Source organism: Myzus persicae, unplaced genomic scaffold (assembly GCF_001856785.1).
Source record: "Myzus persicae strain clone G006 unplaced genomic scaffold, MPER_G0061.0, whole genome shotgun sequence".
NCBI classification, from domain to species: domain Eukaryota; kingdom Metazoa; phylum Arthropoda; class Insecta; order Hemiptera; family Aphididae; genus Myzus; species Myzus persicae.
Window position 1 is genome coordinate 519,574 of NW_019100470.1, and position 143,914 is coordinate 663,487.

General features: G+C 29.8%; 12 protein-coding genes and 1 long non-coding RNA gene across 30 annotated transcripts; 7 read left to right on the top strand and 6 right to left on the bottom strand.

Moving 5' to 3' along the window:
• Positions 1 to 4,363: 4,363 nt before the first annotated feature.
• Positions 4,364 to 7,665, top strand: LOC111043101 (eukaryotic translation initiation factor 2A). Its single transcript, XM_022327932.1, is given in 12 exon segments — positions 4,364 to 4,385; positions 4,451 to 4,595; positions 4,652 to 4,770; positions 5,161 to 5,260; positions 5,379 to 5,554; positions 5,864 to 5,943; positions 6,021 to 6,171; positions 6,264 to 6,434; positions 6,530 to 6,865; positions 6,963 to 7,049; positions 7,244 to 7,413; positions 7,492 to 7,665. Coding segments are annotated over 12 exon segments (1,683 nt in total). The 3' UTR covers positions 7,618 to 7,665.
• Positions 7,666 to 10,020: 2,355 nt separating this feature from the next.
• Positions 10,021 to 26,802, top strand: LOC111042498 (dimethyladenosine transferase 2, mitochondrial). 3 transcript variants are annotated; one of them, XM_022327138.1, is made up of 8 exons: positions 10,021 to 10,362; positions 10,545 to 10,717; positions 10,815 to 10,971; positions 11,037 to 11,176; positions 11,268 to 11,438; positions 11,509 to 11,669; positions 11,747 to 12,023; positions 26,190 to 26,802. In XM_022327138.1, exons 1-7 carry the CDS (start codon positions 10,182 to 10,184, stop codon positions 12,018 to 12,020), a joined length of 1,257 nt encoding a protein of 418 aa, XP_022182830.1. In that variant the 5' UTR covers positions 10,021 to 10,181; the 3' UTR covers positions 12,021 to 12,023; positions 26,190 to 26,802. The 3 variants fall into 3 exon arrangements, with proteins under 3 accessions (XP_022182830.1, XP_022182824.1, XP_022182818.1); XM_022327132.1 differs by lacking the exon at positions 26,190 to 26,802 and adding an exon at positions 16,526 to 16,635; XM_022327126.1 differs by lacking the exon at positions 26,190 to 26,802 and having other exon boundaries at positions 11,747 to 12,271.
• On the bottom strand, positions 12,396 to 16,623 carry LOC111042369 (golgin candidate 3). 4 transcript variants are annotated; one of them, XM_022327117.1, is made up of 15 exons: positions 16,541 to 16,623; positions 15,703 to 16,470; positions 15,507 to 15,593; positions 14,741 to 14,827; positions 14,576 to 14,662; positions 14,316 to 14,511; positions 14,129 to 14,250; positions 13,898 to 14,069; positions 13,539 to 13,750; positions 13,372 to 13,470; positions 13,208 to 13,308; positions 13,085 to 13,139; positions 12,929 to 13,024; positions 12,721 to 12,872; positions 12,396 to 12,640 (listed from the first exon to the last, which is right to left on the bottom strand). In XM_022327117.1, exons 4-15 carry the CDS (start codon positions 14,798 to 14,800, stop codon positions 12,511 to 12,513), a joined length of 1,482 nt encoding a protein of 493 aa, XP_022182809.1. In that variant the 5' UTR covers positions 14,801 to 14,827; positions 15,507 to 15,593; positions 15,703 to 16,470; positions 16,541 to 16,623; the 3' UTR covers positions 12,396 to 12,510. The 4 variants fall into 4 exon arrangements, with proteins under 4 accessions (XP_022182809.1, XP_022182806.1, XP_022182754.1 ...); XM_022327114.1 differs by lacking the exon at positions 15,507 to 15,593; XM_022327062.1 differs by lacking the exon at positions 15,507 to 15,593 and having other exon boundaries at positions 14,741 to 14,873.
• Positions 18,407 to 24,684, bottom strand: LOC111042242. Of its 2 annotated transcripts, none has more exons than XM_022326891.1 (16): positions 24,326 to 24,684; positions 24,047 to 24,256; positions 23,774 to 23,971; positions 23,436 to 23,704; positions 23,176 to 23,332; positions 22,918 to 23,113; positions 22,715 to 22,850; positions 22,292 to 22,650; positions 22,081 to 22,219; positions 21,957 to 21,978; positions 20,269 to 20,463; positions 20,078 to 20,198; positions 19,828 to 20,007; positions 19,152 to 19,237; positions 18,919 to 19,090; positions 18,407 to 18,852 (listed from the first exon to the last, which is right to left on the bottom strand). In XM_022326891.1, exons 1-16 carry the CDS (start codon positions 24,407 to 24,409, stop codon positions 18,731 to 18,733), a joined length of 2,646 nt encoding a protein of 881 aa, XP_022182583.1. In that variant the 5' UTR covers positions 24,410 to 24,684; the 3' UTR covers positions 18,407 to 18,730. The 2 variants fall into 2 exon arrangements, with proteins under 2 accessions (XP_022182583.1, XP_022182508.1); XM_022326816.1 differs by lacking the exon at positions 21,957 to 21,978 and adding an exon at positions 21,108 to 21,333 and having other exon boundaries at positions 24,326 to 24,409.
• Positions 26,803 to 33,960: 7,158 nt separating the features above from the next.
• LOC111042584 (zinc finger CCCH domain-containing protein 4) lies at positions 33,961 to 44,053 on the top strand. Of its 8 annotated transcripts, none has more exons than XM_022327236.1 (15): positions 33,961 to 34,107; positions 38,576 to 38,756; positions 38,892 to 39,122; positions 39,206 to 39,341; positions 39,818 to 40,017; positions 40,089 to 40,310; positions 40,406 to 40,465; positions 40,886 to 41,039; positions 41,106 to 41,184; positions 41,494 to 41,747; positions 41,899 to 42,002; positions 42,177 to 42,344; positions 42,495 to 42,667; positions 42,732 to 42,951; positions 43,016 to 44,053. In XM_022327236.1, the coding sequence occupies exons 1-15, from the start codon at positions 34,055 to 34,057 to the stop codon at positions 43,400 to 43,402; spliced, it is 2,622 nt and encodes an 873-aa protein (XP_022182928.1). In that variant the 5' UTR covers positions 33,961 to 34,054; the 3' UTR covers positions 43,403 to 44,053. The 8 variants fall into 8 exon arrangements, with proteins under 8 accessions (XP_022182928.1, XP_022182941.1, XP_022182935.1 ...); XM_022327249.1 differs by having other exon boundaries at positions 33,962 to 34,107; positions 42,495 to 42,652; XM_022327243.1 differs by having other exon boundaries at positions 33,981 to 34,397.
• Positions 44,054 to 48,511: 4,458 nt separating this feature from the next.
• LOC111042772 (lysophospholipid acyltransferase 1-like) lies at positions 48,512 to 59,423 on the top strand. 2 transcript variants are annotated; one of them, XM_022327474.1, is made up of 12 exons: positions 48,512 to 48,750; positions 48,838 to 49,071; positions 54,912 to 55,060; positions 56,000 to 56,077; positions 56,151 to 56,242; positions 56,675 to 56,786; positions 56,866 to 57,001; positions 57,065 to 57,179; positions 57,949 to 58,154; positions 58,267 to 58,467; positions 58,534 to 58,685; positions 58,916 to 59,423. In XM_022327474.1, the coding sequence occupies exons 2-12, from the start codon at positions 48,997 to 48,999 to the stop codon at positions 59,013 to 59,015; spliced, it is 1,416 nt and encodes a 471-aa protein (XP_022183166.1). In that variant the 5' UTR covers positions 48,512 to 48,750; positions 48,838 to 48,996; the 3' UTR covers positions 59,016 to 59,423. The 2 variants fall into 2 exon arrangements, with proteins under 2 accessions (XP_022183166.1, XP_022183172.1); XM_022327480.1 differs by having other exon boundaries at positions 48,512 to 48,704.
• Positions 59,424 to 59,715: 292 nt separating this feature from the next.
• Positions 59,716 to 62,210, bottom strand: LOC111042917 (methyltransferase-like protein 4). Of its 2 annotated transcripts, none has more exons than XM_022327650.1 (5): positions 61,814 to 62,210; positions 61,327 to 61,673; positions 61,085 to 61,259; positions 60,744 to 60,921; positions 59,716 to 60,124 (listed from the first exon to the last, which is right to left on the bottom strand). In XM_022327650.1, exons 1-5 carry the CDS (start codon positions 62,030 to 62,032, stop codon positions 59,940 to 59,942), a joined length of 1,104 nt encoding a protein of 367 aa, XP_022183342.1. In that variant the 5' UTR covers positions 62,033 to 62,210; the 3' UTR covers positions 59,716 to 59,939. The 2 variants fall into 2 exon arrangements, with proteins under 2 accessions (XP_022183342.1, XP_022183351.1); XM_022327659.1 differs by lacking the exon at positions 59,716 to 60,124 and adding an exon at positions 60,131 to 60,245.
• Positions 62,211 to 62,361: 151 nt separating this feature from the next.
• LOC111042931 lies at positions 62,362 to 64,400 on the top strand. Its single transcript, XM_022327671.1, has 3 exons — positions 62,362 to 62,532; positions 62,608 to 62,801; positions 62,878 to 64,400. The coding sequence occupies exons 2-3, from the start codon at positions 62,609 to 62,611 to the stop codon at positions 63,036 to 63,038; spliced, it is 354 nt and encodes a 117-aa protein (XP_022183363.1). The 5' UTR covers positions 62,362 to 62,532; position 62,608; the 3' UTR covers positions 63,039 to 64,400.
• An 11,725-nt stretch (positions 64,401 to 76,125) lies between these two features.
• Positions 76,126 to 101,840, bottom strand: LOC111040821. The gene is made up of 5 exons (XM_022324905.1): positions 101,398 to 101,840; positions 84,896 to 85,022; positions 84,608 to 84,745; positions 83,192 to 83,347; positions 76,126 to 76,573 (listed from the first exon to the last, which is right to left on the bottom strand). Exons 2-5 carry the CDS (start codon positions 85,020 to 85,022, stop codon positions 76,545 to 76,547), a joined length of 450 nt encoding a protein of 149 aa, XP_022180597.1. The 5' UTR covers positions 101,398 to 101,840; the 3' UTR covers positions 76,126 to 76,544.
• A 22,925-nt stretch (positions 101,841 to 124,765) lies between these two features.
• LOC111042937 (nicalin) lies at positions 124,766 to 128,650 on the top strand. Its single transcript, XM_022327684.1, has 12 exons — positions 124,766 to 125,257; positions 125,342 to 125,526; positions 125,724 to 125,871; positions 125,937 to 126,031; positions 126,110 to 126,193; positions 126,294 to 126,494; positions 126,559 to 126,666; positions 126,741 to 126,878; positions 126,937 to 127,080; positions 127,196 to 127,416; positions 127,755 to 127,833; positions 127,902 to 128,650. Exons 1-12 carry the CDS (start codon positions 125,086 to 125,088, stop codon positions 127,998 to 128,000), a joined length of 1,674 nt encoding a protein of 557 aa, XP_022183376.1. The 5' UTR covers positions 124,766 to 125,085; the 3' UTR covers positions 128,001 to 128,650.
• Positions 128,335 to 129,769, bottom strand: LOC111042945. The gene is made up of 2 exons (XR_002605514.1): positions 129,502 to 129,769; positions 128,335 to 129,374 (listed from the first exon to the last, which is right to left on the bottom strand). It is a non-coding gene; the product is annotated as an uncharacterized LOC111042945 (long non-coding RNA).
• A 361-nt stretch (positions 129,770 to 130,130) lies between these two features.
• LOC111043061 lies at positions 130,131 to 135,959 on the bottom strand. 2 transcript variants are annotated; one of them, XM_022327855.1, is made up of 14 exons: positions 135,765 to 135,959; positions 135,285 to 135,687; positions 134,835 to 134,968; positions 134,591 to 134,775; positions 134,050 to 134,265; positions 132,974 to 133,168; positions 132,682 to 132,896; positions 132,333 to 132,593; positions 132,094 to 132,253; positions 131,785 to 131,955; positions 131,590 to 131,702; positions 130,756 to 130,923; positions 130,591 to 130,683; positions 130,131 to 130,527 (listed from the first exon to the last, which is right to left on the bottom strand). In XM_022327855.1, the coding sequence occupies exons 3-14, from the start codon at positions 134,933 to 134,935 to the stop codon at positions 130,414 to 130,416; spliced, it is 1,992 nt and encodes a 663-aa protein (XP_022183547.1). In that variant the 5' UTR covers positions 134,936 to 134,968; positions 135,285 to 135,687; positions 135,765 to 135,959; the 3' UTR covers positions 130,131 to 130,413. The 2 variants fall into 2 exon arrangements, with proteins under 2 accessions (XP_022183547.1, XP_022183538.1); XM_022327846.1 differs by having other exon boundaries at positions 130,132 to 130,527; positions 135,274 to 135,687; positions 135,765 to 135,957.
• Positions 135,960 to 138,281: 2,322 nt separating this feature from the next.
• LOC111042874 (40S ribosomal protein SA) lies at positions 138,282 to 142,095 on the top strand. Of its 2 annotated transcripts, none has more exons than XM_022327591.1 (7): positions 138,282 to 138,414; positions 139,047 to 139,186; positions 139,246 to 139,451; positions 141,231 to 141,389; positions 141,472 to 141,600; positions 141,665 to 141,886; positions 141,959 to 142,092. In XM_022327591.1, the coding sequence occupies exons 2-7, from the start codon at positions 139,054 to 139,056 to the stop codon at positions 142,040 to 142,042; spliced, it is 933 nt and encodes a 310-aa protein (XP_022183283.1). In that variant the 5' UTR covers positions 138,282 to 138,414; positions 139,047 to 139,053; the 3' UTR covers positions 142,043 to 142,092. The 2 variants fall into 2 exon arrangements, with proteins under 2 accessions (XP_022183283.1, XP_022183291.1); XM_022327599.1 differs by lacking the exon at positions 138,282 to 138,414 and adding an exon at positions 138,725 to 138,844 and having other exon boundaries at positions 141,959 to 142,095.
• Positions 142,096 to 143,914: the final 1,819 nt, after the last annotated feature.

The window sequence follows — 143,914 nt, forward strand, 5'->3', positions numbered from 1 at the left end:
ACCTATTAACTTAAAAATTGATTAAAAATCAGGGAATTTATAAAAATAAAATGTTGTAACGTCAACATTTTCAGAGAAATAAACTCTACAAAATGGCTATCTTCAATTTTTTTTTTAATAATTAATAAAAAAATTATATTTTTTAACTTTTTTACCGAAACATAAAAAAAAAATTATAACATGAATTATTTGTGTAGCTTATCTCTGTGAGTCTTAATAAAAATCCAGAATTATGATATCCACATTATTTCAGGAGATATCGCAGTGCGTAAATCCTCACGGGACACCTTGTACATCCCAGCGGCCAGACCCGCGCCGAGGAGGTGGCGAATGTGACAAGTGCTCTAGAGCGGCAAATGTTTAAATATATGTACGTTTAATAGGGGTGCCAAATATTATTGCCCAGGGGTGTCAATGAAAGTTAGCACGGCACTGCCAGTATACAGCAGTAATACAATCATACGCAATAAATTTGTTAGACTGCTATTCTACATACACTGCATAGTGCATATAGTAAAATATGAGTTTATTATGTTTTTTTTGTCAGTTTAGTCAAGCCAAATCGCAACACCAGGGTCTCTTGAGTCTTCTCGGCGGATTTCCTGGAATGTTTACTGAGTTAAGTGTGCAAGAATAAATGGATTCTGGTAGATATTATAACAATTTGGTAATAGTATACAATTGTGTAAATTATAAAATACAGATAATTAGGTATACATAAAGACATAGGTAATATTATATTCTTTCAAAGAAATTCCTTGACAAGTGAAATAGTGGATTCTAATCATAGATTCATAGATAAAATAGTAGAATTGTGAAAACATTTTCTGATTTTGAGATATGAAATATGAATAGGTACCTATCTACGTGGCGTTGAGGTCCTTTTCACGCATTCTACATTACGATGATGCTTTTTTGAGTGTAAACAGTTTTGAATAAACGTGTTAATATTTATACCGTGTGTCCATAAAAACAGGGTATAAGTGCTGAATAATTAAATTACCAATATTACTTAGTAGTCAGTACCCTATACATATTTTTGAATTCTGTTTACGGGACATAAAACGAAAAATTGGATCATCAATCTCCTGCAGGTATAGACTTATAAAGTTATAACCTATGTATATAGTACTGAGTAATATGATGTGACTATGTGAGTAACTGAGTTCTAGAGCGTACCTACTCACTACTCAGTTTTCGCGGACACACAGTATATATGTAATATGTATACATTATCAAAATATTGTTTTAATTATTTATTTGTATACTCATTTTTATATAGGTTACCTATATATAGTTATCTATATATTTGTATAAAAAAAATACCAAATTGGAGGAGTTTCCCAATCCCCCTCATGGTGTACCCCAAGTTATAACTCATAATTGACGTCCTCGTAACACTATATTATCAATCATCATATTAATTTATTATATATTATACACAGATACTATACACCTAATATTAACGATACAATCAAAGAATCTATTGTGTATTATTAATTCTTATATAGTTGACGCCGATTCTCGATATATAGACGATAACTCGAATATTTTTTTAACCCTTGAAGTGTTAAAGTTTTGTGTCTGTCGTATTTACACGGAAAATAAGTCGAATTTATTTTTCAGCATTATAGTTACTATAGGTAGACTGGTACCTAGGTAAAGTATTCCTAATATATTATGTTGTTAGATTCTAACTCTCGATAACCATTTTTGCTGTATCTTCGAATCTTGAGATGTACCATATAGGTATTACTGTATTAGTATATTATATTATAATTTATAAACAATATTAAATAGGTATACCAAGCTGTATGCCCGTATAGCATATTAGCATTATAGCATTATAGACTATAATTTAACCAATAGATAGTATAGGTACTATTCTACTATTATAGGACATACTGGACATAGACACATAGACACATATAGTACACAGTAGTAGTGTAGTATAGTAGTATACATTACCCGATTACCCACACATTACACTATGCTATAAACATATTTTTATATAATAATATAGGTAGCCAGGTAGGTAATAAGAAAAGTCACATTTCAAGGTCGTAAACATTGACTTCTCTTTTTTTCTACCACATAATTGTGCATCACGTGCATGGTGCATCTCATAAATACTAAATAAACTAGTTGCAGTGACAAAAAAAATTTAAAACCTATTAGAAAAATATTTAGATTTCTTTTGTTTGAGCACTAAATGTTTTATTTCTCTGACCCGCACGAGCAACATATAGCAAATTTACGTTAAGCAGAACCAATCCCGTATTACTACTTTTAATATTGGAGTAAATTCACCTGCTATCAAAATTTTAGTTGAGAACAATACATGTGTCCCTACTTAGACTATTTTATGATATTTTAATTTGTATGTAAGTTATGAGATAGTACCTAATATATATTATAATTTAAAAATGGTTATAGTTATAAATTGTTTAAAAATTAAAATATCGTAAAAAAGCCAACTTAAAAAGACGGGTTATTATTTTCTTAGCTTAGAGTTTGATAATAGGTAAATTCATTCTGATATTAAAAATAATAGCACATGGTTGATTCTGCATAATGCGTTGCTCAACCCAATTTTTTTTTAAATTCTAATTTTTGAAAAATTAACCTTTTTGAAAGAATAATGACTACCTATATTTACAAATAAAAATTATAGTCCAAAGTGCATTTCAATAGGTTTAAAAGATATATATGAAGGCTATACAAATTTGAAAATTATAGCAATTATTAATTAGTCTAAATTTGTTGAAATAAATTGTTAAAATTGTTAAAATTGTACAATTTATAAAAGTTTTCAACGCCCAGTCCAGTCCAACTGTCTAATTGTTCAAGTACCTATTATAATAGGTCCAAGACTAAATATTACATATTTGTATAGCTAATTTTATTATTTATACTACCTATTATTATTCATAGTGCATAGTTAGTTCACAATCGTACGAATTTCGAATTAAATGCGTTAACGTTTTCAATAAAAATCAGCAGTCGATTAACAATTTGTAGTAAAAGCTACCTAGAACCTATAAGTTCTCTTTGAAAAAATAATTATATATCGTCACAGACTAATCATTAAATTAAAAAAATTCAATTATACTTGTAAATGTGGTCTTTAGAGTTGTATACTTACAGATTTTGAATAAATTCTTTTCTAATTAATATAGGAGTTACCATATACTTGCTAATTGCCACTTATCACTCCGTTTAAGTTAGATTTGACTATTTTTTTTTTTTTATGTTAATTAATTATAAACACCTTACCTATATTCCAAGCGCCCGTGCTCCCATGTTCGCAATAATAACTAGTGTGGGAGACGGCTCGACGGGCTTAGCCTTAGATCATGTATTGGATATACAGTTATTGTCTAAGGGCTCACACCTCCCACACGCCCACTAGAACACCTCCAATGGCATTAACTATGTTAATGATTTATATAGTTTGAAAATTAATTATTGTTTAATTTTAATTTTAATTTTAATTGATTATTATTTATTTTGATCATAATTTCTTATTAAATTGTTCAATTCGAAACTATGAACTGTGTAGGACCACGTAGAACGTAGGTACATAGCTATACTCAAAACTCAAGTAAGCCTGGCATATAAGGATTAGGGGCTTGGAAACAGTTTTCCTCTGGGGCTTATATTTTTTATGCCTAGGCATATCATCCTCAAACACACCGGCCGCCGAAACGTTATCGGGTTGTATTGAATTGTAAACCAACTAACGATTTAGATCTGAATTCAAAGTTTAATGAATGTGTTTGTAAAAAAAAAACAACTAAAATACGGTTGAAATAATAATCTTGTTACCGTGTATGTGACGCTTTTTTTACCCCGATTCGTGGGGTCCTGCTTGTAAACCAACAACAACAAAAAAGCTCAGGACTTTTGGGATCTGGCCAGTCCGACACTGGTCTTAGTCCATAGGTATATTTTATAATATTTAAAGTAATAGTAGGTGGGTACTTAACATTTAAAAAGTCAACTTATAGAACAAATAATATTATTTATACATATGAAAGCTCAGTAGGCCACACTGGTTCTAATTTTCTATACTCCTTGACAATTAACCTCAATAACATAAAATGCATATAATATTTAAATAATATATATTTGAAAATCAAATTTTGAATTTTGATAATAATTTTAAATTAACTTTTTTTCATTTAGTTGTTTATTATAATATTATTTTATTCATTTTTATGATGTTATTGGTGCAATTTTTGATAATGAGTATCTGAGAGTTTCTATCAGTCTTATTCATTCTGACATTCTGTAATTGAACTATTTTTGCATTTGATATTTATCAAGTCCATATTTAACAATTAAAAATATTAAAACAAATATGGCTATTCCTAATTTAGCAGGTAGTTTTTAATTGTGCATGTAAAATATGTGTATAGTTGTAATAATATTTTTTTATCTATTTTAGTCCGAGGCTCTACAGGTTTCACACTGTATCAGAGTGAATCCCCATATGATCAAGTCTCTAAATTTCCATCGGATGTCTCATCGACATGCAAGTTTATGTTGTTCAGTCCGAATGGAAAACATTTTGCTTGGATTAACAATTCCAAGTAAGTTTTAGATTGATATTTTTCTAAAAATGTATTAACCACATATTTTCTGTAAGGGTCGTAATTGTTAAAACTTCTGATTGGAAAACCATTGCTGAAGTTGACTATCCAAAAGCTGCTCAGTTAGCATATAGCAGTAAAGGAACATATTTGATCGTCTATGAGCCCTTTATGAGTAAATATAAAATTATATATTTTTAAACATAATACTCACTATTTGTGGAGATGAGATATGAGTTGATGTTATTCCACTAGCCCACCACAAAATAATGAGTACTTATTTCAAAAGATATCAAACCATTAGTTATTATCTCTATCTAACACACACAGTTTATAGCAAATCAAGTTGTTGAAAATGTATCATACATTTTTGAGGTACATTAAATACCAGATATATAAAAAAAAATTTAATATTTAATATCATTTCAATCAAAAAATACATTGGTTACCTAGTATTTTTTCTCTGTTCAGCATACCCGTCAGATGTATTAAAATTGGCTTGATATCTTTTTAATTTATATATGTATATGAAAATATTATAATTGTATTTATTTAATATTTATAGCTACACCAAGTAATCCAAAAGGCAGTCCTAATGTGCACATTATAAAAACAGCTGATGGACAACTAGTGAAAAGTTTCGAATACAGAGATTATAAACTTTGGTAAAATCAAAATAAATTTAAATTAAATTAAAAATATTTTGAAGCAATATTCATTTATGTTTTATGTAAAATAAATAGGCCCATTATTATATTGGTATAATATTGCTGTCTTTTATAGGACTCCACAGTGGTCTTCTGATGAGAAAATTTGTGCTCGATTTTTGAATGGCGATGTTTTATTTTAAGAGAATTCTAATTTTGATAATATTGTACAAAGAATTAAAGGACTTAAACTCAATAATTATTCAATATCTCCAGGAAATCAACCACTTAATATTCTTTGCTTTATTCCAGGTACTTAAATACCTCGTATTAACTAAATACAAATTATATTTTTGACATATTGTTAATATAACTATTAAAAATTGTATTTATAACCTAAAACTTAACATTAAACTAACCTAATAGTCTTTAGTCTTATATAAATCGAAATAAGATTGATATTTACTAAGTTAATAATAAAGTTGTATCAAAAATGAAATATTGGGGGAAACAACACATTTTAACCTAAATTATATTAATAAAGGATGTTGAAACACAATATTAAAAATAATAATTTGGGTCTTAAACTGATGGGTTGATTATAATAATTTGTTATTTCAGCTAAAACTGGCCCTTCAAATGGTCGTCTGTTTCAATATCCAGATTTTAGCACTATTGTTGCAAACAAAAGTTTCTTTCAGGTATAATAACAATTTTTTTTTTCAAGAATATACTTTATGATAATTTTATTCATAATTCATAATTTGTAAATATTTAGGCTGATAGAGTAGAAATATTTTGGAATCTAAAAGGAACAGCATCCTTAATGTTAACAAGTACCGATGTCGACAAAACAGGAGCATCTTATTATGGTAAACAAGGTCTACATCTGATAACTTCAAAAGGAGACACTTCTCAAGTCATAGTGAGTAAGTAATTTATTTTTTATTGGAATTTAATATATATTTTACATTTTAATATTTTTTAAATGTATTCATTTTGATTAATTTCTACAATTTAGATAAAGAAGGACCTTTATATAATGCTGCCTGGAGTCCATCTTCAAACGAATTCTGTGTTATCTATGGTTTTATGCCAGCAAAGGCAACTTTATATAATTTGAAATGTGACTCAATAATGGAATTTGGAACTGGAACATTTAATGCAGTCTACTACAATCCCTTTGGGAATAATATCCTTTATATATTGAAAAATGATTATTCAATTTGAATTTAAAAAAAAATTCAGTATGTAGATATATATAAATTTCTTTAACTCTTTAAACACTTCTTCTCATAGCTGGGTTTGGTAACGTGCAAGGAAATGCAGAATTATGGGATATAAATGGCAAGAAAAAGATTAAAAAAATTGAAATACCTGATACTACATTTCTTCAATGGTCTCCGAATGGTCAACATTTTGTAACTGCTACAACTGCGCCACGACTAAAAGTAAGTAATGGCTATAAAATTTGGCACTATAGTGGTGCATTATTACATGAAAAACCTTGGGGAAAAGATGAATTATATCAAGTTGTTTGGCAAAATTATCCTCAAGGTACTTATAAAACACCCAACATAGTTTACAAAGCTGTTGAAGGAATTGCTTCTAGTCAACCAATTGGCAAGTTATTTTAATCATTATTGTTATATTTCTAATACTTCTTTGCATATTAATGTTATTATTAAATCAAATTCCTTTTTGTGATTTTAACTTGCAGCTTCTAAACAAGTTTATCGACCACCGCATGCCCGAAACTCTGATTTTAAACCCACTAGTTTACATGAAGATTCATCGTTAGAAACAAGTAAGTTTTTATTTACTGTGTAATTATTTTAAGAAATATAGTTAATTTTTTGTTTTTAATGTAGTAACATACAAAATACATGAAATAAAAAAATTTTTTTTTTTGGCAAATCTAGAATTTGAAACAATTGTGTACTTAAGTTAAATTATAATTAATCAACTATACTAATCTACAAAATATCTATCAATTTTTAGAAAACCAATCAAAAGCTTATTTAAAGATGAAAAAGAAACGTGAAGCTAAACGACAAGCAAAACAACTGCAAGATGTAGAAGACTCAAACGATGATAAACAAAGTGCTGTAAAAACAATTGAGGAACCCAAAGATAAAGAAAAACAATTAAGGATTAAAAAAATTCAATCTGTATGTCTTATAACTATTATTTTATTATTAGCTGGATATTGTAGTTAATAAATAATACTGAAATTTGTTGTTTTTCAGGATTTAAAAAGCATCAATCGTTTAAAAACCTTACAATCTTCTGGTAAAGAATTGGATAACAATCAAATGGCAAGATTAAAGCTTGAAAACGGTTTATTAGCTGAACTTAAACAATTACAGTTGTAATATAAAAAAAATTATATTTAATAAAAACAAACAAGTATAATAACTAAATTATTGTTATATTGTATTATAATTTATAGTACTGTACTGTAATTCTATATTGTAATAAATTTACAAAAAAAAAGTAATCTCGAATAATAGTTAAAAAATACTGTTATGTGAATATCCATATCAATATACAATATCGTAGGTTTGCTTTAAGATTGAAGGTTGCTGAAAATTCAGAACCTAAGAAATAAATGTAATAACATGAAATAAAAAATTGAAAGGAAATATTTTTCGGAATTTCTACTTAAAAATCATCAGAATAATATATTATCACTGTATAATATAAAAGTGATGTTCAACCAGCTAATTGTATTTCTTGTGTACCAGTGATTTGAGGACTGAACCTCCAAAAGCATATATTCTGTTCAAAATAAGAATAGTAGTCAGCAACCAGGTTGTGCATAAGGGTGTGGCAATACTACACAGCAGGTACAAAAATTGATGTCTCATTGAGGATGACAAACAGCATTTTCCTGACTGTTCCTGTCGACCTCTATGTCTTACTTTGAACAAAGTATAGAAACTAGCCTGTGCACCAACCTAAGGTTATACACTTGTTTACAGAAACATTAACTGCCACTGTGTTTAAAGCCACAATCGTCCGATTATTGTCACACTTTATGAGAATATTAGGGGACTACTAATAGTTTAAGTTGGTGAAAGCGATCAAGACGATGATTCCAAATAAAATAACCATAAAGTAATACATTAATTTTAATAATCAAAATTAAATTTCTTTCATTCTAGTTTCTAGTACCTACCTACATTTCCACCGTATTAAAAACTTAATAACTATTTTAATTTAAGCTATTTTTTTTTTTTACAAACAACATTGGGAATACATATTGTGAAGAAAATAACTTTGTTCGTCTGAAATTGGATTTTACGGTAGACCAATGTGTGTCGCACAGTGAATGATTTAGGATGAATGTTTGAATATACTTTTTGACAATTATTCTACAGGTTTTACCATGTGTCCAAGACTTCTGAAAATTGAATCAAATTCGTTAAAATGTCTACTTAAAATCATTTAGAAATCAGGGCAGTAGTGGGGAACATTTTAAGATTTTTAATTTAATTTCAATTCCGAATAATTAACATTTACAATTTCATGAGTTATAAAGATATTCTTTGAGTATACCAAATTTATTGGTAAGATTTCAGACAATAAATGCAGTTGCTAAGAAACCTTGAACATTTAATACAATATCCCGCATAAGTTGTCAGACCAACTAAAAATATCAAAAATATAGTCACAATACTTGTTTCGTCAAAACAGCGAAATCTGCAAATTCTTTTTTAATTAAAAAACTCCAAAAAATTAATATTTAACGTAAAATTTAAAAACTGACCTAATGGTTTCTCATAAGTTGTGTTAGGACTGAACTAAAAAAAGTTAAGCATGATTCCAGTATTCCACTATTTTTTTGTACGAATGTCTGAAGCTTAAATTTCGATGAAATATTTCAAAGTTAAGTGTCTCCGTCAAGGCGTCATGCTTAAAATCATGGGTAACGGTCCAATATGCGACCTACAAATGTTACTCGAACTACCGATACAATTGAGTTGATCTACACTTTTCTTTATCGCGGTTATTGTCGTAGTGGGAATTTTATTCTATTTTATTTTATTTTTGTTCTCCAATAGGTACCTAATGAAAAACAAATTATATCCATATTTAATTTTGTGTAACCATTAGCAACCCTAAATGTATGTAAATTAACTAAATAGATATTCGATTTTCTTGAGTCGAAGCAAAAAGCTCACAGAGACTGTGAGTCAACACTTGAATTTGGTTATGAAAATTAGACTATTTATGAAGATAACTATCTCATATCATCAATATCGGTTCAACGGTTGAGGAGTTCTTAAGTCACGAACATATATTTTTATATAATAGATTTAAGCCGAATAATTTTTAATTGTATCCTCGAGGTCTAATATTAATAATTGTTCTTGAGCTATAAAAGAAAATACTAAAAATACAGTATTATTCGGTATTCCTATTCTAAAACTGGAAGTTGTCTACAGCCTTAAATTACGTAGAAAGTAGAAGGTGCTAGCTGCCATGAAAAGTATATATTTTGCATAGACATAATAATATAGACACAATAATAATATTTTTATGTCTATGATATTTTGTCACTACTGCTACAGTGCTACATGCCTACATGTATAGTTAATAATTATAAATAATAAATATAGATCTGTGGGTCATAAATCATAATATAATGAAAGCCACGATAAAGTATTTAAAGATATTATATCACAGAATAGATTACATTAATTCATCCATGGCTATCCAGATAGATATGTCATATCTATTCTATGATAAATTGATAAAAGTAAGCACATTTACTTATTAGTTACTGTCGTTACTGATTATCTTATTATTCCTAACTTTTTAATTTTAAAATTTGAATTAAACTGCAACACAGAATAGTTTTATTCTATTTTTTATCATCAATTTTAGAATTATATTTTGACTGCAGTTATGCACATTTACTAAAAATAAAAGTATGAATTTAAATAGTAATGTTTGGATTTTGTCTAAGTCTTTTTTTAAATGGACCTGGCGCAAACGGTTTTATTCCTCAGCAGCAACACCATTAAAAGTACCGAATATAAGTGAAAATTTGAGTTCTTTCAAAAAACTCAAATATCCAGAGAGCATGTTCGTGTACTGTAATGATGTAGCAAGTAAATAATTACTTAATATTATAATTTATAATTATAGTATAATTGATATAATAAAATATAATTACATTTTTATTACAATTTTAATAATTGATTGTGGCTTGTTGTAAAGATAAGGAAATTATTAATAATATAAGTGCACATATTTCTTATGTATTTATTATTTAATTTATAAACATGTTTAGAAGATATATCAGACACAATATCTGTACACTTGACTAAAAAATATGGTAAAAAAAAAATTGAAATAATTGAAGCCAACCCTGGTCCATGTTTAATTACACAACATTTACTGAAAAAAACGAATTATAATATATGCGTATATGAAAATAATTATGTGTTCAAAGAATATTTAATGGTTAGTATTACATTTTTTTTTTTACTTTAGTCGATTATTATATGGTACATACCTATGTTATTTGTTTAAAATGTTTAATATGTTATTTTAAATATAGGCAGTTCATTCAAATTATGGGGACAGAATTAAAATCAACCATGGTAATTTTCTCTTGCTATGGAAGTTTGGATTTCAAGATCGGATGGATCGAGGAGACAGAGTTTCAAAATTTCTATCAAGTATTGGTACACCACAACAACCATGGAACCAAGAACGTATACATTTTTTTAACTTCCATAAACTTTTAAAGCATTGAATTAAAAATAATTTATATTTATAGGTCCATCACTAAAAATAATTGCCTCATTACCCAATAAGAAATTTATGAATTATTTGATCTATAGTTTTATATTTCAAACAGGATTGATGGTTTATGGTCGACCAGAATTTTATTTTTTACTCTCACCATCAGTATTTAAGGTAAGACATTTAAGACGAAAATGAATCTATATAAACTTTATTTTTATAACTTAAAATAATATGTAATATTTACAAGTCATTTTATTTTTAGAGGTATTCTTGTAAACCAATTATTGATAAAAAATATTATAAAACACAAACAATTCTATTTCAAACTATCTTTGATATAGAGTCATTAAAAACTTATCCAAGGACAGCATTTTTTCCACCACATATTTCAAAATCTGCTAGTAAAAATGGTAAAAATGTCCGTTATAAAGAGGTAAGCTATAAAAATAATATTTATTATCTAAAAATCAATTAAAATTAATAAGTTTTAATTTTATTTTTAGTTGAAGGAAGCAGATGATAAGTATATGATCTTAGCAAAGGTTGTAGGCCGTCGAGAGATTTTAAATTCAGAAGGCTTAACAGAAGATTTATTGAAACCATATTGGTATTTTGTCAAGCATCATACACTAAGCCGTAAAAATTTTGTAATACCAATGTTAGAGTAAGTGTATTTAATAGATTCTTATTTTATTTATTTCAAAGTAATCATAATTTTTTTATTGCTTTTTTTACTTTCAGGCAGTGGATTCCTGGTTGTGGACCTTATTTTATAGCCCAAGGATACACAATATTTACTCAGTTCGGTGATCTTACACCTCCTCAAATTTTACGCTTATTCTTAAAATTTATTAGTTTACCAGAGTATAATGATTCACCATTTCTAAATTCAATGGAAAGTAGAATTGCTAAATTATTACCTTCATTACAAATCCCACCTGACGACTCGATTACTGAATTATCTGAAAATAACTCTTCTATAGACTTTGAAGATTTTAATAACAAGGATAATTAATATGTAAGTAAAAAAGACTGAACTCAAAATTATGTTAATGTTATATATTTGTCAGATTGTGTATTTTATTATATTTGTATTAATTTGTGTTATACTAATTAGTAATGTATTTAATGTTTTGTATTAAACTTGATGTACAAGATAAGTTTTTTCTTCTTAATAAAAGCTTTTATCTGAATTGCATATTAATATATAGAGTGATTTCTTTATTGTAAAAGTAATACATATAATAAAAAAGCTGATTTTGTTGATTTAATTAGTAATAATGATTTCTGCCCATTTCAGACAAATTAAACTTGAGTGATTTTAACTCTAAATATTTATCAAAATATAATAAATTATCTTACTATTTTGTGTGGACTTGCGGTGGTAACTACAGGCACATTTTTTTCAAAGAATTGTATTTCTTTTGAATTTTATTAAAAATGATTAACCATACAAAGAAGCATGAACTATATTAAACATAAATAATCCAAGTTCAGTATTTCATTTAATGTATTAACTGCTGTTTCATATTGTTTAATGATCGAGTAAATGTATGAACATTTTCTTTATTCAACATTATAAGTGTATCCAATCTTTCTTTAAAAGCAGCACGCTCTTCTTCAACCAGTTCTAGTCTGAATGTCATTAAATATTATATATTATGATCTTGATTATTAATAATGTACATAATTATTGCATTAAATTTATTATTTACTTATTTTGTAATTCTATTAGTTTTTCATTTGGATTTAGTTCATGTTTCAAATGGTATGAAATACTATTTGATCTTTGCTTGAATGATGAACTTAAGCACCCCATCTTTGATTCAAATTTTTGTAACTTTTGTTTTTCCGTTAAGTATTTATTCTTTTAAATAAATTATTCCGTTAATGTCATAAAATATTTAACTATGATGTACTTACTTTAAAATCAGTAGCATTTAGAACGTGTTCACAAATTTTGTTGTGAGCCATGATTAATAGGTCCATGAGTTGTTGGTTTTCAAATCCATTCAATTTCTATTTAATAAAACCATATTATAACCTCTTATTAATATTCATTGGTTATTAGTTTATTACCTGTATAAAAATGTCTTTAGGATCTGTAAAATCTATTGAACACATATTACCATCTCTGTAAAGTATTAATTTAGTATTTGGTACTTTATGAATTTTCATATACATACTAATATTATTACTTACTGATTTTTTTCATTAATGTTAAGTATTTTAGATTCTAAATGAGATATTCTCATATCTCTATCATTCAAATCAGATGTTTGTTGTTCAATTATTTTTGTTGCCTATAATCATTTTTTAAATTGTTTAAATCATACTTTTAACTCTTAAGATATATTCAAGCAAACTTTTTCATATTTTGACTGAAGCAGTGTAATTGTTTCTTCTAGTTTTGTTACAGAGTCTTTTGTTTTAAACCGTTGCATATTATTATTACTTAAGTCGGCCTATAGACATATAAAAAAAAATGGTAATAAATATATAAAGTATTAATATAATTATATGTTAAGAATACTTTTAATTGATCAATGAGTTGGTTATCAAATTCAGACTTCGATAATAATTTTTGTATTTGTACTCTTAAAACAGTAATTTCTACATCTAATGCTTTACTTCGTCTTTTCCAAATTTCCACTGATTTAGCCAACTCACTAACCTTTGATTGAGTATCTTTTAATATTTGGTCATTAATTGCTTTACGTGCTTTCTCAATTTTTCTGTTGCTAACTAAAAATGTATAGTGGTTAGAACAGATTTATAAATGATATTGCTTATTATTAAAGTATGTGATAGACTGCATATGATGTAGAGAACATGTGTGGTAGACTGTATATGACAAGAATACCAACATCTATATTTCAAATACAATAATACCAGATGAATTATGCAGTTCTTTTATTTTTGAATCATTTTGTTTCGCTTGCAGTTCGTTCACTCTTTGCTGCAACACCAATATTTTTTGTGCACGTCCTATGTAATTTGAAGATCCCGTGCCTGATAAAACTGTTTGCATCAACTCTGGGTCTCCAATTTCATTAGATAATGCCTATATTGAGAATAATTAATACCAATCACAAATTAGTTTCCATTATAAACCATTCTTACATTTTGAGTAATTTTCAAATCATTTTTCAATTGCATTATCTGGTTACGGTAATTGAAAATCTTTTTATTCAACAAATTATATTTATCGGTCAACTGTCTTATTTCTGTCAAATCTTTGTTTTCTAGAATGTTGATTAAAAATATTAATAATTACTAAAATATTATATTACTCACTAACATAATATACTTGCATAGTCATCAGATGCTGATGATTTGATTAGTTGTAATTCCGACATAAGCTCATGTACTCTATCTGTTAACTGTAATATTTTTTTATTTGCAAAATCTGGCACGGTATTACAATTAGATTTTAAACTATCATTATTTATAATATTTTTGTTTTCAATTATTGATAGCAAACGGTCGTTTTCTTCTTCTAAGCTCTAATTAAATATTTACAAAAAAAAATTTATAAGATATTTATAACTACTTAGTGCTTTTCCTTACTTTTATTTTATGTAAAAAATGCCTATTTGTATCTTGAATACTTGTCATATCTATAGACTCAGGACATGATGGAATTATCATCTCATTCTAGATAATAAACAATTTTTAATTTAATTTTTAACAACATAAATTTGTTGTCTTTTCTTTTGTTATGATGAAACTTGCCTCTTTATCATGAGTCTTGTTACAAATCGTTCTAACATTTGATTCATCATTTTCATCCATTGATTTATTGACATTTTCTGCAACGGACTGAATAAAATACTTTTTAATAGTATCCATAATTTCAAAATCACTCCTACATAAATCCAGAAGTGTATTTAGTGTTTATCAAAGATTAATTTATTAAATAAACATTGTTGTTCCTAGGTGACAACTGAGAAGAAATATTCTGTATAGACTTGTATACACCAGCTCATATATTACTTTTTTCTATATGAATTTAATAGTCTCATTTGTAAATTGTACTCAAAATGATTAATTGTGTTATTTCAAGCTTAGAAACTTAATACATAGTCAATTTGTGTTCAGTAGAACCATTTTTTTTAAAGTTTAGCTTCAGTGTTAGAGTGTATTGACCTAATATCTAACTTCAAGGTATGGACATTATCTGTGCTTATTTTTTGGTACACACGTACAACTTTGTTTTATAAGTAGGTATTTAAAGTTCAAATGTTGACAAAATTTATCAAATTGAAAGTGGCCAAATTATTTTGTAGTTAAATATTCGTACAATTTTCAACATTTAAGGCTAAGGATCAAAAATTTAAAACAAAATTGCACACAAGTAGTTTTATCTGTATCCAAAAAATATATAAACACGGTTTTTTTATGTTCAAATTTGAACGAATTTCACATATTATTAATTAACTGAGAACAATAATTAAAGGTATTTTGTTGTGATGTAAAAATATTATTTATGGATACTTACTCAAAACTTTTAGAGTGTATTTTTATATTATATACATACTTATCACAATATTACTAAGTAACATTGTAGGCTGACAAACCGCCTTCACTGAAAATCGTATTTCATACGCAATAATGATCATTGAATTCAATTTTAATTCCATCCATTACAGTGACCCACTTGTAACCTACTGTACGACATAGTGACATACACTTACCCTTTTTTTTTCTCCTTAAGTGGACACTACCCATTCATTTGTTGTCTCTGTCTTACACACGTACGACATAGAAAATTGTTGTCCACTAGTTTCAATATTGTGCTGTTAGTTTTGATATTAGAGTGAATTTACCTATCAAAGTTTTAGTTAAGAATATTATCTATTCTATAGCGTCAGCGGATTTTCAAGCTTCAAGCTAGTTATGAGCATTTTTTATTTGTGTTATTTCACATACTCGTATCTTGCTTTAAAATGAAAATATCGAAAATCCACTGACGCTTAAACATAGATAATGTTCTTACCTAAAAGTTTGATAATACTTAAATTCACTCTAATATCAAAACTAACGGCACACTATTCAAAGTAGTGAATGAAAATTTTCTATGTCGTAAGTTGATAAGACGGAAACAACGAACGCTTGGGTAGCATCCTCTTAAAATACGTTTGCTTGCGGGCGCCCACTTTCCCCTTCCAATTTTTTTTTATCAATTTATTTAAATTAATGTAATGATTTATAAAACTTTGACACACTATCTCGAGGAGAAAACTGAAAAATAGTCTTTTAATAAGCTTAATATTGTGACTTGTGAATAATGTTTTGCTTCATTATTTTTCATACATATTTTATCTTGACCAGGTATTTCAGAGAGACCTGCGCATAATTATTCTTAAATAAGTTAATTATTGTGAATAGTTTTTTGGGAACATGAATCTGGATAATATAGACGAGGTCTTCAGCATTTAAACCCTATACATTTATTATAGCCCCTGAAAAAAATACAACATTTAGTACTAAATATAGATGTACCTATCTTGGTTTTAGTGTATCTCAGATTACGTGTAAATCGGCATTGGTGGACCTCGATTTGTGAACTATTTTGACTGCAAAAATCAACAATTCGCCTGCGGTGGATTATTGGATATAATGGATACATAGTCTGACACTGTTGGTCAAGTAGTCTTTGAGTATAATATAAATTACAAACATACAAATCAACTCTCATATTTTTGTAAGATATAATTAATTCTTTATCAAAGTCAATAAACACGACGTTTTGATGCATACTTGATAACTCATCTGCCCGAGTAACCTATGGGCTATGGCAACCATTTATATATAAATTAATACTAATTCCTCAAAATTATTTCTATTATCCGTAAAATATAATCAGTGGCAATCATTTAAAAGAGCCAAAAAAAATGTTGTATTTCAGTTGTAATCTTAAAATCTTTGTGTGAGCACTTATTTAAAATACGAATTTTGTAGGTTTGTGGCGGTGCATGACTCTTTTTGCATTGTACGCAACGACTTTCTGCCGGGGAACAGCATAGGTACTTGTTGCGATGAGCTTAAATGTAATTATGAACAATATTGAACATTGCAGTAATGTACCTATTTTGCCTATACAATACGCCGGGCAACACTTTATGTTGTGTAGTATTTTTGAAGACAAGTGCGTACACATAATATTGCTTTAACACATTTTTAATAGCAAATTAATTATTAAAAGCACTTTTTATACTTTAATAGGCAAGCAACTCTAATTAGTGATCTACAGTTTAAGGTCCTGCAATTATACTTTGCCCCGGATTTCTGTATAGAACAATTGCACCTTAAAATTAAGTACAGTCCACCACTCTTTTGATAAATACTTGATGTAAATATTTATAAAAATGTTCTTACCATTTGCCATGAACAAGCGAGTAAGCGACCAGTGTGGCTGGCCGACACTCTTCTGCTGATCATAAATTTGCTTTGTTGTGCGTAGGTCAGAGAGAGAAATAAATAGTGCCTTAAAAATCAGACTTCATCTTAAGTGTCATCAAGTTGAAAAAGCTGTTGAATGTTGACAGTTAACATTAACTAAAATGTAACAGACTGATAAATAACAGCCAGACTGTCGCACAAAGACATCCCCAATACAACCATTGTCAGATACCCAGAAAAGGACAATCTGTATTTTACGATCACAAATTAAGAAATCGGTGGGTACCTACTTGCAGCAGGTGGCTTATATAACGCCAGAGAAATGGTATGTGAGTATGGTCAAAAAAGGTCTTTGCTTCCGAGATGGATTCTATAGTTCCCCGTATTAAACCTTTTGATAATGCCGCCTGATTATCCCTGGTCAGCATATCCGTGTCGTCCATTTTGCCAGAGCATGCGCACCACCCAACACAGCAACTACCTCTCAATACCAAAATCTACGAGACAACTGGACCTCTTATAATAGGCAGTAATCAGTGTATCTTATTGTTTGGATTGGCGAATTTTGAGTATACCTAATTACTTTGTATCACCTAATACCATTAGTGCTACAGCATAGTCCACAGGCAGCTGCGAGTCAGGTTAATAAAGAAAATGTATTGTATTGACTGCATCATGTTACATTAAACTCTATATTTGAGTTGGATAATTTTTTACTATTTATTAATCTTTATCAATGTAGCATATTCAAGTATTTAATATTATGATGTTAGACACAAGATTTTGACAATATTTCAAATTATTTCTGTTGAGAAGTATAATTGTCTTAAGAAAGTTCATTATTAGTATCTAATAAAAAAGAAAAACCGAGTAAATTTAAGAGATTTGTGTTTAGTCAACAATTTTTTATTCATTCATTTATCTAGAATATTATTTATACAAAACTTTGAAAAAAATTTAATTAATGTTGTAATTACAGACTAGTTAAGCAAACAGCACCTCAAAATTGTTCTTTATTTATTATTTATTTATGTATGACAATTTTATATCTATTAGGGTTCAAGATATGAACTTGAATTATTCATCAAATTACTTAAATCGCAATGGTATAATATACTTCTACAATTTAACTAGGATAACATTGAGTTTTGTTTAATTCCTTAAAATAGAAAATGTATAAAGAATATTTAAATAATATAATTTACGAGTTAAATATCTATTATAAAATAACAATTTAGTAACGTTTTTAAAAACTGGTTCATGAAAAAATACATATGAGCATTAATTATAAACTATATTTTAAATTTCTAGGGATGGTGTTTAAATATACGTAAAAGAATATCGGTTCCGTGAATCACTCAATTTGTAAATTAAACTACCATCAAGATCAGCCGATTCTTTAGTTGGCATACTTGACATAAAATCTCGACAGAATTCAAACACTGAAATATAAATTGATAATATAAATTCATTAAAAATATTTAAATTTATTAATACTCAGTACTTACAAATACTAGATGTATCATCCTCAGATAAAAGATATGTGTCCAAACTACTGGCTAATTTCCAACAAGAATCTACATATTCTTGTTCAATTTTTTCCATTAATTCAACATCAATACTGTCCTCTGTTACACTTCTTGCCCATAATTTTGTAAATTGCTCACATGCATTCCATAACTATATGTAAATAAAATGTTTAAAATATTGAACTTTTAGTTTGAATAAATTTCATAAATACCAATGCCAATGACTCATAAGAAAATTTTTCCATTGATCCATTAAGCATGCATAACCGTATAGCCTGGTTCACATGATCTTCAAGTACTATAAAACAAAAAGTTTTTGATAAATATGCAAAAATTATTTTAATACATTCGTCACAGAACAATGAATTTTAAAAATGGGATTAAGAACTATAATACATCTTCCACAGAAATAGCAGATAAATTTACTTCTTCAAGTATAATGTAATAATAGTAACACATTTTAAAAAACTCAGAGTTAATATAATTTATAAAAAAAAATAATTTGTTAGAAAAATATAAAGACCAGAAGAATTCAATTTAATAAAATATTTAAAATTATATTCCAAACAATTAGACATTTTTGATTTCATAAAATCTTATTGGTACATGAAAATTCTTTGAAAATATTAAAAATTTGAAAAAAATTAAGGCACTATATAATATGAAATATTTGTTTATGAGTTAAACTTTAAAAATATTTTTAGATTGTTGAGAAATATTAAAAAATTATGAAATAGTCCGGAAAATCTGTTGAAACATAAAATTGGTATCTACTGACTAGTGTTTATCATATATATATAATATTTTATATGTTGTATAGCATATATATAATATTTATATTATATAACTTAAGTCAACATTAATACAAACAAACATACAGATACTAACTTTTTTCAAAAGCATCCAAACCATTTTTTACGTTTTTAATACTATCAAACAGTTTTGAGCCCAGATATCTTGACGCAACGCTGAAGAAATATGTTTGCAGTTTATAAGTAGTTGACATAATCCATAATCTAATAAAATACATTCGCTTCACATCTAATGAGTAGTTATACTTATTCAAATCTAAAATATTGTATTGATAATTGATCATTATTGCATTGAGAATTTTTAAATAAATATAATATACATTTACCTTTAGTTTGTAATTGAGAGATCATTGCTACAGCTTGTTTGCTTGTTATTAATAAACGAAAAATTTTGTTATAATTAAATATTACCTCATTGGTTAAAATTAGGCTTAGTGGAAATTTTACCTATACATAAATAAAAATATAATTAATAAGATCAGATAAGTGAAACACATACTTAGAGATTTAAACTCACATCATAAGTAATAGTGATGCGTTCAAGTTCATCAGCAAAATTATCTTTGAATACATCATTTTCTTCAAACAAATTATTTTTTTCTGTCTTATAGTTCAGTGATAGATTACACGAATGATTACTAGATACAATTGAACCGTGATCATCACTAAGAAGTGAATAAAAACAATTATTCAAAAACGAATTGCGCTCAATCTATAATAATTAAAAATTAGTTTAAATATTGTGATGACTCAAATAGAATAATAATAAATAAAAGCAGAGAAAAAACTGTGAGACTAGCAAAACTACCTGTACTAAAGCATAGTTTTAATTTCAATATCAAAATAATTATATATATATTTTACCTTATCTTACCTTAATAAAATCTACCTTTTATAAAGCAGTTGTGAACTTGTGAGGCTAGTCGTGTAAGGCAGTAGATAATAAAACAAAACAAAAGGATGGTGAGTGTTACAGAGATAAGAATGCAAATGTAGATGTGTAATGACTCGAGGATAGAATAGAACATTAATTAATTAAAGGTAGTGTAAAAGTGGCATCAATATTGTAGAAGAAATGAGGGCGTATAGGTTGAGATTGTTCGGTCAGGCAATGAGGAGAGGTAACTTGGAGGCAGGAGGCAGGGAAAGTGGTTATGGAAATTTGTATAGAAGGAAAGAGGGAGAGGAAAATCGAAGAAGAGATGTAAAGACATTAGACAAAATAGAGAACATGAAATTAGCTTAACTGGTAAGAGTAAAGGAGTAGTCTGTGGAGGTATAAAGACAAGGGTAGCCGACCAACTACATATATTTGGGTGCGAAAGTAAAAGCAAAAAAAAAAAGAATATATTTTACCTTATATTCCATAACTCTATCAATTTGAACAGATTTATTCACATCTTCTAAGAAAATTATATTGTACAAATTCTTCAAATGGTGCACAAATTTATTTTTCTTTAAAACAATATCTCCGACTTCCAATCCAATGTGATTTATGGCTTTTTGAATAACCAATAAAAACATACTAACCATTCCATAACTTGAAGGTATAGTCAGTTCAAATGTTGATTTATCATTAAATCTAATTAGTCAAATAGAATTACAAAAAAAATTAAATATAAGTTAGGTATAATAATTTCATTTATTATTTAAGTGAAGTAACAACTATTATTAAACAGACCAACACTCTATCAATAATATTTAGTTAGAGTAAATTAATATATTACTGCTTCACCATGGTCTAAAATCAGCGGGGAAAGACCCTGGGTAATAATAATAGTGGTTCTCTTGAACCAAGTTTAAAAAAAAATTACACCTACTGAAATTAGAATTTTACTTGGATCTATATATACACATTTAAAGTTAAATAAAACTTTACCTTACCTCCCTCCTTTTAAAAAATCCTAAATAAACCAGTTGCTTCACAAAAAAATTACATGCAGAAATAAAACAAAACATCATTCCTAATGAAAAAAGTTGATTATGAAACTATACATTAAATAGTTTTATATACTATCCATAAAATTAGAATTCAAAATTAATATCAAAAATCAAACACCATATCTATAATGCAGACTACCGACTAATTAGAATTTTAAATTTTATTGGAAGAGTTTTAAAATAATAAGCAATATTTTTTAAAATTGATTATGTAATTACTAAACATAGTAAATATGATATTATACATACACATAAACAACTTACAGTGGATAGATTAAACTGGGAGCTAAAAATACATTCACATAATATTATCAATTATTTTAACCTTCAATTAATTTTACTTTATACATAATACAATATATTCAATACGCTAAATGCAGATACATACTTATAACAGACACACACTGATGCTAACAATGGCAATTTATTCCAGTTGGATGGATTATATTCATTGAAAGGATTAATGTAATTGTTCCAGAAGGTATTAGAATTTTTTATTTCAATTAAAAAATTATTAAACAGTTGGCCTAAAATCATTTAAAATTAAAAAATAAATAAAGTTACCTAAATAGTTGCAATAAATAGATATTCTAACATACCTCTTGGAACTTCACACAAGGCAATAGCGTCATTACTAATTGCTGATGCTACAAACACTTTCCAATCACAATTATTCAAAAAGTGAATTAAGTATTCAAGAATTGGCGGTACATTTAAGTTACAATCTTTTAAGTATCCATGTACATCATTAAAGAATATATTGAATGGTATACTACTGTCTCCTTCATAATTGTATATAATAAATTCATTGTTTTGATCAATTAACTGCCCTGCATGAATCCATAATTCTGTCATATGTACATAAGGTTCAAATGCATACAAGAACAGTGTCATGACAATTAATTTTTGGTAGTCAATAATTGCATTTTGAACGGACCAAAATAATACAGAAATCAATCTGAAATATAGATAGATATAATAACCAAACACATAAGTACATTTAAAATAAGAATTATACTTACTTAATTGAAGTTTTCCAACTATCAGTTGTCTCCCAATTTGAAACTATAGCTTTTGAATGCACAGAATAAACGTAAGAAATAACTTGAAAATGCATATACATTTCTTCTTCAAATGATAATAATGTGGCATGGCCAACTATATTTAATTAAGTGAACATAAACTTTTCATATGAACACCACTAAAAACAAATATAAAAACTTACCACAATTTTTAATTCTATTTTCAATACAACACATTTTATCAATCATTGGTTCTAAAATGTACTCCAATCCTTTGGCATATGCTCTAACTGTATAGGGTATTTTTTTTAGTTCTTTTAGATGGCGTGTAAATTGTATTAGAAGGTTAAATTTTTTCATACACCGTGAAATAGTTAAAATCCATCTATTAAATACCTCCTAAATTAACATTCAATATTATTGATGATCGGTTAATTAATAAGATCAAAGCTACAACTTACAGGTGATATAGATGACGAAATAGTCATACATCCAAATAATTTACGTTGTTCTTCTAAACTATACTGAAGAATATTTGATATAGTTAAATTGTTTTTTAAACACTCAAGTATTATGAAATTATCATCTATAATTTTAAATATTTTGTTGTTTGTGTATCTAAAAATACATGTATAGTCAATATATAAATATTTACATAATATACAATCATTTTTTTTTTTTTTATTATCAGCCTTTAATATAAATAATGTAAATTGTTTACCTTTTTAAGCTGAAATAAAATGGATGTTGTCCACCTTTAGCTGTTTCAGATTTATTGAGCCACCAATATTGAGAAGCCCGTTTTATTAATAAATTTCTACCAATATTTTCATGGGAAAAAACTAATTTAAGATATTCCCTACTAGGTAGACAGTTATTATTATCTTTTATTCTATTCACTAGAACATTTTCTGGTGAACTAATAACACTTAACGAGCGAAAATCAGGCTCATCTTCAGAATCTGTTTCAGAATCAGATTCGATACAGTACTATAAATCAATAAATATATTGTTGATTAAAGCAAAAATTATACATTTTTGCTTGTATTATAAACTTACAGAAGTTCTACCAATGTTTAATAACTCTTGTATAAGATCAGCTTTCCATGAATCACCAAGCACTGCAGCTTCACCTTCTAATTCAATTCTAACAGTATCTAAATTTGTTTTACGGAAAGCATTTCTAGAACCACAAGGATTAATAGCCATACTAATTATCATCCCTACGATTGCCCATTTCACAACATCTGATGGTAGCTAAAAGACATTTAATTGTATTATTATTAGCACGAAAGCATAAAGTATAATGTAGGAATAATTAATGTTAAATACTTTAGATGGATTATTAATATAAGAATAATTAATAAATCGGTGAATGCGCATTTCAAATTCCTTAGCTTCCAACGGAAATCCTTGAACACGATATTTTTCCATTAGTCCTTTTACACAATATTCAACATCTGACTGTTTAGGAGGTTCATAGTACACATCATGCAAGTTATTTACTATTTGAGCATATTTCAGATAAACTTCATTGAAGTTCTAAAACAAAATTGTAATAGATTACTAAGCTTTGTTTTAACAATATATCAAATACTCAAAGATACAAACTTTTAATCCAGTCATCATTTTAATTAGTTCTAAAACGTTTGCAAGTGCCTTCGAAGACAAACTAATGACAGACGGGTTGTCCATTTTAATTAAGTTAAAATAATACTCCTTTTTCTTATATATACCTAGTTTTGAGCTTACAAAAAACACATAGTTAAGTGAACCAAAATATAAAAACGGAACAATTTACAATTAGATGGTGTTATAATATATAAGGATAACATTAGTTATACATTGTCATAATAAGGTGGTGTCACATTAATCATAGATTTATACCACAGAATAGATTTAATTTTACATTAAACATAAAACTTATAACGAAAAAATCTAATAAATTGAAAGTGATTTTGGCGGTTGTGATTATGGGCTTGTAAATTTGTTATGATAACGGACAGATGTTATGGACAATATTGATAATATATGTATATATTATCTATAGTTATGGTTATAGAACCAGAGAATTGATAGCACAGAATGATAGAAAGAAAGAAACAGGAATTTAAATTTTAAATATTTTCAATGGATGAGGCTCTCGAATATTAGGTAATGAGTTTCAAACAAATATTCCACACCTAACAAATACAATTATGGACACAGTGCAATCATTTAAAAACTTAACATTTTATAAAATACTGTTTTGTCCAAAATAAATTCACTCTCTCAAATCTGAACCTAAATTTCCATCCAACTTCAGAACTTAAAGTTAATGGTTTTTACAGAGGTAACATTGTGTTTACATTCATATTTTATACATAATATTATTTACATCTATTTAATTTTCAATTAGTCATAACTCAACAACTCAGATAGTCCTACGGAAATTAATGCACAAGCATGTTGTCTTTCAATGTAGTAACATATTTTATTTTTTATTTTTTGTATCCATAGACAATTTAATTAGGCCTTTTGTGTGGCTCATTATTTTTCTTATTATAGTATATTATTATTATAATTTTATCTATTATACCTACTCAACAAATTTCTGTGGTAAATCATTTCATAATTCATTTCTGGTCCATCTATACACATATTATGATAAAACTTCTAGTTCCATTCGCTATGTTTAAATTTGTGGATAGAAGCCTTAAACCTGATATTTTTCACTTATTGTTCGGCCAGTTTGGAGTTTTTTTGATGGTGGAGACTAGAGAGGAGGTGATAATGCAAGTAGCAAAAGTGCTAAATTAAAACTGCTTCAGCTTCAAGCTTTGTAGATCTTATTTGCTGAAGATTAATACACAATCAATAATAACTGTCTAACCAAAAAAGGTACAACTGGCCCTTAGCCCATGACATAATTTGTTATGCCTTAGTGGGGCTTAGTTGATTAGTCAGAAAATAGTAGGTAAAATAGATTTTAAATACTCATCTATTGAACATCAATCTTTGAGTATAGTTTAAGGGAACCCTACTCGGGCATTTGTTGTCTCTGTCTTACTAATGTGTATCATACCAAATTTATGCACAGCAGCTTCGCTTTGTCCATTAATAAATTTGAGTGAATCGACTTATTATAAAACTTAACGGAAAGAACATTTGTTAGTGTTTATATGTTGTTTTTTGACAATAGTTCAATTTTTTGGCAAGTGTTCCGTGTACAATATAGTGTAAATTAAGAATATTCATAACTCACTTAAAAACTGAATGATCATAAAATAAACCCTAATACAAACAGATAAAGTTCTTACCATCAAGTTTTATAAGAGATAGATTCACTCTAATTTCTAATAAAAGAAACTATACGTGATCTACTGAGCTTAAATTTGGTAGGTATGTTACACACTTGTAAGACAGAGTGTCCTCTTAATTGATTAGTTTTAAACTAAGTACAAATAACGTAAGAGTATGTTTGTTTTTTTTATAGTGTTCAGTTGCAGTCGGGAAATGGCAGGATTACTAAAACTGATAATACCTAAATCGATAGTTACACAATCTACTTCAAAATTCTTTCAAGCACTCCAGTTGGATTCGTTCATTCTTAAAATAATAAGAATGGAAGAGGTAACGAACGACACTGATTTCAGATTTGTGTCTCGTCAGTTCGTCACTAAAGTTGAATCTATTCTTAAGTATTGAATGCAACATAAACAGTAATACGATGTCAGAATCGAAAGGATAACCCAGTTTGAGTTACAAATAATTACAAACTCATTCAAATACTTCTTGAACAGATATTAAACATCGCCAAAAAGAAGTTCATAATGGGCAAACACTAGCGAGCACCTGCTCATTTATGTTAATTTTCAAAGTAGTAGGTAGTATTTCAACTATGTTTTCCTTAGATATAGAACATTAATAAGGTCTATGAGGAACAAATTAATGTTCTTAGGAGGATGTTTCACCTGAATGTGTTGTCACCCTCTTACAAATGTACACAACATAGCAAAAACTGTTTTGCACAAGACAACTAAACTCCCTCTGTACTTAAGTAGAATTATCAAAAAAATAAAAACTCTCAGAAATAATTAAAGTTCTTCCCTATGTGATGTGGAATTGTGGTAATCCTACTATAAATACAGAGGTATTTGTCTGTTGTCTCACACAAAATAGTTATTGCTATGTTATACATTTGTTAGACAGAAACAACACATGTTGACGAAAATCAATTAAATCAAATTATAGAGTTTTATCTTTCGAATTCTTCACCAAGTTTTGAAAGGTAATGAATATGTTTGTTACTTCTTCATGGCAGGTATTTTCCACTTATATACTAGTGTAATACTGGTATAAGCAAAATTAATAATGTTGTCTTGTATAAATTTCTTCAAAATGAAAAAATTTCCAATTTTTACTGACTAACTATTCATGAAATTGAAGATTTAAAGTCTGCATTGAGATGAAAGATGATGAAATTAAAAAATTAAGATGTAGATATCAAGGTCTTCTTAGGAAGACTTAAATATCTCAGGTTGGTGGTTTAAAGAAAATATTTGCAGATCCTGATATTAATTTAGTAAAGCCTAGTTTATTATTAAATGTTTTTAAATTAAGATATTTTTCTATCTAATAATATGAAATGTGGCCAGCCCAATACAAATTGCAGATTGTAATCATGAAGCTAATGTAAGGAACATTATAAATTATAAAAACATCAATACAGTTACATTAATTTCCTAAACGATGACTAATTTAGTCCCCCAATAGTAAATATTAAGGTGGTAGCAAAATGTAAATGTTCATCTGAAGCATGTTAAAATATTTACATCACAAGTAACTTGATCTAATGTAAATTTATGAAGATTTTGTTTTAATAATGGAGTTGATACATAATAAAACTTGTGTTGAAGGTTAAAAAGTATTATCAATATTGATTATTATTATACAACTTATGAAAAAAATTCAAAACTTTATGTAAAATATTACATGCTTCCAGGAGCAGTTGATTTTAAATAACCAATAACTCATACTTTATAACCCTTTTGAGATGAGTTGTTGGTTATTGTATCTTAAGCTATGTCTGCATGACTGCATTACAATTAAATATATTATGGATTTAAATTAGATTAAAACAATGTTAGAATGCTCTATCATTATTGTGTTTCATGAAAATTCTGCAATTCATAAAGAGGTAATGCAATACCTATATTTCCTTATATTTACTATTAAATATCAGTAAATTATGTATACCAGTACCATGTTGGCGAAGTGTATGCACGGGGTATGACACATTTTTAGATAGCATATGACCAAAGTTCTAAAAGAACTCTTATTAGAAGAAAAAATAAAAATAAATTTAGGAATGATCGATACTTGCAGCTTAATTCAATGACAACAATTTTTTTATTATATTCTTTACATTAAACAAGTCTTTAGAAAAATATTTCTTTTATTTTTCAACTTAAAAATAATGTTGGAAACCCTAATAATCTAAGAGCGAGCAGTAAATATAATAAATATTTTTAAGGTAATGGTCCTATATGAGCTTTTATATTTTTTTTCTCATTTTGGAAGGACATTTCTTCAGCAGCTTAGGACAAAGTCTGTGCACACCTATGACCTAACTCTATAGGTAAGTTTCGCGGATAATTGACACCAGCATGACGAGATACGATTTTGACAGCTTTTGAGTTTTAGTATGTTATATGTACTATATTTCCTTTGTGAGTTAGTTGTTGATAATTAAATAACCCAACCCTTAATTATGTAAGATAATATGAGTTTAGTCGAAATAACAATATAGCAATAAAAATTAAATACAGGCATACTAACACATTGTAAAATTAAGAAATATATGTGAAAGATATTTCCCTCGCCATTTTAAATTCCTGTCTAAAGTCTGCGGAATTTTGTATAAGGTTTTTCACCAAGCATGCACATCCCCTTATTTTTCTTTTAATAATGAATTAATTATGATTTTTGGAATTTTTCAAATTCTTGAGATATAATTCGTACTACTGTTTGGCGATAAAAATTTCTGTTCAAATGAGCGTATATTATATACATTATAGAATATGTACAATTATTGTACATTGTACACTGTTGACACCCACCGACGAGGTCAAAATTTATAAAAAAAAAAGGTTGAAATGACCTACTAAAAATATTATAAATTCCGAGATATTGATGTTAGAAATATTGAGAGCCAAAAGGTCAGAAACATAGCTAAATAATTTATTATTAGCATTTTCAATAGTCATTATTAGTCAACAAATAAAATTGATTTTACTAAATATAAAGTCCGACAATATTTTAATACTGATATAAAATTGCTTTAGCATTTTTTTTATAGTTAATATAATCAATAAATACATTTTTAAACATTGACTTGTCACTTGTGGTATTCAACATTTTTAACTATTCCAAAAGGAAAAGTACAAGCTCACTACATTTAATTTTTAGAAAGACCGTGAATTGAACATTTCTATTTTCATTATATTGCTAATACAAATGTTCAATGTATTATGAATTAATAAATTTAAAATTTAAACTTTTTAACGATTTTGCCAACAATTAAAAAATTCTAGTAAATTTCTTAGAAACCAATTGTTGAAGAGGACAATCGGTGAAGTTGATGAAAAAAAAGAAGAAAATAATAAACTTAAATATAATTTACCTACTGACTAGGTATGTATACCTAATAAGTGGTTGTCAACGTACTATATAGGTATCTTTTTTTTCTCTGCGCAATATAGAAAATTTGCGTTCAGTAAAACCATAGTATAGACGTATAGTAAACCATACTTCTTACATTGGCTTGTTTACGATATTTCAATGATTGTAAAAAGAGATATGAGAATTTTAATCTAACATTTTAGTATTTTATGTATTCATAACTTTCATAAAAATGTAATCGTAAAAATACCAACATTAGAATTTAAAACAGAATTGCAGAATACAGATAATGCTATACCGAATACAAAATTGCTATATTGCCTGAGGGTCAGAGAGAGAGAAAATAAATAGTGTGCTATTGTGTATATAATGTCATATGCCATATGGCTGACATTATCTTACATTATTTTTGTTAATCATTATTAAGTATGTATTTGCGTTATATTTCTATTAAAGATAATATATAGTAATTAGTAATATATAAATAATAACATTAGATTCATTACAATAATATTGTACCTATAAGTTGTACTAGTTATAACATCCATCATATTTATAAAAACACTTTAATACAATATTTTGTAATTTCGATAGCTTAAATCGAATATACTGTCCAAGTCTAATATTCTAACTGCAAATCTAAGGCTATACAATTTGCATGTTGTTTTTCTAATATTTAAATTAATAACAACTTTGGATCAGCAATCAACTGTATATTATAGAATATAAAACAATAATGAGACACAACAAAACTACTTGTCCTTACAAAAATGTGTGGCAACAGGACACCTATAAAGGTGGTACGCAAGTCAGTGACAACCGGCCGGAAATAAATAAAAAAAAATTTACCTGGGTATATACGGTAATAGTGTACGAGTAATGAGTATATATACCTATATTATAAGTGTTGTATTATAACAATAATTTTGTTACCATAACCGTTTCAATACGTTCAACTAATCATAACATAACTTGTACGAATTGTAACTTAATTTGACAAGCTCGTTTTTTTGTTAATAGGTACTGCAACTATGTTATTCGATTGTATTGATTAGTACCAGAAATCAACAAACACGTTGTCAAAAGTCTACAGTATGTCGGTTGTATTTTGACAATTAGGTATGTTTACAAAACTTTAGGAGTCTAAATTTATGAAACAAAAATATTATTGAGAAGTTACTACGATGTAGGTATACTTGTGACTATTATGTTCGTTTTGTAAAGGGACCAGTGCATCAGTGGTATACAAATTGGTACGAATATTCAGACAATTATTGTTGTTTATATTATGAAAACTGTATGTTATTTTTGCAAATCGAACCTAGAGTTGTGCTACTCTGTTATCCCTTATCTCATAGGAGTTCTTGTATTTTCATATAAAAATCAATGAATTAGAAAATATAGTGGTCCTTAGTAAAAAGTGCTAAATTTATAAATTTATTACTAAAAGAAAAAGTCGACGTGTCGTACGACACCAACTACCGACGCCCTACCACGGTGGTCCGTGAAGTATACCACTGCTGACCGTTTTGTTTTTTCTATGGCTCACCGATCATAATGTTCAAAAATTTCGATTTCGACACCAACAATTTTTCGAAATGAACCACTGCGGCGTTGCCGTCCCGTCTTATTCCGTGCCATATTAATCATTGTAACTACTGCCATTCCAGAGCTTTCGCGCCTAATTCGCTCACGGGATTACGCTGACCCACTGAGCAGCGCGCACCCCTCCACACCAAACTATACAGACAATCGTTCTTTACTTCCCTCTCGATTACTAATAACCTGATCGTGATATTTCATTCGTGTCGTACCGCACTGTTGCCGATTTTGTTTTAACGTGTATAATATGAGTTAACGTTTTTTTTTAACCTGCATAGGTTTTAAAGATTTTCAGAAAGTATACCTGTCTGATAATATATGTTGAACGGTGTACGTTTGCAACCCGCAGGTACACACTATACGCGATGATAGTTTAAGCTCTAAGAGAAAATATTGAAAGTCGATATATTATGTCCTATATTCACTGCAGTCGTTAGCGGGACAACTGTTTCTGAATGTTCGGCGGTGGGATGGCAAAAAGACATTTTCCCCTTTATATTTCTTTTTTTCTTGTGCTACTAGGGTTTTTTTACCTTGCCAAATCTAAAATCTGGGTTTAGTACAAATTTATCGATAAAAAATAACATAAATGTAAATGATGAGGGTGTGGAGGTCCGGTAAAATATTTGGTGAATAAATAACTATATTTAGCAATATTTGAAGAGGTTAAACCTCAATTAAGCCCCTTGATAGTAATGGTTACAAACGAGTTAAGTATTCAGTATGTACGATCAAGGTACCTAACAAATAAATATAATAGTGAGGCAGGAAGCACCTTACAAATTACAATACTCATAAAACATCGACTCGAGCTTACTGCTCCAATAATAATAATAATTGTCTACCTCCCATTGCAGCCCACATTGTCCGTTTTATTGCATTTTACTATTTCAGTAAATAATATTTTTGAAAGTTATTTGACATATCGGTTTTACATTTTATTACTATCTGACTTTAAAAAATAATTTTAATACGTGCATGGAAAATTGCATGTAACTAGTGAATAAATATGACATTTTTATTTCATATCTTAAAAATGATATGTATTATTATTATGTATTTATTATTAAACAATATGTATTCTGCATTAATATACCTACCTAATAATACAATGTTATAATGATTATTGTTGATGATATATTGATATGAGGAGTGTGGGGAGATAGCCCCACACGTTGGACATGTATGTAAAAAATAATCCACCCTTGAAATCTTGATGCATTTTTGGCTATTCACGTAATCATTTCAACTCAAGCACTGTTTTCAGCCTTAAAGCGAACACTTTAATGCCACTCTCATTTAAGGATATTTATTTAATTTTGCAGCCTTCAATTTTTTTAAATCGCATGCCACCCTAAAGCAACGCATGACTTGCTTGTGTTATAGCGACAGGTCTGAATCATTTTACTATGTTACAATAGCAATATTATTATTGACGGAACTCGGAAAAGCAGATACGATATCAAGTCGTTACAGACGTCAGTCAAGACATAGATAATAAGAGTTCTTTTATAATCTAATATTCTAATGCATCACGATGAGTACCTACACGAGAGTGCGTGAGGCACTGAGGCGTGACCCGTGACTTACATTTACATATACTATATACGTTTGTACTTGGTTAGTTTGTTACCTGCACACCTGTTATTTGATAGTAAACACGTGTCGTCTCTTGGGATGGGGGGTAAAGGTCAAACATTCTGTCTTATCAGTAGGGCTCGGATTTATGTGTATTTATATAACCAAAGTATATGTATTTACGCAATAAACATAATTGTACTTAAAAGTTCAAATTATGTAGTATCGAAAAATTAATAATAATTAATAATATAATACAATTTATTGTATAAAAAAAATGATTATTCATCTAATTATCTTGATTGCTATTTATAACAACATGCATTTTAAAATTTAAAATTCAAGGTATTGCCGATTGTATCTCAAAATTGCTTAGCAACGTCAAAAATACGTCCGGTCGACACAGCTAAACCGACAATATTGTAACAATTAACAAACAAGTCGTAAACTTTTAAGTACTGGCTTACTTAAGATAAGCTTTCAATACGTTGGAAAACAACACGTTAAGACAGTACAATTGTCTAAATATGTAGTCATTTTATCGAAAATCTTGTGAAACGAATTACTTATTACTTGTCGAAATTAGTTTTATCATGTCGTAGTGAAAATATGTAGTTACTTATTGTCACACTATGCGTATTGTAAATCCGAGTTATCGTTAACTGATTTGGCGATAAACGATTTATCGGAATATCGAGTTTATATTATCTTAGAGTTGGAATTTTGCGAAGTAAAAACTATAATAAGTACCGTGTTATCGCCACGTTAAAAGAGCACAGAGAGGGCGGGTCCTAGGGTTGGGGTCTTTCTCAATTAAGTAATAATTAACGTGAACAGCTTTAAACAAATGTCATCGGTTTCGACCACAAATACTGTCATAAATCTGATATCTTATTTAGATTCGATTCGCATAATCGAAAAACGATCAGAACTAGATCAGTGGTAGCATATTAGCATCGACGGAGTTTTCCGAATTCAGCGGGTCTGCACTCGGGATTTGGAAATAAATACAAAATAGTACCTATCAATGTCCCAGTAGTCGGAAGTTTTCGATTCGATTTTTTCTTTCTACATATTATAATAATGTCTACCATAAATCATAATCGGTTTTCGGTCGCGGGTCATGGCGTCCAGAAGACAAAATTTTCGTTCCCAAGTCTGCGCATGGGACGCTATCTAGCAGACACGTCAACGCAGAGCAGTTCCGGCGCGTGACCCGCAAACTTGGCAACGTCGCTGCGGGGTCCGCGACACGATCGTTCCCACCGCTAGTTACTGGCGGCGGAACAGAGAGGGGACCCGTCGGGCCGTTCTCGCTGTTGTACCTCCCCGCCCCGCCGGTCTAGACGGGAACGACGCCGCCGCCGCCGCCGTCGTCCGCTGGCGTTGTGTGCGCGCGCGGTGGTGAACGCAGCATTCCGCGGCTACCAAGGACAGACCGACCGAGCACCGACCGACATTTTAAGTGAAGCCGCGTAAAAGTCGGAACTCAGCCCAATGTTTGTGCATCGATTGTATTGTCGAATGTTCAAGATGCCTGCATTTAAATAGTAAACAGTACTAAATAATAAGTAGTAGAAACGATATTATATTAAAACATTATAATAAATAATCATCTAAGTATCCATAAGTCCAAAAACATAAATATAAATATAAATTATTTAACTTAAGTGTACAAAGTGTTAAATTTTCGTAATTACGTTTGAGAAGATTTTTTTTTTTGTCGAACCGAATATATGACGTACATTTGGTAATCTGTCCTCAAAGAAAGCGACGAAACAGCCTCCAATAAAATGGCCCTTGTCACCAATATTGACGGGCCAAATTTACTCGATGAAAGGTGCAGTAATCAATGAAAAAAAAGTCAATAAGATGCGCCCTTTAATCAGGGGAAACGATTTTTTTTACATATACATACATATATATTATTTACATTAATAATAATTTATTTATAATGAGCTTCGCATTCTCGGTTATCGTAAATGCAGTACCTATAACTACTTATCTGCAGTATCAGGAACATTAAGTACCTACCTATGTGTTTTTGGGTTTTGGATAATATGACGATGTAAAAACATGTAAGTTTTTTATTTTTTCGACAAGGATCTGTCATTGGTTTCGCGACGAAAACGAAAACCGATTCCAAGCTTTTTAAAAACGGCCGAAGGTAAATAATCAAAAACCGATATACATTTCTGTAGTTTTTGGCTCCGCGTCCGTCGGTATGCGCATCGATTGGACGCCGCCATCTTGTTTTTATTTCTCAGTACGAGTTAGCGGCATGTACGTACATCGTATATACATATATAATATATATATATATATATACATATTATATGTATATACTATATAGTATGATGTGTATATTATATCCGCGATCGTCATTGTGTTGTGCAATTCGCCTAACCGCGCCCCTCCCTCCCCACCACTGAAAAAAAAAAACCCCGAGCCGTTCACTCGGTCTCGCGGCCCCCGTGGTTTCTCCTCTCTTTCGCTTTGTTTCCTTTTGCGACTGGCGCGCGTTCTTCTCGCGTACCTTTCTAAATAATAATATTCTATATAATACTACTTCTATGCTATTAATTCAACGTTAATACTAATATTATTACTATTATTACTTTTATTACTATTATTATTATTTTTGTAATGATGATCGCAATTTTCTGTCTGTCGCGCCGACACGCCGTATACAATTGTACCGCGTACCATATATGTTGCGCAACATGGAGGTACCCTCTTTCTTCGCCGGTCAGACCGCGACAGACAGCTGCTGCTCCTACGCCACCGGCGCGACGCCCCTACCGTAAAAATAATGACAATAATTTTCGTCTCCGGCTCGCGCCAACCGGGCCCCCTCCCCCAGCCCCGATCCGGTCGATCCCCGTTCGCTCGAAGATCTATTGCGCGCCGATATCGTCGGGCCGCCGCGTACTGTGCTGCCCGAGCCGTGTCCACGACAGACATCATCGCGCGATATTCATTTCGCGTACTCTCTCCCATTCACTTCATTTTTACCATAATACAATAATGCATTATGTCCGTATACGCTCATAATAATATTGTGGTCATACGTGATATAATGTAAATCAATTGATTATTCGCAAGTCGTAACACGATCACATTAAAATACATCGAGATATTTTTCTTTTCGTTAATTTTGTTACCGACAAACCACACCAATCGCAGCAATCGCCGGTTCTATTATTGTTGTTGTAGTTGTTGTTGTTGTTGTTGTTGTCAAATAATAACAATGACGGTTTTGTGTTGTACATCGTAATAATGCAATGCATCCGAGATCCCATTACAATAATATATAATAATTGAATCACATCATATTTAATTATTAGATATACACACCATGGTACTAGACCAACAAATTGTTCTAAGGTATCAGTATAGTATTATAATCATCATAATTATAATAATAATAGTACAATGTTAATAAATCCATATAATTTAAGTTGCATAAATAATATAGGTAACCTGCAGGTACTCAATATTTGCGATTATCAGATTATTTGATATTACTTTCGGCCGGACTTAGGTATTTCATATTGTTTTTTTTTTTTATAGTATCTATTTTCACCAAACCTTAATTGATTTATGTATGTCGCTAGAATACTATTTGTTTTTTTTATTAATAGGAAATCGATGCATGTGACTAAGGTGTAGTTAATGACTCACCGTGTCCTACATTCGATCAGGTGATCATCTCCTGTTTCGTTTCGAAAGTACATAATTATATTATCTTATATAATATATTTTAATTTGAACTCTTAATTTTTTTTATCATAGTTTTGTAGTAGGTAGTTCACACATTAAATTCTCGAAAATAGTATCTTAGATAGTATTTCAATGCAGTAGTGTTACATTTTTACTCTTTAATCTGTATATTATGATCTTGACTTTTTTTATCGTACCGTCAACTTTTTGGTAAATTCTGTTTTCCATTTCATCGAAATCATATTTTTCATTGAAGTCGTTGTCGAAGTCGAAACTAGGACTATATAGCTGTTCTTTAATTTCTTGAAATTCCCTGCGTACGCTTTTTATTGCTAAACTCTGCCTACGTAAACAATATAATATTATGTTTGGTCAAAGTGTAAAGTGCATTGAGCATAGTATTTTGTATAATGCGTCAAAATGTGAGAACTTCAGAAGTCAATTAAATGGATTATTCAGTGCACGCTGCACATAATATAATATTGCGTTGTTGCCATTTTGTTGGACCTGCGTCGGTCATTAAATCGTGATTTTCAGTATTATGCAGTAGGTATTAAAATCTATCAAAACTGGTCTATGATTTAGCTAACATTGCGTATTAATATCATTACATTTTCGTAAAAAAAATATTACTATTAATTATGTTTTATCTACCTATTATTGTATTAGTTTAAGACTATAATATTAGGGTTATTATTTATTAACACGTACAATGATTCCTCAGAGTGTTCCACATTGGTAGGTGGTGCCTTTTAAAAATTATATTATTTTGAATGTTTTCTTTTGGTACATTATAAATACACAAATCATGCTGTTTATTTCATGCTATATCAATTTATCTATATAATTGTTTTTCGTTGTACTTCAATAAGATTGAAAAATTGAATGCTTACCACATACCGTAAATATCTCCTTTTTACCAATGTCTATTTAAATTTCAATAGTTTTGTTTTGTTTTTGTACCTATACTATATAATATATATTGGCTATGCATAATCTTATATTATATTGTCATAACACTAGTGTTTAAACTTAAAATGTTAAAAACATCGACCCAAATGCAGTATGTTTACTAAATTAAATCATTTATTTAAAAACAATTTAAATTGTTAGATTTTAATCATTGATCGGCAGAATCTTAAAATGGAAAAAATTTTGCACGAGTAAGAATACATAAGATAAACGCTCACCCAATGTCAATAGCATTTTTTTAGTACCAGTTATTCGATTGTATTCCAACCGATTTGTGTAATTATCAATTATGGATCTATACATTATCGTTTTTATTTTGCGTGTGGAACATATTCGAAAATGCTAAACCTATTGCAAATATAATTGTATAATGTCAAACTGTCAAGTGCTATCCGATAACCGATATAGATATATTCTCTACTTCGTTACGCGTAATTTTCCATAGATAATTCAAACATCGATCAAAATATCCTATTGTTTATTTCATAGTTTTATTTTCTAAAAAATAATTTAAATTATCTTAGTAATAAAAATATTTAATTTTTACGAATATTTTCATTCTTCAGTGTACGCATACTTCAATTTGTTATCGGCATGTACGACAAAAATCATTTTAAATCTCATTTATTATTATTGAAATTTTAACAGTAACATTGAATTATTTAAACCGTGTAGGTATCTCGTATTATTAATTAAATAAGTACTTTAAATAGTACAACGAAACTTGTATTAAAAATAACTCCAGTGATTTTCCAAAGTATATTTATAGAGTATTGTCAATATTAACTCGAAGTTAAAGAGCTATTCATTTTTCTTATTTTCCTTCTAATGTATTTATTATATTCGCCTTTATAGTATATTATTTTAACCAACCAACAATTTAGATTTTACCAAAACTGACTTAATTTCTTAGGACCTAGTAGATACTTTGGCAAACTAATATCTTCATTTAATTCTTAGAATTTATGGAAGTATAATTTTAAAGAAGATAATTGACTTGTAATCTATCTATATAGTAATAATTATACTGTATAAAGTAAACCTATTTAAATTTATAATTCTAGTTACATGTTTATAAAACAATAATAAATAAATTATTAAATAACGTTAAATGAATAAAAGCAATACATTTTTCTGTGTTTAGGTCCATTTATATTATATGTCTTCAGTTGCAGGTGCATTTAATATACAAATATTTTTTGCTCAATACATATGTTCCTGATACTGCTTTAAATTGTTTGATTATATTTATGTTAAATAAAAATAAAATATGTAATTACATTTAATAGATAAGTTTATGAAATGTAATTTTAATTGTTTTAGTAATGGTAATAGTTGCGAAAATGAGGTTGATGAAGACCTTGAGGATGGAGAGATTTTTGATGAAGAAGATGATACTGAGATGGGTGAATCAACTGAACAAAATACAGAGCCTAAAGTATCTAAAGAAAATCGTCTTGGAGAAGGTGCGAAAGAAAAAGATTTTGAACCTCCATGGGAAATGGTAAATAACAAAGCAATAAGATAAACTATAATAATTTTTTTTTTTACCTTTTTCTTCATTGGTAGTTTTTAAAATAAAAATGAAACTATAATTTATCATACTTAATAATATAATTTTTTTGGTATTTGTTATTAGGAACAAAGACCTCAACAGTCATCTCATCAACAAATGTTACACTCTCCTTTACATAAAAATTTTTCCGGATTTAATAACAGTAGACCTAGGGATAGGTTTCCTAGAAGTAAAGGGGCCATAATGAAACGAGATGTTGGCTATCAAATGGATGATGATAGACCTAGACGTAAAAGACGTAGATTTGATCAGAATGATGAAAAAGAACAACCCATGTTGAGAAATAATCAAAATGTAAGCAATTGTGTTGATAATTGCATCAAATTTGATTTTTATTCTATATGCATTGTAAATTATTATTTTCTTGTATCTCATAGGGTTTATTTAATAGAAGAAAAAATAATGATTCCCCAATAGAACCAGTTGAGTCTGGTAATGATGAAGAAATGCCATATGTAAGAGGAACCAATAGTCCCGACATATCAAACTTTGAGTCATTTCCTCAAGAATTTGGTAAATTTTTTTTGTTTAATCTTATATTTCAATAATATTTTAGTTTAATTGTATTAGAATACTCAAATGTATTTAATTTTTATAATTTATAAGTTTTATATATTTTTTTAATAGTAATTATGTTGTAATTTTAAGTATCTATCATATTAAAATCAATTTAAGTTAATGTGCAAGTTTTTAAAGTATATGTGTTAACTTAAAAAAATTTACAAACAATGCAATTACAATATAGATCTAAGTTTATTAACAATAAAATAAAACTGTTTACCATTTACAAATATTTGAATAATTTATAAGAAATTGCTATTTTAACTAATTATTTCAAAAAAGTATTTCCAACAAATGTATTGTTAACTTCAGGATAAAATTTTACATTTTTTAAACTAGTATCACGTATTTAAAAGTTGAGTTGCCTTAAAATAGTTGTAACATATAGTTGTTATATCATATAATAGAAAATTAAAATATTTTAATAGAAAATGAAGAAGAATTTCGCCCATCAAATAACTTTGGCCGTAGAGGAAGAGGAAGACGTGGTGGTGGTAGCGATATGGATAGACGCAATAGAGGTATGCCTATGAAACGACGAATGATTGGTGGTCCAGCCATGAAAAACAAACGATCTGAAGACGAAGAAAAAGTTTGTCAATATTTTCTTCAAGGAAAATGTCTTAAGGTAAAATTTGTTAGAATTATACATTCAAATTATGAATTTTTTTATTTTACTGTTAATACTTTATTTTACAGGAAAATAATTGTACGTATTCTCATCAACAACCGAACGGTCGCAAAATGGAATTGTGCAAGTTTTATTTAATGGATTGTTGTAGTAAAGAGGATCGGTGTACATTTATGCATAGCGAGTTTCCTTGCAAATATTATCATACTGGCATGAAATGTTATTCAGGTGTAAATTGTCGGTTTAGCCATGCCAAGCTCGACGAAGATCAAAAAAAAAAATTACTGAAGGTAACGTGTAACAATCAATTACATTGTTTTCATATTCCTAACCTAATGAATTACACAACAACAATAATACTTATTAATATGTATTTGTATTTTAGTCTTTTGGAAAATTAAGGTACGATCCACCAGAGTTTGAAAATGAAAATCAAGATTTTAAGGTACTTTTATTTTATAAACAATTTTAGATTTATATTTTATTTGACTAATTAAAAATGTCAGCTCATCATTTGTTTTCTCTCTGACCCATGCACAACATAGCAAATTCATGATTAGTAGTACCAATCATGTGTTGTCACTTTTCCAATATTGGAGTGAATTTCCATACTTAGCTAAGAACATTATTTGTGTCATTATATTTTAATTTGTATAAAATTCATAAGTATTCATAAGTTAAATAACAATTTAAATACCATAAAATAGCTAACTTGGTGACACAGAATTGATTCTGCTGAACGTAAATTGGCTATGTTACTGTACGTGGGTCAGAGTGAGAAAACAAATAGTACGCTGACATACTCATAACAATTGTTCATGTTTTATTCTTCATAAGCAAATATAACTAATATTTTATTTTTCAGAACAATTTTGAAGAGGAACCAAAACCACCACCCTCTACAGAAACTAATTTTGTATCCAAAAATGATAAGAGTAAAATTCCATCATTGTTGGAAATGCAAATACCTGTACCTCCTGAATTAAAAAGCACTGAGAAAAACTCAGATGAAGATCAAGGTAATTTACAATTATTTTTTATGTGGTTATTAAATATGTATGAAAACCATTAAATTTTTCTTCTAGAAGCTAATAATAACAACAATAACAGTAGTACACCAATGCCATCACCTTCACGAGACGAGCCTATGGTTGATGACACTTTGTAAGTATTATTTAAAATTAATCATTTTGGAAGGTGGTAGATGTCAAAGTATCAATCATTGGTGCAGCCAATAATTAGTAGGATATGCAAAATTGCCTTGGTTCTCACCCCCTGTTACTACATTACGCTAATTATGTTAATTAATCAAATGCAATATTTTTTTTTTCACATTGATAATCAATTCAAAATAACTTTAAATTAAAATTATACAGTTAGAGAGATAGTACACAAAACCTTTATAAAGTTTGTATTATTGTTTGTCTTGTAGTTACTCAATTTGTAATATAAAATTATAATTTGTGATTTTAGTGAAATTAACGAAACTGAACAAGTACCAAATACGCTTCAAAATAATCATTCAATGTATAAACCTAGGAAATATCAAAAACACAAAGATAGCAAAGAGAGACAAAAACAAGAAAAGGAAATTAGAAAGAAACAAAGAGAAGAAAGACACGAAGAAAAAAGGATAGAAAAAAACCGACAACGCAAAGAAGATTTGTCCATGCAGAACAATGATCATCCTTTATTAGATGATCTAAGCGATGACGACGAATTTAATGGTAAGTCAAAATGTAAAATAATGTATTATTACTAAGTATACATAATATTTAATATTTTTTTGATAAATAAACGTGTACCTATGTTTTTATAATATTAAATAAGAGTAAAAATTGTATGGTTTTATGATTTGTTTTTTAAAATTTGTTATAGATCTTGTTATTGATGAAGAAAAATTCCAAAATGATGTAAAAGATCAATTGTTACCAAAAAAACAGAAAGAGCTTTTAAAACGAATTCAAGTCCATCAAAAATATGTAAGTTTAAAAATTGATTCTTAAACATAAATACACATTTGTATGTGTTCCGTTTCTTAGATTAATTATGCTTAAAGTTAAACAGCACACAAATAGTTGATTTAATAATAAAAATAATATATATCTATATAATATTAAAACTGAGTTAATTTTTGATTACAATTTTTTTTATAGTACAATGAAACAGATATAAGTGAAGATCATTATAGTCAAGAGGAGCAGTATTCAAGTGATGTTTCAGAGCATTCAGTTTCTACTGCCATAAATAATTTTCCAATTGAAGAAAAAGAATTATCTCCAACAAATATTTCATCTAAGTCGAACTCATCAAAAGTTGAACAAGTATGGTATCCGTTATTTAAAACAGTTTTCTAAATAACTATTATTAATTTTTAATTTTAATTTTTGTGCAACTATTAGTTTCTTTAAATGCAATATTAAATTTATGAATTATTGTGATATTAAATGTTTTTATAATTTATATTTGAACAGGTTAATCTTGATAAAATTACTATAAGTGATGATATGGCTAAACTACTCAATACCATCAAAGCATCTGTCGATAAATCAACTACAGGAGATCAACCTTCTCCATTTCATTTACCAGCATTGGAACAGCCTTATAACTTTGAAGAAACTATTCAAGAACAGTATGTTCACATCACGTAATTTTAATCAACAAATAATATTTACTTTTCTGTATTTAATACAATAATGTTGTGATTGTAGAAAAAGTATTATTGAAGAATCTCCTGCTAGCCCTACTGCTAGTGATAGTTGTGCAGCAGAATTTGGAAAAACAGATGTAGATTTAAGACAACTGCCATTTCAATTTCCTGTTGCAGCAGCTACAGAGATAGATGCGTCTCTTGATAGTCATCCGCCAATGAAATATCATATGTCACCAACCCAAGTATCTGTACCCGACTACTCTAAAATTCCACCTACGGTAGATAATATTAATATTATTTCAATTGAACTATATTTTGATCAAGCTTATACATTTTATATAGATGGGAATTGACGATCCACGACTTAGACGAAGTATAACAGCAGCAAGGGATCCAATGTTTACTCAAAATGTCCCTACAACTGTTAGTGCAGTTACTGTTAGACCAGCAGTGGCGCCTCAAAAAAGTGCTACCCGAGATCCTAGAAAACCACAACAAGATGTTAACACCTGTGCATCAGCTATTCGAGCTCCACTTCTACCAACACCAAATCCAATTCAACCACGCCCTATGGATAGTGATATGAGGCATATGCCCCCACCTATAATGTGTCCACAAATGATGGCGGTACCAAATGATCCACGCAGGAAACCAATGGTTCCTGGAGATCCTAGACAAAGGCATCGTTTTGACGTGGACCAAAGAATAAATAATATAAATTATTTTTAATTTTTATATTTATTTAATAATTCTTTAACTTAATTCTTCTAAAATTATCTATGCTTGGACTTATTGTTCAAAAAATTTAAATGTAATGTATTTATGTTGTATAATGTAATGTACACTTATACAATTACTTATTACTTATTAGTAAATAATTTGATAACAATGACTGATTTGTTTTTTGTAGTTGAAATCTTAGTACTTTTGTTATTAAGACTATTGCAAGGAAAATTAAGTGAAATGTAATAGACAACTAAGATTTAAACATTTTAAACTTAGTGAAAATGTCTAATTAGTTATTTTAAGCGATCATTAGTTTCTATATAAAGGACAGTACTACATTAGTTTTTAATATAGATATAGGTGATTTATTTTATAAGTTAAAATATGGTCATATTTTGTAAGTTATGAAATAATATTTTTTTTATGTACCCGAGTGCTTTATTTTATCATTGTTATACCATAGTTGAGTATTACAAAATTAGTTTAACTAAAATACACAAATACTGTTATGTATATTTTGAGTTATGTAGCTTTAATATTGTTATCTATTTGTGAAATATTTGCTTCATTATACATAATGCGATACCTGTTTATCTGTTGTACACGGTGACTAAAAGTATTAATACATTATATTTATGATATTGTATACAAAAACATTTTTGTTTATTTATGACTGTTGGTATTTACAACTGATTATTTAATTGACAATTTTTATCATTCAGTATTTTTGTATTTAACAGTGGCATGGCAAAGCGGGTAATCTAGAAGTGGTTTCAGTTGTCTTTGAGTGGTGCGCCGTCAGTGGGTAATGGCCAATAGGTAATATTTAATTTAGTATCAACAAGGATTTTAATATTTTCTACAAAAGATAGTTTGAAATATGACAGTCAACGAGTATTGGGTTTTGGGTATGTGGGTGTTATAGTACACTAACATCTGTAAATGCATGCCCACGAAAATCGAATATTTTTTGTTTTAATTTAGGGTTGATGTTTGTAAGAGAAATAAAAGAAATTTATTTATTTTATTCTATACAATAGACTGTACATATTTAAATATATGGTTGTAGCTTATGCCTTATAATATACTAAAATTTGTTTAACTGATTTTTACGACAATTTCAGAAGTTGCTATTAGAGGTATCTAGAGAGTAGTTTGAAGTTTAAAAATATGCAAGGTACTGCACACGCAGATATATTATATATTCTAGGTAGAATTCATTCACAAAGTGAAGTACACCAGCAAAGAAGGTAATTTGCCTGTAAACTGAGCTACACTAAAACGTCAAAACCAAATTTTTTTTTCCTCAGACAATCTGCTTAAATGGCTTTTAATATTACAGTGGTCGCCTCTTATTGGACTCGCGGTTAATTGACTCATTCGCCTATTAGACTCAAAACGGCTGGTCTCGATTTGCACATATACTAACACACAGCAAAAAAATCGACACACACTCACACACCGATTAATAGGGTCATTTTAAAATTAGATAAATAAATAAAATATGTACATAGGAAACAAACGTGTTATAAATTCGAAATAAGTCGGTACCGGTATATCGCGCTTCAAATTTTATGTAGAGGGATTCAGCAAAGAGGCGATTTTGACGTATTCGAGCAACATAAATCCTACGAAGATATGATTATGAAGTTGGCCGAAGAAGGGAAAATCCAATCAACCCTAGATGGATTTTTATCGAAAAATTAATTCGATTTTACAAACATTATTATATTACATATTATTTTAATTTTAATTGCGTATAGCTATATTTTTATTTTTATACATACATACCTTGAATCTCAAAAAATATTTTTTGGTTAAATAAGTTTTTAAATGTAAGGATTTTTAATTTTTTTTTTTTTTTTTGGGCCATTTGCCTTATTGACTCATTCGGTTAATGGACTCAAATGGTCAGGTCCCAAAGTGAGTCCAATAAGCGGTGACCTAACCTATTGATTATTTTTATAAAGAAAATATGAAATGACTAATGTGAATAATAATCATCTTTTTTCCAATCCATAGGTTGGTTTGCAACATCCCTCTATTTTTTTATAAATAGTTAAAACAAATAAACATTATAGGTACCTGTATGATGAATTATCATAAATTATGTATCTACAATTTTTTCATATAATTTGATGACATTTCAGCAACAAATTAATACTTGTTTAAAGAAAATAAATATTAGAAAGATGAATAATTACTTATCTGGATATACTATTATTGTATACGAAGAAAAAATTTCGACTGGCAATTGGATACTATTGGATAGTATTGAATGACAACATTAATAAAATATAAAACGACTTTGATTATTTGAAATTTTGTGGTACCTATTGCTGCCTGCTGGTACTATATTATACTTACATCAATATAGATTTTGCAGAAACAATGGCTAGAACGTTTTTATAAACTATTTTTAACCGTTACGTAGATATTTAATAATGTAATACTTATTGTTTATATTACACACCTACGTCTGTAGACTGTATATGAAAAATTGAAAAAAATGTAATAATAATATTATGTTCTATGATTCATATTTCATATTATTATGGTAAGAAATACTGGACGAAGATAAATTGAATAATGTTGTAGTGATTTGTATATGTCATTATATTTTGATTCCTCAGAAAAAGTTATTAAAACTTAATTATATATTATTAATAATTTATTGATAGGTACTCGTTATGTAAACGCTACAGCGTTTAAATATAACTGCTACTGAATTCTTTATATTATAGTCTACTGGTATTTGGTTATTACTCATTAATATTGATCTATGATAATTATTAATGTGCGCGCATATTAAATGCTAGTTTGAAATGTTTGAACCGGTTTCCATGTTTTGTTACATTGTATTGTATACTGTATAGGTATATTATTTATATTTTGTGTTATTGATCATCGTCTCCGTAATTTTTTACGACTTTTACAACCCCAATCGATGTTTTATTTACATGTAATATAAACTACAGAGGATACAGACATCTGACTGAACATGACAAACAAATCAACATCACGGTTACACATTTTTTTTAACCCCCGTCATCAAAATACAAGACTTTCTTCTCCTTAAATTAGATACACTTGTACAAATAAGTACAATCAGCAGATTGCATAACGTCTTATAAAACTTATTGAACTATGTTACTGCAGCCTTTTATGGCTTCTCTGTGTATTGTGTATTTATAGTAAGCACGGTTACCTAACATCTACTGCACCCGAGTAGAGTGTAATCAATGGCACAACCACCTTGGTTTGGGGGTTATAAACCTCCCCCCACGAAATCTTGTTTTTTTTTCGCTGAGATATGTAACGATGTAAGCCCCCAAGCACAAAATTATTTTCTAGTTTGGCCACTGCGAGTAGATAACCGCGGTTGAAGATGATCTGTAGCTTATTAATAATTGCCGAAAGGACGTCATCTGTCGTCACACATCGTCATAACTGCTCTGTGTCTCCGCTGCAGGATACTTTGTTTTGTCAAATTGGTCGTTACTATTTTGTTTTATAGTTTGTTATTATTTTGCGGTTTTTTTGTCTTCTTGCTTACAATTTCTTAATACTAGATTTTATACGTAAATATTTATTAATATATTTATGTTCACCAAACATGTTCACCCTTTTTTCTTCAATGATGCAGTTCTTAAAAATCTGATTTTTAGAGTTTTTAAATTTACTTGAAGACCATATTTTAAAATTCTTGAAGTTGTTGTTTTCTACAGGAGATACGAGCTTCTATTTTCAAATTAGAACCCTCCTTATATTATTTTTATAATTATTTAGCGGATCATGTTTCTGAAAATTTTGTCATATACTCGGATGTATATCAGAATCAAAATTCGAACAAGTAGTTTAAACTAGTTTTTGAGTAATTTAACTATATGACATGTGTATTAAGGATTCATTGGTTCACGGTAATAGGTTTTGAAAATATGGGGGCTATGATGATTTGAACATTTTAGTGATTAACCAAATCTATCATTAACAATTTGTAAAAATGGTCCAAGTATAATATTGTTAGTTATAGGAAATAGTCAATAGATATAATATTACATCTACTTTATACTTTTGAGAAACCATTTTTAAGGACTATTATCCTCAGAATAAACATTTTAATAAGTGAGAAGCTACTTGTCTGAATTTTGAATAAGGAAATTTAATATTTTCGAAAAATTATTCACCAAACAAATTGCAGTGAAAAAAGGTGATTTCACATTTGAAAAACAGGAGTTTCTATCATCATCACAAGAGTACAGACACTCATTAAATGGAACGAAAAAATCTCACAAATCTAAAAAAGTTTATTCAAAAATTTCAAAAATCAGATTTTGAAAAACTGCATTGTTGAAGAAGAAAAAAAAGGTGAGCATACTTAGTGAATAGTGAATCACCATGTTCATAAAAATATTTATAACATATTTATCTATATTATATAATAAAGGTCCTAGTACTTTACTAAGTACTTTTTCACTGTTTTTGATACGTAGGAAAATTACCATAATCGTCCTACACGGAATTAACCGAAATGATCTGTTCAGTTAAGACGACAACGGTGGCGGACTGCCGAGCAGAAGCAGACGTCATTGAAGACGTTCGTTAGAGGACAACGAATTTCGAACCCCGATTATCGAAATCGGCGAAACGCCACTCGTCCCGGTGGCCGGTCTCGACGGTCCATGTTCCGCAATGCCGAGGGCTGTGGTGAAGCCCACCGAAATTAATGTGAAAAACGTAGAAATAATGGTTTTGCTCGTAAAATGTCGGAGAAGAAAAATTGTCGGCGGCGGCCGTGCCGGAAAACAAATAGCAGTGTTGCCATGAAAACTTTGCGAATCCGGCCGCGCGTGCAACACCCCGATTTCGCACGAGTGCAGAACGGCGAACGAAAATATCGAAAAAAAATTCGTTTTCACTGTTCCGTCGCTGATCCGGCCCACGGGTTGCGGTTGCAGGGTCGTCGACCCTCGGCCGTCGTTTCAACGGGTCCGAAGGATTATTGCGCGGGGTGTCGCCAAGACGAGTTTGTTGACCTTAACCGTCTTATCACCGAAATAACACCGCTGATAACGGTCGTCGGGCATATCGATATTTGATAATATCGTTCCGTGGCGTAACGTCGACCGCCGTCTCGTGCCACTAGTCCGTTTTTTTGCGGTAACCGCACTCGAATTGATCGCGTATTCGTGTTATGAGTTTACGACTTACGTCTCGCGAGTGACATCGTCGTATTCAGCGTTATACGTAAACGTGTGCTTGATGCGCTCCCATTGCCCGAACTGCATATTTGCAGTTCTGTGAGGTAACGTTCGTCGATAATAATTGTCGTTATTAAATATTAATTTACGGTAATATTATAATATTATTTTCGCTGTATTCGATAATGGTTGTCTTGTGTACCGCACTGAATAATAAACATAATTTTTTTTTTGTAGCCTCCTCGTTTGATTTTGAATTAAAATTCACACGGATATGAAGTCAATGTGACAGTGCGAGTTTCTTCCTTGTTTGCGCAGAAAATCAAAAAAAAAAAAAAAATACACAAACCTATTTTGTTTTCTTATTAGTGCTTGTGCCTATAAAAAAAATCAAAAATGAAGACGCTGAATTACCATGGGAGTGAAATGTTTTTATCACTCTCCGATACTGTTGGGCTATCTGTAGATTTGGTAAATATACCTATTTTTTTAATTTTCTATGGTTTTGGTATACATTATGATTATGACTTCCAGCTTTATGACAAAACATGGATTTCCCCAATACACTTATTTCTTCTTCAAATAAGTCAAACCTATTAGAGGTTTGATTCAAAGTTTTAAAATTGTATGTCTTATAGTTCTTGTATTTATGCCTTGTGATAACTTTCATTTTGGTCGATCGTAATGTATTTAAAATCATACAAATAATCTAAAATGTATATAATAGGTATTATTAATTTTTTTTGCACATAATACACATTTATTACGTATATATATATGTTTTAAAAAATCTTAAGGTATTTTTGACTACTGTTGCAAAATACTTTGTAATTGTACATCTACCCTTTGTTATTAAAATAAATAGTTAAATAAATAAATATGCATAGTTAAAAGGGTTTTTAAAACTGTAAAGTACCTATATTAATTAAACAAGGTAGGTATTGCCTAATACTGATTCACATTAAAAGTTTTTCTCTTTATATGTTTCTTTTGATTACATGTTTGTTTAGTTTGATTGACATCATATGTTTTATAAGTATTTTATAATTGGCAATAATTATAGCAAGCTATACCTACATAAAAATATAATAATTATGATAATTATATAATATAATTTAAAAAATACATGACAGTTAATTCCAATGTATTATTATTAAGTAGTACCTACCAGGTACCTAAAATAAATTTATAAGACCTTGATAACTATTACTTCATAATTACATGTAACTTAAAAAAATTGTATGTAGTTTTTGAAATGAAAGATGTTCCATTTATAATAACTATGTTTACATAAATCACTGTTGAATTTAAAATTCACTCTACTGTTGATAAATGATATTGGTAAACATTGCATTTTAATGCCAAAAAAAGATTTTAAAAACGATTCTGAGTTTACCTTGGGTTTAGCCTAAAATAGTGTAGATTTTCTAATAACCTAATATTAAGTGTGGTTGCTTATATTAGTTATTCCTTCCTTTTTTATTTTGTGATTTGCTTTCTTTATAGGTACTGCAAAATTCAACAATTTAACCAAAGTGTATGTGTTTTTCCGTTTGTTACAAACTATTAAGAATAAGCAAAAAACTTCAATAACCAACACTCATTATTATACTTTCCTAAACATTTGTTTTTGCACTGACTAACATTTTCAGGATAAATGCTGATTATAACTTAACTCTTTTTAAAAAAAAAACTAATATTTCCATAAAATATTATAATTCATATATTTTGTACATTGACATTTTTAGAAAAGTAATCTGCTATAGACTATTAAATTAAAATATATGCAAGTGGCAGCCAATTTAAAAACAAAGAATGTATCAATGACTAACATGTCACTAAAAAAGGTTAAAAAAAATATGGAAATTATGTATGAATATCTAATTTTTCGTCACAATGCAAACATTTATCGAAAGAAATTTTTAAAAAAGTGAAAACACTGACATTTAAAAATGAAGCAGCACAAGCCAGTATATTGATTTACAAATTATTATTTTAAACTTTAAAGCATTGATGGATCTCATTTTAAAAATTGTTATGGATATGGTTTGGCTTACTTAAAAATTATCAAGGATTGTTTTAGATTATGTTGAAAACAGTGCATAGAAATTATTACACTAGATTTAAATTTTTTTATTAAAATTGGTAGTTGGTCACCTCATTGGTTATGATGATTTTTATCTTAATTTTTATCTACATGACTGTTTGAAGAATTTCTTATTCATTTGTAAAATTAATACTGAAGTTCTAATCTAAGGACCCACTACTTTTTACTAGGTACCTTACACAATTTTTTTGAAAATGTTTGGTGAGGGGGAGGTGGCAGGGTTTCTCAAACTTCTCCACAAATACTTATAATTTAAACGTTTTGTAATATAATTTAACTACGAAAAAAAAATTCCGTTGTATATGTTCTGGTGTTAATAATTGTTATTTAATACCATATATATGAATTATAACTTATCATTACCTAATTTACCTAGTATTGTAAAATAATCAAAAAGGTCAGTATAATTGTTAATTATTATAAGTTATAACTACCTCTATGATAATTGACCATGAACACATTTTCATAATAGTATTTAAACAAATAAAATACATTTAAATCTCTTGACAATAATCAAGTAAAGTATTTATCTTTCTTTGACAACGCTTTATAATACCGGAAGTTAAATACTATTAAATACTATAAATTAGATTACCTATACAAAGAACTTAAATACATAAGTCATACAATTGGCCGTGTGACCTGATTCAATTAATACATAATATATTTAACAAAAAAAGTTGACGTGTTATATATTGTGTTAAAAAAGATACTGTGTTGTGTGTCATAAATGTTTGTTGTACATGGTATTTCTATGCCATTAAGGAATTCATTTTTGATTTACACATTGTGTACACAATTTGATTAGATACTTATAATATTTCAGTGTAGTAAATACTATTTTAATGCACTTGCCATTGTTTAATATTCAAATTACTATTAATGTTTAAATTTGAAGTGACGCCAAATTCAATGATACATGCTTAAATACGCTTGTATTTTAGCAACCTTTTTTAATATTCATGATAAACATTTTATTTTCTGTGTAAACTAGTATTAAGAAAAATCTATTAACATATCTTTGTTTGCATAACTAAAGCATTTATATTGGATATATTTTATATTTTTCCTAAATTGTTGTTATCTTGATTCTAGATTTACCCAAGCTTTAGTTAGTACTTATTAAAAAAAAATTAATAAACAATAAATAATAGTAAAAAAATACAATATTGAAATTTGTACGTGCCTACTTAGTTTTTTGTGATTTCATTAAATTTTACTTACACCTTATTAGTATAATGAGACAGTTATTTTTAGTTCTTTAATGTACTATGCATCAAATAAAATAGTTTTGTATTCTAATATATTTCGATTTATTAATGCATATCAAAATTAAAAACATGTTTTGTTAGAGCCTACATTTATTCAAGATAATACTAACTTGCATTTTTTGTATTTTTTATATTCTGAGCCGAGCGAGAAATGTATTGATGTTACAATGGTATTTGTTTTTATTTTTAGATTGTGAGCAGAGAGAGTTGTATAATGTATTGTTTTTAGAATGATGTGATTTTTTGTGTCATTTCTTTTTAGCCTTTTTTATTTTTAACTTTAACATTTCTAAGATAACTGGTTAAAATTGGGTAAACCGAAATATTTATTACTTTTTCGATTTATTTTGAAAGATAACAATATCAATTAAATACCTTGAATATGAATGCAAGGTTTCCTCTAAAGTCTAAGTATGGTTTTGAATTTAAGAACTAGGTGCGCAGTGTAGCATAATATGCATTATTTGTTTTCTTTCTCTGAACCACCGCAAGAAACAAAACTTGCGTGCATTACAACTAATAATAACAATTACGTAATCGTTTGTTGTTAGAGTGAATTGACGTACTATCAAACTTGAAATTAAAAAGTGGGTAAGTGGGTGTCACTCTGCTATGCAGTAGGTTACAAGTGGATTAACGTAATGGAATATGTTAAATTTGAATTCATTGGTATAAAATAATTGTATACAAAAAACGATTCTGAGCGAAGTCCGCCTAATAATAGTAAATTATTATAATATTACTAACTACTAAGTATATTTGATGATATTACTGTGATTAAAGTAATTTATTTTACTATTAGGCATCAGAATAACAGTAGTCAGTAGGTTAAATTCATTTTTGCCCAAAAAATTACATTTAAAAATGTCGTGTGTATAAAATATAAAAATATACTGTGAGAGCGTCATATACCCACGAATAATATTTTTAAACTACAATAAAATAAGTAAAGTTGTTAATCTTCTTGGTTTTCATTTGCAATTTCTTCAAAATTTGGAAATAAAATATTTGTAATAAATAACTGTTACAATTTTTGGTTATAGTTCACGTAAATAGAGGTAAATAGTTCGTATTTATGAGAATTCTTGTAGGAAATATTGTATCCGAAGCTATAAGAATTGAACATTTTATTATTTTTCAACTACAATAAATTTGAATGTTGACTTTTTCAAACTTGAACTTTTTTTTCGGAAAGTGTTACTTAAGAGTAATATTGTCGTACATTTTTAAGAGCAGACTAATAGAACATTTTTATGAATTTCTAACTCAAAATAATTTGTTAATTTTCGTGATTTTGATGAAGTTTGTCAACATTTTAACTTTCAGACGCTCAAATAAAATGATTGTGAATTTACGCTTTACTTTTTTTTATTTCTACCAAAAAGAACTTTTGAAGAACGTTGTATTATATTTTCAAGATTTTCGACCGAGCAAACAATTTTTTATCGACATTAATTAAAATAAAACTTCATACAATTTTCTTATGACTATAAATATCCCAAAATGGTCGCAATATTTCAAAACGTATTGATATGTAAACATTCAGTGAAAATGTCATGTATCTACAGTTGTTTTTTTAAAGTTACTCAAAAAACAAAATCGATTTTTTTTCAAAAACGGTTTTGCGTAAAAATCTCAGTTTTTTCTTAAATTTTTGTTGGTTTTTCCTTACGCTTTTGATAGTTATCAGGTAATTTACTTTGACTACTCAAAGTGCAAACTAGATTCATTTTCCTATCAAAAAAGATGCCGTTGAAGAAAATTGAATTATTTGTACTGTCCCAAAACACATATTGTAACATCGTTGAGCATTTAATGTAAATCATCGCTCAACTAGGTATCTAAAATATCATATGTTTGTACTTTGAATTTTTTTATGATATTAACTTTTTAATGCAAGTTATGAGCACCTAAAATATTATTATTAAAAAATGCTCATCGCAGAAAAATTTAAGTATCGTGAATAATCCAACTTACAAACGTCAAACTCTAATAATGTTCTTAACTTAAAGTTTGATAATATGTCAATTCACTCTAGTATTTAATCTAACGACACAAGTTAGGGTCTGCTGAACTCAAATTTGTTATATTGCTCTTGAGCCGGAGAAAGAAAACCAATAGTGTGCTGACAATCTGACATCCAATTGATGATTTTGAATTATGAAATCATATATCTGTAAAAAATAAATGAAATTGGCCTATATTTTTTCATATTTTTGACGGGAGTAAAAAAAAAACCTTATAAAGAACCTTGTTTAAATGTCGAACCTTACCTATTTATTTTGAGTAATCTTGTGAACTTTTTATATTTAAACACTTAGAAAATATTTGTGCTTATAAAATGTCAACTATCTTAAAATTGCTTTGAAAAGATTGTGGATATGCCATATGCGTGATTCCGAAAAACGGATTTATATAATTGTATAGGGCAAGAGAATGATGTATGAATTTCGGGACGAGTCGTGGGAATTCATGATAAATATAGAGTAGGAAAATTGTATTATTTCACTTAAGTGGGACGCTGGGAAAATACGAGATTACAAGAAACATGAAAATGTTGATATTTTTAACCGTAAAAATTTGAAAATAGTTATTTAAACTTTTTATGAAAATTTTAAGTATCTTAGGTTACTTTGAGTAAAATTCCAGTTCTTAAAAACTGTTTACGTTTTTCCGGAAGCTTTTGAATATTATTGGGAATTTTTACTTTTGTAATTTTGTCTCACAAAGAAGAAAATCAAAGCATTTTTACTGCTACAAAAAGTAATAACAAAAAAAAACATATAATTTTAAAATTAATACATTTTTCGCTCAGAATCTATCATGAAATATCATTTATACCACTTATTTATTTAGTTATGTGCAGCTAAATTAAGTTTTACACGTATTTTTACTTGATATTATTATTTTATCAATTGAAATTTTATTTTCAGGTGAATTTTGTTATTTGTCAACTTACAGCATTATGTATAGCGCCGTTAATGTATACATTTTTGCCACCAAAAAATCAACAATATGTATTTCTTCGAGAAATATTTGGACTTACAATTGGATTGTCCATGGCTTACATCTGTTTTGGATAGTAATATACTTTTTTACAATACAATAAATATATTGCGTCCAATCTATGTTATATTAAAATTTAACATACCTAATATAATGAAACAATAAGTCAATAAAACTGTTATGTTATTTTTTTTATCTATTTGAAATAGTATTTGAACATAAGTGAATGTTATACCTGCAGGTGATGCAAACATGTTATTCATTATGTATTTTGTGTTCAGCAGAATCAATTTAATTTAGTGATGTATCTTTTATATTAGAGTGAATTGACTTATTAATAATCTTAAAAGTAACAACATTATCTGCATTTGTATTTTACAATATTTTAATCTTTGAATACATTTTAAGCATTTTTAAATCTTAATAGTTTGTTTACTCACAATTTGCTTAAAAAATGGAATATTGTACAAACTTACATTCGACTATTTAAACACAGATAAGGTTTTTAATTACTAAGTTTAACAACCAGTCAATTCACTATAATATTAAAGCTATCAACACAAAATTGGTTCTGTTAAATGTAAATTTTGCTAATTTATTTGTTTGTAAGACAGAAACAACAAATGGTATAGTGTCCTCTTTAACAGTTGTCGATTGTTCATACAATATTTTATTTTGAATAACATTTTCATAGATTATAGTTAATATCCTAATTTTGGAAATTTTAAACTTTAAATTATAACTACTTAGTATTCTTTTACATATTTCCATTAACAAATCTGCTACTCATTTTTATTTACTAATTTGAACTAATGATTATTTCTATCATGTTGCACCTTATAATTTTATCAAATATTTATAAAATAAAAAATACTACCATCATAAACTATTAAAACAAAGCACTAAACATGAAAAGTTTAGTACCTTGATATAATTTGTTTAGTATTTTAAGTTATAAAATTTAATATTGAGTGATATCTAATTATAGATTCTGAATCCTTGTTTTTTTTTTCAGTCAAATGTTACATCTTATTATTCTACCAACAATATGTTATGTTACTTTACAAACATTAAGTCCAAATATGATACATAAGTAATTATAACATAAAGTTATTATGGAAGTTTTGTATTAACTTTAAAACATGCTTAATTCTTATTTCTTTTAGGGCTGTTTTACTTATATGTTGTTTGTACTTATCACTATTACATATTTATCGTCAAGTTTATGAGTATGGATCTTATACCTTGGATATTACAGGTAACTTATATAAAAAATAATATTTTATTGTCATGTATTGTCTTTACTTTGGTTACATGTGGAAAAAAACTAGTAATTTTTATTATTCATACATTTTTAGTTAAAATTCACTAGAATGTTGATAATATTTTTAAAATTGTTTACAACATTTGATTCTTATAACCTTTAATCTAATGAACCTTTGTTTTTTTTCTAAAATACCTATTCAATCATTTAATTATCTAAACAATAAAGTTTTTGAACATTCCAGAGATTAAATTTATAAAGTATGCCAACTGTCAATTAAGTCCTGCGATGAGCTAGTAAAATGTTAGCGAAAGAAAATAAAACATAGTATAATGTATATTAGGAAAATACTTGAATTACACAGATTTAAAAATATCTTAATATATTTTTTTAATTCAAAATAAAGTAGTTGTATTGATTTTTCAGGTCCAGTAATGGTTATGGTACAAAAATTATCAGCATTAGCATGTGGCTTACACGATGGCCTTATGGCTGACAAGAAACAGTTAACAGATATTCAAAATCGTTACAAGATTAGGTTAAATATTTTGTATTTAATTTTTCTTGTAATATGTTTAATTAATTAACTAAAGTTAATATAAATTGTTTTCTTATAGAAAAGCACCAACACTTCTTCAATACATAAGCTACTTATTAACATTTCAAACAATTTTAGCTGGGCCCAATGCTTTTTTTGAAGATTATATAGCCTATTTAGATGGTACCAATTTTCCAAAAAAATTACCAAAAGAGGCAAGTATCTATATTTTTTTATTATTATTTGGTATTTTTGTTTTATAAACTTATTTTGTTTAGGCTAAATCACCTCCATCTCCTTTAAAGCCTGTATTGAAAAAAGTAATAATTACATTCATATGTGCTCTTGTGATTTACTTCATTGTACCAATGTACCCAGCTTCTACATTGATGGGTTTGTAACTATTTTTATTTTTATACTTTGCGCCACGAGAGATGTAGCCTGTGTCCTGACCAATTCGCGTTGGAAACTGCGCATTCCCCACATATTTGACATATCAACGTTGTACTATTACTATTGCTAATGATTGTACATTGAATTACACGAGTGGGGGAAAATAAGGCCTCGTAACAGTCTCTGCCGTTAGTCTGCATGTTCAAACAGATTACTTCTCTTGTGGCATAGAGTATAACTATTTATATTTTTCAATATTTATTGTATCTGGCTATCTTTTCTACTTTTACTTGGTCGGTTTCTTGATAATTAAGGCTCAGAAGTTATTGCAGCGATGCATGTATATAATTAATTGCGATATTGCTCTAAAAAAACTTCAAAATTGCACTACATTTTTTTTTTTTACAATCCAAAAGAAAAGTACTTGTATTTAAATATCATTCATTTTTGTTCATAAAAATACATGTTCATTGGCTAATATACCTATAACATAGATGGATTTTATTCTATTTTTCAAAATCATATGTATTGATAAATTGCCAAAAAAACTACAATTTAACCAAAAAATGTTCAAAATTCATGAATAAAATGTTATAAACATAAAGCAGCTTTGTAGCATAACAATACAATTAACTGACAGAAAACAGTGCAGAAAATGTAATAACTTCCTAGCCCTAGTGTTTATATTAAATTAACAAATTTATATGTAGTCCGTCTAAAAGTTTTTGAATGTTATAAAGAAAATGAAATTGTATTTGGTTTTTTTCAGATGAAAAATTTTTGTATGAATCTCCATTTTACTCAAAAATTTGGTTCATTATAGTTATAACATCTTTAACTCGTTTCAAGTATTATTTTGCTTGGACTTTAGCTGATGCAGTTTGCAATGCTTCTGGTTTTGGATTTTCTGGTTACAATGAGAAGGGCGAACAAGAATGGAATCTACTTGATAATATCGATATTTTAGGAGTTGAAGTATGCACTAGTATTCAAATTTAATTATAAATACTTCTATATCATACATTCAACTATTCTCTAAGTGTTCACTTTTATAATATTTATAAAAATCTGTCAACATTTTGTTTAGTTTGGTGTTAACTTCAGAGCTACTATTGATGCCTGGAACAAAGGCACAAATCTGTGGCTTCGTTATGTTATGTACGAAAGGGCATCTCCTAAATATAATACTGTTATGACATACACTTTATCTGCATTTTGGCATGGTTTCTACCCGGGTTATTATGTGACCTTCCTTACTGGATCATTATTTACGAATAGCGCAAGAATGGTAATTATATAAAAACCGTCTGTTAATATTAATTATGAAATAAACATGTTCTGTTTATTATTTTAGGTTCGAAGATGTTTATGGCACAGGTTCCAGGAACCTAAACCTGCAAAACTCGCTTACGACTTTGTAACATGTTTCTTGACAAGACTTTGTTTGTCCTACATGACATTTTCCTTCATACTCTTAGAGCTTATGCCTGCATTGCGTGTCTTTTGGTAAGAAATTTACATTTATTCATATTTATATACACATGTTATTGTTTACAAATGACTTAATAAAATGTATTTGGTGTTATTTTTTATCGTAGAAGATTATATTAAATTTATTTTGAAAAATATTGATATTTCAATTTTACAAGTGTCAAATTTCAGTTTCATTGTTTAAAAAAAAAAATATTTGTAAATCGCTTGAAATTTAAAATCATCACATATTTTTTTTTTTCCAGGCATCTCATGTTTTATCTGCACATATTAGCTGCATTGGGCATTTATGTACTACCATTAATCGTAACTCCGCTCAAAACAGTCAAGAAAAAATCACAATAATTGTATGTTAACGGTTATAGCTAGCAACTATAATCTTTATGAATTCGATCATTAAAAGACTGTATGTGTGGTAAATCAAAACTTTTAATTTATGAAGTTAAATTAATTAAAAATCTCATTGGAAAAAAAATAAAGATAATGTCAAGGAAGTTTATTAGGGAATTAAGGATAGTAAACTATATAATATGATTTTAACATAGTATGTAATTTATTATGTTGTATACTTGTATGCATAACATTAAAGGTCATGTTGGATGAGCGGGATAAAGAAACGCATGGAACTTATATTAATGAATGTTTGCTAAACGTCAAAACACATTTTAAAAAGTCACACTGATAAGATGGTTGAAACGAGTTCTGGCATTATTCTAGCTCAGCCACAATGGTATTATGATGAGGGAACATGCTTTTGATTAAATTTTTATGCACTACATGTGGTTATAAGTGTTTTGCTCATAATTTTCATTAGACTACTAAAAATATAAATCACAAATCTTAATAGTAAAAACTATAAAATTACTAATTTTAAATTTGTTGTACTTGTTCAATTATTTTACTGTATAAAACAATATAATATAGTAATAGTATTTGATTAATTTTGTTCAATTTTTAATTTTACAAATTATTGTTTATTATTCAAACAAATAAAATATGTATAGGATAAAATCAATATTTATTTGTTTTTTTTTTTTAATGCTAATTTTATAACACAATTATGATATGAGTTTTGCTTTGTATTTTTATAACAATATACATTTTTTCAGTAAACTGTAGAGTTGCAGGATTCATCTAGCATAAAGAATTATTAATATGTTTTGATGTTTCTGAAAGCTTTCTTTACTATAGGTTTGTTTTGTTGTAATGTACTATTAAACATTATGTTAGTGGTAAAAAACAAACAAAAAAGTTTTATTAGATTAACATTTATGCATTTTCTTTACATTTTGTATTGGATTTGTGATTGCAGTATTCTAAATCTGAATTTTCATACAAAAATTGATGTTGAAATTTTAAAGCTTCAAGTCCATAACTAGTCCAGTTGGGTATTAGATACCTGGCAAATAGTTCTAAACATTTTGGTGTTGGAGGTAAATAAGGAACTAATATTTCTAAAATAAAAACAAAACACATATATTTATAATATAATTAACACAGTATAAGATAAAATTGTTAGTCTTAAGCCTACAATTAGGAGGAAACTTCATGCTATTTTGGTCCTTCCCCGTGTAGCTGTATAAAAATTCAAAAACAAAAATGGCATACAAATACAATAAGAAAATAAGATGGATAATAATTATTGTGGTAAATAATTTTTGATAAGTCATATAAGCAATTAATTACAAAGTACAATGAACTCAAAGAAAATGAGATTTACTTTTAAATTTTTCTGATATTTTCCTATAATACTTTTTATAGTTCATTAATTTCTATTATTATATCTTAAAATAAATCTAATTGATAGTTTTGTTAAAACTTGAATATTAGTTATTAAAGTGTATTATATTTTTCTAAGACCACTGAAAAAATGTAAAGAATTAAAAGTTGAAGAAATGAACACTAAATGTTGGAATTGCATAGACCATAGTACATGGTCGTAGATTGTTGATTTTTAGTTTGTATGTGGTCAATATTTTTGTCAAATCTGGCCCGGTTTATGAATATACATGATGAGTGTTATTACTGAAGAGTATTAAGTAACAATAAAGAAATTATTAATCATGTTCTTACCAGATAGGGGGGGTTTATGTGAATGCACTGAACTTGGAATACTTGCAATGAACTTATGTTCTTCAGGATTTTTTATTTTAGTATCACAGTCTATTTTCCTTCCAAAAAATATACGTTCGTAAGGCTGTTTGCCAGTTCCTGGAGCAAAATTACAAACAAAATCTCCACATTCTGTTACCTAAAGTACATATCAAAATTAGTATACATCGTTGGTTAATGATTTCAATAACAGTATCAACAATTGTTATTTGTATGCATTTTCTAACAACCAAAACTGGATAGAACTATATTATCTTTTTTTTGTCTAAAATTATTTTTAGTAAGTTATCAACACTTAATACCTTTATCCAGTACCAACAGGCCACATATTTTAAGTTCCATATTGGAAATAATATAGACTTTAATGAGTCTATATGATTTTGAGAATTTGTACACCACACGCAGACCAAACCGTTAGAAGTTAGGTACTCATTTATAGGTAATTGGGCCAAATCCTGATCAACCATCATTGTATACCTAAGAGCATAATATAAATGTTATAACTTTATTTAATGTGTACAGTTTATTTCAATTAATTCTGTACCCTTCATCTCGTTTAATTTTCTTCTTTCTTTTTATGTATTTATTTGTCCATGGCGGGTCTAACAAAATCAGGTCAAATTTTTGGTCTCCGAGATTTTTCATGTTGAAAACATTGTCACAATAAAACTGACATTTCGGAGGGAATACATAGCCATTAGCTGTATGTAAGTGTGGATTTGGATTTTGACCGTAAAATGTTTTCAATGCACTAGTGCTTTCATAGAACTTTATAGATGCATTTCTAGCACAATTATTATTATCCAAAATCTTTGGCAATATTGAAAATAAGCCCGTCTGATTTTTTAAATTCAATATAAAAGTTTTGATTCTTTTACTTATTTCGTCTTCCTAAAAATAGTTTTGGATTAGGTTAGGTAAGGTAAAATTTGGAGGTGATAAATACCAAAAGTTACTTCGAACAATTCAGATATAACAATATGCGGTACTATAATACCAAGACTTATTTTCTACTCGCAAACATTGCATACCTCAAGTGGTGGCCGCTTTCTCTTACGTTTCACGACATTAGTTTCCACGCTAGTTTCTACTTGCTGTTTGTCTCTGACAAATGGATTGTTTATATGAAAGAAATGTTCGTATAGATGAACAGAGTTTTCGGTTTTGTTCAAAATTGTATCGTACAACTTTGAAATAAACGTTTGATGCGATATGAAGAAACCATCGTCATCGCTGTACAAAATGCTCATTTTGTAGGTTGTGAGTGCAATTTAAAGACCAATATATCGAAGTGAAAAGTTCGGAACTAGCACCTGAGATTTAAATTTTAAACATTGCAAATTGCAACCAACAGTCGTTTTTTCAATGTTAGTTGTTACGAATTACAATTTGAAATATTTAAAATGCTGTTATCATAATAACGCCGACAGTCTTGTTGGGTGATAACAGTGATAATAATATGGTGATAATATCATGCTATCATGGAGTAACAACTTCCTTCAACTGTAGAAAACGGAAAAACGTTGTTATCACGAGTGATACCGAGAATTCCAGTCCAGGGCGTCAATTATTATTATTGGTCCACTTGTCCAGTAAGTTATTGTTTTGTTTACATGAATGCTAATTAGTCATAAGAATTTAACAATCACGATCACTTCTCACGTTGACTGGACCGACGTAGCAAGGCGTCGCTGAATCAGGGACAAATGTCTGAAATCGGATACCAGACCGTCAACAATTATTAAAACAGGTGAGTTCGTTGTTCGTTCATCGCTCATAATTTTTTGTTCTTTGATTGGTTGAAAACTTTTCGTTTCCCCTACAGAATGTCAGTGGTTTTAGATGACAAGACAGAGTTTATGACAAACCCTTATTACGATCAACACGAACCGAGCAACTATCAAACTTTCTACGTCACTCTCGCTGTGTGTACGTTGTTTGCCTTTGCACTGCTTGTTGTAAACTTGTTTCTGTGTTGCTTTTCCAAGCACAGACATTACTGGAGAAACAGTGAAACAGGTGAGTAGGTGCTCAGTCGTTGGGTTTATATCGTTTTATTTGTTTTTTTAATTGATATTTATTTGCTTACATGCAGGTAATCGTTACATACTGCCGATTTGGATCAAGACACCCGCAAAACAAGCTCCACTTGATCTGAAAGAGTTGGAAACAAACTTTTCTAAACCAAAACCAGTTTACGACTCAGGGGTTCCTCAAGAATTCGTCGAGCTCCACAAGAAAGAAAGTGACATTTGAACAAAACAATGATTCACATATTTTCACCGTTGTTACTGTTGCTGGCCATGTTTGTACTGTTTGTAATCATTGCCATTGTAAGGTATGGAGAGCGATTCTGTTCAGTACATAGGGACCCCATCAACTACAATAATTACAATGACGAATATGTAGAACAAGTATCTTACGCTTAATTCAATTTTAATTCTTAAACCCCTATAGCCTTAAATAATTATGGGTTAGTTTTACTTAATTTTGACAGTTTATAAAATAATTTTCCCTATGCACAACATTTTTTATGTTGTGCAATCACTTTAGAACAAAATACAGTTAACTTTGATGATTTTAAGTAAATAATTTGAGGTTAATTATAATAATTAAATTTTATTTATTTTATACTGTGCTAGTGATTTTTTATTACTTTAATTACTAAACAAATGTTATTCAGACCAATAATTGATAAAATATAGTATTATTTTATATATCTTAATATGCACTCAAAAATTCTATACATTTAAACAAATTAATTGTATTAATATTATTTAAATAGGTATAGTATGATGGAAAAATATTTATGCCGAATTAAAAGTGTTCACTATTTTTTTAAGTTAACAAACAGGAATAAGTCTTATATTTTGAATTGTTTCCAACAATATTGCCTTTAATTGAACCTTTATTTTTTTTAAATTATTACTCATTGGTTATTATGTAGTATGCATAATTTCTGGATACTTAAGTTCATAGCTAGATTTAAATACTTTTTGAAATGTTAAAAATAGAAAATTTATTCTCCCATCATTTTAAAATAAGTTTTTTTTTTAAATGTTTAAAGTTTAAGTTTAATTTTTTAATTTTATATACTCTATTCATCTAAGAACTATATTCGTCAGCAATCTTTTTTTGTGTAGCGGCAATACCCGTTTGGTACTCTACCGAGTCAACCATCTGTACTGCCGTGTAATAATGTTACATACATGGTGGCAGCTTTGTATGGTTCTTAACTTGAATAGAGTATAGTTTATTACTAACAATTCCGTCCATATTGTGATCCAATATAATTATAGGTTATTGTATGACTTTTGGATGACTGTAAAGTAACGCTTACACAATGGTATTATAATTCTAAGACTTTACATACATATTATATGTTTAATATTTTTTTTAACAATATTTTTATTTGATAAAATAAGATAAGTTGAATATAAAAACATAATATTCATAACTGTAGACTTATGTCTAGTTTTATATATATCAATATTGTCCCCAAGGAGTTTTTGAATCTCAACAGTCACCCAATAAGTTAAAACATTTGTAATCATTGTATTCAATTGCAGTTTTATTTTTTACAAATCATATTTTATAATAAACTTTTTTTAAACAAAATTTATATGTGTGAGCTGTTATTATTTTAATTTAAAAATGATCGACAATCCATGTCACCTAAGAGTTTTGACTAAATATTTAGTTCTAATTTTCATAAGAATCGCTATACATAAAATAATTAAATGATTAAACTATTTCTGTTCTTATTACTCAAATGAATGTAATTTTATTATATTGTACCTCCAAAGTTTATTGAGCTTGTTCTTCATTTTAGAATCATATATAACTTCATACAAATATTATGCCAATTAAAAAAACTCAAAAATTGAATGTAGCAATAAGTATTTTGCTAATCTCAAAGATACTTTAGGAAATATTATGAATTTTCTGTAACGAATTAAAATAAAAAACAAAGGAAATGTTTTTTACTTAAGTACATAATATCATGGTTGTAATATGTTTGGTACATGAAATATGTGATATCATAGTGTGTGTATAAAATAATAATTTATGAATATCATAATCCAGGGTATGGATTTGGCAGCGGTACGCGAGTATACCAGTGGCCGACGTCCGTTTGAAGCGGATAAAAAAAATTAAAATATCAATTAAATAATCCGTCTGCATAATAATTATTGTTACGACAAAAAAAAAACCCCTCCGAACAAACAAAGGCTCGTCGAGGGCTTTTCGATTCGACTATAATAATATGCATGATATTCAGTGACGACGACTTGTTCGGGGTTACCTTGGGATTAATAACAAAAATACAAAATACGGTACTGTAATAACTGACCGCAGGTAAATACAAACAGAGCAATGTCCAACTGTCCTACCTAAATAATAAATGTATAATTTATAATGTATACCCGTCGAATTATAATACGTTGACGTAAATTGGGTATATTGAAATAAATTGTTTCAGGCACAATAATAATAATAATAATAATAATAATAATAATAATAATAATAATAACTGCAAGTACCTACTGAAGCACAATACCTAATAAACATTCACTTTAGTCATGACCTATGTGTTGGATTGGGCACCGGTGAAGATCGGATCATAAAACACTGGCGATTAGTGGAGACTGCATAATAATAGTAACGATAATAATATTTTTCTTTTTTTTTGTTATCTACGTCGTTTTCAAAGAAGGATTAATGAATTTGTAAGTCTAGTCAATGTAATTTCAGGGAAATTTTCTAGTATTTGGATTATTGAATTATATTTAAATATTAATTAAATCATTTGTTCATTTTTATTGATTGTCATTGTTGTATATAATTGTTTAATATTTTAACTTTTAATTTTTTTCTGGTTTGGGGGAAATTTTCTAGTTTGGTGGGGGGGGGGGGAGAAAAGGCATAGAAGGGAAACGCTCTAGATTCATTGTTTCTACAAACATTGTGTAAAACTGATAAACTAATAGAGATAAAATCTAACCAATTTTTTTTCAGTTACAGCACTTGCTTAGAGGCTCGTCGTTACAATGTTATCGTTCAAATTACCGTCAGCCTAGAGTTATCACTGTCAGTGAATTTTGGTTTCTGCGATTTATATTATTCATGAGGTCTCTAGGTATACAGTTTCTTTTAATTGTGGACTCGACAGCTCGGGATCAACAAAAAGAGTTATTACCGTTTAGCTACATTTTCCCGAACCCAGTAAAAAAAATAACACTCAAGACTCAGCTCACTGTCTGTAATCGGTGCAATTTCTTCACTTATATTAATTATTCTTTAGAGTTTAGGCCGTTTAGGGGATGCCGGCACACTATGTTTGTTTTCTCTTAAACTCTGACCCATGTGCACCATACTATATTATTTGCGTTCAGCATTATCAATCTTGTGTCATTTACTCAATTGGTTTGAATTGTAATTTTACAGATTGAACTATTATCAATATAATATGTTAATGTCAAGAACTTGACAAAAAAAAAAAAACGAACGAAACGTGAAAAACAAGAATGTTTGTACTTTGGCTATTTTACGATACTACAATCTGTACGGGACTATAGAAGTTATTACAAGTATACTAGTGGAAAATATTAAATATTCCAATGTAAAAATGTTCGTATATTGCAGAAAAATGTAACTATCCTAAAACGCCAACATATACAAATACAGATAATGTTTAAAAATAGGTCAATTCATTCCAATGTTAAAGCCAACAACACAAGATTGGTTTAGCAGCAGCTGCTGAACGAAAATTCGTTATCTACATAATATTAATATATATACGTGAGTCAGAGAGAAAGACTCGCGCTGATATCCTCTAAATACTGATAAATATTTTTAATATTAATGATCGTTAAACCTAAATTTAATCTTCTATATAGGTTTATAGTTGAAGTGTCAAGTTGACTCCACGTAAACACCGTAAAAATGTTGCACGAACCGCGAAATACTTGCTGGCTACTGTTGAATTTAGATATAGTCACCCGACACCCACTTACCAGGTACCTACCTACGTCTTACTTACCTATATACATATAACATATATATAATACGAATATGTTATGTGGCGCTAGAGTCTAAAAAAATTCATAAATGTTATGAAATATTGTTAAGATTGCTATCACAAAACATTTAACATCTCTCACCCAGTCGCCTCCAAATTTTTCTCCACGTGTTAACTCCCCACCACGATATGGATTGTCTCATCGCTATATAAATGTCTATGACTGTAGCTTATAGTTCAAAATAAAATTGAATTCAACAAGGATTCAAGTGTAGAATATAATATTATAGCCAATAGCATAGAGCTATAACACCACAGAGGTTTAGACTATAGAATGTATGTATATATAAATGGAAAATTAACGCAAATCAGCACGTCTTATAAATTAGCATATTTCATGGCTCTTGCATAAGTACTATTAATAACCACATGGTCGTATTTAGGGTAGTGCATTATTAGTGTTAGGGTTGAATTCCCAAACGGTTATAATAGTTCCAAGAATAATATTTCGACTGCGTTCACTATTATACGTATGTACAAATTTGAAACTACCAACGCCTATATACAGAGCGGTTCACCAAGCATTCTCACTCCCATTTATTCCTTTAATAATGAAATTATTCAAATTCTCGAACTTTTTGTACTACTTAAGAGTTAAGGAGTGTTATGTGGTGATACAAACTATTATTTTTCAAATGTGATCCCCCCCCTTCATTTACTTTGTATTAATTAGTGGATATTTTTTTGAAAATTTTGATGTACAACATACAAAATTCGAATGAGTAGTTATTATAATGTTTGTTTTAAAAGAAGTAGTCCTTAAAACTAGTTTTACATAGTTCAATATAAAACATACGTACAATTGGATCTAGTATTTATTATACTTGGGTAATTTTTACAAATTATTAATATCGATGGATTCACTATAATGCTTAACGACTACAATTTTCAAATCACCATAGCCCCCATATCTTATAAACTCATTTTTATGGGTTACTATGCATTACTATTACTAGTACTACTATAACCTTTTATTATTAGAAATCAAAGTTAAATAACTCAAAAACTACTCGTACGAATTTTGATTTTGATTCTTAAAAAATTTTAGAAAAACAGAAGTTTGTATCTCCACGGGACACTTTTTAAGTAGTACAAAAAATCTTAAGAATTTGAAAATAATATTGTCTTTGGGTATATTTAAAAATTAAAAAAAATCAGATTTTGAATAACTCCATTACTGAAGAAAAGAAGGGGTGAGCATGCTTGGTGAATCACTCTGTATTAGGTGAATTTTATTTGTTTTTACCATCGAATTTAATTCATACCTATAAATCATATTTTTTTATGTATGGGGTATTCCTAATGATAGATAATTAATATGATTAATGATGTACGTGTCACGTGTGATATCAAAAAACGATCAGAATAACGAGATTATGTATACCAACTGTTTCGTAATTTTTTTTATTAATTGAACAGTATCATATTATACATTTATACTTATTTGACTTGTTACAGTTTGCCGAAAGACACTATTGCCTCTTTAACATTGAGACTTGGAGGTTAAAATCGATATCTCAAAATTTGGTCACTTGCTCTTTTCTCTAGCGCAGTCAGTGCCGCATTAAGCCAAATTGGCGCCCGGGCCGGGGGTAATATAAAATTTTCCACATCATCTACATATTTTTAAAAAATATCATATGATTTTCACTTCTCTTTTTTCCCTATCACAAACATAGCTGAAAAATATTTTAATACGTTTCTTCATTAGTTTTAAAATATTAAAGAGTATAATATATTAATATTATATTATTTAAAAAATTTAATACGAAATTCGTAGTGGAGAACGTATAATATTATAATATGATGTATTTTCTAAGAATTTTTCTCCCCTCAAATCACCTTAAAATTGCCGGCCTGGGGCGATTGCCCCCCGTTAAATGCGGCTCTGAGCGCAGTCGATCACCTTTATAAATAAAGCCAATATAATATAGTTGTATTTATGCAATTGTATACGACTATTGAGCAACGTCTTTCAGATTGCCATTTAATAGTTTCACAATTAAATTGATGCGTGTAGCCGTGTAAGCATTTTAATGTTTTAAAGTGCACATAATTCCAAGCCAGAGATATATTATATTCATCGACATCGACCGTCGTTATCATATAACAATAAATTAAAACGATATAGGTACTCGATTGTGTAAAATAAATAATATTTTATCATTCCATTGTTTATTTCCAACAAAATTATGAGTACAGGACGCCATCAAGTGACTATACCTAGGTAGCTTAGGTACCTATTCTGTAATAATAATTACAATGCTGCGGCCGCCAGAAAAAACACTAATGAGTCTCAATAGCGTTGGGAATAAAAAAAATGTACTTTGTATGTACATCTATATACGGGGTGATCCATTCAACACGTTATACGTCTTATAGACCCTCAATATTTCAGAAATCGCTATAACGTTTTTAAAAATATTTCTTTTACATAATTTTAAGTCGTTACCAAACAATTTTTTGAATAAAATTACCGTTATTTTTTTTTAAGTTGTATACTCTTTATCTTTATAGAATGCCAATATCAAATGTTTTGAATATCATTTATCGAAGCTGAATAATATTAAAAATATTATTTCGATCTATATAAAAATCCAATTTCCGTCAAGTACTATAATTTAGCTAGGGTAAGGTTTCAACTATTATAACTCATGTAAGCTATTACTTGTCCAAAATTCTATTTAGTACTCCAAACATTTTTTAACTATTGCCTGGAACATAGGGCATCACATAGGGCGATGAGGAGTGGAGAAAATTATCCTTTACCTCTTTTTTTTCCTGTCTAACCGATAGCAGAGGAGGCTCTGTTTTAAAAATACTGCTCCTCTGCTGCCCCCCCCCCCCTTTGGATTATGACGACTTGAAATTATGTAGAAAATAATAATTTTCGAAAACGTTAATAGTTTGCGAAATAATGAGTGTCTTGCTTTAAATGAATCACCCTGTACATATATTTTATTTAGTTGAGCTAAACGAGTTCATTCGGCTTACCTGTCCGTATAGCCAGTCATGTAGAGATAAATCGAATTAATGTTCTACACGGCGTTTACCCGTACTACTGGTATAAGCAATATATATAATATTTATTTTATTATAGCATGTAAATATAATAATATAGTAAAATATGGTAATATTCGCATCCCTACATACGTAAAACCCATCTCATAATATATGCCTTATTATGTACACATTTTTTTTTCAACTTGTTTGATTTTTCTACGTGGAATGGTCCAGAACACGAATTTCATACCAATTAAACAATGTATAATAATTTACTCATTTGAGGGGTGAACGAAATTAAGTAGGTAAATATAATTATACAGAGCCACGTGCACATCTTAGCTTCACTCACAATAAAAAAAAAAAAAAAAATTGTGAATAATTTATCACAACCCCCACCCCAAAATATCTAGGACGTAAGTGTATGCGTTTTCAATAATTATAGGCATATTATAATATATTCACTATGTATAATATGGTGATGCATTAATTTATAAATTTTAACATAACGCTCAGAGAAACTTAGTTTTTGGGAATCGAGTCGATACAATAATACAATATTATAAACCCCTGCAAGCGGAAATTCGGAATGTATATATTATAATATGAAACTGCACATAATAGTATAATATCGTGGGTACGGTTTTAATGCAATAATTAAAAACGGCTTAGGTTAAAATTCAATTAAAATTCAATACTTTGTATATGTTTGGCGTTCGTACTATATTTATTCCCATCATATAATATGGTCGGTGTATTCAATCCAATTTTAAATACAGTACGGAGGTTTATTGGTTGATAAAATGCGATTTAATTTAAGTTTGATTTTGAAGCGACGAATTTCCTACTAAAAATTATTTTCCCAGTATAAGCTTCGTAACAAGATATATCAATTTATCGTGAATAGGTAACTACGTCATTAACTGATCCGTAACGAAATTGTTCAAACACTCTAATAAATAATATATACTCGCACAATCGAGACGACGGGTACGGGTTTTGATTTAATTATAATAATTATTATTATTAACATAATAAACATAATACTTATACAGGTAGTTGTATATATGTTGATACTTGGCCAAAACTCTTGACTACGTAGTTGTACCTGTACACAGCACTCGTCTATTCAATAATTTATATTTATGCAAATTCGCGATAATTGAAATCACGAGCGCACGGCTAATAGTGCACCGTGTACCTGATATAATATGGTAAACGCAATTTATGAAAAGTTCATAATATTATAATAATATGAAAAACCGTTTAACTTCGCGTGCGGCTCTACACACAACATATAAACTTAATTGTATAACTTTATAAGACAACTAAAGCCGAATAACCCGGCTTGGTTCGTGGAAAATTATAAAAAAGTGAAATTATTAAAATGCTTCGTCAAAAATCTGGTACATTTATTTAATTACACGTGGGCCCCTGCATGAACTCTTCTCGTAAAAAAAAGAAAGGGGGAATAGGGTGACGCCACGGAACTACGGAAGGGGTATTTGTATAAACACTGTGTAAAAAAAATCGTATAATTATTCAAAGTCCTCGCCTCTAAACCGGAACATTGAAATACAATGTGTGCCCTCTCGTCCCTTCCCCGAGCCAAAAATGGAAAAAAATGTCGACGCTGTTGCACTGGAGGTGGGGTGGTAGTTGAAACAGCTTTGTGAGAAAAAAATAAGTGGACTTATTCAAAAGTTTAATCGGAAAAGTGGAATAACAAAATACAGAAGTGTGCACCCTCTTTTCCCTTGGCCAAAAATGAGAAAACGAAAACAATGCGCCTGGGAGGGGGTACTTGGAACAACTACGCCAAAAAAAAAAAAAAAAATAGTCCAATAATGTCGTTAGAAACTGGGCACAAAATGTAATGTTCTTAAATAATAAAATAATAAATATAGGCACTATATAATATAATATTATTATGTAATATATTTAATATAATATTAATAACAAAATATTCATATTGATACTCATATATAGCATAAATGAGTTGTATAATCCATTAAAAAAACACCAACATCGCTGCAAGTGTCTCATAAGGGTCGTATAGTTTGACCTCAGGGATGAATTTCCTTAAGACTAAATTTACATTAAAAACCTAATTAAAGTTGATTTTCAAATAGGAGCGCGCACTTCACTCATATATACCGACGCGCGACTGGGAGGCTTTGTATACGAGTGCATTTATTAATATATTTTGATCGTTTATAATTCATCAGAATAATATGGTTGTGGAGGAATACTTACAACACCAATTTTATAAAAAAAAAATAAGGCATTTCAAATTCATACTAATTACATGGCAAAAAAAATAATCAATAATTTCGAATGGATGGTGATGGCGCAACGCGTAGGTCCTCACTGATCTTATATTATTTTTTTCATATCGGCCTGGGAAACGATTACATAATTATTAAATAAATTGGTCTCAGCACGGGAGGGAATCTTCTTGCGCGTTTCACAAAGTACTGCTAACAATGTATTATTTTGTTTTGTAGTTTATTAGTTTATACAACTCAAAAGTTGTATTTTTCTGACACTCGAGAAGACAGGAGAGTTCAAACTTAAAGCTTAGACTCAAAGCGTTGTGTCCATCATCATTATTATTCATTAAACACGGAAAAAGTATTAAAGTTGTACAGGGCGATTCAACAACCGTACTCACTCACGTTTTCGGAATTTTTAAATACCCATACAAGACTATATTTTCAAATTCCTGAGATTTTTCGTGATACATATGAATCGTCCTGTGGTATTCTGTTTTTCAAATGAGAACTCCACTTTATTACTTTGCATTATTTAGTGCATAATTTTTATTTACATTTTGATTATAAATTAAAATGATTAGTTTCTCAGTTATAACAATGTGTATACTAAGGATGAAAATGTTTTTAGAAAATATAAAATAGATTTAATATTGGATCTATTATTTATCTAAATAATAAGCAAATCTTTTAATACTTTTTATTTCATTGTTATCATTTATTTATACATTTTTAATATTGTATTCTATAGAATTGTATCTTGTTATATCGTTAAAATAATTGTTGAGCTGTAATAGTTAAACTAAAAGCTAATAAAAAAAAAATAAAAAAAATAAGCAAATCATTTACATTCTAAAAAGGAATTCTGCTTTGAAAAAACAGAAGTTTGAATCACCACAAAGAATACCTCCTTATAGGTAGTACAAGAATCTCAATTTCAATAATTTGAAAATATGGTCTTTAACTTATAATATTGGATTAAGAATTAAAAATATCGGATTTTGATGTATTATTGAAGGAAAATGAGGTCAGTATGTCTGATGAATAACCCTATATCACTTTTATGCCACTTTAATGTCTTAGGCGTAGCCATAAAAAAATTTACATTTTACAAACTAAAATCACTTGCGAACGGACGTCAAGTCATGATGCGATATGGTAGGAATACAAAATCCGAAATAGCAAAATCGTAATATTTGAAACTAAATATTTATCTGTAAATGGGGGTATAAATGTGTAATCCATGTGATCCAAGTATAATAAATACTACATCTAACATTATACATAGTTTTCAATTTTATTGAAGCATTTTCAAGAATTAGTATCCTTAGTATAAGCACTTTAATAACTCAGAAACTACCCATTAGAATTTTGATTTAATTCGTCAAAAAATATCAGAAGTTTGAAAATATGGTCTTTAGGTCTACTTAAAAATTCTAAAAATCAGTATCTGAATAAATGCACTATTAAAAGGTAAAATGGAGGTGAGTACTGAGTATGCTTAAAAACCACCCTGTATACACAAAATATATATGTAGATGTCTATCGGTTAATAATACTAAACGATTCAACGTACTGTAGAAACTCGTACACAGATTATAATATAAGGCTATATATACATAGTATGTAGTAATTAAGTAATAATCTGCCTACATCTAAACTGTGCCACTAGCGAATTTTTCGATTTTAGATTCTGAGCTGACTAGCTGAACGACGAGAGTATTGAATTTATGATAATTATGTGTTGTTTTTTTTTTGGTTATGTGTACCTACACGTTTTATAGCAGAACAAAACGCTTGGATCTTCAAAGATGTTTTGGATAGAAAACTGGATTTAGCAAGTATTTTTGGGAGGTCCAAATTGAAAATCACCAGTTAAAAAAATTACTTTTCAAAATAATAATCGGAAAAAATGATAAATGATTCAGCAAAACTAGTGTTTGCAAAATTAGATTTGTTTTTGGCTGTAATTAAAAATAAATAATTTGGTACTGACATATTATATTGTAGAAAGTGGACGTTTTCGCCCACATATTTTTTTAAGCATATGCTATATAGACATTATAAAATTTCCGATTCTTCCGTGCTATTTATATACATTTTTAAACGTTTAATTTTTTTTGTTTTTTCTCTATTTATATTCCATACATTTTTGTTTACGAGTAAATACCCGCTTGACTAGTTATTAATTAATACAAAGTTTTCGTAAGTTGTTCTTTCAGAAAATAAAAATATCAAAAACACAGTCACTATTTTTTGTAAGCATTGAAAGTTCAAATTCTAAATTTTTTTTTTAATTATAAATTAACTTATATTTTGCTTTGTGAAATAATTCGTCTCAGGTGTGCAAATAGATTGGACTTTAGCATTAGTATATATTTTTTAACGTGGTTTAAACTACTTACATTCTAAACTTTTTCGATATCTCTATAATAAACAATCTCTGAGGTTTTCGTCAAATTCAATCGAGTAGTTCTTGACTATAAATGCCACGCACGTATTTTTGCCCTCAGGTTTTAAGATATAGTTTTTTTAATGGATACCATGTAAACGCGACGGTTTGATGCATGCTTGTATACCTGATCTGCCTGAGTAACCAATACGGCGACCATCCACCGTGAATCTCAAAATCCTTGTTTGAGGACCTTTTTAAAATGTGAATATCTGAAAATCCTTTCTTATTAGTTATTACACATCTAAATTATAGACCATTGGATTAACCACTATTCCAAATTTCAAGGTCGTACGTTGTGTAGTTTTTGCAGAGATGTAGCGATCACTGAGTGCGTAGGTAAGTAGTATTTGGCACGTATATGTAGGACATAGGTATATAGCTATATATTATATGAAACTATGTAGCCGTATTAAAAAATATTGATCACCTCGATGCGATTAATTGCAATTTGAAATGTGTAAAATTGAAATATCGAACGTTTTGATCGATATCAAATCTATCAAATATTACTAATTTGACGTCATATGTCACATCTGCAGTTTCTTACACATAATTTCGAAACTTTTAATACTTACAAAAGTATATGGTAATAAAATTTATAATTTTATGTTTGATGTATAGTTGGCTCCTATATAGTATACATCATAGAAAGTATTTTTTTATGGCTGGAAAATGGTATAAAAATAATAAATAATTAACTACAATTCGTAATTAATCGGTCGATTACGAATATTTACGATGCCAATTGTGTAAAAATAACTTGATATCATATTAATAGAATACGATATGAAAAATGTCTCACGCGTTAAGTACGTCTGTTGAATGATATAATATTTTATGTCTTCCAGTTGCAGCAGCTGTGGTTGGTATTACAATAAATCATGTGCTATACAATGTTAAGAAAAAATTCTTGACTATTTAAAATAAAAAAATTGTTTTTGTTTTTTTGAAAATTTTTTATTGGTTTTACAAAATCATGCGCTGCTAAAATTAGAAGAATCAAAGTCAGGAATATTTCTTATATCCCCTACTCTAGACAAATGAAGCCTATAAAAACAACTTATATAAACTAATCGTACATCAAGTATACAATATAATATATAATAATATATATTAATGATAAAAAAAAAAAAAAATATAATTATGATAATAATAGTATAATGATGATAATAATAATAATAATAATAATAATAATAATAATAATAATAATGATAATGATAATTAAAATGCAGCGACAGAAGACCGCTCTAAAATATTGTTTATATATCGTTTGAACTTTTGGAATGAAGCGTATTTTATCATGATTTTTATACAGTATAATATTATATCATGACTCTAAATAAACACCGAGAATAGATAATAACGTTATTATTATTATTATATATCTATTAAAATTCACTGCTATATAATATAATATATGAGTAGTAAAAATAATAAAAATAATTATAGTTATAATAATAATCGTGAGAGTATAATATAATAATATATTGATTTGATCTTAAATTTGTTCGTTTGAAGTTTTTAATGTAATTTTTTTTAATGTTTACGATCTAGAAAATTAACCCTAAGGTACGAAAACACTTTGTTCATCGTTCATAATATATTATAATATAGGTACATAGATATTAATATTATCATTTTAATATATAATATAATCAAAATATATATATTGATTTATATTATATATGTATATAAGTAATATTATAATTATAGTTAACTTAATTATTATTATGTATATATTGTATACGATTAAAGCAAAATCATTGAAGTCGGATGTGACGAAGGGGATGGGTTGAATGTTATATTTTGAACGATTACACACACGACGGACAAGGAAGGAGAGGAGATGACAAGACGGAAATTTTTTTGTATTTTGTATTTTTTTGGTTTTTTGTTATACACGTTTACGCGCTTGTTGGTTTGCGTGTGTTCATGACGAATTTGCGTGCTTATTGCCTGTTGCGTGCTTGCTTGTTACCTGTGAAACAAAAAAAAAAAAAACATAGCATGAGTTAAATGCCGTACACAAATACATAAGAGTATATGACAACTTAGAACTAGATGTACGGTAGGTACGTCATATTCGTTATGTGAGGGTTTATCATCATTTCAGGAGCTCCTGCAGAGTACTTCGACCAATCCACTCCCAATAATCTTAAAAAAATATGCATATCATTGTTATACTAATATTATCGTAAGTATTAGTCTACTATAGAAATAGATTAAATTAAGTTTATTGGGGGTTTTTTTTTTAATAATAATATGAACTATGAAGGTACTACAGTTATTGCATACATTAACTGTTATAGGTACATTTTAAAAATATTTTAAACTACTCATATACGAATTGCTTCACAGATATTTTAAATTTTTTAGAGTCAAATATTTTTTAAACACGTATCCCTGCCATATCTTATCAACCCTTGTTCCCTTACATACGGCTTCCATGTGCAATGCATAGGTGATACGCAGAATTTTTTATTTTATACACTTAATACAATAGCGGGATTCAATACAAATAAGTTATAACAAAGAGCAAGAGTACCTTCTCAGTCGTCACTTTTCTTGGTTTTGTGTAGTATATAATATTATATAGTACCTATTCATTCTAAACGTTATTTTGTGCTCCTGCAACATTTTTGTTCGCTGCATCGCCACAGAACATACTATAATATAATATAGAGTACGGTGGGAATAAGTTTACCAGGAATTTTCACGGTTTGCGGTGACAAAGAAAAAAATTGAAATCTACGACGAATATAATATGTGCATTGTACAATATTATTATATTTACATAAACGTTCATATCTCGTTTCTTTAACGTCTGGAAACATTTGTCTGTATACCTCGATTTATCGCATATACGTTATGTATCGTTTCAGCTTAGGCCGTTAAGCGAGTGCGTATAAGTGGCGCGAATATTTTAGATTTAAAAAATAAAATACGGATGGCGCCTGCGCGTAATCATAATAAATACCATCGATTTTATTCTATTGTTTAAAGTCTAAACCATGTTATTTAAATAATTATCAAGTATACCGGATGGTGGATACACCATATACACGACATAGGTAACATTAATAAATAAACCTATTTACCTTATAGGTATACTATGCACGGTCGACGGAAATTCTTAACAGAACGACGATTTTGTACAGTTGAAACACAACGTGTACGTGATGTGTATATGTACTATAATTGTTTAAGCGTGTTTGCGATGTCACTCGCTCCGAGGAGCAGGAAACAGCTGAGTCGTTAATTAACGAAGGATTATACGACCGAAGATCGTGTTACCGCTAAAAATAAGCGACGCATGTGCTCCGTATCGCCCGTATGGGAGTGTTTCATGGTTAAAATGGTTCGATATTATGTACTTACAGGATGCAATGTACATTGAATGGGTATCTTGTACATTCGCCAAGAATTCTCACCCCTCTTTTCTTCAATAGTGCTGTTATTAAAAACCTGCTTTTAAAATTTTTTAATATACATATAGGTACTTAAATACGATATTTTCAAATTCTTGATATTTTTTCTTATTTACTAAAATAGTTTCCTGTGGAAATATAAACTTTCAATTTGTCAAATGAGAACCTCCCTTTTTTAAATTATGAATTTTTTGAAAATTTTGTAGTATCAAAATCAAAATTCAAACGAGTAGTTTTTGATTTATTTAACTTTGTGTTCTAAGGGTAATATAGGTCCATGATAGTGGGTCTGGAAGATACAAGAATGGCTTAATGGTAATCTATCGTCACATATAATTTGTGAAAATGTTTCAAGATCATAAAACACCAGATTCAATATTAAATCTATTTTATTTTTTGTAAAACCATTTTTTAGGACTTTTATCTTAAGTACGGGTAAACATTTTAATAACTGAAAAACTACTCGTTTGACTTTTGAACTAAGTATGTCAACATTATTAGTAAAGGTTATTCACAAAATAATTTACAGTAAAAAAAGGGTTCTCATTTTAAAACATAAGTTTGTGTACCGCCACAGAATACTCCTCTTAAGTAGTACAAATATCCTAAGATTTTACAAATATAGTCTTCACGTACAGTTACGAAAATTTCAAAAAACAGAATTTAAATAAATTCAATGTTAAATATGAAAAAATGGGGTTGAGCATAGTTGACGAATGTATATTATTACATTTATAAAATGTATATAATCGCGAAGTCACACTTAACATACTATTATTATGTACTATTACAGTATGTGTTAATGAGCGGTGACATTTCTCGGCTTTCGTCCAACTACTTGTCGTTGCTGGAATAATATTATTTTATAGGTAGTCCCAAATTGTGCTTATTTATTGAACACATTTCATGGCAAATAATAAATATTTTTTAACTAAACTTTTTTGAATTTGTTCAACCCTTAGCACCAAAAGACTGATCGCAACGAAGAATTGTGGCATATTTATAGGTTGTTTTGGTGTTTCATGAAATTAACAATGTATATTTTATATCAAATAATTGAACCGATTGCATTATTGCAATGTTATCCGGAGATAGCAAAATATGCCAATTCCACATCCAGCCATACAGGTACACAAATATAGTTTATAAATCATAATCGATTATTATTTTCATCAAAATTGCAGAAAATTAAATATTCAAACAGATAATAAGAGAATATAAAAAACGTTGCCCTCCGGTGCAATAAATTTGTCGTTTTTTTCTGCAATACATATATTATACTCGTATACGGCGATATTCTGCAGCAATGAGATACTGGATAGCCAAATTCCCGATAGGCTAATTATCGTGTTCCATACGTGATGCGTATTTTTGGGTCGACACACCGTACGTCATGATATGAATATATACTCACATACGCAAACAATTGTACAGATATATTATATTTTATGGTTTGACCATGGTCGTGTATATTCGAGTGAAATCCCCCCTGATCGAGGGATAAATTCCCCAAACGAATTTTTTAGTCGATCTCAACAATAATAAATAGTAAATAATCAAAATTAAAGGTACGCAATACATGGTGCGATTGCATTATTTAATAATATGTAAAATACTGCCAAGTCTCACATTTATTCAAAATATACATAAGAATATTGTGCTCCCCCAATAGCCTACCCTTACCATCATTTGTGTTTATCATGATGATACCATTCCCGGGAAGGTATGGACGGACATCCGGCCGAGTATAATAATATGTACACAGCGTATCAAAAATAATTGACAGATATAAAATTAATAAACAAACTATATCTATACGTATAGGTAGTAAGTAATAACTTATAAATACTTATTCTTTTGTAACTATAATTTTTTTAAACAAAAATGTTAAATTTAGATATTAGGTATATATAATTAGTTATATATTAAAGAAAAAAAGTAATATTGATTAGAACAATAAGAGTTATTTTGTAGTTCCTTAATTATACTTATCAGCTATTTGTGTTCTACTTTTTATACTGAATAATTCAGAACCTAACCTTCATTTTTTTTTCAAATTTTGATTTTTGGAATTTTTAATTGTACTTTATACTTACAATTTTGTTGAGGTTTTTTAGTACCTACTTAAGGAGTGCTTTCTGTTTTTAAGAAAATAGGAGGATCTCATTTGAAAAGTTGAAGTTAATATCTCCATAAGACGTAATATAAACAATTTCAAGTTGATACCTAAGATATTAAAGAAAAAATTGGAGTGAACTTAGTAGTGCTTACTTAGTGAAGAGCATATCCGATATATCAGCAGTGCCGGAATTAGAGATTTGGAGGCCTTGGTGTTAATCCAATTTAGGGGCCCCTACAGAAGTGCTGTTATGAAGACATGTAACGTGTAAGTCCCCCTGGTCTCACCTTCACATTTTTGGCTGTACAATATACATATTATACAGTATTGTCTACAGCTATTATATGTTTTAATTTGACCAATAATAATTACTCTGTTAATCTGTTATAGAAAAAATCTATTACACTTTAAAGTTTAAAATCTATATGAATAATGAACGAAATAATGCGAATCAGTAGGTATATATTTTATTGATACACATATGTAGAGGCAAAATATTTCGAAACAATTATTTTTATCGATCGATTTCTTGGGTTTATGGAAGTATTGGATATTTTATAAATATATAATATTAATTGTATATGATGCAGATGACGGAAATATTTTGTGATTACGGAAACGAAACGAACGAACATCCGCACTCTGCAGTGACTATCGATTGCCAAGTATACACACCGGAATCACAGAATAATTGAAATTTCATTTATTCTGCACCGGAATACTGCAGTTGTAAAGTTGGAGTTGGGTTAGATTAAATCGTTAATTTATTTAAGTCAGTTAATCGAAATGCGCGATGAACCGCTGGCGATACTGCAGTTAAGTGAATATTAAATGTAATCACGATTGGCCGGTGGACCTATATAATAATATTATATAATATTATAATGAACGATTAATTTGTATCATATAAATGCGGTATTTTGGGTCGGCTGGAGGACTATATTTAGTTGGAAAATAATTGGTAGGAACGTAAGTAAAACTATATTTTCAAAATTATATTTGGTATCTGGTGCTGGAATATTATTTAACTGAAACGTATTTTGTTGGAATAGTATAAGTTCAGAAATGTATTTTAGAATACGACTCCAACAAAATATTATTCAATATATTTTAATTCCATCAACATATTTTCCCAGCATAATATATTTCTAACGGATTACCCTTCCAAACCAATAATTCACCAATTTTTTAAGCGCCACCGGTCAGCTTTATATAGTCGTATGATACAATTTCAATCGTGAGGGATCGATTTTCGATATACATAATAATATCAATATAAACCTATACCCACACTGAATTTTTATTTAGAGACTCATGTTGGGAATGTCTCAGAAAGCTCGGACTTTAGCGAAAAATAATATAGGTATAACTTTTATACTACACTTTTAGATTCGAAGAGATATTAAAACCAATTTTATTATTTGACATATTTTAAATCATATTAGTCAACATTTGAGTTGTCGTTTTTATAAATAAACTTCCAACAGGTATTGAACGTTTTGATGCTCTGTTTATGGAAATACGACAGTGGTATCGACGTAACTTATTATTTTTTATGTTATTTTATATCTTGTTTCGTCTCATTACGTCTTGTGCACTATATAATATACCTAAATTGTCCTAAATTATTTTTCAAACAATTTATAATTTTCAAAACAAGATGTACATATAGTCGTATGCATTATATTGTATTGTTCGTTCAGTTTATTGTCTCGGAATAGCTAATCAGTAATCAGTATATATTAACTATTTAAGAGATATACATGTGAGTTAGCGAATATATTATATAATTTATGTACTTATATAAGTAATAAGTAGGTACGCAACCACGTGTGATAATATTATCCTTTATAATTATTTACAAAAGTCTGTTAGTGTTATACTGTTGTGCGTGTATGTGTGTAATACTATGACAAAAGAAGGATTTGGTGCTAAATATGAAAACATCAAATTGTTTGTGTGTAACATACGCCATAGCAATCCAAAACGAATAATTTGCGAGTCCCCAGGGTTATCAATATTATATAAGCGGTAAGCCCCCAGCGGCGTTCTTATTATGCAATTATTAACCATTGGCGTTGAACTTTGACATTTACATTGAAAATATGTACCTACAATCTTAAGTAATTCACATGAGACTTCACACCTAGTATAGTAACAGCTAATGGAAAACTTTGTACTAAATAATTATCAAGCTATTTTACTCCTTATACGAACAACTACAAAATTTTACACAAGTCGAAAATAAAACAAAAAGTAGAACATTTTAAATATCCATACACAGCACAAAATAGTCAAAATATTTTGAAAATTTGGTCACTTCTATAGAATATCCTAATATAAAATATTTACTGAAAAATTCAATGAACACAAAAAACCAAAAAGATTTGATCTAAATCTGAGTTTGCGTAAAAATTACTGTTTGACTTTAATTTTTTTTTTCCTGATTGTTTTGAATAGTACTGATGGGATATTTTTGCTCAAGACTCCTTACCCACGAAAACCAAACAGAACCAGCATCGAAGTTTATGATTGAAACATTTTTCTATTATAAAAAGTGTTTAATCAAAAAATAAATAAATAATGAAATTTAAATAATAAAACACATCATTTTAAAATGTAAATCAATACATTCATTGCTCCACTGAGCATCTACAATTTCAGTTCACAACATATTGAAATTGAATATTTTCCAATTTTTATGATACGTTTTGCACTTTGCAGGAGATTTTAAGCCATGGGATTATAGTTTGCGAAACGAATAAAAAAAAAAAAAATAGGGATTTCGTGAATGAATTCGATTAATTCTTTTCTTTCAGATTTAACAATATAATATTTGTATAGCATCCAGTCGTTTAAAAACAATTATCTTTCTCGAACTAATTATATATGTAGTTACGCGCACAGCCATAAATATTGTAATATGATTTTAAGGTTAAGTCGTATAGCGAGGTACCTGCATAAATACATTAAATGTCTGTATTTATGTATATGTATTATAGCTTATTCATGTTAATATTGCCCCGTGTATAAAGTGTTATATAGTTACCTTTATTACCCCGTCCCTTGCTCTTGCACTTTTTCGTGATCTGTCTGGTCTTCTCGCAATTTGAGTTCTCAGTAGACGGATCCTTGAGCGTGTCCGTCCTGATCATCTCGTTATGCGAGTTACATTGACTCCACGTGCCCTTCACATACCGGCATGCTAAAACAACACACAACCCGATACGTACAACCATATATTCATGCATTTAAATATTGTTTAAAAGCTTTAGCTATATAATATGTGTGTGTGTTACAGAATTAATGTACGTGACCAGTAAGGTTTAGAAGTTAAGTGACTAGCTGAGCAACAGCAATATAAGCAGATTGTGGGCCTTAAGCTAACTTCCAACTGCTCCGTGTTCCGCGAACCGTAGTTTCTGGGAAAAATTCAGAGCTGTGAAGCCTGTGATTGGCTGAATCTTGTAGTTACCTAGCGGTTAACCACGATGGTTATAAATAAATAGCATGTTATACTGTAGATACCAGAAAGTATACCTACTCAAGTCAAATGTTTACAAGAATGTGGTTACTGATTATAAAAATAACCATGAAATACAAATTAGAACTGATAGGTGGTGATTGTTCCGTTGTGATAACAAGAAACCAGTTACCGCTTACCAATATGTTCACAATTTCACCACAAAAATAAAAAATATATAATTTTGAGAAATCACTGATAATTTTTTCCCCAGAAATACGGTTCACGGAGCAGTGAGAAGTCGTCTTTATTCTTATGAATTTTCCCTGCTGCTCAAGGTTCGATGTCGATGACTCAGAGTATGTAAAAGTAATTTTTAAAAATATACTTATATTGCTTTGGTATTTTTTGATATTAAGATGGTTTATGGAAATATTAGTATTGAAAAGAACTTAGTATGATGATTACTAACTCAATTATTGCATTTTTGTTGTTTCCTACTGTTTAATGTGAACAGTGTAAGAATAATATCTGATATGCGATAAGGTATAATGCACAACAGCTTGTTTTTGTATTTATATACGTTTGAAAGGTTGTAAAAGGATATACTTTATTTAAGGTAAGAGCAGAGACGAGGGTACTGGATATTATGTCGGTGATTGCAATTATTGTTATCATTGCAATATGTTTTTTCAAAACAAAAATGTTACACCCACAAAACACTCATTTATAGGATACGGGGCTTATCAAGTGGCTATAGGTGGCCGAGGCCGTTTTTAAACGGGAAGAGATTCATTTGTCACCTTGCTGGTCATTCCATAATGGGTTTTTAATAAGATCAAATGATCCATATCGCCTTTGTGCATGTGTTTACAATATACATTACAATATACCGTGTAAGAATATTTGACCTGTTTTAAATGTAAAACCTCAGTAATCGCGTGCGACATTATAAAGTTAGATGCTGTTATAGCTTAAATAAATCTTGGATATAGATCGTACCTTTCTTGCACTTCTTTTCAATCTTCTTGGTCTTCTCGCAAGTCGCATCGCCTTTTTTCAGTGTCAACGTGCGCGCCTTCACATTGGTCTTTTCGTCACACGGGGACCACTGTGACTTTTCATAGTGACAGTTGGTTTCTGTTCGTTAAAACAATGTTTTAAAACATTATTACTATTTTTCTCTCTGTTTTTCGTAATTTTATGAATATCATGTTGTGATAATACAATAAAATGTATCGAGATACGATAATGATAGGTACATAATATGTATAATAAATGAATACTCGCCTTTTCCGCCATTGGCTCCTCTGGCCAAACGGTTCAATGATTGTTCGTTCGGTCCGGTCTCGTTAGAGCTGACCATTGCAATGGCCACTAACAGGAAGCTAACCATCATGATACTTAAACACTTCATCTGAAAATAAAAACACGCAATTGAATAATGTATCATACAATTTACATCATATCGTATAAATCGTGCGATAACAGCATAACTAGGTACTATGTTTTAAATTAAATAAGTAAATAACAATTCCGACATTATGAAATGTGAAAAAATAATTTTATTTTTGATAAATTCAAAATATATTTTATCTTCATAGGCGGGTTTAGTGTAATGTAACCAACTAAGTTGCTTGAGAGTGGTGTTTAAGATAATTAATTCAGATTCTATTTTTTTATTAATATTAATTTTATGGAACATATATTATGCAGTTTTTAGACACAATTTGTAATATTATGTAGGTATACATACAATTTGACGTTATAGACGCATTAAAATACAATTTATAAAAAAAATATAGTATATTCAACTAATTTTTTGTTCGTTACTATTGATTTAATATTTAGTGTCATTAATAAGTAATTACGTTTATCAGCTAATTAATAAAGATCATGCATATTCATAACAAACAGATTTTTTTTACTTCATGAATATTATAATATTATATATAATATGTCGAATTCGTAGAATGTTTATTAAACCATACAGATTTGTGATAAATCGTCTATTAATTAATAAATGTTCACTATGAAGTATGAATTATAATATTAAACATTGGGTAAAATTACCAAATCATAGGTATTAATCAATAATCAGTGATTAGCGAAGCGAAAAATACATGGAATATTTTGTATTATATTATTTGGTCAAATATAAAATATAATACAATTTAAGAAAAACACTGAAAAGCATATAACCCGACACCACACGCCCCTTTTAAAAAGTTTGAAATAATAAACAACTGCGAATGACATTTTCGAAAATATATGTCCTGGGCTCGAGTACTCTTTAGGGAAATAACTCATGCTAAAAATAAAGTCTATGTCGAAATAAACATAAAATATATAATTAAAATGTGTAGTGAACGAACACATTTTCAATTCATAACAAATTTTTATTCGGTGACTGTTGGACCATATTGAATCAATCCATTAAACTTTAATATTACAGACTCAAATTGTTATTAAAACGTCCATATAAAGACATATCAACCAATTTGTACCTACATAGATGTTTTCATTTTATTGGCTAAAAAAAGATTTAACCCATTTTCCAATACATTGTGTGTTGTATTGTAATAATACATATAATAGGTACTGCAAGGCTTGTGTTTATTGTTAAACATTCAATAATACACACAAATACACACACACACATATATATATATATATATGCATACGTACATTATATTACATATAGATATAAATAAATATTTTATTATTATAGTGTTCCGACCGACCGTGTATTTGACGAAAAATTGAAAACCAAAACAGGCTTACAAGATTTTGTTACAACAAATAAATGTTTTGATTGGTCCTTCACAAAGAGGGATTGAAAAATAGGAGAGAAACCATTTATTTTTCGAACGTGATGTAAGTACTAAAACCCTTTTAGTATTTCCCGTTGTTTCGAACAGTCACGTTTCACAATGCGGCCCCGTACGTATTCCAGTCGGTTTTTCCGTAAACCCTAAACGTGAACATGACACTTTGACCACAGAAATTATAAATTAGCGGTCACTTGCCAGTAAATGTGTATTATTAGGTAGTTGTTTGTTAGCAGTTAGCATCTTTGTTCTTTGTGTATGGCATGGAACTAGAGAAGTACCTATGTTACGTACTTGATTAAGTAAAAAATAATACGTAATTAAATATAAAGGGGAATAATTTAAACCATTGGAATTATTAATTGGTCTGTTTTAGTGTACCTAGTGTAACTATTAAAGTTGGGTTTTTAATTGAAAAGCAACAATTCTATATTCAAATCGACGGTCTAATTTTTTGACTAATTAGGATGTGAACATGCACAATTTTCATGCCAGTATTTGTTCTATATTTATTATTTAATCAGGAATGTGTTTATTTGTTTTTATCATTATTTATATTTTATATCTAAAGAACTATTATGTTGATTCCTGATGTATTTAAAAATTGATAATCGTTGACTCACACATTTCGATCATAATATTATGTGAACACAAATAGAATATATTGATGGGTCAAAACAATACAATGTGATTATAACGTAGGTGTCAGTATCAGAGTTATACGAATAAAAAGAAAATTGCGTAATGTACATAACACTTTAACGAATCATTCAGTTTAGAATAATATAGTATGTATTACACACGTGCTGGAGCTCCTTTATTTTGTGTATAACATAATAAATAATAATAATAATGTCTTATATGCGTATCACTTTTATTATTTAACAATATTGATATAAAATAGGTAACCTTCGCAAGAGGATAACGGTTATAAGAAGATTGTAAAACGAAACAACACTTATAATAGTTATAATTGTATAATAAATGAATAACATACCTATAAACTGCAGTAATATTACAGCTTCTGCATAGAAAAAGTTTATAGTACCTATACCGGCTTTTGAATAAGACATAACCTACTGTTGTAGTGAAAGAAATAATACGATACTTATATAGGTACGCCGGAGCTTTAAAATTCAAAAATCTTGTCATTGTGTAGACGTATGTAAATGTGAAGGTATATGCTTAAGGTTTTAAGGGTCCTATACACGTAGCCCGCGTTTACGATGTTTTGTAAACTATATAATAATATAATAACTACAACTCTTGAAAGCTTTGAGTCACGTAGACCCTTAAAAATTGTTGTGCAACCAGAAATCAAGGTTCATTATACTCAATTCTTATCTATTCTATTGTGTTTTTCTTTTTCCGAGTAGGTACTAGCTATATGCTTTAACTTTCATTCGACTTTTACGAGTTTACTTGTTTACACGAATTTTTTTTTGTAAAATCTCATCGCATCTGAAATACCCATGTGTTGATATGTTTTTGTGCTGTAAAATCGAACCGCAGAACAAAGCGATTGTTATGTATGTGACTTTCCAATAATCCGCTCCATTTCTATATGCGACTAATTTTAAAACGCACATGGTAAAACTACTGTAAAAGTGCGCACAGTCCAACTCGATTGGGTTTTTTTGGCTCCATATATACAGCCAACCATGATTCAATTTACACTGCAGTAAAAAAGTGTCGAGCGAGTTTGTTTCAACAGTATGGTAATATAATTGAATTTCAATGCCATAAATAAATATATATATATATATATATATAATATAATATAATATATATATATATAAGTAAAATATGTAAATGATAAATATTGATTTTTTTGTATACACTTTCAGAATTTCTACAAGTTTTTCCTGCGGTGGTATTTTACCAATATGTGTATAATTATAATTTATTAAACAATTTTGAATTCGACTTTATAATATATCTACCTAACTGGTCAAAGTTATTAGGTATTGCGATGTATAGGTCTGTGCTCAGCACAAAAGAAAATTATCTTAAATCGTAGTGCCAAGTACAATATTGTTATCAGGTGCAGTTACAACGTCGGTTTTTGTTATTGTGGGTTTATCTACAAATACAATTTAGTATTTTCCCTTTGTGTGCGCATTTGATTTTTATTTGTCTGTCAAATAATCAAATCTAATTCTTTTTAAAATTTAAAATGAAAATGATATACATGCAGATATAATAATAATTGGAAATTTATATTCATCGGAAATCAGTAAGCTTAAATGACATACATTATTTTAAGAATTGAAATAAATGATTACTAATTCATTCTAAATATTCTGAGTTGAATAATAAATCGAATAAAAGTATTATACCTACGTACATTTGTAGTCAGAATTCAATAGGAAATTTATGAATATTATGTGTTGTTATTATTTCATTGTACAACACATTTTTAAGATTTTTATTTAGTTTTTAAAACAAACATTCACATGATAATTTAAATTGATCAAATATTATCAAATAATTTAATATTTATAGATATTATACGTTTCAACTACAGTTTACATTCTGTGTATTCTACTATCCTATTATTTTAGTTCAATTTAGTATAATAAATTATATCTTATTAAAATATATAATTGTATTGAATTTTAGTTATGATTTATGATTATAAAATAATATTTATCGAAAAATGAATGATCAATTTTGCATATTATTATATTTGTAAGAAAAATTATTATTCTTATTTTTAAAGAAAACTGTAAAATGATAAGTATATTTTAAAATATACAATGAATTAACGATGACCTATATTATGTCTGCAGAAGACTACGTAGTAGTTATAATGATGCTGGAACGTATTTTTGAAAATAATTATCACCTACACAAAGATAAACTTCTTGGAAGGTTGGGCAAAAGAGGCGCCCCAAAAGATGTGCTGTATAAATCTTTACTAGAACATCCGGTGGATGATTGCCAAGTTTTTGGTTTATTCGCGCTGTATATATATGTGTGTTTGCACGTGTATTAAATATATTATATAGGTATAAGTATAATAAGAGTCATCAATTTTATCAGTGGCCTTTGTTGGCTTTTGCGGTGTTAACGACCGGTAAAGACGAAAAGGATGAAGTATTTATGACAGCAATAACCACCTCCTTCCAGAGACAACAGAAGAAAATATATCGTACGCCAAATTTATGAGATAAAAAGAGAAAAATCACATTTCCATTATTCAAGAGAACCTATTCATAATGTGGAGTGTTTTTGACATTTATGTTTATAATTCTTCCATCTTTGGTATTTTGAAAAAAACATTTTAATTCAAATCTTAAAAATAATTAACGAGATTCTAACTTATTTTTCGTTAACGATAAGAAAATACTTGGGAAAACATTTTTTTATAGTATCATAATAGTTCCTACCTTTTATTATACTATTAATTTTCCTTTAGAATTCATATCAAATTATCAAGTCATATATTTAGTTCGTAAGAGGCGTTGTAAGGGTCACATATTATACATATATACGTGCTGAAGTTATATAGCTTATTCTTGTTGTTACTTATTGTTTGATTTAATGTGGTATATTATTGGGTATAGTATTTGGGTCTGCAAAAATATTGTCAACTTGAATTAAAATCAAAACCACTGGTTTTTATTCGAAATATTATTCAACCAATTATTTTAAATAAACAATTTGGTGTACTTGAAATAAAAGAATGAAAACAATCCGTTTTGTTGGTTTAGACAATAAAAAATAAACGTTTGATTTTAAATGCTTTCCATTGTGTATCTTCCATCAAATAGAGACACTAAAATAAGAATGATAAAAGTTGTCAACAAGCAAATATTATCTTTTACTTATGGAAATTTGTGGTAAACATTAAATAATATAATTTTGTTTTGTAAAAATTCGTTTTGTATTTTGGACCAAATTAGTTTTTAAATCTCTAGGGAATGTAACTGTAGTCTGCAGGCATGGAATATACATATACCTTCCTAAAGTTTTAATTATCATTATTTAACCACCCTATATAAACCACGTTTTCGTAACAAAAGTACCTAGTGTTATATATGGTATACATTCTATAGAATCTGGACTTAAAACTTTGAACTACAAACAATTTAACGTCATCGTTCGGATTCAACGCTGCAGTTTCATAGGTATTAAAATAAAAAAAAAACGTTGATTAATTCAACTGAATAAATAAAATGTACCTAACTAATTTTTGTATTAATCTTGAATTTAAATTGCCGATTTGTGCTAACGTTTTGTGCCTTGGTAAAATCAGTAAAACCGTTGAATAATAATAATAATAAAAAAAATGTTTTCCGGCAGTGATTAATGCTTTATACGTGAATAGTTTACGACGCATAGGTCGTTGCCAAAAGTATTTCATCATATTAAAAAAATAAACAATCAAACTCATCTAAATATCTAATTATATACAGTTATTGGGCAATAATATTCCTAATGAAAATCGTACATACCATACAACACACATAATATTCTAAAAAAACTTTGGGTAATTAAAACATAACTTCTCAACACTACCCACATAAGATCAAACCAAGCACCAATAACTTTGGAGTTATTTTTATTCTCACGTAAATGACACTTTATACTTTATAAGTACTTAATATTTTAGTATACGTTCAGTCATCCGTAAGTTCTTTTGAAATGTTATGACTCCTGAACTATATCAATGTACATAATAATATATATATAAACATATGTGCGGGTGTTTAAAAAAAAAAATTACAAAATAATGGTTGGCTAAATACCTATACATACGGCCGATGTACACACGATCATTATTCATAATTTATAAATGTATTTCGGCTCAAGTCACTCACAGGAAATGGCCTTCAGTCAGTGTTAAACGTCCGAGCGTAACATATTATTACTGTAAATCTTTATTGGTGTCCGTTACACATATTTTATATTATATACACACGATTTAACTCAAAGCTATTTTGTAATTATTGACCAACAACTTTATAGTCATCACTTTAAATGATAATAACTAATGAGTAATATGAGTAATGATCAATGTGATAAATTACACTAGAATTTTAAATTTAAAGTCGACTTATTCATTATAAATTACTATGTGATGGTTATTCATTTATATAATAATTTACATGCATATGAATTCTCATTGGTTTGATGCGCAGTATTTAATAATTCATTGCGTATATTATAATATTATAAGTTTTATTGTACCTAACTTTTGTAAATGCATTTAGACATTTAGTATACCAGAATACAGATGATGTATTACATAAACTGAATAAAATAAATATTATACGTCGAACGATATAAAGACAAAAAGTAATTTAAACCACGTTCCGTGTAAACATAATAAAATATTATGTTTTTCTAGCCAGGAAAAAAGTGACGTTCGACCGGTTCAAAACTGCGCGAATAAACCACTCAACCTGTTTAACGTAAACAGTTGTAAATGTTTTAAAATTTCGGTTCGAATTAATCGAAATTGTCGAAAGACCAGTCGTTCTGGGTATATTGTATGGATCGAAACCGTCGAAACCGTTCCCACGGTGGACATTCCGTCACACCAGCCGTTCGCATATACGCGTGTGGGTAATATACGCGCGTGTGGCTGCAGTTACGATGTATATGTTATATGTAATATGACCGTACAGGAACCCTTGTAACTGGGCTGTCCATTTGCTGTACGCTAAAGTGTGTTGCGCATATTGTTTTGAATAATTTAAGTACACTTCGAACACCCCCGGGGAATGGTGTTCAAACTGCCCTGGAAATTATGTTTTGAAAACTCGCCATCCCCAAACGTATAATCGGGAGGGATCCTCTGCAGAGTTTCAAACTATATGTACCTATAGGCTATAGGTACAGTAATAAGGGTTTGCCGTTGCAGCGGGTTATTGTTCGATTTTATTAGAATATGTTTCGTCTTAAATAAACTTATGCAATCACTATACGAATATTATAATATTATACTTGGCAGTTGGCCGTATCGCAGTAAAATATACACATTTTATTGATTATCCCTCAACAATATTTTTGTTTCTACTGTATACCGAGTGTAAACTTCATAAACACAAATAACATTTGAGTATAAGAACACATTTTTAATTTGAAAAGTTTTCAAAAGTACAGTCATAACTAATTTTTTTTGGCTTAGCTTAATCCAAGTGAAACATTGTAAACGCGTTTATTTTTTTATCATTTTATACATTTATTACTCGAGTAATTACACTAATCGAGTTAATTTCTCGTGACACGGCGGAAAAAAATAACGTGTCGGCGAGCTCTAATTGAGGTTTCCAAATACTTGTGTGCATACATTTATCAGTTCGGTGGCTGCTGTTCTCCCACATAAATTATATGAAAGTTATAACGCGGGTTAATTGCGTTTTCGCGGTAGAGAAGCGCTTAATTGAAAAATATCCTTGTTAATATATTTATCGTGAGCTAAAACAATTTTAAAATTATTCGTAAAACTAAAATTCAAACAATACACTACGCACGAGCGTATACTCGTTCTTATTAGATCTACTATCAGCGGTTTTAGTGTGGAGATGTATGGGGGGGGGGGGGCTCATCCCTCTACTTTTTATAATTTATATTTTCCATTCTTATTCTTTCCACTTATTTTAATCCACTTCGACAACTGTCTAAAATGTATATGCTTACATATATAAATACCTATATAATACGATATATACCTAACCTATATTTACGTTGGAGCGGTAATCGAGTGTAATGTAAACTCAACCAATTTCATAATAATAACAACCACAACGGTGCACTGAACTAATTGTGATTTATTGATATATTATATTATTATATTATACAATATAACTAACGTTGAATTTTAATACACGAAAACCGGACTGCACATTATACAGTGATCAGATCTCGTTCGGTCGCAGGACACAGGTGCAGGGGCGTATTATAATTTTTTCGTTAAAAATCAATATTGAGCGATAACTCATTGCCGATGATAAAAAAAACTTGCAGCCATTCGAAAAACGGTTTTGACCGACCGGAACTCTGCACTTGATGTTTTCTTCAAATCGTTTCGAAGGTGTAGTTATAAGTATACGGTATGGAAGAACTTCTAGAACTATACATCGAGAAAGTATAAAAACGGCAGTTTCAAACAATATCTAGCTATATGCTATTTACATTATATATAACACATCGAAACTTCCATTTATCTAACTTTTCTATTTGACTAAATATTAATCGGTCGAATTAGTTCAGCGAGCGAAGTATGCTGACATCGTTTTGTCCGTGAACTGAAATACCTTACCTAACCTACACTAAACTGAGATACACTTATATAGCACCTTATTTTATATTTGTTCATTTTTTCACGGGAAAATCGGCATCTAATTCGACCGAGATGGACAATACGCCTGTGGTGGATTAGATTTAGCACTATAAAACTTCTTGATATGTTTTCAAAAGTGGTTCAACTTCAGACCATTCGGCATTCTCTAAACTTTCCTCATATCTCTTAGAACTATCTATAGTTGAGATTTTCGTTGAAATCGTTCTAGTATTTTTCGAGTCTATAAGCTACAAACATAAGGACATTGTATTTTGTTGTACATTTGAATACCAGATAATAAATTTAATATTATTTTCTTTTATCAAACAATTTTATAGCAACGCGTGCAGAGTATTTTTTTAAAATTTTATTTAATTTCAGTACCTAATGCATGAAAGAATATATCGACAATAATGTATTTGATTTTCGTGAGTCAAAACTAAAAACATGTGTTAGCAACCTTAACTAATCTACCTATAACCTATATATGGGGTTTAAAGAATATGCCCTCAGAGTGTCGAGGAATCTATTGATACAACTTTTATTGAAATTGGTCCTGCAGTGTAGTAGTTGCTGATATTAGCCGTTCCTATAAAAAGTTCATCTCGCATTTATAAAACATAATATGGATAATTTTTATAATTTATAATTAGAATAGATAATATTCTTTCCAAATTAAAATAATATGTAGCTTCAAATCAACGAACTTTTCTGTCCAACTATTCATATTTTTGAGAACCATAATCATGTTAGAACCATACGTGGTGTTATGATATTCTATCTAACGAATTTGTCTATAATAAGAAGTTTGTTGCCCAAGAGACTTCGTACTGTGGAAGTTTCGTAGAGTATATATTTGTACTATAATATTATAGCTAGACTCGATTTTCAATTTGCTCGGCTTTGAACCACTTCGCGCAGACTACCCTATAAACAATGATCGTAGACATGGAAATCGGAAAAAACGAACGTAAAAGAAAACCAATTTCATTACATTCGCCGCCGACTGCTGTCGAAAAGCGCCCTTGATAACGGGGTAGGACTTAGAGCGATATTATGTCATATATCGGTAGCGATAAATCGGCGTTTCGAACGTGTGCACAATATATATATATATATATATATATATATATATATATATATAATAAGTGATGCTCGCGCAAACACGATGGGTAGTCATAATATCGGTTACCGACTAAATTCGATTTATAGAAACCCGATCCGAGGTCAGGTGACTCGGTCTCTTCTGGTTTAAGTATATATACGGTCGATAAACTGCAGTGTCAGGCCGTCAGGGTACAACAAATATTACGATTTCGTCCGGGCGAGGCGCCTGACGGCGAGACGACAGCAGGACGCCAACGACATATCGCAAATTATTATTATACATCGAACTCATATTATTATTATTACAGGTGACGTCCTTTATATATTATTATATTATATATCACGCGCAAAACACATCGTACTATAATAACGGCAGCGATCTCGCCATTATTATTATTATTATTATTATTATTATTATTATTATTGGTATACCTCTGTATTGTATTTATTATATTATTATTATTATTCGCGTTCTGCTCCGCAGGGTGTGGCGTGGTGCACAATGGCTTCCCCAAAATGAATAGACGTTTTAATTTCAACAATAACCCCGGTGCGGGTATATACCTATACAATATTTTAATCCGACGCGTACATATTACATATACCTGCAAAAAGCGTTTTGTGACCGTCGTCGTCGCTGCGGCGCGACAAATGACATTTGATTCAATAGGTTGGCGTATATTTTAGACGGCTGTGCAGACAACAAATGCAGACGTACATTATACACCATTATTGTGTGATGGCACTCGTTTATGATTATGGCGTCAGCAGCTCACGTTCGGGTCTTCCGATGTTCATAGCAAAGATAATAATATTTTATATTTTGTTATAATATAATATTTATGTGCGTATGGACCTATACTGGGTATACAGGTACCTAAATATTTTTTGACGACGAAATAATAGATAATCGAAACCATTTAGGTGCACCTCGAGGCTGTTCGGTGATGTCGGCCCCTGCCACTGCGCCCTGATGCGTAGTCATCCCTTATTGATAAAGGGTAAATCAACGAGCCGAAAATGGTTCAGCGCTGCAGACTCTTTGAATATGTTGATGATTTTAAATCGTAATTTGAAGGACTAGATTTTGAGTTATCGGATTTGCGTTTACTGAGGATCCTCGTCCTTGTCCGGACATAATAAATACTAGATCCGATATTACACATTTACATAATATACTGTTATGCATTTTTTTAGGACTCTTTTTGAAGACTAACCATTATATCCTTTGTATATATACATCACACACACAACAACAACTCGGAAACCACTCTTTTGAATCGAATGAAAATGGCGGTGGGCATGTTCTGTATACATGCAGCCGGAAGTCCATTTTCGCACTATCAAATGCCTACCGTAAAACAACATATATATAACATTATTATTTTATTTCCGTTATATATATATATGTATGCATAAAGGTACTCCGCGCTCTCCCGCCAACATCTGGATAGGTACACTTATCACTATAGGTACGATGAAAAATAAACCTCTCGCGAACTCATACACAGGCACATCGCATATTATTATTGTTATATTGCAACGATACAGGTATATACGCTCAACTCGCTGGATGTGTGTGCGCGTGTGTGTGCTCGCATCGGTCGACCGTTGAACTCCGCGTGCTGCTGCAGGTTCCGAGTCGGCGTCCGTGTGCAGATTTTTCTTCTCCTCTGGTATATTATACCGATGAGCTGGTATACGCCGGTAAGTCGTTTCTCGGAACTTCCCATAGCCGGAGCACGGTCTCTTTGTGTGTACATAACAGGCACGACTGCCGTCGCTCGCAAATAACGGTATACCTATATATAATAAGCGCGAGTATAATATAACATAATATTACGTCGCGACTGTTACGTTGTCTGCGACGAGTCGTACCAAAGCCGTGTGATAATGACGTATATACGTTGGCATATGTGAATATTGCGCATCTCGGTTTGCCTTTAGCGGACGATTGCGATCGGCAGAAGTCGTTATTTATGTTGGTTTTTTTTTCGATTACTTGCGGTTGTAGGAACGTCGAGACTCTGTATCGTGTATATATATATATACCTCCGAGTAAAAGACGTCCTCCTATGTCGCCATCACGAAGGGGGTAGGAACTGCAAGATTTCGACCTATCACGTGAGCGCGACAAGCATATAATATTACATTTGTGCGAATCGTAAATATCATTAAATCTGTAGGCCTCGGAAGTTCAACAATAGCGAAATCAAATTGTTTTTGTTATAAGTACATAGTGTGATACAAATTTGTTTCACGCTTCCCTGCAGATATACAAAGTCGTATAAGAAATTTAATTTTGCTAATTTTTGCTATTTTCAGGTAAGTATACTGTATCTCACAAATAAACCACATTTTATTGAATATTTTTTTATATTCGCTCACCGAGAACGTCTAAAATTAGAATTGGAATATAATCAGACATTTATCGGAAACGTTCGTGTACATTGAAATTAATAAGTTTTTTTACAACTGGAAAAAAAATGTCTTCAGATTCAGACGGTCTTCCCGAAGATTTAAATTGCGATGAATTGGTATTTTTCAAGTACGCCCCAGTCACGTTGATGTTGAGCTAATGTTGTATAAAAATCTTTAAATAGTTTTATGTTAACATTTTAAGCATAAGTGCACTAAAGAAACAGCCGGTACCTAATACCTGAGTAGTGAGTACCTTATTACCTATTGTACCATTTTATTAATATACATAAATTATGATAAAAAAAGTATTTTAAAGAATAAAAGTAATTGGAATGTTTTTTTTAAAGTTGAATTTTTTATATTTTTCAATTTTTAATCTCATTTATAGGGCGTATTTTTGGCGTTTTTAAGTGCACTTAAAATGCATATTAAAGCGCTATAAAGTAACATTTTTTAGTGCCATAACTTCCGATGCATGATCGTTATACTATTACTATTACTGTTGTTGTTGTGTTATATATATTTCCACCAGGAACCGAACCAAACAGATGCTGCAGCGGACGTGGCACACATATATATAATATAATAACATAATAATAATGTACAATGTCATTATATCGACGGTCGCAAACGTCGCAGGGCACACATGTCGTATAATATATATTTATTATATTGTGTACCGAGTGCGTATATGGCTGAAGTCTACATAATATTATGTACAGGATGGTTCACAAAACACGCTCAGCCCTATTTTTCCTTTAATATAATTCATGTATTCGTACTCCGATTTTTCGAATTCGTAGGATTTTTCGTATTCATGAAGGATGATGATTTTGATTCGTCAATGTTTTCTGAAAAATCTATCCACCCAATTAATGGCGATTTTCGTATGAAAAGAATCAGATGTCTTACACTCCGCAGGACACTCCTCGAGTTTGGAAAAAATCTCAAAAATTTGAAAATATAGTATTCAAGTATATATTTTGAAGATTTCAAAAATCAGATTTCAGTTAACTGTCGCATAGCCGAAGAAAAAGTGTTCGGTAGTGCTCGGTGAATCACCCTGTTAATATACAGAGTAAAACATATGCGACACATTTATTCGGACCGTTTTTACTCCGGCGATCCTGTGCTGTGTGATACATATTATACAACGTCGGTCTCGATATTCACACGTGGATGATATTAATATAATAATAATAACATAATTTTATAGCGTTACAGCAGCAGTATATATAGTTGCAGTGTGCGAGGGAGTTTTTTCTCCTGTACTTTTCTCCTATAAATACGATGCACTCGGCCATCATGTCGTCTGCACCGGGGACATGACAAAACAAAACAGATTTGGACAACTTTCCGGGGCGTATATGTATATTATGGTGGATATCCGAAATTAAAATATCATGAGTGTGGAAGTGTATGCGGAAAATGCCGCAAAATAATAAGAGCGCACACTATCGTGATCCTTGTTGGCATCTCGATAATAATAATATACCATCGTCCGGACGCATTATGATGACGGTATATATACAATTTGATATATTTTATACTTGCCAAACCACCGACGATATAATATATTATTTCGAAGTTCCTTTGTATAATGTTTTATGGGTGCGGCTACTAATTAAATACGGGTTATTATTTTTTTTTTTTTATCCCGTGTCTCGATGCGATCTGATGATTATTTTTTTTCGACTATAAATCGTATACTCTCCGCGGCCGGAGCTGATCGTTTGGCAAGCACCTCCTACCTACGATATATTGGTATATGCGTATGTTAAATTATTATTATTTTATCGTCGTAATACACTCAACCTCGGAGCAGCAGATAAACCGCGATATATTTATACGTTTATACGCTTTTTCACTCCCTCGATTTACAGAATATCGACCATACCTAAACTGTGTACGCAAAAAATTAACACCGTGGCCGAATCTTGACGTTAACGATAATATTGTTGTGACGGTTATTTAATACGACCTAGGCAAAGTCATCGTCGTCATCGGAGCGTGTAAATATTTTAGAATAGAATAATTTTAATCAGGAGAAGACATAATTATTATTATTATGTTTTCGCCAACGTGCAGAAAACCTATTACCTACGGCTATAGGGAGTGACGTAGCTAGGGGGTGTTTTTGGGGGTGTTGAAACACTCCTCCCACGCGGCTGTATTTATGCAAAAAATATTTGTACCATACGATTCAGATTTCTACAAAATAATATGTTGTCATATGCGTGGTTCTATTACATAGGTATTTGATATTATTAATATTATGATAACTGTAGTAATATTATTATAACTACAGTCATACGGAGTGCAATGTGGAGCCCTCCCCCGTATTCAAATATAACATATAAATTTAATGATTTTAAGAATTAAAATATATAAAACATTAACCACCCCCTTAAAAAAATTATCGCTGTGGTGGGGGTTACACTTAGAACTTGTATTATATATTATTATATTATAAAAACGTATGTTTAGTCAATATACATAATTTGTGGCGTTCTAAGAGCAGCGAAACAAATGGCGATGTTTTAGACATCACGTCATCGTCGCCGATAGCGTTTGGATATTATTATGATCTAAATTCTAAATAATATTACACTATGTGTGTAGACCTCCGTACAGCAGGTACAATCGCATTGCCGTTTAACCTCGACGTTTTATTTATACAAACGTTATAATATTATTATAAATTATTATCGTTTCGGACGGTGATAAAACGCCACTTTATCTCTCTATACTCTATACACGAACGGACTTTTTCCCCTTAATTAGACTACCGCTGTTATGTTGTATAATATATTATGAAGTAAAATTAAAAAAATAAATAAATGCAAAGCTTATATTATGATGGTTGAAGTGCGTGTAATATAATATAATATAATATAATATTATAATTATATTCGATATACTATATATAGTATAACGTGCGATTATCAACTACTACACACACGTTGCAGTGTATTTTATTGAAAGATATATTATAATATTATTATATAATATGCTACTCGGCCGACGCGCATATTATCTCTATTCGATAAAATGTACAGTGTGTATAGGTATATAATATAATATATATATCTATCGAGGAAAAACACTAGCTCGCACAAAGTCTGATCGGTGCGTGACGGCGAATAAAATAATATAATATACACACAGCGACGGTGCATTGGTTAAATTTTCTTCGTACACGGTTAACACTGTATCATCGCAGGGAGCAGGGACATGCCGAAGGGGTTAAATAAATTCTTTGTAAATGTCACACCGTGTAAAGGTGTGCGTGATTCGGCTGCAGCATCCGGAGGTTTTAAACATCGAGGGTGCACCACCACGTACGAACCTACCTACCCACCTACCTGTCAAAAATGTCTTATGTCCATCGGTTTGGATGCAAGCCCGTTCACAAGCTGCTGCACCTGCAGCACCCCCGTCGCGGAGGGTTTTACAGATATACGAGAAAAAGTGCTCAACGACCATATCGTTACGATGGTAATAATATAACAAATTAATATCGTAATATTATATCACTTCAATAGCGAACGCACAGGATTTTCTTCCCTTGGGAAGAATTTGGGGATTTTAACCCCTTGGGGTTGTACTGCTGATAATGATTTTCTCGAAATTACATAACTACACTACTGCAGTTATCATATCAAATATATGTATAGCGGAGAAGAGCGTTTTTTATATAGTAATACGTTTTCGAGGAGGAAGCCATTTCGGAGGGGGGGTTGTGAGCCCCTTAACCCACCCCTAATGTGTGCGCCACTGTAGTATAATATCGTTACTATCGTCTATAATAATAATAATCATCATGTTCCCATATTATGTTTATTCATATTGTAATATCAATCTCAAATTAATAATAACGCTTATATGTTATGAGTTATAGCAGTGAAGTGGCGTGCTGAAGGATTTTTAGCTCGTGGCAAGACGGACAGTTATTAAGGACGATCATCCTGTATAAAATATAAGTTTTGTACTGTGTCGTATAATACTAATAGATTGCAAAAAAAGTTGTCACATTTTTGTGTTTTCGACATTATGATATTATAATATTATCGCACGCCACTGATATTGAAAAACAATTAATACTATCGTGGTATTATAAAAAATATATGGACACGTACCTTGATGTGTGTGTGTGGAAAACTGTCGGTGGGAAACGCGTGTGCAGAAGAGACGTGGAGCGGTATACGTCGGTCGTCGAGCGGTACGGCGGCGGACTGCGTACGCGGAGCGTGTGTGGTGCCTGCGTCGGGAGTATAATACAAACTTAACGACGGTACGCTGTTCTACGGTACAATAATGTACGCGAGTCGTGATCGGCGGCGGCGGCGGCGGCGGCGCTGGTATTATTGTTTATTATTTATTTCGTCATGCGCGTCAGAGAGCAGTCGGCGGCCGGGCGTGTTGCGCGCGCGTGTGCGAGTGAGCGAGCGAGTGTGAAGGATCGAGCGAGCGAGGGAGTGCGCGCGTGATCGTACGTATGGTGAGCGTGTGTAGTAAGCGGGGTGAACAAGCGGCTGCAGCGGCGGTAGTCTTGCGCTGGACGACTGGCGGACGTACACTGAACGGCGGCGCGCACGCCGTGCGGGGCTATAAGGGGCAGCAGCCGCCTCCGCCGCCGCCGCCGCCGCTCGCAGGCTCCATATTGATTTAATGCGCTCCAGGCGCGCCTCGGCGGTCCCACCTAATCCCGTGTACGGAACACCGTGTGTCGTCGTCGTCGTCGTCGTCGGACGGTTTATTACTATTATTATTATTTTTTCTCTCCACGTCCCGCGTATACTTACACGCCACCACCTAGCTCGATCTCTATCTATTCGTCTCTCGGCATCTCACTCACTTGCTCTATCCCTACCCACTCTATCCTCTTCTCACCTCTTGTCATTTTCTCTCTCTCTCTCTCTCTCTCTCTCTCTCTCTCTCTCTCTCTCTCTGTCTCTCTATCCTTTTCTCTCTGTCGGTCGTTATTTCACTTTTTCCTAACTATTTTTTTTCCCCGTCGTTGGATTTCTTCGCTCCGATGCTGCGGCGGCGGTGGCGACGACGACGAACGACGACCGGTCGTTTCGTCTTTTCGGACCGGCAAACAACGGCGACGGCAGAAAAAATAAAATTCCCCCTTACCTCACACACCGCATCATCACCCTCCATGCTTGTATAATAGAATCGCCGAAAAAGACGTTTATTATATATTTATACATATATATTGTAAATTTGTATTATAGGTAGGTATGCAGATACGCGAGCTCGTCATGAATAATTATTATAATAAATTATCGAGTGTACCTATAAACACAAGAATTTATTGCAAAAATAATAATAATAATAATATCTATATAGTTGGTTGGATAAGTAAATGCGTAGTAGCAGCAGTCAACAGTGGCAGATATAAGGAAAAAGGCCCAGTCCTCTAAAAACACTATACAAAGGGTCCAGTTAAATAATGACTCTGCGTGGTTAAGGGGCAACATGTTTTGTTTTTTTTAATAAATATATTATGCAGGTAATTATCATTAAATTATATACAAATTAACTATATTCGGGATTAATTAAGTACGCTCAGTGCCTAATTTTATAATACAACGAACAATTTATAATATTGTATCAATCATACATTATTTAACATTATATCTGCTGTTTTCGACGAATTTGTTTCGACAAATGAAATAAAATTAGAATTTCCTCTTTGAAAATATTTTACTTTATAAACTTTTTTTTTTTAAATAATGTGGTTTTTATTTATAATATTTTATAATTTTATCCAAGTTTTGGAAGTTAATTTGATTTCGTGACATAAAATTAATTATTTTCACTTTATGTTTAAAAATAAAATGTACTCTTTAATCGAAATATAAATCAGTTTTTCCGGCTTACCCAGAAAAAAAATTATGGTTATGCCAATGGGTAGGTATTTTAAAATCCATAATTAATGTAACTATGAAGTTGTATTTTAAGGTAAATATTATTCATATTGAAAGAAAACTTTTAGAAAACAACATTGTAAGATAAATAAAAAAAATGTATAAATATTAAAGGTATACTTGGTTGTAAAGGTCCTTCCTGTGTTCTGGTCTTGTTGCTAATCATTTCAGACATTTGTAATATTTACCATCCAAGATGGTAGTAACCAGTATATTACCACCCACTTTGAAAATAAATACATCATGTACATAGATATTGTACCCGCATGGGTACGTGTGTGAGATATAGTTATATTTTATTACACATGAGTAGGTACATGACAAATTATTTCTGAAATTATCAGATCGTATCACTTTCCATCCTGTTATTGACATAATATAATTTAAACAAAAACTTGAGTTGGGTCAAGTTCAGGAGCTCACACGGACAAGGGGCCAGTCGTACATATATGTTGCTCTGTTGAATCCGTCACTGGCTATCAGACCAATTATTTAGGGGTAGGAGCACCAGGAAGGGATGAACAAATAATGTAGGTAAAATAACTTATTATTATGATGATGTCTGAATTCTCTGTTGGGAAAATATTTTAACACTACCGCCATATTTTGTCCCACCTATATAAATCTATAGACTATAACTTATAAGAGAGAAAAAAGATGTTATATATTTTTAATTTCCTAATAAAACTTATCCAGGAAAATCTTTTAAGGTATTAAATGGTTTCGGTCAATTAGTTCACCATCGTATAATATAATATAATATTGACATATTACATTGCAATATAAGAAATGTCTGTGTACACTGTGTACAAGGATTTTTGAAGAATCTTCACTCCCTTGGGTCCCATCGATCTCCGTCGAAATATAAGTATAAGTATAATATTGATATTTAGGGGTGGCGTATAAAAGTTATGTAGGTGCCTACCTATGCCCAATGCCCTGAGGAGGCGTAAAAATTCCAAATACGACGGAAACGAGATTTTTCATTTTTCCTGCAAACACGATCATCGAATGGGTGGCACGCGAACGAGTAACCTTAATAATGTGATAAATTGTTCGTGCGACGCGTAAAATATTCTGTGACGAGTAGTGTACGTCTCGAACGAAAAGCTAAGTAATATATGAGGTATTATAATACACCTACCCACCCACCAACGTGATGATGTGTCATGGAACCCACCCCCCGCGAGCCTCGTCACCACCACCTGCCATGAAGGCAACGCACGCACAGGAGTTGAACCCATATAATATTTACTTTATTACTTTATGTAAATGCAAAATATTATGCGGAGATTTTTCGACGAAAAAAATTAAACTCTGCAGCCCATTAAATTTGAATATTTCACCCCAGACGAAACGCTTGTTGTTAAAGGCCTGGTGGTGTATGTCCTACCTATATACATAAGAGGACGCGCAACGCATACAAATCGTTTGAGACTTATTAATATAGTTAAAGGTATGCCGAAATTGCATTGCATTATAATTTATATGTCACGCGGTGTTATTCGTCAACGCGGCTGTTTCGAAATGCCGGTTTTATAGAAATGGGAGGGACGTAATTATTAAGGGGTGACGACGAGGTATGGATACGTGCACAAAGCCTTTTTTCACCGCTGAAATCGTTATCAATATAACGACGCGATTCGTTTGAATGAATTAATAATGTTGACTGTACGCGTAAATATATTAAAATGTCATCCTGAAGATACCGCCATAAGGCAACGGATCAAGAGTAATATATTTGTTCTTTGGTGACACTGTTACAAACTAGGGAATATTTCAAACATAACTTTAGGGAATAATGAGGAAGAAGGCTTACTATAATAGACATATTATAGTCATCCGGGTACACATATACATATGCAACTTTTAACATATGTATAAGGCATTAAGGCCCACACGAAATTCGATAGTTCTGAGACAATAACTGCAGGCAGCAAGCTAACGAACTCCGGACGACCATATATTATTCGTAAGTCTTTCCTCGTGCCACCTTAAATATTTAATTTAGAACTGTGTAATGGTAAGACATATATTAACTGGAACTTAGTATATTTGATCTATCTTTCCTGAAAGCTCCCGAGGTACGGTTAAAATACAGTTCAAAGGGCTCTGAAAACACTCACCGAATTACCTACATAATAATATGATATGAAAGGTTCCTCGACCCCGTTACACCTATTATCGATGATATTTTCAAAAAAATGACCAGCAGGACGATTTCAATTTCAATCTATATTTTTATAAGGTACTTGCTGGACGTCACCCGGGAATAAATGAACAAACATAAAATACGGCGCTATACCGGTGTACCTCGGTTTACCTCAGTTCATGGGAATAGTGGCATCGATGTACCTATAGCTCTGTAAACTAATTCGACCGAAACGGGCAATGGGATTGAATATAACACTTGGTATGTTTTCGAAATTGGTCCAAACAACTCTCTAAACTTTCCTGGTGTCACTAAGAACAATATCTAAACTTTCGTCGATCGTAAAAATCGGTCTAGTAGTTTTTGAGTCTGTAAGCTACAAGCATTAAGCATATGGGTATTGGATTTTGTTGTATACATTTAAATAACAAACATTAAATGTAATATTATCAACTATATGTAATATTGTGTTTCTTTTAGAGAGTCTAAGCGTTTTAAGGATTTTTTCGGAGGTGGTACGAGATCAACTGATTTTTATTCAAAATAATATTTATTATTTTTATCCCAACACAAAGGGAATTTCTAATCACGCCATCTTCTAGATGTAATTTTTGTATGGGCATATTATTTTTAATATTTTTTGCAGATCTTTTTGACGTTTAATAAATCTCAATCAAAAATTCATAATTTTTTCTATATTTTAATGAAGTGCACAATTGTATTGATTATTATTTATTACCATCAAAGGAGCAATCAAAAGTTAGATATAAGTTAAATGTACAGCAACAAATTGCTTTTCCACTTTGAATTTTTTATATTTTACATACGACGATCGTTACTCTATTATTGTTATATGTATGTACAATGTGCAGATATCTGATGATACAAGAGTTGAAATAATTTAGCCATTTTAATATGGTCGCTGCATTAACAAAAGTATTGTATTGTATAGCATGGTCCTTCCTGACCTCTGGATGTAATTATTAATAAAAGATTTTTTCTAAAATATTATTGGTGCGGATAATATCTGAGATTACTTGTATTTTCGAGTTCAACTTTGTGACAAGTAATCATCCTCTTATGTATAGTTATTGTATTTGCATATAGCTGCAGTATGAATGAGTATTTTCTATATTACGCTTTATTTATTTTTTAACGAACAACGGTTGTATAAATCGGAATACAAATGCCAACGAAATAACAAAAACTATAGATTTTCCTCAATTTAAATTTTTTTGTTCAAAGAAAAAAAATGAGTTTACGATTCACCCTGCAGAGACGACTAGTTAGATTATCGTATAATAATATATTTGTGGAACGATGTAATATTCATAGTGTGCATTTATTTAGTGCTTCGCCGCATCTTAGACTAGGCATTCATTTTTCATTTGAGTTTTGACAACCCTGAACATTAATCTAAAGAAATCGAGTTTCGGTGCTTTTAAATTTGAACGACATTAGTCAAAAGTGGCATAGACGTCTTATATACAAAACGATTCCGAATGAGTTAGCAGCTCTCTGAAGCCATATAATATAGGTTTTACAACTATGAACTGACACTTTTAGGGTTCAAAAAACTGTTCTGGATCGCATGTACCAATAATATAACATTTCTAGAAAATGATTGAAAATCGAATACAAATATGTATTAATAACTATTAAATACTCACAATTACTTACAACTGTTGTGAAATTAACATAATTTATCAACAGATGATAAATAGTAAATACAGTTTGTAATATATGTAGATTTACGGTAAAATGGTTAGGTGACAAAAAATTGTATCAATTATACTAGAGTGAATTTATTTATTAAACCGATAAAAAATAAAAACATTTTACTATAAAAACGATATAAAAAATGTGTTTCAAAAATTATGATATAAAAATATAATAGGGAGCCATTAGCCTATACTATATCCTCGGATACTATAAATTCATGAGTATACATAAATTATATTCCGATACAGAATTGCTGATCCCCTTTTTTATTTTTTAATAATGCAGTTTTTTAAAATCTGGTTTTTGGAATTTTGAAGTGTACTCAAGGACCGTAACATTTTTAAATTACTGTGATTTTTCACACATACTATACTTAATGAATGTCCTGTGGAAATACAAACTTCTGTTTTTCAAATGAGAACTACCCTTTTTTATTGTAAATAATTTAGCCAAAAGTTTTTCTGAAAATGGTGACATATCAAAATTAAAATTTGAGTAATTTTTGAGTTGTTTAACTTTGTGTGGGCACTAATGATAATGGGTATGGAAGATATGGGAGTTATGGTTATCTGAAATCTTAGTAATTAATATTAATAAATTAACATTTGTAATTTTTAAAAATGGTCCAAGCATAATGAAATACTAGATCAAAATTGCATCTATTTTATATTTTTGTAAAATCATTTTTATGGACTAGGTATTCTCCGTACGACTTTACCTAGTATAGGTGACTAAAGCCAAACGAGTTCAATTTAACATTATCTAATCAAAAATCCCTGATCCGTTGCAATTTTTATGACCCTAAATGGCTATATAAACGATAAATAAAAACAACTTTTTACTGTAATAATATTATAATATGAAAAATTATGAGCGAAGTATATACGGAACATTATATGAACTATATAATACTATAAATCCTAAGTAAAAAAGTCTATAATTTGTGAGACATTCGGTAGATTTATTCTGTACATTTTTTAGATATTAGATGTATTACAATTTTTATCAAATGTACAAAGAAAAATCAAAGTTGATAAGAAATGTAAAAAATGTAGGAATGTTTGTTACAATAATATATTATTAATTATAATTAACAACATATTTTAACAAAATTCATTTCAGAGTAATTTTCCCCAGAAATGTATAGGTATGTGTATATATATTAGCAGTAATACCTACCTCTTTTGGTATAGTCTTAGAAGAAAGAACGTTTAGTAAATTTAAAATAATACAAATTATTTGTGGTCAACTACATGAGAACAAAGGTACTAAATAATTTGTTAATATTAACAATTTAAAACCAACTACATAACTAGATGTATATAATGACTATGGCACTATAATTCGTGACTTAAATGAAAAAAAGAAAGGAAATAAAAAAATTAATTTTATGAGTTTCTAATAATTATAATTATTTTGTATTAAATATTGAGCTAAAAATTACTAATTTGTTAATAAATTGTACTTATTTAAAAAATATTTTATGCTGATCAACGTCTTACGATTATTACAATTTTTTATATAGGCAGGTTAGGTTAGGTTAACCTACTAAAAAGCATGCCTAATAGGGTTCATACAACATACTGTCGGTCGACCAACTTACCAACTTACCGTTATTTATGGAAAGCCCCATTACGGGTAAGCGTGACAACCGTAAGAGCTACGCAGCACGTTTTTGTGAAAAGTATGTGGATTTAATGTCCTAAAATAAAATGTATGTGAAAGAAGGGCCACTATATCCTGCCACGGCCAGAAAATATCTCCGAACGGGCCTGGTGTGCATCCTTGGAGGATCATCCTGAATACAATACACGACGTAAGATTCAGGGCATGTCGTCAGCAATCTTCTGCTGCAGTGCCTACACCCTACCCATGTGCGAGTGGGTACGCGTTCGCGCGCTATATAGTATATATAAATATATATATATATGCGCATATATAAGTATCTAAGCATTAAGCAAACCGTCAGACAAGCTGATGTTGCAGCGCTTTAATGGCGCGCAGTATAATGAGGTTATATAATATAATAATTACACGGTAATAACTTGAAATGTGACTCGGAACGAAATGCCTATAATATAGCCTACTACAGTATAATATAATATAATATTTTGGCGTGGGTAACCTGCAGCTGCAGGCTAGACGAATTAGTCTTGTCCCTGAGAAATATAGCGGATAAATCGTTCCGTCGAAATGTCGATAATACGATGTAGGTAAATCCATTGTTACGTGTACAGCAGATATTTTAATATATATTATATTATGTAAAGTGGTCGGATTCAAGTGCATCATAATAATATAATTATAGTTGTTGTATAACGTCGAATTGGCGTGTACGAAATAAAAACAAAAAAAAAAATATTGATATTTAAACATCGGAGCGTAAAAATAAATACGTCGAAACGCTGTGTCGAGGACAAACAGTATACATATATACCCGTGCCTCTTTTTATGTATAGGTCGGCGGTTCTCTCATTATTATAATATTGTTGTACACACAATTCTGTTGAGCATTTAAGTTTTTTCAACCATAAAAATGCAGCCTTCGCGGATCTACACCGACGTATGATATAAAAATATATCGTATCTTCTTATGGAGATTATTGTACATTATATTCCTTTTTACATTTTTGAATTTTCGTCAATATACGAATCGTAAGAGTTTCAAGTCAACGACAAAATTTGATGTTTGTTGCGCGTCAAAGTGAAACTGAATTTAGAAAAATATTTCCAAAATCTCATTAAGTTGTAAAATAATATTTTGTATCTTTGTGAGTAGAAAATTCTATTTATTAATACATTTTATCGACTACGAACCAATCGTTTTCCGGTAAGCCGTATATAATATAAATTGCATCGTTTTTTAACGAGAAGTGGACTTACTCGTTTTCAAAATTATTTGTTTTGCATTAAGTATACTACGCCTAGTATTGAGATGTTAAAATATGTATTTTAAGTTATTGTTTTTATACCTAATAAATCAATACACTTATCGAATGCACGATTGTTCATTATTTTCGTACAGCCGTACATTAATTTTACTATTACTCACAATTAGTCGTTTTTAAATGTTTTTCTTTTGTATATATTCATCATTTTTACTGTATATAATCTATTGTGGCATATTGCGATACATTTTAGTGCATACAAATCTGTGCTCTAATTATTTTGGATATGTACGTATACGTCATACTTTAACTATAGTTATACTGTAGCCTGTAGGCTACATCCGAGTCGAATGAACCGTCGTAAAACCGTAAAACTCTTTATTTTTTTTCCTCTCCCTCGGCAGATTTTTGTATAATATATTATTTCGTACACTGTACAGCGTAGGTACTAGGTACACATTTATATTTTTAAGGTTTCTTCCGATGTAAAAACGTGTTTACCGTAATATCATAATATGTAACTATGTAATATTATACGATATTGTTAAAGTCATAAAATTTGAGTGCCAAACGATAACATTTTATACGTCTCGTATACACAATCCAATAAAGTAATATGCATTGTTTTTCGTAGGGGTGTGGTGGGCTGCTTCGAGTACGCACATATTATATGGGCCGAATAGTGCGATTTGGCCAAAAATACTACAAATATTCAGTAGGTATACTTACGAATAATCTGCGTGTCGTTTTGAATATTAAAAATATTATTTTTGTGGCAGCCAAATTACATATATTATTTCAGAATTGTTCACGTCGCCATACACCGTGATGTGTATATAAACTTGCTCCTTAAATCATAATAAATATTATATAATAATAATTATAATATTCATAGAACAACAATATAAATAATAATACAAGCAATAATCGGACGCCGCCTAGACAACGATATCGGAACGACAAAAAATGACTCGTAACAGATATTATTTTATCGTCGTGTGATTGATTTTTCAAGGGTAAGAGTAAAATTCCCAATTAGTAATCAGACAATAATTATTATCATGCGCATGTTTAGAAATATCGTGTAGGTACCTACATCACGTAAACACATTTACGATCTGTAGACTCGTCTTTGTTCCAATTATGCAACAAAGCAAAAAATAATTTGTCAAGTGATTTTTTTTTTATAAGGAACAAAATGTGTGCGGTCTAGTGCATTTTTTTTTTGTCTCTGTTGACGATATCGACCTACACCTTTTTTGTATTCGAAATCATATACCACAAGTATTCGCCGTGTGCTAATTAGGGGACATGCACAATACCTATAGCGTTAAAAAATATACATATAGGTATGTACTAAATAAAATAATTATAACTATAGGGACTGCCCAACGAACCGAATTGCAATTAGTACTGTATGAAAATGCGTAAAAACATTTTTATTTTTTTAAATAATAAATAATATCGATTCCTATATGTTCTACAGAAGGGTTACTAATTGTCAGCTGTCAATATTTTTAAATTCACCTACGGTGTAAATAAACGTATTTTATAAGAATTATTTGTATCCCATCCAAGTTTACACTCGATATAATAAACGTATATATATGTGTGCGAATTGAATAATTTGTTGTACACATTATTCCCACATATTGTGCCAGCAAAAATGTACACTATATATTGGAAATTAAATTGAAGAAAAAATTGCGTATCAAAAGTCGCGTCACATAAATGTTATTTATCTCTAGCTATTTCTCGCGAATAACCAAACAAAATGACGTAATTTCAAAACAGCGTACAACGAAGATTAGATTATATTATTATTGTACAGGTATACATAACATAATAATATTATGCATATTTTATTTTGATTATCGTGTCATATATACATATATATAATATATTATAACTTAATATCTAGTGCACATAATATTATAGTTATAACCTAGATGGTTTAATACTTTAATGTTGTGCTATCGCATGATTAAAACTGTTCAATATGTATTTTATAATATCCATCAAGTAAATTGCAGTTTACACGGATTACGGATAATCATATCATGTGTATGATACGTATTAATAGTAATAATAATTAAAATATAATACGTACACGTCTATAAATGTGTACCCTTATAATTGTCGTTTTTATTTTGTAACTGTATTGTTGGGGATTGTGCAGAGGTAGATAGATGTATCGATTTATCAAGATTTTTTTATCTCATGCTATAAAATATAATGTGCCTTATAAAACAAAATAAGTATATAAATCAGTATATAATATTATGTTATACCCATAGCTCTTTTACTCCGAAGATAAAATATATTATAGTCAAAGTAATAATAGTTGGTCGTTATAAGAAGTGCCATGTTAACTTGTGTTCGAATAAAACCGTAATACAATCAGTAGACAGTATGATCACAATATTAGGTATACTTATACGTATTCGATACATATATATATATATAATTTAATACACGGTATCTATAGGAAGTTTAGAAACTTTCTGTATCCTATAATTTATGGTACATAATTTACGATAAATCCGAGCTTTCTCGACAGTGAATATTAATTGTTTAGCTCTGGGGTCTCCAACTCACGACCCGCACGTCTCCGAGATCCTGCAGCGTCCTATTATTATATTTTATATTATTATATCCGAGTTGTTATTGTGAGCAAATCGGTCGGGTCAACAAAAACCAAAACAATCAATAATGAAATTATTATTTTTTTTCGTGTTAAATGATGGCGAAATAAAATAACGAAATAAAATTCTTCTCCGCTGCCAATCTCACTATAGGGTCATTACAAATGTATTTCAGATTCGGCATGTCCCGGCCGTAAAAAAAAGGTTGAAGACCTCTGATTTAACTTATTATCAAACAATTTATTGCCATCGTTTTGCGTTTTTTTACTTTCTGGAATAGTAAGTTTGAACACCACTAGAATTATCCATTCAAATATAAAATAATATTTGTTCTTTGCATATATGATATATACATTTACCTCAACGCCTGACATAATCTCTTGATATTATATGCTATATCCTCAATCCAGGCGACCGCCATTACAAATAAATTATTGTAAAATAAATAAAAAACGTTATGATTTTAACATGCGGATTTATTTCAGCAATTCATTTTATTTAATTACTCTGACTATATATAATAACCGAAAATTATATGTCCAACGCGCATAATGGACTTGCAAAATAAATATTGACCAATCCATCATGTGATAGTTCTAACTTAAAGCGTATTGTGTGCTCATGACGGGTATAAATTGTTTGAAAACTGACTGATTAATTACTATATATATTATAATTATTTCGCCTACCTACATCGTAATATTTGATTTTTTTTTAATCTTAATACAACGCACTTCAATGTTTGGCACTCAAACATTTACGGGGATGCTTACAAAGTGTTCTGGGTCACGATATTTTACAATACTGTTTTAGGACTATATAGACTTTCCTAAAATAACGTTGTTAAGTCAATTTTTTTTCTTTAAAATATAAACCGGTCCAGTCATAAACAGGTTTGTCAAAAAAAAAAAAAAACAAAACTCTAATGTTTGCTCGTTAATTTAATAGATTTTTTTATACTTTATTATATTATTATACAATATGTATAGACTATGGATGTATATAATACATATGTGCCCATATACACAAGATAGAACAAAATTATAGGCCATCTGTTCACGGACTTTTTGCAAACAGTAATTTATTATGGCGCTGCAGTATTTTTCAGATCATATTTAATGTGTTGTAATTTACAAACATTTATGGCGACGACCAGTTTTCTTAAACTTGAACAAATTTTGCGTGCAATGCGTATTGAAAATATTGAGCTCAGCCTGACTTGTTGGGGGTGAATTTTGAAATCTGATATTTAGTCAATGTTTACTATCTCATACATTTTTTTTTTCGAATAAATTGCTGTCAGGCAGTTGTCCGACTACCGAGAGAAAATTAATAAACATCTCTGTATGCGTTATAAAGAACAAATATACTAATAAATAGATAATTATTTGTGCACAATTCGTTGTCGCTTATATATAGGAATGAAAACAACGGTTTGCAGGTTTGCTATGAAATCGAATTAATTTTTCTAAATTAAAATAGCAAATGGAAAACGAAATATAAACTACTTAAGTAGACAGGAAGTATTTTTCGGGTAATGGTTTTAAAATGGCCTGCAAACATTTTGAAACCAACAATTATAAAAAACTGAAACGACGCGCCTGGTCACATACATAAATTTCTACCCTTTTGTAAAGGTTGTCTTACGTAGTTACGTTAATATGTTTTATACGCGTATAGAGTTTTCCTGGAAAAGTTCAAGCTTTCAACCTCTGTAACACTGGTTATTACCACTTATTACCTACCTGCACTCTGCCGAAACACCTACAAACATTTGGTACTCGTCCAAAACTCTATATACATCTACCGGTACACATTTGGTGGATTAGTATTATTGTATTGCTATCTACAAAATATAAGTATCCATCCATTATATAAAGTTCTATACACTTAACTGTATATATACTATTGTAATAATACAGTATCTATACCAAACATTTTGTATTTTTATTACCTATGGTTATTTGAAAAAAACATATTTTTCACCATTATACGCTTGTTTGTGCTTGACTACCCGAATCCTCGCGAGTCTCGATGATACAATTTACCAAATCCAAGTGGTATTATATATTAACGCTGAATTTTATTTAATACATTTATTATTTGTTTCATGATGCAAAATCGAAGATGAAATCATGAAAACAGTACAGCAACAATCGTATCTGATGGAAAACGGGTCGTCACTCGTCAATATAACAACAAACACGGACCAATATTCAGCCACTGTATGGAAATGAAAAACAGAATCTGTGGTAGTCATATCACATTGGTACGATCACGAAAAGTACCATACGTAATATCCTACGGCCGAGGGAAAAATCGAAAATACATCACAAGAGCGCTTTATATTTCCCATAAGCCTCTTGATTGGCCTAAAGCCTATAAATATTTTATACTGTTACTAACTATAGTAGCTGATCCCGTGCACTTTGTGTAGCCCGTTAAAAATGCCAACTCTACATAAGACTCGACGGTGATGCGAGCAGTATATTATGCCTATCTGTTGTTGATTGCGAACCCCAATTGATGAGTACTTTATTGAAATAATATGTCTTATTTTTATTTCGATTGCGGACACGCCGATGAGCGGCTATAAGTACAACTCAGCCACCTTGGTAGGCGATGCGCGAAAATTAAATTCTATGCGTGCCTATACCTGATCTTCCCGATGAACCACTGCAGGCAACCATTAAACAAAAATAAAAATACCGATTTCTACTTAATATATTAACATTTCTCCTACAACCAATAGCTACCGTGTATACAAACAAATATTTCCTTCGTAAATCTTAAAATCACTGTTTGAGAAACTCCCCGGGTCGGATCTATCGGGCCCGATTGCGAATCTAAACCGTCCAGGCCGTCATCCAAATGCATACAAAAAAATGCATTCAAATCGGTCCAGCCGTTTAGGAAGAGTTCTGCAGTGACATATACACACGTACAGTAGAATTATTCATATAAATATGTATGTATGATTATTACTTGTAGTCACCGAGGCAGGAGCTATGTAGGTATATTGCTGCAACGTTCGTATAAAATCGAATATCGGAGACCTCCACGAGGTATTAACAACACAAAACCTAATTATTATAAAGTATATAGTTGTATAACATTCAATACATTTATCATTTATTTTTTCAACATTTTATTTTAATAAGTGATTAACTATAACAGGGCTGTAAGAGCAGAGAGCAGAGTAATTAGAAAAAACAAATATAAATCTTACAATTAATCGAACACGTGGGAATAGCATGAGAGAAAAAAAGAGAAGAGAAAAATAAAATTATATTTTTAAATTTAAATTTATATAAAAATGATAAAACTAATACTTAGGTAGGTACTTTGAATACAATATAAAAGAATGTGCGATTAAAACTCATAACTTTTTACCTTGCTTGGTTGATCAAAAAAATAATCAACATTTTTTACCTAACCTAACCATTTAATAAAATTCTATTTAAAGACGCATAATGACTATAATTTTGTTTTTATGGTTGTGGTTGCAGGTATACATAAAATATATTCGTAGAGTAGATAGTATGGTGAGGAATATTAAGAGAAATGTTCGTACATTGTATAAGATTATGAGTAGGTAGGTACATTATTTTTGTGAAGCATGATATTAAAATAGTGATTTAATTTGTAATAATTTTTGAAAAATTAGTTATAAAAAACCACTCTTCGAAATTGAAACCATTAAAATTTGCTTAGCTATACCAGACGTTAGCGATATATCACCATGAAATATGTGCTCGGGTGTACAAATTATGCGTTGGCCCGTGTCCAACATCAAAGTTTATACGTATCTAAAATTGAAATCATTATTAAATCAGAACGTGGAGCCGCGATAACGAATCGGTATAAAAACGTGCGTTCGACGTTTATACATACAACTAATATAATATATACTTTGTGTATAGGTATACTTACGTTTCACGTGTTTACAGGGCGATCCACCAAGCATGCTCAGTTCTCACCCCTCTTTTTTCTTTTAATAGTTAATATTATATATTCAAATGAGATTTTTGGAATTATTTAATGTACCTAGGTATATACATAAAGGCCAAATTTTCGATTCTAGAGATTTTTCATACTACTTAATGAGTGGCTTGTGGCTGTTTTTTCAAATAAAAACCCCACTTTGCATGGTACTGTAAATTATTTAGTGAATAATATTTTTGAAAATGTCGATGTGAGTACCTATTTTATAAATCAGATGAGTGGTTACTCAATTAAAATGTACACACGCTAAAATATATTATACCAAGGGTAATAAGCCCTTAAAAATGGTTTTACGAAAATATAAAATACTTAGATGTAACATTGAATCGAGTATTTATTTTACTTGGACCATTTTTGCAAATTATAAATGTTGATAGATTTAATAATAAGATAAAATAATATTATCAATAATATTAATTACTATTTTCAAATCACCATAATATCTTCCAAAACCTTTAGCGTGGTTCATGGACCATGTTTATTGTACTTAATACTCGAAGTTAAATAACTCAAAAACTAATTGTTCGAATTTCGATTATGATAAACATCAAATTGTTCAGAAAAATTCTAGTTTGAAAAACAGAAGTTTGTAACTCCAGAGGGCACCTCTTAAGTAGTACAAGACATCTCGAGAACTTGAGTGTATGGTCGTTAAGTACAAATTTCAAAATTCCGAAAATCAGATTTTGAATAACTGCGCATTATTGAAAAAATGGGCGAGAATACTTGGTGAATCACTCTGTATACCTATGACGTCGGATCGATGAGATTTAAATTTCTAATCCAATGAATTGACTCGGATCGCTACGCGGTTGCCTTGATGTACCTATTATAATATATATATACCAGATACCTGGGGTAACGTTATATACATATAATACCACCACATCTCGAATAAACATCATTTTACCTATATTATGTATTATTACGCCGAACTAATCAGCATACATACCCTGGTGAGCTATTTTGAATTTTTAATGAACGCGAATTGTAGGTAGGTATATATTATAATATATGTACTTAGCCTGCAATCGATTCGTACAAAAGTCCGAGGGGAGTATATATGTTGCGAAAGTACCAACAAATTCGGGTAGGCACTTTGAGTTTTCAAAAATCCACGGACACAAGACGGACGTGTGTATCGATGAAAAAATCATTAAAATGCAATATGGGTAATTTATATATCATACATTTTATTATAATAACCGCGTATAGTTTGACTGTCAAAGCACAAAGTTTCGCTTATAATTTTCTGTAGCCCAATTTTTTTTTATGGACATAAATTGAATTGTATTGTTTTTAGAAGAGGTCTATAATATATTACCATTAATATATATATTTTTTTTTTCATTAGCTTTCAACCAAAAGTTATTATAGCTCAACATAGCTAATTGAATATACATACAAAATAAGGGTATAGGTAATATTATTAATATTATTACAGGAGCTAATTTAATCCTTACTGAATAATTTTATTACAGCCAGTAAAATATATTACCAGGATCTGTCGCCATAAAAAAATCGACTAGAGAATAGCCATTAGCCTGCGACCACCCTCGGGCCCTCCTCATAATACTATTATACTGCAGGTGACATTTTAAAATTTAAACAATTCAATTAGTCTATTATTAATGTATTATAAATATGATTTATATCCGACTGCCATCAGGCTGATAATCAATTATTTTCCATTTATGTTTTAGGTTATTATACATGACGATACCTTACACTGAGCATAGATTGATATAGGCACCAAAGCGATGCATTAAATATTTTAATAATTTCATAGTTTTTTGGATAAAATAGTTTTGAACTTATCTACATATTTTTTATTTTCCACATCATATAAATGCCATGGCAACCAACGAATAAATAAATATGAATGATTATTAATTAAACTCTCTATTGTATAAAAACATTTTGTATGCTTATCTTTAATAAAATTTTTTTTAACGTTTCAAATTCCAGATATTAAATTTCAAGACGCAATGGGGGTCGGCATGGGTCGATGGTGGGTTGGGGAGCCCCCTAGTTTAATATTATAATGTAATAATATATTGCTGACGGTTGTTTTATTAATATCGTAGCAAAGGGTTTCAGAACGTGTACAATGTACATACTACATATCATTATGTTTGATCATTATAGATGCTGCAGTAGCAGCTTTAAAATATTTTATATTCGTATTATTCATATTAGAAGTGCGTCGAGTGGGTCTATTTAAATACTACTTGCTATAGTTACCAGTAAAAAAATTACAAGTAAGAAAAAACGTATTTAACGATACGATTTTTCATACACAAAACATGTACTTACTTACCTACGACCTGCCTACCTAAACACATACATAGCATTTGTGAATTAGAAAAAAGTCTCAGCTGGATTTTAATATAATTGTTCACTTTATAATTAAAACCAAAAATCCAGCATAATTTATGTACATTAAAGGGGTTTATAAAATGCGTACATTCTACGACATTTATTTGTTTTTAATTCCAACAAATGTAAGAGTGTTTCTGTACAGTTTATGTATTTTTAGCCCTCGGGGGTGTAATTTTTAATTAAGAAAAGAAGAAAGCTTTATGCTTTCATAAATTTACTAGCAAACTTTTCTGCCAGCGTGCCTATACCTATACGGTTATATATACATACCAAATATATACGAGTTACCTTTGTAATATATATATAATGGCATATATAAAACATAACTGCGCACAATTATTATAAACCTACCTACCTATACGAAATTACGACCAGCAAACGAAAATGTACATTTCTGCGTATGTACATGACCAGCACTCGCAATTCGCAAGTACCTACCTACACATATTTTTTCGTGTTATTTCGGCTGTAATGTGCAGCTAGTATAGGTAAGTACATACTCCGTTTACAGCGTTATAAATAATATTAATTTTAACGGGAAAATCATTTTATTATCATACTGCCGAAAAGCGTGCATCATATTTTATGTTTTAATTTATCACGTTAATGTAAACACGAATACTCAATCTCGCCAACTGAAGTATATTCTAACGAAGTTTATTTCGATTTAGAAATGTTTATCTTGAAAGATAGCTGTGTAGTGTATACGCACATATATATATACATATACAATATAAAATAATTTAAATTCATAACACTTAAGTGGCGACAAAATAATATAAACAAATTGTACTGTAGATAGGTAATGCTTCGCTGCTATTGCTTGAGGTAAATAAAGTCGTTGTCGACGATATAATAAAATTGCGTAGATATAAGCCGTAAACCCGCGCAGCAATCACTTTTGCGAGGACTTAATAATAATGACATTTTTACTTTTTTTAATGTTATATTTACTTTGGAAATGAAAATCTCGATTTAAAAATAAAATAACGTCATAGACATTCTTTTACCAGTTTGCGCGTACCTACACTATTTTATCACGAATAATATATATTGTAAAATATGAATTTTTTAAAGACAGTGTAACGATTCAATTTACTGACCGCTCTACCTTATATATATTATGTATGTAACCACCAACTGACTGTGGGTAACATTTAAAAAATATTACAAGTTTTGTTTTTTTTAATAATTGCATTTCAAATTTTTTATTATTATCTAATGTTTATAAATCCTTTAATTTTCAAGACATTTTTTTTAAAATAAAAAAATAGATGTTTTCTGTAGGTATACAGAATATTTTAGTGTAGGTACCTACTTAGATACGTAAAAATGTACAATATATAATTCTTAACATTCGTGGCAGGATTCAAATTTGATAAACTATAGTTATACGTCACAACTATTAACTATACCATCATAAGCAATTTAGTATGTACTATGATATGGTAATATTTCATAATTAGAAGGTATCTAACCTATTCATAATATTGCATATCCGGATCTGCATGCCGGTGTGCAGTTTGAAAAATGCAGACTGAGATTAAAATCGAATGTGTATCGTCCATACTTAAGCTGCGCTTTGTACGCATATAATTTCCGTAGTCATTTTTTTACGAATTGGATTGTAAAAGGGTAAACGAATACCCATTGCATGTACGAGTACGTCTGGCTATTTACCATTAAAGTATTAAATGTATCATACATTTTGTACTTGAACGAGAAATACTCGACGTACGCATAGAGCACCACATTATAATACAGAGGGATGACTGCTGTGTAATATAATATATAAATATATGCCACGTATATACCACATATAGTATATACCATATATATACATAAACATATTATATTTGTGTGTATATGCGGATTACGAAAACTCTATTATAGCTCACCGTAAACTAAAAAAATTACTTCCACCGTGAAACGTATCTGTATACCTTATGTCCTTATATATACCTACACGTAAAAATACAGGGTGATTTTGTATGCATGCTCACCCCCATTTTCCCCTTAACAGTACATTAATTCAAATTCTGATACTTAGAATTTTTTAAGTACACCTAAAGACCATATTTTCAAATTTCTGATATTTTGGTACTACTTAAGGAGTATTTTGTGGCGATACAAACTTCTAGTTTTCAAATGGCAACCCCCATTTTTTATTAAAAATTATTTAGCGGATGATTTTTTTGAAAATGTCGATGTATCTAAATCAAAATTCTAATGAGTGGTTTCTGAATTATTGAAGTGCTCATAATTGCTTATACTAAAGATAATACAAATGGTTTTACAAAAATAAAAACTATATATGGTATGTTAGATGTAGTATTTATTACATACTTGGATAATTTTTTACAAATTATTTATATCTACTCAACCCATTGGCCATTACCATTGACATATTATTCTTTGAAACCAAAATTATATAACTCGAAAACTACTAGCTTGGATTTTGATCTAGATACATCAAAATTCTCGAAAAAATAATCTGCTTAATAATAACAAATGGAAAAGGGAGGAGGTTCCTATTTGAAAAACTGAAGTTTATATCGTCACAGGTTCATCCTTCAATTGCAGTATTTAAAAATTCCGAAAATATGAATTTTAATATACGCATCATGCTTCAACCGTGAAAATAGGACGAGCATGCTTCAAAAACCACCCTGTATGTAAGTAGCCCGTATGTACGCGCATGTATATACTATTATAAACCATATAATGCTTACATACGTCTGCGATTCGTCTGAATAATGTAGTCGCATATAATCCGTTTAAAACGCGAGCATTAGTCAAACGGTATTCGGCCTCCTTTGCAGGGCCTACAATAGTATACAAACTACAGAGGTTGATTCACCAAGCATTAGTAGTGCCGAGCGGTGTGCCAACAGTCTATTATGATAGTTAATGTATGTATATTATAAGTATACGGTTTTTTGTGTTAGGCATTTTGTTAATTCTTGATACAGCAGTCTACACGGGCGCGTGGGTGAACCCCTTCCAAATTTGGATTGGTTCTTATATTTACGCGAGCGTCGCGTCGTCTGCAGTTTGTACCCAAGTCCCTTCGGTATGACATCAAATCAATTACACGCCATGTACCATGATATTATGCTGATCCACAAGGTATAGAGTCGTTTAGGCTCCTTGTATTGTTTAATATTTTAATAAATACCGAATTATATTCTGTTGTTTTCCCAATCCTCCAAAAGACTTTTGATACATTCACAATCTAGTGAAATAGGTACTATACAAAACTATAGCTCATCAAATGTAAAGTAAAGTCTTTTCATCGTACACGTGCAGCGATTAGTTTCGATTTATAGTCTAAATCAGTGGTGCCCAAACTACGGCCCTCGGGCCAACTCCGGGCCGCCATCATTTAATATCTGGCCCGCGAAAGAACTATAACATTTTATACTTAAGTAAAAAAAAAAATACAGTATATACATTCTTCATATTTAATACCGTAACGTTTTTGTTGTTACAATGTCTTTTAATAATATGAATAGCATTATGGTTTCTCATCTCATTTTCATACGATCACGATGGCTGTAGAATCTACAGTGTAGATAATATCGTCTGCCGCCAAATAATTTTTGGAAGTGTAAGCCGATATAATTTTTTTTTTCATTTGTAGTAATTATTAAGCTAAATTATTAAAGAAAGTCATTATGATTATTGAGTACAATAAAAACCTCGTTAAATATGAAATTATACACCTATACCTAAAATTCTGATGACTAAAGTAAAATTTTTTTTATGGCCCGTGGTAAAAAAAAGTTTGGCCACCACTGGTCTAAATGGTCTGTCCCATCAATATGTTAACCAAGTCCAGGACATGGGGATCTTGATTGTTCCTTCGCTTAATTTTCGTCCTCGTCTTGATTATGTCTGTAGTAAAGTCTTAGGAGGTACGTGTTTTGGGTTTTATTAGACGGAAGTCGACAAATTTCGATTCGCCTGGTTGCCTTCTTGAGTTCTATATATATGCGCCCTTAGTTCATTCGGTCCTTGAATGCTACTGTTGTTTGGTCTATACCATCGATATACAGTGGACCAGTACTCAGTAGTATCAAAAATCGTTTTTTGAGTGATTTAGGTCACTGCCTAAAAATTCCAGGACATTAGGTACTATAGGCCAGTCAATCATATTCTTAAGCTAGATTTTTCAGATGAGAGGTGTAAGAAATTTGGAAATAGATTAATTCAAGGAATGATCGAAGGTGGAATTCATGCTCTGAGAATACTGGTACGACTTATTATCCGAGATCCTACTAATCCCAGGTTTTAGGAATCAAGGCATGTTTCTATGAACATACCTATTATTAAAAATTAAACATAACTATACAATATGCTATTTGATATATCAATACTTTTGTTGCACACATTGTGTTATATTTTGTATTATTTATAACTATTGAATATCGATCACGTCTTGTATTATACATATTCTTTAGATTTGGGTATGTTTATCTGTATATGCAGGTTTGTACTCCATGGAATATTTATTAGGTAAATGCCTATATAATAATATGTCATTAGTAAAAATTGTTTGTTGTCAAAATGTAATTTGTAAAAAGTCAAATGGCGTTAAATTTATTACAACAGAAAAAGTAAATACCTATAGTATATTTAATATACACAGTGTTCTAACCTAACCAAGCAACACTCGCCTGCATTTTTTTTTCGACTAAGAACCATTATATGTAATCACAACGTTTTAAAAATGTAAATAGTTCAGTAAAATCTGCACCGAGTATCTCTAATAGTGCATACACAATATTACAATAGTAACATACCTAGGTGGTTACTGTCAATGCATCAAAGTTAAAGACAAAAAAAAACAAAAAAATAAATAAAAAAAACACAATAGGTGGTTTGATTTAATTTAGGATGCATTCATTTTTTTTATCATACGTTTAACTGCGTTTTTATTTCTAGGTATACCACAAAGAGCTAAGTAAGAGTGGATGATACGAGCAGTGAGGGTTACGGGACGTTCGCCCTCCTCCCCACAAGCTTCGTGAAATGGCACAAGGGGTGCACCGTGAAATGTTGATCCACAGCTCCTCTCTTCTAAACTTGAAATGCATTAAATAGTTACTGCTCTATCATGTTTCACGACGATAACGTCTCAATTTATATAGCTCCTTGAGAGATAAAAAATACGAGTGATTGTGTTTGGTGGGGAGGGAAAATCCCCCGGAAATTGTGGCCTTGAGCATAGTTAAGTATCACCACACCGCGACCTGTATCGCAGCAATGGTCAAAACCTTATTTAAGATTTAAAAAATATAACATATTTTAATTGCCGAGTGACGAGATCCAAAGCTTAACATAGTACTGAACAATTTACGATTGCGTTAGGTTTGGCAAGGTTAAAATGTCTCAAAAACCAGTCAACACCTCAAACGGCAACGGCTGGAGCCTGGAAGAACCTAACCTAGGTATTTACAATATTTCGGTCTGAAATAAATTCGAAAGCGGTATCGCTATCTGTCGGCCGAGAAGTGTCGAACTCGGTGTGGATTGATGAAATCCAAGGATCCATAAACTTTGGATCAAATCCACTTCGGTCGAACTCTTCAACGCACGGTGCTATGGCTCGCTCTGCCATGACAATATTACAACGTCGTCCGTATTTTGTTGTCGGGATGAGGCTTTTTTCGGTAAAATATTTTGACCGAACACGCCGAACGGCGCCATAGGCAACCCAACGAACCAGTACTTATCTGTGCGTGATAAGGCGCTATTCAACGGGTGTGCACCGTTTAATCTATTCCGTGGTAGCACCGAGCTATCTCTCATCGTTCTCCTCGTACATGTCGAAAACGATTGCGAATTACAACGATCGTTCGCCGGCGTGTTCCACGACTCGTCGAATCCAATTTTCCGGGTCGGTCTGATCAGTTCAACCGCCGTCGGTTGCACCGGTTCGCGTTCCGTTTTTTTTTTCCGTTTTGGTTATGGTTTAAAAACAAACTCGTTTTTCTGTTGTTAAGTACCTGCCAGAGAGTGTTATTGGTTGCTCTTTCATCGCCGAACACCTCCTAAATTCCTATAATTAACAAGTATTATAAGAACAACGATGTTGGGCGAATCCGACGAGTTTTCGGAAATACTGAAGACCGGCTTCCCGATGTATCTGTTGATCGCCATCCCGTTGCTGTTGGTCATGAGTCCGGTGTGTCCGGCGAACGCGGCGCACGAATTTACGGTGTACCGCGCCCAACAGTACAGTCTACAAGGCGCCACATACGGTAAAGTGCTAGAGTCTCGACTGCTCAAGTCGTTAGACGGATCGATGACAGGTACTGATTGAATTTATTGTCTCCAAACGACAGGTTCAAAGAGCAGTATAATCAACTTGGAGGCCAGATCTCTGAAAACATGGAGCAGTCGGTCGAGGCATTGTGTGTTCGTACTGATGGACAACTTCACGACCGAAGAATATGAACAAATAGCGTCCGGATCTGGTGCCTTAGTGCTGGTCGTACCGCCTGCACCATATACTCGGGAGCAACTGAATGTGAGATATATATTGTCTTAAAATTATCTTTGTTGTTACTCATTACTTATTAGGTGATTGGCGAATAAAGCAAAGACCATTTCTGATCATCACAAGTTTGACGACTGGCTCAACTCTGTACTTTTTATTTTTTCAGTCCGAGCCGTTTAGATATATTTAGAATGGAAATTAATTCTTAAATTATTAAATTATTTCAGGCAATGCAAGAAATAGAACAAACCATTTTATTGTCCGATACTTCCATACCTGTATACATAATTAATTGGACTACTGAAGTCAACGACTTAATGAAGGACTTGGCTGATAGTAAAATTATAGATGAAAATGCAAGTTCTGCAGCCAAAGGTGCCAAACATGAACATTAAAACTAATTTCTAATTACCATATTAATACTTTCTTATTTTTATCAGCTTTCATTAATTCAGTGTCTGCAAATGGATATCAAATAGTGGTGTCGGCAAGTAAACCAGTTTTGCAACCAAACATTGCCATATCAACTATTCAGGTAAACTATTCAATGTGTACCTACATTTTGTTTTACGTAAAACGTTTTTGCTAAACTTGAAAGTATTGATTTTACCAGGGTCAATTGATTGGATATGGGTTTCAAGACAAGTTACCCAGTATTTTGATTGTTGCTCATTATGACAGTTTTGGTTTGGCGCCGGTAAGCAATCAATGTTAATATTGAATTACATATTTAATAATAATAAATAAATAATTTATGAAAAAATGTATTAATAAAAATCATAAATGATTTAATACAGGAGTTATCATATGGCGCTGATAGTAACGGTTCAGGAGCTGCTATACTTTTACTTTTGGCCAAAATACTTAGCCGAGTTTATGCAGAAAAAAATCGTCCAAAGTATAATGTCATGTTTATTTTGAGTGGTGGTGGTAAGCTCAACTACATGGGATCTAAAAACTGGATTGAACAACAAATGGAAAAATCCAATACCCTACAAGTAATTAACAAATATATTTACTCAATATATGTAAATTTTTTGTTAAATATTATTTGTGTTTTAGGATGTTTCATTTGTATTGTGTTTAGACTCGTTGGGCAGCGATAAGAATATTTATGCTCATGTTTCAAAACCACCAAAGGACGACACCAAAATGGGGAACTTTATGAATGTAATTTATTTTATTTTATGTTCATATTATTTTATTATTATTAATATTGGTTATTTATTTTTTTATAATCCTAGGAACTTAATAATAATTTAGGAGAAAATGGACTGAAAATCATTCATAAAAAAATTAATCTGGGCAGTGATACACTAGCTTGGGAACATGAAAGATATAGTATAAGAAGGTTGCCCGCTTTCACTCTTTCTAGTTTAAAAGTATTATACATGTGTTTAAGGTAATATTAGAGATGTTTCATGATTTATTTGTTAACAGAGTCACAAAAACAGCTCGAGGAGATCAATTTTAGATACAAGCGAAGCATTAGATTCAAAAACTGTGTATCGCAATGCTCAGATTATAGCTAAAACTTTAGTTGCTCATCTGTATGATTATAATACATCCGAAACTCCCAAAATCGTAAGTTTAATCTACCATTCATTTTATGATATTTTCCAATATGAATCTTAATTGCTATATTATATATATTGAATTCTATCGTTATGTACCTAAATTGATTGGTTTTTTTTTTCAGAATGTTGATTTTGAGTCGTTACGTACTTCATTGGATTTATTAGTTTTACAGCCTAGATCCGCACAAATAATAGCTCAAAAAAACCATCCATTAGTCGATAATTTATTTTCATTGATGAGTAAGAATTTAAAGGATGTTAATGTGTCTCATCTAACTGCCGAAAAGGTTGATCCACAGTTTTCATTCTACACAGTTACCAGGGCTACTTTACAAGTTTACAGGTTAGTAAAATTGTATAAAAGGTATGCCTCATGATTAAAAATGATAGATCTATACGAATGAATTACCTATTTCATATCTTGTACTACGACTATTGGATAATATTATACTCTATTCTGCAAAAGAATGCACCACGGCACGACTAAAATCGATTCTTCAGCGCATTTCCACGTTGGCACCTTGCCCTAGTGAAACTGGATTTGATAGCAGGGTGTCTGGTGCTCCAGTGGAGGTGTGCTAAATCGACATGTTTTTCTTGCCAGACAGAGTAAACGCAGTATCTAAGACTGATATATGCATGTTATTTTTGCTATGAATGTATTGTATATTTTTTTTTCAGTGTTAAACCAGCAGTGTTCGATCTCATTCTTACTCTAGCAATAGCTGTTTACTTGTCAGGAGTCTACTTCTTTATTCAGGTAAAAATCGCACAAAAATAAACCTGTTGTTACCTATCCTAATAAACTATTAATTATTTTAATTTTAGTTTGTACCAGTTGTATATGATTTATACATTGGTACATCAAAACCAGAACCTGTTACTAGTTTGCCGAAGAAAAATAACCGCAAAGAAAAGCAACGATAAATAGATTTATTTATTTCCTGTTTTATTATTTTGTTTATATATTGCTATATAAATATAAATATAAATTTTTTTTAGCTCAAAGCGAATTTTTGTAGTCAACTTAAATAAATGTAATGTTTTTTTTCTTTTTAGTTATTTTAACACTAGTACAAAGTGTTACAGTATTTTTTTTCTAAATGTCAGTTTAGTGAATTATTGATATGTAGTGAAATAAATTAGTCACTATTGCCCCCCCCCCTCCTCAGTTTACTTTGTACTTTTCTAATTTTGACTGATTAGAGTATTGATTTTAAAATATAATTTTGTTTCTAAGTATAATGAGTTGTAAAATAATCGTAATCCATACGACGAACAATATTAAAACTTAATAATATGTTATAACAACACTGCCTGTGTTTGCTCATTTTTGAGACAAATCACTTAAAATGTCAAAGTTGGAACACTGAGTATACAATAGTTAAAGATGTGTAACAACTAACAAATAATGGTTATTTTTTCATTGGTTTATTATTATAATTTTTTTTTTTTTTAAAATTAAAATATATTGTATTGATTGCTTTTTGTTAATATATTTTCAAATCATTCATTATAGATTGAAATTTAAAATAAAAGACGTTTCCAAGGATTATTTTGTGGAAGCGTTATCTGAAGAGATTTAATTATTATTTATTATCATGTACCTATCTTTGAGTATAATATTGGTTTTTATTAAGTTTTTTTATCCAAACAAAGTGTGTTACAAACATTGACTGATATATTAAGAAGACAGAAGTAACGGGAAATGCAAAACATTTTTTTACTGAAAAAAAAAAGGATTTTGTGAGCAGCTTAGGTTCATGTTTCCCGAACCAAAAAATCTACAACTGGCCCCCTGACTCACCGTTTATTGATAAATTTCCTGCTAATTCCTCCACAGGTAGCCGATGGCTGTAAAAATGCAACCAGACACAATTTATTTCCACCGCTTCAATGCACCTTCAGACACATGGATGCAATTAAAAATATTTGCTTTCCTCTATCGGTTTCAGCTTCTATAGAACTGATATTCTTTGCCTTAAGAATGCCTTTTTTTCATGTGGTATCACTACATGGAAGAAGAGCTGTTTTTACCTGTCATTTGTTAAAAAAAAAAACATTATTAATCTTAGATACTCTCATAAGGTCGACCTATATGTTGCCTAAAGCAGAGGAATGGCACTATGTGAATTGGCCAAATCGAGTGACTATGGCCTTGAACACGGCGGCAGTAAATGTTTCCTCGGAGAAAACAAACATATCAACTCAGATTGGTGTGTGAGCTTGTTTCCATTTTTTTTTCGGTGATTCAGATTTCAGATCACAGGTAAACGAGAAGCCGATCAGCTGATTAGGTGCCTGTAATAAGCCATTATACGTATTTTGGTTTTCCATAGGTCTTAAAATTTTAAATAAATGTGTAGGCCACCTTACATTTCATAAATGTTTTTCTCTGTAAAATGATTTTCCAATAATTTTTGCTTACCATTAAAATAATAAAATTTTATGTTACAGTGTGTACTATTTGAGCCCCTCAAGTATCATTTATTATGTCAAAGTTTGCCTAATTTGTCATTTCAACGGTTCAGCTAGAAAAAGGCTTCTTCGCTTTTATGATTATGTCAATAAATAGAAAAACTATCTATTCCCTTAAAATTTAGCACAAATTGACAATAGTTTACCATTTCACATTGAGTGAGACCTAGAAAATTATATGACTTAAACTTCAAGTAGATAAATTGTATTATACTTAACATGTTATTTTAAGGTATCAATTATTGTTAATTGATTAATAAAAATATAAATAAAGTAAAATATGTTTTTTATACAAATCTTATAATTATTATAACTTGACTTTATAATGTGTTAACTCAATTACACAATTTTTTTTTAGAAATAATAAAAATATTCAGTATTCTATTTTTACATTTAACAATAGATTTAAAATTTAAAATAAAATATGATCATATTCATAACACACAATACTACAATAGTGATTTAAATTAAATACATTTAAACATAAAAAATATTTTAACTTTAATATTTTACATTTGATTCATGCGAAAATATAAAATCGAATGGCTATAAAATAATTTATCATGAACATGAAAATCAAAAATTGAAAATACAAAATTAAAAAAAAAAAATCATTTATCTGATTGTAAATAATAAAATGTAAATAATTCAAACATTTATTATATTTAACACAAAAGCTTTTAATTGGAGTGGGGTAAATTAAAAATTAAGTTTCATTCTTTGGTGATAAAAAAATAATATTATTTTTTTGTTTTTTTTTTGTTTTAACTGAAGGCTAGTGGTAACCAATTAAGTAAAGAATAAATATTCTTTAACTTTGTACTTATAAATATACTTTTTGACTACATCCATTAAGTACCCATTAAACAACCGCTAGATCTCCGTGAACCCTGATACGATACAGACATGTATACTCTTCATGTCCATGGTTTGATTCTATTCTTAATTCCACAATAGAGTAAACATTATCTGTCGCCTAAAACAGAAAAATGTTATTGTTCACAAAAAAAAAAAAAAGTTAATTAAATGTATTGCTCACCGTGGCAGAAAAATATTGTAAGCTAGGTCCATCGACGGTAAACTGATATTTACCCAATAACTTACCATCTGAATCTGTCTCATGTTTCAACCCCTATAGACAAAAAAAAAAAAACAATAATATTGTAAAATGCATTAAAAACTATATCAATTATAAAATACTAACCCAAACACTAAAATCTTTTGGGGCAGATCTAATATGACCATCTTCTGAAAGTGATTTTGGCAAATGTTCTATGGTAAAACCAGTTACGTGTATAGTTTTGGATAGCTTTAACACCAAAAAACCCTTAGCACCAATGAATGCCCAACATTGACCAGGGTTAACACCAGGCTAAATTTGAATAACAATAAAAAGCTTATCATAAGTTTCAAGTTCCCAATAATATTACTAAACAGTGGGATATAAAAATTTACAAGGATCTATTTAAATTTTACATTATTATAATTAATTTCATTATAAGTATTAGTTATAGTATGAAAATCAGTGTTCTCTGTGAGTTAAAGTACATACAATATTAAAAAGCAAATAACTCACTTTAAAATTAATATAACAAAAAAAAGCAAAGAAAGCAACACAGAAAATATTCTAAATTTTAATTTTGATAATAAGTCAATTTACTGTAGTAATAAAACTAATAACACAAATATATTTTTTCTGAATAAAAATTTAACACTTTTTTTGTACTTAAGTAAGATATATACGGGCATCACATCGACATAACAGCATACACAAGTGTTAATTATTTTTAAAAAAAATCAATCTTTGTAAAAAGATTGTATTAATTATGAAAGATTTATCTTTGGAATTAACAGGGAAGATTGTTATTCTGCTTAATCCTGATAGAGTCCGATCCCATCAAGTCCGGAAGTGAAACTGAACCATATTACTTTCACTTTTAAATTTGTTTTTAGAAAATATAATATTTTAATTGCAAGTTTAATGCAATATTAAAGTAACTTAAATTAACTTAAGCAAATTTGTGATGTATTTTTATACCTGAATAGCCATTCTTGGCCCATTTGATATAAACCACAAAGGTATTCCAAACATAGTTAATGCCGCCGTTGATGGCTTGGTTTGGGTACAACGTGTTCCTAGTACTGTTGCACCTAAAATTCAAGTTTAAAACGGTACATTTTAGTTATAATTAAGCAAGGTCAAAATTATGATAATATAAAATTTCATTTTCACCAGCAGATTCTAAAGCGTAATCAACCATTCCTGTTTTATCAGCATCATAAATACTTAGTGTAGATTTCATTGTTATGTTGACATATTGTTCAATAAAATTGACAATTGAATTCCAATCATTTTTAGAACAAGCTTCTTTAGACATGGATTCGGTACTTGGTTTTATTATGGCTAATTAAAAATACAAAATAACAAATTATATATTTTTATATTTCGGTTTTTATAACAAATTATTAACTAATTAGTTATATTCTTAAGAAATAAACAATCTAATTAAATATACTCAACAGTATAAATCGGGTAATTTACCTGGTTTAGATTTGTAGTCCTCAAAGCTATTGATTAGGTTTGAAACAATATTTTGCAGTTCTGAAATTTTCTTTTCCATTGATTTAATAGTTTCTGTATCTCGCTCAGCAATGTCATTCTTAACATTATTTAGTGTAATTTTTTGGTTCTTTAATTGATTCTAAATTAATTAATTTTTTATTTAAATATATACAATAAATGATTCAATAACTTTACAAGAAAATATAATATAAATTTACATTAATCCAATTTAAGTTTTCAGAGTTCAGCTTTTCTAATTGGTTTTTTAACAAATATTGAAATTCTTGATCGTGTAATTTTACTAAATTTGACTGCGAAATATTTAACTTGTTAATTAGTACATGTTGAAATTCTTCAGAAGCTATAATTTTTCTAGCCAACAAATTATAATCAAAAGCTAAAAACTCTTGATTTTGTTCAACAGGAATAGTATGGACTTTAGTAGCCGAGTCCACAACAGTGTTAATATTACGAAATACCTGGATAAAAAAAAAAGATAAAATCCTTTTTACGTTAACTGCAACAATTTATTATATTTAATATGGTAAGTAATAATGCATTGCATACGTTAAAAAATAATTGCCCAAATAATTTTAAAGCAACCATCATTGAAGCTAACACCACTGTTACTAAATCCAATACAAAATGCACAGTAGAAGATAACACTTGATAAATTGATATGACCAAATTGAGTATATTAATAAATGGCGATAGAAGGAAATGCGTCCAAGAATCTCGCCATACTGGAATTTCTAAAGGTGTTAAGTAGTTTAAAACGCCAACTATAACACACAAGTAATAAAATTATTCATCAGTGTTATAAAATGTTGATATTTTAAAAATATAGTAAAATTTGTACCAGCTAAAAATATTATTAATGCTGAAATTAAGATGAATATTAGATTGTTTTTTCTGGTATGTCCAAAATAATGATAAATTATTTTTTGCATGGTTGTAATGATAACTAATTCGTAGTGTACTAAAGTAATAGAGGCCAAATGTACCCAATTAGTTATTTTCCGAATAGTAGTATTAATTATGTTGGATCCAATCTCTGAAATAACAGTTAACAATTTATTTAATCAAATAATTTAGGAGTAAAGAAAATCATATAGATAAAATAATATGTTTATCTTAATCCATAAATAATAAATGTATATATCTGACAAAATAGTTTTGTATTACAGTTAGAATAATGAACTATTCATAAGACAATTTTATTTAAGTAGCTAAAAAATATATAATTTTGATATGTTAAATTAATTTAATACATAATATAATATTAAAAATTGAACCCTCCAACCTATGAGGTATGCTTATTGGAGGGGTATCAAGTACTTGTATTAAGTACATAATTTATTGTAAATATTATTTGATGATGTAAATTAATTATTATTATTATATAATAATGACATAATTGCATGAACATTATATTATTTAAGCACTATAGGTTAATACTAAATATCCTTAACATTTTCATGTTTTTAATGTCATATACTCATATCTTATATATATGATTATAAATATTAAAATATATATAGTGAATGACCTAATTCCCAAAACCAAATAATTTTTCATGAATAATTCTTGAATTTAAGATATTTGTGAATAAATTACTTCAAGTTATCTTATTTAAGTATTCAATTTTCCTCACAAAACATTGGATTAAATATCCATTAAAAATAATAACATAATTATTTATGTAATAAACTTTTATGAAGTAATTAAATAATTTTTTTATTCCAATGCAATCCTATTAGAAAGAATAATAGGTTTATTTATAGGTTTTATGATTTATTTATGTCCATAAACATAAAATAAAATAATTTATTTAAACTACACTGTTATAAAAATCAAATAACTAATAGTCCACACAATACACAATTAAATAATAAATCTATAAAAAACAAATATATATATATTTTTATATCTTACCCATTACAGACTTATGTACTTCAGATAATGTAGAAATAGAAATAAAATATGAAATTATGAATTTAATAATCGTTTGAATTGAGTGAGACACGTATTTTACGAGTGTTACGGCTTTTCTTTGAGTAGTAAATGAGGTTTCACCGATTTCTGTTTCAGTTTCGTTGTGATCTGTTTTTTTAAAATGTTTATAAGTTGTAGTTGTAAATAATTTCTTTTCTGTAAAATATAAATTTAAAAATAATAATAAAGATTTAATTAATTTTCATAACTGTTAACCCCTTCACTGCTTCAAAAGTACTATTAAGTTCAAAACATTAACGCCTGCTCCAGACGTAATATTACATTCCTGTATTTTATAATATCATTTTCCAGTAAAAACTTTAGAAAGTGCTGGCTGACATTGTTTTAAATTTAAATAGTTAGATCATTAGGATCTCAAAATTAAAATGAAAATATTTTATTTTACGTAGCATACATGTTGCAGAGAAGAATAACTAGTGTAGCAGTGAGAAATTCAGTACTAAATATCTAATAAACCCACTTATATGACTAGAATTAATGATATGAGATGATTGGTCTTCAGAAACATCATGTTTCAGAGGAGTTTTCTCATAAGATTTAAGAGGTAATCTTGACATATTTGGTATGAGAGGTATGCCTGGAGACACTTCATACTTGTAGTATTTGGATCCAGGTGAATAGGTATTATCTGTTTTTGGCAAAACTCTGTACAAAAAAATATATTTAAAAAAATAATAATCAATAAACTATAGAAGTTTACTTACTCTTGCCATCCGTCGAAATTATAATAAAATTGTACTATTTCTTTGGGGCTCTTGAATGGGCCAGATGCAGGCCTTATAGTGAAACTTGAATCTTTAGTCATGTAGTATAGAGCTATTACAATCAAAGACAGTACCTAAACATTACAAGTTAAAAATGAAATGTAAGAAGTACTATTTTGAACTCAAGTTAAGTCAAATTAAAAACTTGTCTTTTGTTTTACAAAAAAAATATTGTTGATGATTTTAAAAAAAAAAACGTATAAATTAAGTTTAAGAAACCTTAAAGAAACATTCAGACGTTGTAAGAATTCTACATTGTGTACGATTTTATTGTTTTCATAGTTTATTTCCACCATAGTTTGATGTCAACAATACACTGAACATTGATACACTTATCCCTGCAGGGGATAGTCTTTTATGAAAGTTTATAACTACATACCTCATCAATACCTGTAAAAGATATCGGACATGTGCACCATCGGACTCGCTTCGGTGTATTTCCAACAATTTAAATTATTATATTATGGCGATTATTAATAGTTCAACACAATAATTACTTCGAAACACAGTTTTAAATTCAAATTGTTTAGCGAGAAATTTGAGATTACTGATTACAAAAAATTTCGGTTAGATAAGAAAACAAAATAATTTTAATGCTTATAATAATAATAGTATCGTTTATTGGGTCATGTCTGCAGGTTTGTGACGAGACACGTTGCACCACGTTCAAATACGTACAACGTACACTACTTCTTCAAAACACGTATGGCCGCGGGCCGCGGCTCCTTATATTATTAGTATTGTTATTGTTCTGTGAATCCGCATATTCTGTGGTATAATAATATTCGCTCTGCTGTAAAATTCAAACGTTATTTTGTTGATCTGATAGTAATATCGCAGTCCCAAAATAATAAATAATCTATCACTCACATACGTTTTGCTATAACTTGTAATATCGACGTCAACAACAATAGGTACTTATTTTAAACCTATAGCGATTTACAAAATGTGCACGCGACTGCAGTACTGCACTAATAACACTTATCTGTTCGCGAATATAGCTTCAGGCACGACAATAATAATAATTATAGATTAGCAATTATACTACCATCATTTGTGCGGTTATGCGCATCGAATACCTAATTAAAATATGAATCTGAAATTAAATATTTATTATTTTAGTAAAGATTACCGATAGCGAATTGATTCCCTATATTATTAATAATCTGTCAACCGAAATACTAAATACGATTTTTTTCTGAATAGATACCTACTATGGATTTAGGTTCTAGACTATACTGTGTTTATTAGACATGTGGCTCTTAGTCATCGGTATACTGCAATTGTACCTCCCCACTCAAAAGTCGGGGTTGTTAAGGACTACAGCGGTGGTCATAGCAATATTATATTATTATTCTATTGCCGTAGTCTTTTGGGGGTGAATGTGATAGTAATCATTTGGATTAGATGTATTTTATGATAGGAAAATGTTACAAAATATAAAATTATTGTTCGTTAGAAACGCAGATTTGCACATTGGAAAAGTTCTATATTTTGTTCAGCACGGAAAAAGAGAGAACAAATAATAATAACAACTGACTACTTTTATTCAGAAGGTATAATAGTTATATAAATATAATACTCGGAAGTCGGAGTAGGGATGTATTCGAATAAATGGGTAAAAATGCATTCGAAGACTTTGAATATTAATGTTATCCCGGTAATATAGGTTGGAATGAAAATTTTGGAACGATTTAAAATTAACATTAATATAATACATTGGAATAGCGGAAAAAACAGTCCCAGTAAAAAAATCCGGACGAAAAAAGTGCCACAATAGGAAAAAGTTTAAGATAATAAATACAATAGCACCTAAATAATTATAATAATTCAATTAAAAATATTATATTTTTAATACAAAAGCTTAATTTTTTTATTTTTGTCGCAGAAAAGAGATTTTCATTCCCGTGATGTGCATGATCATTATGCACAGAAATAAAAGTAGGGTATATCGAAAATTAGTTTTTAAAAAAGCAGAACACTTCATTGCGCTGTTTTTTGAACAGCTCCAACGAATAAAATTGGAACATTCTTTGTGGAAATTGAACAAAAATCCCATAGTATGAGGGTATTTTTTCTTAGAATTAATGAATTTCATTTTTAAATGGAAACTTGCTTTTGAACTAAGAAAAATTATAGAATTCGAAAACAAACACGCACTCATGCTCGTACTCGTTAGGTACCTAATTATGGCTATAATATACGAGATATGATAGATATTTTGGCAGATATCAAATGTAATATAATATTTATGTAATTATGTAAAAGCATTTTAAACATTAGGTACACACTAAAAAACAAATTACAACTGAACCACCTATTTGAGATACGACGTAAGTCAATAAAAGGAAATTCGGAGAAAACTAGAAAAAATGTTATTACGCTACCAGTGATTTATGGTTATTTCTCTCTCATACTGATTTTTTGCAGTGGTAAAATTAAATATTTTTTTTTTGCAAATGTTCACACATGATCCTTCTATCATTTGATAACACATTCCATTCAATATCTCAATTTGTGATATTTTGTGACTTACATCGTTCTCACGTTTAAAAAAAAAAAATTTTCATAACTCTTTTTCTTCTCATTCAAAATAAATCCTCTCATTAAAAAATATCATCCATCACAATCCCAAGTAACCCTCCAGGGCAACTTAAACGTAAATGGTGCAGAGATTTATTACTTTAAATACTAACATAACTAAATCACTACGATAAACCAAGACGAAAGTGTCATCAGTGGGTGGCTTCTTTCTTCAAAGTTCAAATTTATGTAAAATGATGTTTAATTATCGATGTTTCCCTTATCGCACATATACTTATCATGTCTTAGATAAAGATTGTATATTTTCTTCTAAAAATAAAAAAAAAAAAAAATCGTTTCTCAAATAGGTGGTTAAACCGTAGAACGGTACAAGAAAAAGCACTTCGGTAATTTTTTCACTTAAATAATTTTTACCGGGACTTTTGAATAAGGTTAGGTATTACAATTTAAAAAATGTGATGAATAAACTTAAGCTTTATTAAACTTAATTAACTTAACCCCCCCCCCCCCCATTTTCACCCATGCCACAGAGGCACAGAGTCAAAGGAGTAGCGAATTTACTTCATAAACGAATTATGCCGTACATTAAATATAATTTAAAAATTTATATTTATTTAACTAATAACTATTATTTTGTTTTTTGTGGTAATACGACACCATCTCGTCCACGGATATTAATCCGTGATCTCGTTCCGAAAGAATAATATATTAATAATTAATATTCTTACATATTATGTAATATAGAATTTTCATCTCTAGGCTCTAGTTCATATCACAGAACAATATTGGAGAAAAAAAGAATTTTGGTTTGCCCACGTGTCTGTTGGCTGCACTGCGGCATAGACGTGCACGCCCCGCCTATTCACGCGGCGCTCTCGTTCTGTAAAATGTTTCTTTTTCGTTGACTCTTTTCAAGTCTTATAATTTCTGGTTAATTTTTTTAATAAAACTTGTTGAATTAGACGTCTGACCAACTGTAAGTATTATTTAATTATTATTTATTAATCACAAATGTTCAAGACGATGTCTATGAGATTTAGAGCTGATCAAAGATCATTTAACCAATTGACCACCGTCTCTTGGCTTTACGTCATGTCAACATTTTGGTCACATGTAAAGCGGCATATTCAATAAGGTTAACTTTTATTCGGACTTAGAGTTGCTGCAGACATCATTAATTCGGTCCTTACGTATTTTCGCTTCAATCGGTTGATTATTTCTAGGGAATTCTCACTCTTAAAGTACAAGTGAATAAAAAATAAAATTTTTATTTGAGGTTATGTTTTTTGTAACCTGTGTTAGGTCTATACACTTCATCATGTTCGCAAAGTTCTGTAGAATTCAATATGTCTTATGAATTTTAAATTATAACTTACACATTTTCTATTTTTCCATCAGATATTCAGGTGTTACATTTTTTTTACACTCATTAATATTTTGTTTGATAGGTACATAATATATCGGTCGAATGTTTACATGTACATTACATTTGGTTAATTATGCACTTGTATATTTTATATTAATATTAAAATACCTACTTATTGTATTGTATTCTGTACGGTCAATTAATAACTGCTGTGTGTTAACTATTTTTTATAATTTTTCAAGCTGCAACATGTCGGGAGGACTAGATGTATTGGGCTTGAAAGAAGACGATGTCACCAAGATGTTGGCTGCCACCACCCACTTGGGTGCTGAAAATGTCAACTTTCAAATGGAACAATATGCTTATAAGAGAAACAGCCGCGGTAAATTAAATTTTAACATTGTATCTAGAGCACTATGTTTATTAAGATTTTACTTTTAGGATTGAACATTTTCAACTTGAACAAGACATGGGAGAAACTGTTGTTAGCAGCTAGAGCTATTGTTGCTGTTGAACATCCATCAGAAATTTTCGTAATTTCATCTAGGCCTTATGGACAACGTGCTGTATTGAAGTTTGCAGCTTACACTGGTGCCACACCAATTGCTGGTCGTTTCACTCCAGGAGCTTTTACTAATCAGATACAAGTAAATTGTACATTTTTATTTAAAATTCTAATAGTTATTTTTCAACTACAATTGTTTGTTTGATATGATTTTTTTTGTACGCTCCAGTCAATCTGAAGTACTATGACTGAATAATAAGTACATATGATCAAACTATATTGTATTGATGTCCGCTTGTTTAATACATTGTTCCCACTAAGGCTATATTTATATTTTGAATGAACACGTTTATTCACTAAGATGACTATAAAGCATATTCGTTATTTAAAAATATAAACATAGTATCTACTTAGATAGCCCCAAACAATATCTGGAAATAAGTGCATTATAAAATACAACTTACATTCTCTTTTTTTATTTTGAATATTTAAGGTTCAATCATAAGTTAACTATGGTATACTATTTAATATGCTGTTTTTAAAAATGATGACTTAATATACACCCCAGTCAATCTGAATTTAAATGATTGATCAATCTGTATTTTCTGAATTATACATTTTTTAAATTCCTTGATTGTGTATCTTCATTATTTTAGTCTTATTGAGACTTCTCTTAATGAAGACAATATGTGATATTCTCATTTAAGTCAATCTGCCAAAGTTCTCTCATTTAATTGTTATCATATATGATAAAATAATGTTTTTATTTATACTTACAAAACTTATATGATGACTATACACCCCAGTCAATCTGAATATTAATGATTGATACAGTTGTGCTTCTGATTCTTATATTCTCAAAATGATTTCCAAATTTGCATTTATTTATAATCTCACTAATGTTTGAAACTTAAATTATGATTTCAATACCCCAGTCAATTTATATTATTGATTTATTTTTGTACTTAATTTCCGTATTACTTGCTTATATATTTTTATTAATTTATGATATCACTAATATATTAAGCATAATAATAATAATACGGGTTATCTTGTTATCTAAATCTTTGACTTTGTAATTGATGAAAAGTGTTTTACTTTTTCTAGTTAATATAAATGTCTTAGCTTAATGTAGTTTTATAAATAATTATTACAATATTATATTTAATATAATAATTCTGAAAATTAATTTATCTTAACGAAACTTTAATGATGACTATACACCCCAGTCAATCTGAATATTCATGATTGATACATTAGTGCTTCTGATTCTTATATTCTCTAAATGATTTCCTGATTTGCATTCATTTATAGTCTCGCTGATATGGAACTTAAATTATGATTTTAACACCCCAGTCTATTTTATATTAATGATTGGATTATTTTTGTTCTTCATTTTTATACTACCTGCTTGTCTTGCTTGTACATTTTAAATTATTTATTAAATTACTAATACCTAATTAATACCTATTAAGCTCAGTAATAATAATACAGGTTATCTTGTTAAGTCTTTAACTTAGTAATTGATGAAAATGTCCTACTTATTATATTATAAATGTCTTAGCTTAATGTATTACACATAATTTTAATTACAACACTATGTTTCATATAATATTTTAAAAATTAATCTATACTTTTTATACTTAAAATGATGACTATACACCCCAGTCAATCTGAAAATTAATGATTGATAAATTATTTGTGTACTGATAGTATTTAAATCAATGACTTTTATCAAAAATATCAATGTATATAATATAAAGAAAGTATGATCACTGGATGGTTTCTTCCCTCACTTTGTTTAATGTAATAATTGCTTGTAGCACATATATCCATGTTATGCCCTCAGGTATTATAAAAATAAATAACATTTATATTTTATGTATGTAAAAGCTAATGGATTATTTTTTGTTCTTACTAGGCTGCTTTCCGTGAACCTAGACTTCTTGTTGTAACCGATCCAGCCACTGATCATCAGCCAATCACTGAAGCTTCTTATGTCAACATACCAGTTATTGCTTTATGTAATGCAGATACTCCATTAAGATATGTTGACATTGCCATTCCGTGTAATAATAAGGTAATATATTAACGGTTTTAATCGTATATTTAAAACTATTTCTTCTTTTATAATTTAAGTCATTATTTACTGTTTATTATAGTCTCCTCATTCTATTGGACTTATGTGGTGGTTCTTGGCCCGTGAAGTACTTCGTCTTAGGGGAACTATTCCTCGTGATGGTAAATGGGATGTTGTTGTTGACTTGTTCTTCTACAGAGATCCTGAAGATGTAAGTGTCTTTATTTTTGTTATTTTGCTTGTAGCTTTTAAAATAATACTAAATAATTGTTCAGGTTGAAAAAGAAGAAGCTGCTGCCAAAGAAGCATTGCCTGCAGCTTCAACTGTTAAGACGGTTGTTGGTGTGGAAGAAGCTTATTCATTGTCCAATACAGCTGCTGACTGGAATGAGGGTGCAGTAGCAGCTACTGCTCCACAAAATTGGGCTGAAGATGGAACTCCTGTGCCACCATTAGCAGTAGCTGCAGCTACTCCTGCTCCAGCTCTTGACTGGGCGGTTCGTATTTTCTTGTCTCTTTTAAGCCCATTATTTTTAAATGTGTTTTTCTATCATTTATTTAACTTTTAGGCTGAAGAATGGAATGCAGCGCCTGCTACTGGTGCAGCCAATACCAACTGGGGAGGTGGTTCTGCACCTAACTGGTCGACCTAACAACTTGTAAAACATTTTTTTTCTTAAAGAATAAAAGCTTCTTTTTGAATTTTGAATTATTTACCATTTATATTTTATCAAAAGTTGCCTTTATTTCCTTTTTTTCTTATTCTTTTTGCACTTTTTTTACGTGGAATAAGTTATACTTGTACTTTATATTTTTATGAAGCAAGTAATGTAATTTATACAAGTAAAGTGTTTAATATGTATCAGAATAAGATAATCCTCAAACTACAAAAATATGTTGTTGAAAGTAATTTTTTTTATAGTATTGAGTATTGACTGAATTTTTCAAAACTATTCTAACTTGATTGGCCAGATTCAGACTAAAGTAAAATAATAAATTATCATAATATTTAATATTTCTTTGAATAATTCAAAAGTTTGTGTTTATTTAAAATTTATTTTCAATTATAAAATTTATTCTTTAGTTAAATATTTTAACATATTTCTTCCGTCAAGCAGCTAATAAATTTAAGCTCTCAAAACATTTTATTCTATTGATATGTGAATTAGACTGATTTCTGTTGCATTTAGGTGCCTGTAAATTGGAAAAAAAAATAGGCAATGATGAATGATCAAAAGCCAAAGTATCATTGAAATAATTTGGCGATTCATACTAATTGAAAATAATGTGTGATTTTGTAGAAAATTGTAATGTCTAATCTCTACTAAAGGTTAAAGCAAGCACTCCATAATATAATTTTTTGTTATACGTTTTTAAACCTGGAGATCTATTATCTTTGGGTCGCGGATTTAATCGCGAGGTGATGTGGCAATACAGCGGAGGGCTTTGGATTGGTAAGAGGTAACTCCGATGTTTGTCGATGCCAGTGGTGTTTAACATTGACCGCCGGAAACGACGACGTGGCCCCTGCTAAGAACGCAGATTTTATTTACTTATCATAAACATACTATAGTAACCATGCACCAATATTCTTTAATCGTGGTTCATAGCTGGTTACTGGGTAGTTGTTCAAAAAGTGATAAGACATCTTTATCTTCAAAATCCTACATGTACACCAACGTAACCAAATCTAATACCGCAATTATTTGAAATTCTAAGTGTAAATTGAATACCACCCATAAATAAATAATTATTATAGTGTGTTTTCTAAGGTTGAGGCTTTTTCACATGTCAACATTCACAACAACAACGACGTTTATTGAGTTGAGTTACTGCTATACTGACACCTATAAAATATGTAATACTATTTATTAATATTGGATATTGCTTTGCAAGACTCCGCTATGAGAAAAATACGAGAAACCTATGAGTAAAAATCGGTTCAAACTAGTAATTAGTATTGCTATACAGCGAACTCCGGAGTACAGACGCTCGGATCCATTTCCCGATTGCCTGTGATGGCCCAAAATGTTGCTGATACGTATAGTACTTATGTTAAATATTGGAGCTGAAATAAAACTATGAAATCCAGTTGAGCGCCCCAAAGCATAGCAGAAATTATGACGTAGTGAGTAAGTTCATTAATTATATATATTTAACAAATTGTTTATAGGTATATAATTGTATTTTCCATAATTATAGTTATGTATTTGTACCTGGAAGGTTTGGTACCTACAAGAGGTGTTGAACTGTTGAAGGTAAAATAGAAATAAATACACCAAGGAACCATGAACTATCGAAATTCCTTAAAACGAAGGTGAGACAGTCATCGTTATGATAACTGATAAGTAAACATTTTTATGTTAAAAGTTTATAAAAATTAAAAAGATGGTTTAAAATTGGTTAGAGCAGATACTGAGTGAATTAACCTATTGTGAAACTTAATGGTAAGAGAGATATTAACTGTTTTCGAATGTTGGTGTTTTAAGATAGTTCGGTTTTTTAGCAAGTTACAAACATTTTTA

Coding starts and splice junctions, on each gene's coding strand:
- LOC111042931 (XM_022327671.1), top strand. CDS start 62,609: ATGTCAGTGGTTTTAGATGACAAGACAGAGTTTATGACAAACCCTTAT. Junction 62,802..62,877: donor CTGGAGAAACAGTGAAACAG/GTGAGTAGGTGC, acceptor GCTTACATGCAG/GTAATCGTTACATACTGCCG.
- LOC111043061 (XM_022327855.1), bottom strand. CDS start 134,935: ATGACTAAAGATTCAAGTTTCACTATAAGGCCTGCATCTGGCCCATTC. Junction 131,703..131,784: donor TTACGCTTTAGAATCTGCTG/GTGAAAATGAAA, acceptor CTTGAATTTTAG/GTGCAACAGTACTAGGAACA. Junction 130,924..131,589: donor GGCCAAGAATGGCTATTCAG/GTATAAAAATAC, acceptor ATTCAAATTTAG/CCTGGTGTTAACCCTGGTCA.
- LOC111042498 (XM_022327138.1), top strand. CDS start 10,182: ATGAATTTAAATAGTAATGTTTGGATTTTGTCTAAGTCTTTTTTTAAA. Junction 10,363..10,544: donor GTACTGTAATGATGTAGCAA/GTAAATAATTAC, acceptor AAACATGTTTAG/AAGATATATCAGACACAATA. Junction 11,439..11,508: donor AAAATGTCCGTTATAAAGAG/GTAAGCTATAAA, acceptor TTTTATTTTTAG/TTGAAGGAAGCAGATGATAA.
- LOC111042772 (XM_022327474.1), top strand. CDS start 48,997: ATGAAGACGCTGAATTACCATGGGAGTGAAATGTTTTTATCACTCTCC. Junction 57,002..57,064: donor CAAAAAAATTACCAAAAGAG/GCAAGTATCTAT, acceptor TATTTTGTTTAG/GCTAAATCACCTCCATCTCC. Junction 58,686..58,915: donor CCTGCATTGCGTGTCTTTTG/GTAAGAAATTTA, acceptor TTTTTTTTCCAG/GCATCTCATGTTTTATCTGC.
- LOC111040821 (XM_022324905.1), bottom strand. CDS start 85,022: ATGAAGTGTTTAAGTATCATGATGGTTAGCTTCCTGTTAGTGGCCATT. Junction 84,746..84,895: donor AGGAGCCAATGGCGGAAAAG/GCGAGTATTCAT, acceptor TTTAACGAACAG/AAACCAACTGTCACTATGAA. Junction 83,348..84,607: donor TGAAAAGAAGTGCAAGAAAG/GTACGATCTATA, acceptor GTGTTGTTTTAG/CATGCCGGTATGTGAAGGGC.
- LOC111042874 (XM_022327591.1), top strand. CDS start 139,054: ATGTCGGGAGGACTAGATGTATTGGGCTTGAAAGAAGACGATGTCACC. Junction 139,187..139,245: donor TTATAAGAGAAACAGCCGCG/GTAAATTAAATT, acceptor TTTTACTTTTAG/GATTGAACATTTTCAACTTG. Junction 139,452..141,230: donor CTTTTACTAATCAGATACAA/GTAAATTGTACA, acceptor TGTTCTTACTAG/GCTGCTTTCCGTGAACCTAG.
- LOC111042369 (XM_022327062.1), bottom strand. CDS start 14,857: ATGGATACTATTAAAAAGTATTTTATTCAGTCCGTTGCAGAAAATGTC. Junction 14,512..14,575: donor ATTTTTTACATAAAATAAAA/GTAAGGAAAAGC, acceptor ATATTTAATTAG/AGCTTAGAAGAAGAAAACGA. Junction 14,251..14,315: donor AGCATCTGATGACTATGCAA/GTATATTATGTT, acceptor TCAACATTCTAG/AAAACAAAGATTTGACAGAA.
- LOC111042584 (XM_022327236.1), top strand. CDS start 34,055: ATGTTTGTGCATCGATTGTATTGTCGAATGTTCAAGATGCCTGCATTT. Junction 38,757..38,891: donor TTGAACCTCCATGGGAAATG/GTAAATAACAAA, acceptor ATTTGTTATTAG/GAACAAAGACCTCAACAGTC. Junction 42,668..42,731: donor GAACAGTATGTTCACATCAC/GTAATTTTAATC, acceptor TTGTGATTGTAG/AAAAAGTATTATTGAAGAAT.
- LOC111042937 (XM_022327684.1), top strand. CDS start 125,086: ATGTTGGGCGAATCCGACGAGTTTTCGGAAATACTGAAGACCGGCTTC. Junction 125,527..125,723: donor ATACTCGGGAGCAACTGAAT/GTGAGATATATA, acceptor AAATTATTTCAG/GCAATGCAAGAAATAGAACA. Junction 127,834..127,901: donor GAGTCTACTTCTTTATTCAG/GTAAAAATCGCA, acceptor TTTTAATTTTAG/TTTGTACCAGTTGTATATGA.
- LOC111042917 (XM_022327650.1), bottom strand. CDS start 62,032: ATGAGCATTTTGTACAGCGATGACGATGGTTTCTTCATATCGCATCAA. Junction 61,260..61,326: donor AAAATTAAACGAGATGAAGG/GTACAGAATTAA, acceptor TTATGCTCTTAG/GTATACAATGATGGTTGATC. Junction 60,125..60,743: donor ACATAAACCCCCCCTATCTG/GTAAGAACATGA, acceptor TTTTTATTTTAG/AAATATTAGTTCCTTATTTA.
- LOC111042242 (XM_022326816.1), bottom strand. CDS start 24,409: ATGGACAACCCGTCTGTCATTAGTTTGTCTTCGAAGGCACTTGCAAAC. Junction 22,851..22,917: donor AAATAGAATTAAAAATTGTG/GTAAGTTTTTAT, acceptor AATTAAATATAG/TTGGCCATGCCACATTATTA. Junction 20,464..21,107: donor ATAGAGTTATGGAATATAAG/GTAAAATATATT, acceptor TAATTATTATAG/ATTGAGCGCAATTCGTTTTT.